This window comes from Pteronotus mesoamericanus, unplaced genomic scaffold, assembly GCF_021234165.1.
Source record: "Pteronotus mesoamericanus isolate MK-2021 breed Mesoamerican mustached bat unplaced genomic scaffold, CSHL_Meso_final scaffold_408, whole genome shotgun sequence".
Taxonomy (NCBI): domain Eukaryota; kingdom Metazoa; phylum Chordata; class Mammalia; order Chiroptera; family Mormoopidae; genus Pteronotus; species Pteronotus mesoamericanus.
In genome coordinates, this window is record NW_026555315.1 from 6,727,347 (window position 1) to 6,843,215 (window position 115,869).

A 115,869-nucleotide genomic window follows, 5' to 3' on the forward strand; every position below is an offset into this window, starting at 1 on the left:
ACTGGCTTAGATCTTTTTTAAAAACTTGCTTAACTCAGTTAAATAGGCTATCATAATTATAATTTAAAAGATAATTAGCATGGAACAGTGATCATACCATTTATAGAACTTGTGGGATGCTGGTAAAGCAATATTTTGAAGGTAATATATAGTCTTAAGTGCTTACATTTTAATTTTTTTTTTTTTAAAGCTGGAAGTTGGTGAGGCAAATATACTACTTTAATAAGATAGAACAACAGAATAAATGTGTAGGAAATAAAAAGGAGTTAAGAGCAGAAATTAATGAAGTAGAATTTTACTACATAATAGAGAGGATTAACTTAGCCAAAATCTGTAACTTTAAAAAGACTAATAAAAAAGCCAAACCTCTAACAATAAAGAAAAGAAATATAGAAAATGCTCTCAAACATGAAAATAGAGACATAACTTTAGTTACTGAGAAAATAAAAGAGAAAGACTTCAGTGGAACACACTTGTTAACAATACTTTTGGACAATTTTCTAGGAAAAAACTACTTACCAAAACTGATTTAAGAAGTTCTGGAAAATTTTAACAGACCTTGCTAGGACATTGAGGAAGCTGAATTCGTTTAAAATGTACAGTCACACCCATCCAGAAACTCCCGCTGAACCCCACCAGAAATGTGCAAGCAATTGGAAGAAATTATTCTATATTATACAAACTCTGTCTCTAAAAAAAAAAAAAAAAAGTCCTATTTTGTGATACCAAATGTGAGACAAAGAAAATTATAAGCCCATCTCATCTCTTTTATAAATGTAGTTGTAAAAGTCTTAAAATATGAACAATCAGCACTGGCTGGTGTGGCTCAGTGGATTGGGTGCCAAAGGGTCGCTGGTTCGATTCCCAATCAGGGCACATGCCTGGGTTGCGGGCCAGGTCCCCAGTAGGGAGTGCGTGAGAGGCAACCACACACTGATGTTTCTCTCCCTCTCTTTCTCCCTCCCCTTCTCTAAAAATGAATAAATACAATCTGAAAAAGAAAGAAATATCTTTTTAAAAAAATTATGAACAATCAGAAGCTAGCAATGTATACTTAAAGAATACATTATGACCAAATTGGGTTTATCCCAGGAATATGAGAATGTTTTAACATTAGAAGATCTACTAATACAATTTACATAATCACAGATTAAAAGAGAAAGTATATCCCATTAGGCACAAAAATAGATTTCAATAAAATTCAGGATCCATTCATGTTATTTTTTTAAAATTTGGTACACTAGAAATAGAAGTAAATCTTAAACTGACAAAAAGTGAAATAATAGGAGCACTCCTTATAAAATAAGCAAAGGGATGAGATTGCTCACTATTGCTGCCTTTATTCCATATTGTACCAGAGGTCCTAGCCGTAACTATAAGACAAGAGAAATAAATAAAAAGAAAACTAGTAATAAGCAAAACTGTCATCAGTTACAGCCTTATGATTGTCTATTTAAAAAACAAAAAAAACACAACTCATTTCTCTGCACGACCAACCATAGACAGAAGCGGCCTTTGGACATTGCCCTGTAGGTACTAGGGTAAGGGGAGGTAGGAGCCACAGAATCCCAGCTACAGCGCAGAATGCCTAATATGAAGAGTAATACCCCTGCTTACAGTCTGAACAAGGTCAAGTTCTGGCCTTGCTACTTACCATCCAAGTGATAAGCTCCTTCCTGAACTTCAGCTTTCTTTGTAGAGTTGGGATGTAACTACAGAATAAGATTGTTGTGAAAGTTAAATGACACCATTTGCAAGACACTTAGCCTAGGGCCTGATACAAAGTAAGCACTCAATATACGTTAGCTATAATAGTAATTACTTTTAGGCTTTTGGATTCAGACTGCTCTTCTCTGGCCTTTATTCATCCCTAGGACAAATACCATACAACCTTTACTACAGGCTGGATCCAGTGCCTAGGCATCTGGGGCGCACAGACCATAACAGAAGAGGGTCCTGCTCTCTTGGAGCTTAAGGGCAAGAAACACGGGGGTGTGAGAGCTCTGAAGGAGCCATGAAGGGGACAACAGCAGTCCCGAAAGAAACAGAACATCCCAGGTCTGGGCACCGCCTGCTCTCCCAGCTCCCACTCTGTAGCTGCCGTCTGTAGGCAGATCCCCTCAAGTCCTCAGAAATTCTTCTCCAGTGGCTTCTGAAGAGCTGGTCTCGTCTACCTCCCCCTCTGAGGATGAGCAGAGAAAGCTACCCCAAAAACAACTGAATCTTGGCTTCCCAGCCTCAGCTCAGCAGTGAACTAGCCTCTGGGTTTTAATGAGCTGCCCTGGGTTAGAAACAGGACGTGGCTGTGGCTGGCTCAGAACCCTGAAGATCTTATTAAAGAATCATCTCCCCCGTACTTTGGGCTAAAATGCTCTTTCCAACTGAGGATCAAAGCAAACTTGACAAACGTTCTCTCATTAATCTCCCCATCCCCCTGGGGCGGGAGCAGATCTGTAGCTGTTCTCTCTGGCTCTCAAAGCGGGGAGGCTGGTGCACCGAAGTGATGTGGCTGGTTGGAAGACCTCCTGCCAGTCCAATGCCGAGCAGAGAACAGGACCCAGGCATCCCAGCGGCAGCCATGCCAAGTGTCACCCCTACCCCCACCCCATTCCCCCAGTGTGGTTTCAGGAAGAAGGAAAACATCTCATTAGGCAAACAGTCTGCTTCACTGGCCCTCAGGAGGCGGAGAGGAGAGAACTGTAAAGGTTACACACACTCCGCTGCCAGTGCCCTTTTTAATTTCCTGCTTAGAATGTTAGGCTGCTCTGTCGCTCCTCCTCAGCTGAAGCCTTCCCTGTGGGGGAGCTGGGACTGCCATTAAGTCAGCCAATGCAGACCCGGGCTGTGGGGCCCAGCACCCTCTGCCTTCACCCAGAGGGTGCTTGGCCTCACAAGAGCCTCGTTCCCTGGGGATGGGAACGGGAATGTGGGAGACAGGAACTCTTGAGTGTTGAAAATTAGGTACAGTCCATAGATCTGAAAGTGTTCGCAGACTACATTATGCTAGTTATATAAAAGAGATTATAATTATTAAAAAACATAAGGGACTATTACAACAATGGGATCACGAAAGCATAATATATAATATCACTCGCTGGAAGGCAGTGCACGGGCCCGCAGTCAGACTGGGGGCTGCAGCCAGGCTTCATCGCTAGCGTGGGGGTCGCAAGTTGCTTAACCCTCTCTGTCTCAATTTTCTCATTGAAAGATGCGTATGATAATAGTATCTGTCTTTTCTTTCTTTCTTTTTTTTTATTGTTCAAAGACATTTGTCTCCATTTTCCCGCCACCACTTTCCCCTGCCCCACCCACCCTCACCTCCCACCCTCAAATCCACTTTGGCTTTGTCCATGAAGAGTGTCTGTCTTGTGGGATTGCCATGGAAATGAAAGGAGACCATACTCGGGAGGTGCTTCAAACAGTCCCTCACATAATAAGTAAGCAGTTGCAGTCCAGTTGCTGGAACCAGAAAAAAATTATACACATGTAAAAAGATTATTATGGGTTGCCATCTTGTTTGTGTAGGGAGAAATTAAGTTTGGACGTGGGGGACAGGAGTTTCATATCAGCTCCCTTCTACTTCATTCCCAAAAGAAAACAGGAGTTGTTTGCTGGAGTATTAGGTAGAAGGTTTTTTTTGTGTGTGTGTGTGTTTTTGTTTGTTTGTTTTTTTGCTGAATGACCTTGGTCCTGTTAGTGGGCCTTTGTCACTCATCTGTTCGGGTCCCCCAGGAGCAGCCCCTCTTCCTTACCCCTGTGAATGCGTCCCTAGGGTTGGGTTGAACTTTTCCTGCACACCTGTGACTCCTGCATTCCCGAAATTCCATCTCTACCCTTGGTAGGCTGGCTTGAAGGAGAAATGAAAAAAAACAAGGAGAGGTCTGAGGGGACTGCAAGCAGGAATAAGCAAATCAGTGCTGGGAATTATTGCCAGGTCAACGTTAGGGAACCTGCCCCTGCCGCCCTCCGCATTAACACATCAAAGGAGGAACTCGGTGTGATCATCTCAGTGCCCAAAAAGTGGCTGATAAAATTGAATGCCCATCCCTAATGGAGAGTCAAGGGTGAGGAACTAAATATAGAAGAGCTAAAAATAGAAAGTAACTGTCATTATTTGCAAACTATACCATCATTTAATTGAAAAACCTAAGAGAATCAATGACAGCCTATTGGAACTAATAAGGGAGTTCAGGACTGTGGCCAGATACAAGATCTGCATACAGAAATCAGTAGCTTTCCTATATGCGGACAAAAATGAATTAGAAAATGCAATTTTAAAAAGAGCCTATTTGCCCTGGCTGGTGTGGCTCAGTAGACTGTGAGCGCGGACCTGCGAACCAAAAGGTTGCTGGTTCGATTCCCAGTCAGGGCAAATGCCTGGGTTGTGGGCCAGGACCTCATTTGGGGGATATGCAAGAGTCAACCAACCAATCAGTGTGTCTCTTGCACATCGATGTTTCTCTTCCTCTCTTTCTCCCTCCTTTCCCCTCTCTCTAAAAATAAGTAAATAAAACTTTTTTAAAAATAAATAAATAAAAAGAGCCTATTCGCAATATAATAAAGACTATACAATAACTAGTAATAAGCCTATCAAGAAATATACAAAACCCAAGTGAAGAAAACTATAAAATTTTACTAAGGATTATAAAGTTGTGAATAATGGAGAGATACTATGTTCCTAGATGGGAAGACTTGATATTATAAAGATGCCAATTCTCCCAACGTTAACCTATAAATTCAAAATACTCCCAATTAAAATCTTTGCAGGATTTTTCATAGAATTCTGTAAACTGATTCTAAAGTCATATGCCAGATAAGATGCCCAAGAATAGTCATGAAAAAGAAAAATGAGGTGAAATATTATCGAATCACAGTAATTACAACAGCGAGTTACTGGAAAAGGAATAAGCACATCAGCAGAACAGAATGGAGAGTCTAAAAACAAATTCATGTTTATGGGAGAATTTAAAGGTTTTATTTATTTATTTTTAGAGAGAGAAGAGAGGGAGAGTGAGGGAGAGAAACACCGATACACGAGAGAAACATCAACCTGTTGTCTCTCACACGCCTCCAACTGAGGACCTGGCCCCCAACATGGTGACCCAGGCATGTGCCCTGACTGGGGACCAAACCGGCGACCTTTAGGTTTGCAAGACGACACCCAACCCAGTGAGCCACACCAGTCAGGGCACAGGAGAATTTAATTATGTTAAATGTGGCATTTGAAATTGGAGAAAGAATACTCTATTTAATAAATGATCTTGAGATGATTGCTTACCATTTGGAAAGAAATTTAAAAACCTCACACCATTAACAATAAAATAAATTCTACCTGTATAAAGACCTAAACTTAAAAAAGAACAAGTATTAGACAAAAATATATAAGTGTTTACTACCTTGGGGAAGGAATGTCTTCTTAAATATGACATAAAAGCCATAAAAGAGAATCTGACACCTTTGACCATTTAAAAATTAAAAACTTCAGTACAGTCAAGGTAGTATTTTTTTCTAAGAATGCATGGTTGGTTTAATACCAGGAATAATATCAAATAATTAACCATATCAACAAAATAAAGGAGAAGAAACACATGTCAGGAGATGCTGAAAGAGCATTAAGTAAAACTTTAGACCTTCCTAATAACAACTCTAAGTAAAAGAAAAATAGAAGAGATGAATAATGAGATAATGACTATATATCCAAAACTAGTTTCTCAATAGTGTAGCACTAAAGCCATTTCCTTTAAAATCAAGAACAAGACAGGGATGCCCATTGTCATCATTCTTAATCAGACTTGCAGAAGTTCTAGGGCTTGCAATAGACAAGAAATAAAATATATGGTATAAATATAGAAAAAAAAGTAAAAAATTATTTTTCTTTTCTGATATATAATTGCATACTCAGAAAACCCAATAAGCCCTAATTAAAAAAAGAACAAAAAAAAGACTATTGGAGTTAATAAGAGAGTTTGAGGGTGGTAGTCATCAGGCACATATATAAAAATTAATCGTATTTCTCCGCCTGCAATTACCACCTGGAAATGGAGATGGGGAAGTTGTTGCATTCATAAGAGTGATTAAGTCTATAAAGTACTTGGGAATTATATTAAAAGAGCAATTACAGAACCTATCTGAAGAGAAAAAAACTATAAAATCTTATTGAGGGACATAAAAAAATCTGAACAAATAAAAAGGCAATAGCCATGTTTTTGCATGAAGAGGTTTAATATAAAATAAATATGTAAATGTAATACAATTCCAATTATAATTCCAGTAAGGTTTTTGTGGGGGATGGGGGAATGTTCTGGATTGGGAATGGAATTGATAAAAATTGTCTTAGTGTCAAATAGAACAATAAGTGTCTGAGAATAACCAACAAAATCATGAAAAAGAAAGACTAGCAGGGCTGGGGTCTTGCCTTACTAGACAAAAAGCATACGGTAAGGAATGAACGGAAAGAGTATGGTGTTAGCGCAGGAGTAGACAGATTAGTGGAACATAACAGAAAGCCCAGTAGTAGGCCTCTGGGGAAAAAAAAAAAAAAAAGAATAGTCATTTGGCCCTGGCTGGTGCGGCTCAGTGGATTGAGCACCGGCCTGCGAACCGAAGGGTCACCATTTTGATTCCCAGCGTAGGACACATGCCTCGGTTGCAGGCCAGGTCCTCAGCAGGGGGTGCACGAAATACAACTGCATATTGATGTTTCTCTCCCTCTCTTTCTCCCTCCTTTCCCCTCTCTAAAAATCACTAAATAAAATCTTTTAAAGAAGTAGTCATTTGGACATGACAAATGTGGTATTTCAAGCGAGAAAGAGATATTTATTGATCATTGGTGTTGGCACCAATATACTTATTCTCTCGAGGCATGGAACAGAGAACAGCTGTTGGGGTGCGGGTGGGAGGAGGCCTTGAATGCCAGGCTGAGGGGGCCCCTGGGCAATCCTGGGGTCAGATTAGTCCCCATTTCCGCTCTGTCTCTGCCCAGGTGTTGCCATGGTGATGGCGGTGGAGGACAGCAAGGTGCGGGTTGTGGTCCGGGTGCGGCCGCCCACCCCACGGGAGCTGGAGAGCCAGCGGCGGCCTGTGATTCAGGTGGTGGACGAGCGCGTGCTGGTGTTTGACCCTGAGGAGCCCGATGGGGGCTTCCTTGGCCTGAAATGGGGCGGCATCCACGAGGGCCCCAAGAAGAAGGGCAAAGACCTGACGTTTGTCTTTGACCGGGTCTTTGGCGAGCTGGCCACCCAACAGGACGTGTTCCAGCACACCACCCATAGCATCCTGGACAGCTTCCTCCAGGGCTACAACTGCTCAGGTGAGAATCTGGACAATGAGGAGGAAGGCTCTGGTTGGTGGCCACCCTGCCTCCCTGCTTCTTGCGCTTTTACGTGTCTTCTGACAGGTGCCCACCTTCCGCTCTGCTGGGCACTTGCTGAGGAGGCTCCGGCCCTTGCATTCCCTGCGGGTCCCCCTTCACTCTTCTCCTGTGTGGGAGGCACTCTCCTGGGCCCTGGGATATGGCAGCAGATCAGACAGACATGGTTTCTGTCCCCTTGAAACTCACAGCCTGGCAGGGGGGGCGGGGAAGGAAGGCACTAGTCAAAATCACACACACAAGTGTGTGCTTATTATAAACCGAGGTCAGTGATACGAGGGAAAGAGCCAGGGGCCGTCAACAGAGGGAGCTACCCAGGCTGGAGAAGGCGCCCCTGGGGAAGGGAGGTGCCCCACCCACCACGGAGACCCCTGTGCCCGCGAACCCGCAGACCTGCAGGAAAGCCAGTGGCACATCGACCGGGAGAACTGAAGCCGCATTGCAGATGTGGGGGGTGTGAGCGGGCGGGGGCAGTGGGACTGTGCAGATGGAAGGCACAGGAAGGGGCCTGGGGAGAGGAGGGTGAGCGGGGCAGTGGCGGGGGGCAAGTGCACAGGGGGAGCCGCCAGAGGAGGGGGCCTGACCCCGCCCCCACCCGACTCCCCACTCTGTCCTCTGCAGTGTTTGCCTATGGGGCCACGGGGGCAGGAAAGACGCACACCATGCTGGGAAGAGAGGGTGACCCCGGCATCATGTATCTGACCACCATGGAGCTGTACAGGCGGCTGGAGGCCTGCCAGGAGGAGAAGCGATTTGAGGTGCTCATCAGCTACCAGGAGGTAGGGCTGTCACGCCTGTGACCGCGCAGCCCCATCCCTCATCCTCACGACCACCCCCGAAGGGAGCAGCGTGGAGTAGGGAGCAGGGGAGAAGGCGGGAGGAAGCGGGCAGATGGGGGCCCAGTCAGAGCCCAGGGGGCAAAAACAGCTCAGGTAGAGGCTGCATGTGAACTAAATCGGCTCTTGTCACTTAACATCATCCTCAAAGTGCCACTCATGTGGTGGTGTCTGGTCATGTTTCCTGCCCAGCAGCTGAGCCCTCCCAGCCCCAGGGGAGAGGTTTCTTGATGGGCTCTGTCCCTCAGAGCCCTCCCTCGCTCCCCTTCTCCTCAGGTGTACAATGAGCAGATCCACGACCTCCTGGAGCCCAAGGGACCCCTTGCCATCCGCGAGGACCCCGACAAGGGGGTGGTCGTACAAGGACTTTCCTTCCACCAGGTGTGTGGCTGGGCGCGGGTGCACGAGCCGTCTCATTGGCCCTCCAGGGTTTCCGCACCTGGTGGTTTGGGGATGCCCCGTATCCCATGGCAACGCTGGGGACGTGGGTTCTGAAGAGAGCCCTGCCGTTGGGGAATGTCCTGGCGGGGGAAACCACAGGTCCCTCCTGGCCATCTCCTCTGCAGCCAACCTCAGCTGAGCAGCTGCTGGAGATGCTGACCAGGGGGAACCGCAACCGCACGCAGCACCCCACAGATGCCAACGCTACGTCCTCCCGCTCCCATGCCATCTTCCAGGTGAGGGGGTCAGGGGTTGGAGCCTAAAGATGGGGCCCCTGAAGCCCAGTGCTGGCTCACCCCGCCCTCTGCTCGCAGATCTTCGTGAAGCAGCAGGACCGGGTCCCAGGTCTGACCCAGGCCCTTCGGGTGGCCAAGATGAGCCTGATTGACCTGGCTGGCTCGGAGCGGGCATCCAGCACCCACGCCAAGGGGGAGCGGCTGCGGGAGGGCGCCAACATCAACCGCTCTCTGCTGGCCCTCATCAACGTCCTCAACGCCCTGGCTGACGCGAAGGTAAAGCCCCACGGGGCGGCCACGGAGTGCCCGAAGCTAAGGGTGCCTCCTCTCAGCCCTGGGCCAGAGGCTGCCGGGTTCCAGCATGGGCCTGTCTAGTCCAGCCGCCTCACCCCAGGCCTGCTCGCTGCCCCCCAGGGTCGCAAGTCTCATGTGCCTTACCGGGACAGCAAACTGACCCGCCTGCTCAAGGACTCCATCGGGGGCAACTGCCGCACGGTGATGATCGCTGCCGTCAGCCCCTCCAGCCTGACGTATGAGGACACTTACAACACCCTCAAGTACGCCGACCGGGCCAAGGAGATCAGACTCGCGGTGTGTGCCCGCGGGTGTGGGGGAGCCCCAGGCTGGGGGGAGGGTCAATACCCACGCACTTTCTCCAGTGCGTGGGGCACGTATTCCCACAAGGCAGAGGGAAGCTATTCCCTAGCCTCTGTCTTCAGGGAAACTGTGGTAGAAGGGACGCAGTGCCTGTCCTTGGGAAGGCTGCAGATCGGGAGAGGCAGGATGGCCTCCAAGACTTGGAAAAAGAGTAAAACACAGCGTTGGATCACTGGGGCAGAGTCATCTCAGGAGGGAGGCAGCAGGAGGGGGTGGCCGAGGGATCTTTGTGAGCGATCACTTTCAGGCTTGCTTTTAGCAGCAAAACAGCACCGCACCAGCATGTAACACAGATGAGAGCAGAGCCGCTCTGGTTTCCGCTGCCTCCTCCAGGGAGGCCTGGCTCTCCTGCAGCTGCTGCTGGACAGCCCCTGGCCCAGCGGGAGTGCATTAGTCAGGCAGTCAGGGGCCTCGGGTTCAAAGGCAGCCTCTGCTGTGGGCGCAGGCAAGCCCCAGAGCTTCCCAGGTCCATTTCCCCAGTCGTGGGCGTGAGTCGCAGGAATACGTGCGAGGTGCCTAGTGCAATGCCTTTTGAAGGGGTTGCTTAAGCTACTTTGAGTGAACAGACATCTCTCCCCTGTGTTCCCATCTCAGCTGAAGAGCAATGTGGTCAGCCTGGACTGCCACATCAGCCAGTACGCCACCATCTGCCAGCAGCTCCAGGCTGAGGTGAGGAGCCCACCTGGGGAGCGTGGCTGGGAGGCAGGGCACCCCGGCTTGGGGGGGTGGGGCAGGAGAGCAAGCGACAGGTGCGGCCAGGGGTCTGTGCCTGGGGATGGGGCAGCCCCCACCTCCTCTGCTCACCTGGGGCTCTGGAGAACTGGCTGTTTCGGTTCCAGGTGGCCACCCTGAAGGAGAAGCTCCGAGCATATGAGGCGGGAGCCCAGGCCCCACAAGAGGACCTTCCACAGCCCCCCAAATCGGTCCCTCCACAACAACTGTGAGTCCTGTGGCCCGTACCTACCCCACCCTCCAGCTTGGCAGAGAAAGACCCCTTTCTCCAGCTTCTCTTCTGACACCTAAGGTTAGGGGTTCCCACCCTGTGCCCAGCACAGTGATTGGCACTTAGAATACTCTGTGTCGAGTGAGCAAATGACACCCCAGCCCATATAAGGATCATCTGCTATTCAAAAGAAGGTGCGGTTAAGAGATGGGTGTCATTGTGTCCTAAACTAGAAAATTTCTGACTCCTTCTCCCTCCCCTCACCTCCAGCTACTGCCTACCTGTTACCCAAGCATCCATTCTTATGGGCTCTGTCCCACCGGCCCTCTCCTTGCTTCCGCCACCTACTTCCCGCCCCTAAAGCTCCTCATTTCCCCCCTTAGCGTTTCCAACTCCCCCCCACCATCCCTCCTTCCCAGCCAGCCCTGCACCCCGGAGCTCCACCCACGGCCTGCGGTCCTTCCAGCAGAGAGCCTCGGGGCAGAGGCCCAGGTCAGGAGAGCCATGGAAGGGAACTCTTTGGACCAGGAGCAGCCCCCAGAGGACAAGGACAAAGGCCCGGCCCTGGAGGTAGGACTTAGAGCTGGTGGAAGAAGAAATGTCCTTCCCAACTCTTGGAGTCCCTTCAGTCCCAGGTTTTCTAGCTGGATGTCATATTTTAGTCATTAGGAGGCTTTCAGATCCTGTGCAGGAAGGAGAACTATTCTGTCAGATCCTGAGTGTCTGGGAATGAGGGGCGTGCGTTACCAGCAGGGGAGCGGGGAGGGAGGATGGGGACTGGAGGAAGGAAGCCCCTACAAAGGCCTGGCCACTCCGGGAGCTGTCACTCCCACACTTGGAGGAGGGAAATGTTTTAGCGGCTGCTTACACAGGGAGGCAGGTTTTCCTGGGCCCTCTACCTGTGATGTTCTTCCTTTTTAGCTTCCAATCCAGGTGCCAGAACAGAGCCTCCGACAGTCACTGCCGGAGTCCCCTGGCCTGATCCTGGAGCCCAAGCATGTCGCAGGCCACCTCTCACCACAGAACCTGGAAAGGGACCATCCTAAGCCACTGCTGGAGTCCCCTGGCCTGATCCTGGAGCCCAAGCATGTCGCAGGCCACCTCTCACCACAGAACCTGGAAAGGGACCATTCTAAGCAGTAGGTGTCTTACTAGTCTCTGGGGTCCAAGGATGAGGTGATGGATTCCAGCTTCCTGGGGTAGGAGTTCATGCCAAGTCACAGAAGCTCTGGTTCTGCTCTAGCTAAGGGTCAAGTCTTTTTCACCACTGTCCACTATCTCGTTATCTGCTTTTTCTTTTTTAATCCTCATCTGAGGATGGATGGATAAATATATATAAATATAAATATATATATATATATTTTTAGAGAGAGGGGAAGGAAGAGAGAGAGAGAAACACTGATGTGGGAGAGAAGCATTGATCGGTTGCCTTCTGTACGTGCCCTGACTGGGGATTGAACCTGAACCCTTCTGGTGTATGGGACAATGCTCCAACCAACTGAGCCACCTGGCCAGGGCTGTTATCTGCTTTTAACAACTTGATATTATCACCTACTCTATGTATTTATCATCTCTCTCTGTATTCCACCACATAGCTGGCAGCCCCACAGAAGGGAAGCAAAACACCAAATTCCATCGAGGTAGCTGGCAAGCACTGAGTTAGGGTAGGGCCACCTGGGCTAGTCCTTTATTTTCTAGTCTGAGGGCCAAGCTGCTCATCCTCAGCAAGGAGGGAGCAGCCACGGGAAGTCAGGTGGCAGGCTGAGGAAGGGACAAACTTCCCGAGCCAGGGGTTTACCATGTCTTCATCAACAGATTGGCAGTAGCAGTTTCTTCTCAGAAGTAAATACAAACCACCACGCACAGCCAGAGAGAAATAGATTTTGGACCATTCTTTCTGTGCTTTATGGAGAGGTGCCGCTAATATTTTTTTCCTGTGGTCCCCAGAATATAAATCCCCTGCCACTTAGCTCTGGGCTGCTGACCTCACCCCACCCTCTCCAGCATGCTTCACACCAGGCAGTGTATTTAAAGCTACAGGACAGAAGGGCCTGTTTAATTTTGTTTCTTGTTGGGGAGTGTCTGGTCCCAACTCAGCAAAAATCCTGCAGCCTGAATAATCAGCAGCTTATTATTTGTCTCCTGCGGCCGATCCCTGGGGCGCAGCTGTGGCAGTGATGCACGGGCAGGATGTCCCCCTGGAGCCCAGGGAACAACCACAGGCTCCCACGTGTGACTTAAGGTCTCTCTGCCTGGTGTCCTCCGTTGCAAGGCGAAAGGATGCCAGGGTTCTCGTTTCTGCTGTGCGTCTCATTTTGTGGCCTCTGACAAGCTGCTTCCGCCTTGGCTATGATCTGGGGATCACAGCCCGACTTACTCTCCCTACTTCTTTTGAGCTGAAGTACTAATCAAATGTGACAGAAAACCCTAAGTATTAGGGGTCACAGAACATTCTAGATCATCTCCATACTCAGAAACACCCTAGCAACCAGATAATTGAAAGTAATTTCTCTTTGGCTTCAGACTTCGGAATCTGAGACCACCAGGGTACTGAGTCAATCTTAGATTTTCCAGTTCACTGGTTATCAGAATTTTTTTTTAATTTTATTTTTTTATTTTTGCTGCAAAGTCCATTTCTTCAAATGAACTTAGGCTGAAGTCTAATGTAGAGAACAGATAACGCAGAGCTTCTCCATTTAAAATGTCCTCGGATGGGTTTCTTCAAACCTAATTTCAAAATCCCCGATACGGACTGCGTCTCCACCTGTCAGACGGGTACAGAGGCGCTTGCCCGGGGCCACAGGGCTGCAGCGAGCGGTGGGGCCAGAGCCGGTCATCTGGCTTCCAGGCCGATGCATTTATCCTCAACGCCCGCTGTCCCTAGTAGTCTAATCTTTATGTGTGTGGCTCAGGCAGACATAGAATGAGTTTCTGCTGTGTCCTTTTTTATTTATATCCTGTCTTCTTTGGAAAAGGCCTGGAGGCTGCTTTAGAAAATGAGCTTGGGTTCCCTGTGCACACAGTGAGGGCGGAGGAGGGGGCTCAGGGGCATCTGGGCGGGTAGTAGATTAGGCTACCTGAGGATAAATTACTGGCCGTGAATAATCCCCACTGAGATAATTGTGTTTTTTCCTTTATCGTAGGTGTGCCTGACAGAAAGGAAATTTGCTTTATTAGAATCTAAATTTACAACATCAATAATCGCATTACCCTCATAATTTCCCTTAAATAGCCCCTCAGTGCCTGTGAAGTGTGCACTGATTCACACACGCTCTTTCAGGGTCCCAGCCATTAAATAGAAAGCGCACACTGAAGGCATTTTTGAGGGTCCTCTCAGAACCAAGGTCACACTGCCCACCTTATTTAATCTCCTCTTGTCCTAACCAGGTAGATGGCATAATTTCTATTTTACAGAAGACAATAGTTAGCTAACCTTACAGGGCTCACTGTGTGCCAGGTACTCTTTAAACACTCTCTGTATAAAATAACTCATTTCGCCTTCCCAGCAACCTGACGCGGTGGGTGCACTCGCTTCCCCATTGAAAGGGTGGGGAGGCTGAGGACACACAGCGATCCAAGCTCAGCAGCTGAGAAGTGTCGGGACAGGCATTTGAGCCGGTAGCCTGGCCAAGCTTGGCTCGAGCCCGGCTCTCCCCTGCTGCCTTTCATTGCCAAGATCACGGCACTCATAGGTGGCAGAGCTGAGCGGGAAGTCAGACCTTCCAAGTCCGAGGCCACTGGGCACCCTTTCCCTACTTCCCCGGTCACTGCCTTTGTAGGGAGGCATGTTTACCAGGTAAAGCCTCCCACCATGGCCTGTGACCATCCCTGCCAACCATAGTCTTCAGCGAGGGTGCAGCAGAGCAGGAGCCATGGCTGGGAGGGCAGGAGGCCAGCCCACATGGGCTCCTAACCACGCCCAGGGCGTGGCAGAGAGGACCCTGGCCGGCAGGTCTGAGTAGGCCCAATCACCTCCCCTCTGTTCCAGGCTGGCGCTGAAGGTGCTGTGTCTGGCACAGCGGCAGTACTCTCTGCTCCAAGCAGCCAACCTCCTGACCCCCGACATGATTGCAGAGTTTGAGACCCTACAGCAGCTGGTGCAAGAGGGAAGAGCTGGGCCTGGAACAGAGGCCTCAGGGGCTTCTGGCCCAGCCAGGGGGGCACCTCTGGCTCAGGTGCTGTGTTCAGAATCAGGTGAGTCTCGTCCCTGCCCTGCCTCTGCCTAATGGTGCCAACTCCAAAGCCCAGCCAGTGCCGGGGGTTAGCTGGGGCCCCAGGTGCCGGAACAGGACCCCAGGATCATGGGGCGCACAGAGAGGCCCCAGGAGTCACGACAGAACTGAGGGGTTAGGGACTCCCGCGTGTCTCTCGTGGCTCTCTCCCCAAATTCTAGAAACTTTCCTTTCTTCAGCTCAGTCCCTGATCCCTTCTCAATACCCAGAGCCTCCGGGATACTCTGGCCCTGTGACGCGGACCATGGCAAGGCGACGGAGCGGCCTCATGCACAGCCTGGGGATCTCCCCGGGGCCTGACTGCGCCTCAGCCCAGGCATCTCTGCAGCCCAAGAAGAAAAGGAGGAGACTGAGCCCCTCAGAGGAAGATGGTCCCCCAGCCCCAAAGCCGGGGACCAAGCGCCAGCGCCAGTCCTTCCTGCCCTGCTTGAGAAGGGGGTCCCTGCCTGAGGCTCAGCCTTCAGTCGGACCCACCACCCCCAAAGCGGGGAGGGTCTCTTCTCCCTGCCACTCCCCTCGCTTCTGCCCGGCCACAGTCATCAAAAGCCGGGTGCCTCTGGGCTCTTTGGCTCTGCAGAACTGCTCCACCCCTCTGTCCCTGCCTGCTCGGGACCTCAACGCCACCTTTGATCTCTCCGAGGAGCCCCCCTCAAAGCTGGGTTTCCGCGAATGCACTGGCTGGGAAAACGCGCCCCACAACACTCTGGATCAGCCCTTCCTCCCCAGGTGGGTGCCCCTTCCTGCCTTCCCCCGCTCCCAGCAAGGAGCTGGAGGCCAGCGAGGGACAGTGGCGCCACCTGGAGCTCTTGGGACCTAGGCATTAGCTGTCTCTTTCCTTTCGGCCTGATCGGTCACTCCCCAGACCCAGTTGCTACTCCCAGGGGCCCTGCCTTGTCTTTCTGCTTCAAAGCCACCAGCAGTGCTGGTTTGTGGCACGCCCACGAGTAGCTACAAATGGGAGCCCCACCTGGGGAAGGTCAGCAGGAATTCAAGAGGACAGCCCCGCCCCCCCTCCCTGTCCCTCTGCATCGTTTGGGTCCTTTGCCCTGATTAAGGTTCTGTGTCTGCCACTGCCGCCCCCAGAGCTTACCCTCTAATCTAGCATCCGGAATGGGAAGGGGATCCTCAGAAAACTCGATTCAGCATTTTTCAGTGAGAAGAGAAAGCTCTTACCCCACCCTCCACCCACATGTCAGGCCAGGGGAGCAGCAACCATCTCAGGACAGCCCAAGGCCAGGAACAAGTGGCAGACCGACCTGGACTTGTGAGGCCAAGGGCAGCAGTCTGCCCCCCACACCCCGCTTCCCCCGTAGCCCAAACCATCTCTCAGTAACAAGCTCCAAGCGGGCAGGTGGAAGGGTGAAATTCTTTGAACTCCAGTTCCCTGGACATACCAGAAACTGACACCTGGATGTTCTCCCAGAACAGGCCATCACTCAGCTGTCAGCTCAGGCCAAGTGAGGCAGGGAGAAGAATCACCTCTTAGTAGGAAGGAACCTCAGAGGCCATCCTGTCTAACCTCCCACCCCACAAGCCAGAGCTGGAGGGAGGGGGCGCTGGCACCCACTTCTGGTTCCCTCTTAATTGGCCTCCCTCCATCTTTCTCCCTCCCCCAGTGGACCCGCGGCCCTGTTCACCGTGAAGGGCCCCAAGGCAGCCTCGTCCTTCCCTGAGACCTCAGCCTGCAAGAAGAGGCATGTGGTGAGGTGAGGTTGGGGAGCCATGCGGGGCGGGAAGCTTTCACCAGGGCAGTGGACGCCCGGGCCCACCGCAGGCCCCATGTATCTCTGGGGGATAGAGCAGTGGTTTCCGTGGAGCCAGTAGTGGGAGTCCTGTGAGCGAGGCCAGCGTCCGGTGGTCTGACTGAGGCTCCCTTGCTGGTACCGGATTACTCTAGAGGTGAAGGGCATCTCTGTTCTTTGGTTAAAGGCCAAAAGCCCCTTCTTCATGAGGGAGACAGTCAGTGTTCAAATGGTTAGTCCAGGGAATGGGCTACCCACCCCCTCACCCCTTCTTCCCTCCCAAACCCCATGGAGCTCCCTGCCCCCACCTCTCCCACCCTCAGATCTAGCCTTGGAAGGACTTGTTGGTGCTCAAGGCCTGGTGTCTATGTCCGCCCACCATGCCCACCTGTATGTAGTCCAGGGGTGCGGCTGTGACCTTTCTACCTCCCCTCCTTCCTCTCCTCAGCTCCTCAGTCTCCCGCCGCAGCCGCATTGCCCGCCTCCCCAGCAGCACCTTGAAGAGGCCGGCTGAGTCCCTTGCAACCCCAGGTGACTGGGAACAGGGATGGTCTGGGCCACCAAGACAGATGAAAAAGGAAGTAGGAAGGGACAGGGCGGGCTGAGGCCCAAGGGCCCAAGGGTGCTCCCAGGCATCTCGGGGACCCTGATGAGAGAGGCGGGAGATGGAGGAGAACCGTGGGACACAGCCTTACTTTCCTCCTTCCTCCCTGCTCCCCACAGCCCCCTCCAGCTGGCCTGCAGAGCTCCCCTTCAGTGCCCACTGCCCTGGCAGCCTGCGGAGCCAGAGGGAACAGATCAGGGTCAGGGGAGTGCTGTCAGCTGGGAACTGCGTAGCCAAGGTGTCCTGACCACCGGCCCCTCCAGGATCCTGGAGCCACCGACACCCGGAGCCCCGGCCTGCCTTCCTCTGCTTGGAGCGATCAATGCCAACACCCTCTTCCTTTATTAACACCTCTCTCCCAGGCACTCACTCTGCTACTCGCCCTCTTTATTAATCTCTTGTTACACTCAGCTTCTCAGCATGTATATATGCATTTGAGAGTGTTAATGTGTTGCTATTTTAAAGGGTGCTGCCATCCATCGTCCCCCCTGGCTTATGACACCCTCCCTGCAGGCGGGCGGCTGGGGGGCTTCGTTCCCTTCCCCCAGGCTAGGAAAGGGTGCTGCATGGCACACTCATGGTAGTGGAGGAGGGATGAGGATGAGGAGGGGGCCAGGTGGGGGGCCCCAGCTTGGCTCTCCCTGGTTTTCGAGGCAGGGACATCTTCAGCCCCATCCCCCCTGCCTGGAGCAGAAGCTACAGTCCTGGTGACGATGCAGACGATGGTGTCTCGATTTCAAGTGGGGACGGCTCCTCTGTTTCTACCCTATTGTCAACAGGCCTCGCACTCAGTGTAAAAAAAAGTGTGAAGAAAAAAGGGAAGTTCAGCCTTAATACTAGCACCTAGATATAAAAGCTGTGACTACTTGGGTGTATATCCTCTGATCCTTTATCTCTGCATATATACATGTAGATATAGATATATATTTTTATTACAATAATTGATCTACCATCTCTATCCTTGGTGTCTGTTTCTCTCTTTGCACCCAAGTGGGATGGCTATACACCTTCTCTTTCTCACCTTCACACTCTTTAAGACCTCAAGACACTTTGGAGAATAGGAAACATTTCCCCGTGTCTCCCCTGCAGCCTCAGGTCTGCTGCTGAGCAGGCGAAGGAACAGTTGCACCTGGAAGCATGGCCTGGCCGCCTGCGGTGCGGGCGGGCATTGCTAGGAGCCCTGCCAGCCCTGGGGGTTGGGGTAAGTGGTCCCCAGCTCTTAGGTGAGGCTCCAGGCGAAGCCCCAACAGGCTTGAACCCAGGGCAACCTTCCTCCCACTTTCCCCCCAAAGCCCCACTTCCTGCCTCCATTGTTGGCTGTCCTTTTTGCTCATTTGGACTGTGACAGTTCAACACGAGTTTGCCTCTGTCCAGGGGGCGTGGCTGTCCGCATGAATTAATAGTGTAAACAAAATTACGGAAGTCTATGTTTAACTCACTTCTGAAAACAAACACGCTAAAGGTTTTTAACACGTTGGGAGTGGCGTGTAAATAATGCGGCTCATTTCAGAGGAGCCCTCGCTCTGCTGCAGCAGCGACCTCCCCTTCTGCCCGGTGAGCGAGCCTTTCCCCGCTCAGTTCTGACTCCTCTTTGGAGGAGCAGAGAGGACGCAAAGCAGGGCCCTGAGGTCCTGCCAGCTGCAGGCATCTCCACAAAACTTCGCGATCTTACGAGGCCTAATGAGGAAACAGGCTCCAAAAGTCAAGCAAAACATGTCCAGAGTTAAGACAGCAAGTGGCAGCGTCGGGATTCAAACCGAGGCCTGGTCCTCTGCGTGGCACCGAGCTGCTTCCCTTCAGAAGTGAACAGCATCCTTTCTTGCTGCATGCCTGGGGTTTCCTCCTCTCCAATTAGTCTTAATGAGGTTTTCTCTCCCATGTACCACGATTCCCACAGGAGCAGCCTCAGCTTCGCATCTGCAGCCCCCGGCGGCCTGGTGTGGTGCCGTGACCTTAGGAGGCCTTGCTGAGTGCTGGTTGGATTCAAATCGAGTAACTTCCCATTTCCTGGGGCCTTCACATACATTATCTTATTTGATCCTCGCCATCGCCCCTGCAAGTGCAGAGGCAGCAGGCACAGGGCAAGGCAGCTGGCAACTAGGGCCAGGAGGGCCAGCTCTGCACAAGAGAGTCCATTGCATGAGGCAGGATTCACGTGGGCGGGGGGCAGCCCACACAAGTGGAAGAGGTCAGCCCAGACAAGGATGTTCTGCAGATGGTCAACCACTCAGCAAACATTTGTGGCTCCGCGGTGCAAAATGTGCTCTCGGGTGACCCGTTAAGTGTACAAAGACTCTGCCGATGGAGTTAGGCACGTGTGGCTCCCGCCCTCAATCACAGGAGGTCAGGCTGACAGGCCCCCTGGCCAGAAGGCAGCCTGGCTGGTCCCAGTTCACCGGAAGCTGGCAGGGACTGAGGCGGGCAGTGAGCTGGCAGCTCTCGGCCGACCTCTGGGCGGGGACTAGAGTCTAAGATTGGATTGTTCTTGCAGAAAGAGCCATCTGCAAGACGTGGCAATCGATGGCTCCCCTATCCCTGCGGGTCCGGCCTGCTCTGAGGCCCTTCTCCCTGCTTCACCCTGCCTCTTCTGCCTGGGTGATCTGTGCAGAGCCCCTAACTCCGCTTCGGGGGGGTTAGAAGTACTCTCTTCCCAGGCCCTTCACGGCCACCTCGGGCCCCACAGCTCAGGTGCAGACCCCACTCTAGGGTACAAACTCCTGCCCCCTCAGAGAACCAGGCTCGATGCCAGGAGTGCCAGATGCAGAGGACATGACATGGTCCCTTCGTGCAGAATATCAGAGTAGCACCTATCCCTGTCACCTTAGAGTGACCTGTCATGGGGAGGGGACTGGGCCTTCTCTGGGCCTCCAGTCAGCTTGCCCCCCACGGCGGACCTCATCACCACATGGGAGCCTCCTTAGCAGCCACTAGCTCAGGAGTCCTGCCTCCCAGACCTCTGCCCCTCTGTCCCCAGGAATGTCCCTTTGGCTCTTGGCTAAGTTTGGGGGGGGGGGTCCTGGCTCCCAGACAAAATCGAGTTCATGGCCGCCTTCCCCTTCTCCATGGTCCTTTTGTGGAGAAGGCCCCGGGGTGGGGGGGGGCGGTTAAGATGGGGGTTTTGGGGATAGAAGGACCAGAGTCGCCCCAGGGACCTGGAGACTGGATCTGTTTCCCAGCTCACCCACAGCCCGCCCGCCACCGTTCCCTGGCTCCCCCTGTCCATTTGGAGGACCACTGAATCGGAAATAACAGGCTGCGCGCCAGCCCTGTCCTCCCGCCAGGGACACATCTGGTCCCGCCTCTCACCCTCCCAGAGGGGCGCAGCCAGGCAGGGAGATGGAGGAGAGCGGAGCAGATCTGGGAAAGCAATTAAAAAGCGGGTCTCAGGGTGAGAGGCTGAGAGGTGGGGGGAGGCTGGAGCGGGGCCCTGGCTGGTGGGAGGAGAAGCGGGGAAAGGCAGAGCCCGAGCCTATTAACCCCAACGAAGCAGCCTGGCACCCGTGTCTGTGAAGGTGACTACATGCTGAGGTGGAACAGGAAAGAGGAAGGGGAAGGAAACCGGGGGTTCAGCCAGGAGTACAACCGCAGGAGTTCGGCGCTGCTAACCAGCAGAAGCTGGCAGGCTGGCTGGCTGGCTGGGCACAGGCTGTGGCTGGCAGAGGGGCCTACCTGGCCTGGGGCAGCTGTCCCCCAACTGGAAGGCGATAAGCCCTGGCCTCCAGGGGCAGCCAGCTGGCAGCGAACCATGGGTTCTCCTATCAGGGAGTTCCCACCCGAGGGGAAGGGGTGGCTCCTGTCCTGGCGGTGCCTTAGTCTGCAGGGGGGCCAAACAGACCTTACACTCAGGGTGACCCCAGTCTGGTGAAAGATAGGTCCTGGCATTGGGAAGCCCCCATCCATGGGAGAAGACGTGGGCCCTCTCCCTTAGGAAGCCTCGGGCTGAGGTATGGGAGGGACGCACACCTGAGGGAGACGATGTTCCAAGAATGTCTCAGACCAGATGGAGTTGGGGCCTCTGGTCTTGGGCTGGGGAAGGGCAAGGATGGAGGAGTTGGAGAGGCAAGAAAGCAGGCCCGAAACAGCCTCTACTCTGAGTCCCTCCTGGGCAGTTGGAGATAACTTTCACGTGCCGCCTGGCAAGGCCAAAACCACAAACAACTAGGGGTCTAGGGGCAAATGGTGCGGACACCACCCTCTCCTCACTGGCTGCTGCCCCCTGCGTCCTGTCCACAATGCCAACTAACTGCCTGCAGGACATGGCAGCCTGCACCCCCACCCCCACCCACCGCGGGTCTGGTTCCACTCTGGGCCCACTCCATCACGAATGTGCTAACGCAGAGCTAGGTAAAGCACCGGCAGGTGTTATGAAATGGGAGCTATGATTTGTCAAGCGGCTGCGGCATCCGGCTCGCACTGATTTTATCCTCACAACTACCTTGTGAGTAAGTATGGCTAGTCCTCCTTTTTACAGATGTGGGAAAGGAGGCTCCAGAGAAGGTTCCTGAAGTCAGCCAAGATCATACAGCTATGGAGTGGCCACAGCCTTCCTCTTTCCCTCAGAGGGCATTGCCACAGCAGCCGGAGGCAACCCTGGAAAATAAAGGGGGTGATGCCCCGGGGTGGCACAAATTTGGCTTTGGGGAAGCCTGCCCTTGCCCCAGGACAGCTGGCTCCCTGCCTCTGAACGGCTGCGCCAGACAACAGCCGGCAGAGTCTGGGCAGTTGAGCACTGCCATCTAGTGGCCACAACAGCCCGGCTCCCTTCCTCAGGGACCGGCCAGGGGGTGGACAGACTGAGTGGTGCACAAGGAGTCAGCCAGGGAGACCCCTGGTTTCTTCGTTCCCCGCTCGCTTGCTGCCCACCATGCTGCGCCAGGCACAGGGAGAGGGGTAGGGGCTCAAGCAGAGCCAGCGGGCAGCAGTCTACGGCAGAACGGCCTCTCGAATTAGAGGCTAGCAAACCTGGAAAATGCCAGGCACCTCGTGGATGGGTCGAGGCCAGGTGTGGCGTGGGTCTGTCCTGAGAGGCATTTGGGCCTGTAGGCAGATGGGCATCCTGGCTGATTCTGACGCAGGGGAGGGGGCGCAGGGGGAAGGAGGTCATCCTGTCTCTCTACCGCGGCTTGAAGTGGGGCACGGCCTGGCCGCAGGCCCTGTGGAGGGGCGTCCAAGCATCCCCTCCCCGCGGCCCAGCTCTCTGCTGCCTAGTGAGGAAGCTGGCCTAGGGGTTGGCCTGAGGCTCCAGATGCTGAGGCCCACGGGTTAGGGCGGCGGCAGAGGAAGCGCCGCGCAGACGGGGCCTGAACTTGGCCAGGAGGACGCACAGCCGTGGAGGCGGAGGGCTCGGTCCGCCCGGGGCGAAAGCGCATCATGGTGAAATCTAGAACAGAGAGGGAGAGGACATAATTATTAACAGTAGGGCTTGATTAAATCAATGCACACAGAGGAAAACCATGTAGCTGTTAAAATGATGATGTAGACAAATATTTATTGATATGGAAAGATGTTCATAACATATTGTTGAGTAAAAAAAGCAAATTACAAAATAATTTGTACAGCATGAGCTCAATTGTGAAAACATGAATTTATATGCGTGGGGGGAAAAACCTCCAGGTGGCAAAATTAGGATGAATTCAATTTGCGTGTGTGTGTGTGTGTGTGTGTCTGTGTTTTCTGCTTTCTCGCCAATGAATATATAATACAAATGCTGCAAGCTGGGCACACAGCCGTGACCAAGCCTATCTCCCTCCTCGGTTCTCTGTGGGGACATCTTTAGACAGGTAAGGCCTGAGTGCAGGGGTGGGTCTGAGGATCACATGGGGGTTGAAGATGGAGCAGGAGGCCTGGGTCTATGACAGGGGCCCAGGGAGCTGACTGAAGTGAGTGAAGGTGGAGCCTCCACCTGCTGCCGCTGAAATACTGCTGTGTCTCACACACACAGGTACAATTCACTGCGCGTCACCGACTGGCAAGCACTTCCCGATCCTGTTACATCTTTACCCTCCAGGGCTGCTTGGTGCTCCAACTAGACTTCACTTGAACAAAAACTGGAGACCATACACTGTGACTGGCCTGGAAGCTGGAAAAGCAGCCACTCCTGGCGACAGAGAGGAGAGTCGGGACAAGGTTTTGTCCTCAGTCTTGCTCTTCTTTTAATGAGCTTTGTCCTTCCCCAGCTACCCCACCCACAACAGGATCAAAAGTCACTGAGCACCTCGTCTTCAGGATTCCCTCCCCATGAAACTGCTCAGGCTCTGACGTCAGAAGTGGCTAAGACTTAGAAAGTCTGATCTCTGCTCTCTGTGCTGGGACTTGCAGGGGAAACCCCAGCAGGCAGCCCATAGCGTGCTCAAGTGAAGAGCCTCTTCAGCACGGGGCAAGGGCATCGCCTGGTCTGGAGCGCGGGGGCCTGGGCCGCCTCGGAGAGCTGCAGAGGGGAAGCAGCCGGGCCTTGCCTGCAGACTAGAGACCTGGCAGGGCTGTGCTGGCCGCCCCCCAGGGCCTTCCCCTCATGCCCACTGAATGACTCACCTTGGCACAGACACAATGGTCGGGGGCGGGCACAGAGCCTACTCTGTGCTGACTCCAGCCCCCATCAGATGCTTTCCGAGAAGCTCTTTGAGCGGGGGGCTTGGGCGGCCTCCCGCCTAACAGCCTGACATCCTGGAATAAAAAGAGCATAGCCCCCTGGGGGCTGCCCGCACTGTGTGGCGCCCTGACCGGCGGGTGGGGAACAAGGCTCCATTCAGCAAGTGCCCAGGAAAAAGGATCAGAGGCCCAGGCATGGGCAGTGGGTAGAGTAGGGGTGGGGAGAGGAAGGCTGCCCACTTCCCAGAAGTCCGAGGGCACAGATGGGTGGGGGTCCTGGTTGGGGCGCTGCTGACCCTTCAGGGCCCAGAGTAAAAGGGGTATATGGCTCTGAAGTCTCAAGGCGCAACAGGGCGCAGGCCCTGGGGAAGCAGGGGCTCATGAGCTCCCAAACCCACCCATCCCCAGAGGCCTTTCCCGTCTTCGCAACCTAATGTGTGGGAACTCGGAGGAGATAAATTTCCAGTGTGAGAATGCGGTGAGGGGTGGCCAGGGAAACAGGGTACTGCAGAAACAAAGATGGGAGTAGGGACAGCCAGCTCATCCATAACTGCTTTGTGGAGTTGTCAGGCCCCGGGCCCTGGGCGGGGGTGCAGGGAGGCTGGGCAAGGAAGGGTGAGCCCAGTGAGACTGCAGCAGGGGCTTAAGAGGAGCCCCAGAAAGGGCCAAGGAGTGCAGCGCCTGCCCCCTCTTGCCCTACTGAGTTCCTTAATCACCTCCCCACTGTTAGATAGAGGCCACAATTTACCAGACAAAGGGCTGGTGTCTGTTCCATCCCGCAGCCCCAGAACTCCAGGGAACAAGGAATAAGCAGGCACGCAGGGTGCCCGTATTCAGAGAGAAGGACTCCCGCAATCTGTTGGCAATTGGGCGCGGCAGGAAACTACAACATAGCTGTTCCCTAGCGGTCTGGAACAGTTTGTTCTTTGACAAGTTCCCAGCACCCCACAGGACAAGTGCTGTGAGAGGGAAGGCCTGGGTTATGGGATCTAAGAGTCAGAAGGCAGATCAGAGGTCACCTGGTCCAGCTCTTCCTTCCTTTCTTTCTTTTTTAAAAAAATATTTATTTTTATTTTTTTAGAGAGAGATGGAGGAGGGCGGGGAGGGAAAAAGAGGGAAACATCATCGGTTGCTTCTTGCACGTGCCCTGACTAGGGACTGAACCTGCAACCTAGGCATGTGCCTCGACCGAGAGTTGAACCAGCGACCTTTCACTTTGCAGGATGACACCCAACCAACTGAGCCACCCCAGGCAGGACTCCAACCCTTTCTGGACCCACCTTCCTAGGGAGAGGGTCTCCTAGGCCAGCGATCGGGCCTCAGACCCAGCATCCGGCCCTAGGCACCGCCCACCAGTACGTCTGTCTGGGGCCAGACTGGAGCTGGCACGCCAAGGGGGCCCTGCTTCTGGGCACAATGACCTCGGTGGGGTGAGAGGAGCTCTCATGGCTGGGCTGCGGCCCAGTCCCACCCCCTCAGGCTATGCCAGGGGGTGTTTCCAGGGACACTCTGGGCAGAGCCAGGCCGGCCCACTCCTCCATAAAGCCCTCACATCCCAGGAGTGAGCAGAGCCGAGCCAGGATGGAGAGGAAAAGGGTCGCCTCAGCTGCCTGCCGCTCCTATATGTCCTCCTTCGAGACGGTGGCGGGCGGCCTGACTCCCAGCCGCCGCCTGGGCCTGGGTCCCGGCGTTCGCCTCTCCCTGGCTCGAATGCCACCCCCACTCCCAGCCAGGGTGGACTTCTCCCTAGCTGGGGCACTCAATGCTGGCTTCAAGGAGACGCGCGCCAGTGAGCGGGCAGAGATGATGGAGCTCAATGATCGCTTCGCCAGCTACATCGAGAAGGTGCGCTTCCTGGAACAGCAGAACAAGGCACTGGCTGCGGAGCTGAACCAGCTGCGGGCCAAGGAGCCGACCAAGCTGGCTGACGTCTACCAGGCTGAGCTGCGCGAGCTGCGGCTGCGGCTTGATCAACTCACCGCCAACAGCGCCCGGCTCGAGGTCGAGAGGGACAACCTGGCGCAGGACCTGGGCACCCTGAGGCAGAAGTAAGGGCCTACTGGGAGAGGGGTCTTGTGTGCGGGGAGGACTGAGCCCCCAAGAGGAAGTGCCCGCAGGCCTGCAGGGCCTCAGGCCCTGGGACCCTGCCTCCCTGCTCACTGGGAAGGGAGGGCTGTCCCTGCCCCCCAAACATTGGGAGGGGCTGGGAGAAGGCCCAGAGTCTCAGGGATCTGTTTCCCATAGACATTCTGCCAGGGAAAAGGGCCCTCTCCACACCTCCCGCTGGGGAAGTCTGTGCTAGAGCGGTCAGGGACCCCAGCAGACAGGGCCTGCATGTTTCGCTCCCTGTGGGGCCCTGTGGCTGTGGGCAGGGGGCGCCTGTTCTGAGCCTGGGTCTGTATAAGGAGGGATTGGAAGGGAAGCCTGGGGTACACGGGGAGGACCGGAGAGTGCGGGGAAGAGCAGGAAGTCCTGGTTTCAGAACCCGGGGACTCTGTCCATCACCAGCGTGTGCTCCTAGTCAAGGCACCTCAGCTTGCACAGCTGCGCCGCAGAGATCTTAGTAAGACCCATTTCCAAAGGCCATGGGACACCCGGGGGGGCAGGGCGCTTTGCTGAGCCAGCTGGGCACGTGGGTGTGCCCTCAAGTGCAGGGGGATGTGAGTGTGAGTGTACGTGGGTGGAAGCGCCTGTGTGAGCAGAAGCAGGTACGGCAACCCTGCTAAGGCACCTTAGTAATGAGTTAAAACAAAGGCCCTCATCGCCCTCCTGGACAAGTCTCTCCCCCTGCCACTCCATCAGTCCTGGGGTGGGGGGTGCGAGGAGTCTCTGGCAGCCACCTCCACGGAGACTGGGACGGGGCTCCAAGAGTCCTATGTGTCCTCCTACCCCAGGCTCCAGGACGAAACCAACCTGAGGCTGGAGGCCGAGAACAACCTGGCTGCCTATCGACAGGTCAGGGAGTGGAAGGGTGGGGTGTGGGGGCAGGGGGGGAGGGTCGATGACAGCTCACCAAACACAGCCCCCGAGACCAGCCCTCCCAAGTGTTGTGCTGCTCCCCAAACCCTAGAGGAGGGGAGCACACAAGGCTAGGGAGCAGGGAGGAAGAGCCTGTTGTCAGAGTGACCCCTTGTATCCCTCCCACCCTAGGAGGCAGATGAAGCTACCCTGGCCCGTCTGGATCTGGAGAGAAAGATTGAGTCTCTGGAGGAGGAAATCCGGTTCTTGAGGAAGATCCATGAGGAGGTAAAGCTGGGCCAGAGGGAGGAAAGGCCAACACAGAGATTGGAACAAAGAGAGGGAGGGAGGGAGAGAGAGAAATTGAAAACAGAGAGAAAAAGAGATCAATACAGAGAGAAACCGAGGGAGACGGAGGTAGAGACAGATAAGAAAGCACCAACACCCCAGTGAAATGCACACAGACACACACCTCACTTAATGAGAGTTACTGAACCTTGTTTCCTCATTTTCCTTCTCTACGGTCTGTGAGATAGGAACCCTTTCAGTTTTACCTCCTTTCACAGAGGCCACCGAAGCCCGGAGAGGTTAAAGAACTTGCTGAAGTCACATAGTCAGTCTCCCTGGTTCCATTCCTTCTGCCATCTCTCTCCAGTTACCTGAGAACATTCATAACAAAAAGGATCCCACTGAGCCCTGACCTCAGATCATGGATTCAGCATACATGACCCCATGGAACTGGGAACCTGTGGGCACACCCACACACAGGGACTCAAACACTCTCTTATGACACAGGTGCACGTTCGGTGCTCCTGCATATCCAAGCCTGGGAGGCCCCCATACTACCCCGGCCGCCCCCAGCCTGGGCCACGCACTTCCTCCAGCGAGGACTGTCTCGTTTCCCTTAGGCAGCGTCCGTGTCCAACAGCCAGGCAGAAGAGAGCATGATGAGTCCATGGCTCTGAGCCCTGCTATCCCTTTTCACACCCTGGTCAGGAGGTACGGGAGCTCCAGGAGCAGCTGGCCCGGCAGCAGGTCCATGTGGAGCTGGATGTGGCCAAGCCGGACCTCACGGCGGCCCTGAGAGAGATCCGCACCCAGTATGAGGCCATGGCGTCCAGCAACATGCACGAGGCAGAGGAGTGGTACCGGTCCAAGGTAGCCCTGTGAGCCAGGCCGCCTCCTCCAGGCAGCCCTCCTGGCTCCATACAAGAGAACTGGGAAAGGAGCGGGGAGGAAGCTGGGAGAGGATCCTCTCTAGGTGATGGACATTCAACAGAGAAGTGAGGTGACTTACCCAGGGGCACACAGGCAATATTACTTCCAATCAGAACTTATTGCTGCTGCTGCCGCTATTATCACTGTTATTATTAGACAGCTGTTGTGTGCCAAGCCTGTGCTCTGCATAGACTATCTTACTGTGAAGTAGGGGCTGTCCTTTAGTAGATGAGAGAACTGAAGTCCAGAAAGGTTAACTGATTAGCTCAAAGTCACACAGCTTCTCACCGGTAGAGCTAGATTTCCAACCCTCCCGTCTCACTTGACGGCCTGCATTCTTGATGCCTCCGCCATCTGTGTCCTGGGTTACTGAGCATCTACTGCATGCATGCGGGACACTGCCCAGGCTACAGAGACATGTCTGACCAGGAAGATATGAGGGGCACCCAAATATGGTGTCTGAAGACCCAGCAGTGGCTTCTGTGTCCCCCAACCATGGGTCACACTCCCTGGGAATAATCCCACCCAGGGCCAGTGTCCTGGGGTGGCCTGGACCACAACCCGGGTGTCCTGCCCTCCTCCCTGATTTCCCAGAACCCACACCTTCCCACGCAGCTCCCTGTATGTGGCTTCAACCAGCCCTTCAGCATGGGGCACTTTCCCCATTTATCAATAGTTTGTGGACCTAACCGACGCCGCTGCCCGCAACGCGGAGCTGCTCCGCCAGGCCAAGCACGAGGCCAACGACTACCGGCGCCAGCTGCAGGCTTTGACCTGCGACTTGGAATCCCTGCGCGGCACGGTGAGCGGGCACAGAGCCCAGGGTGCGTGGACGGAGCGGCGAGCTGGGAGGAGGGGACAGGCCACCAAAGGGGATGCTGGAGGAGAGGGACCCAGGGCGACCCCAGGACTGGGGGCGGGGCCCGAGCGTGGGCGGGGCCTCAAAGCCCCCTGGAGTTGGTCTGGTCCGAGGGCGTGACGGTGCCTCGAGGGACGGGACGCACTGGCTCCACTCTGCAGAACGAGTCCCTGGAGAGGCAGATGCGGGAGCAGGAGGAGCGCCACGCACGCGAGGCAGCCAGCTATCAGGAGGCGCTGGCCCGGCTGGAGGAGGAGGGGCAGACCCTCAAGGACGAGATGGCCCGTCACCTGCAGGAGTACCAGGACCTGCTCAACATCAAGCTGGCGCTGGACATCGAGATCGCCACGTATAGGAAGCTGCTGGAGGGCGAGGAGAACCGGTGAGCCCCGACCGCAGCCCTGGGAATCCGCCCTGCTGCTCCTCCCTAGAGTCGCTTTGTCCTCTTAAGGGACTTACTTAGCCTGTGGGCGGCCCCCTGCTATCCCAGTGCCCAGCACCGCGCTCGCCTAACACACAGTAAGGCCTTCAGTAAATGTTTGATCAATGGATGGATGGATGGATGGATGGATGGATTCAATTCAACCAATGTTGATTAGGTCCCAGGCAAGGACTTGAGTCACCTCCCTTAACCTGAAAGCCTCATCCCCCACCATCCCAACAAAAATTGGACCTCTTGTCCCCACGTCGATCTTTTCTGTTTCCTCAGAACTTTCTTTGCCACTCTTCCCTCCCCTCTGCCATCTTCCGAGCCCAGACTTCCCATCAGGCCGAGATATTCATGGATAGCGCCCGGGCCCCTCTCATGCTGGCAGCTCCAGCGTGCTGGCTGCTGAGGGAAGCTAGGAAGTGCGCTCTTCGGGATAACCCTGGACCAGGACTGGACCTGGGGAGTCCTTGGGCAGCCGGGTCACCCCCTCTCTCTGCTGTCTTTCAGTATCACCATTCCTGTGCAGACCTTCTCCAACCTGCAGATCCGAGGTCAGTAGAGCAGGACGCGGGGCGAGGGTCCGGGGGTTCTGCCCCTCCCCTAGCCTGTGGGCTGCCGCTCTGGCCAGGGGCCCTCCTCGAGGGCCTTCACGATTCACTGCAGAGCTTCTGGCCAGAATACACCTTCCCAGGGCACTTCCGGCGGGGCTCGGAGCCACCCTTGTCCTGCTCCGCCCTGTGTCCCACGCCTCCCCCGTACCCCATTCCACCGCAGAACTGGATGAGGGTCTCAGCCTGTCCACAGATCCCTGAGCCAGCTCTGCTCATCTGAGTGTTTTATGTTTGTTTGTTTGTTTTTTTTAACTGCTTGTCACTGCAGGGGGCAAAAGCACCAAGGAAGGGGAAGGTCACAAGGTCACAAGACATCTCAAAAGCCTCACAGTACAAGTTATACCAGTTCAGGCTCAGCAGGCTGTAAATGGAGCCCCGCCGGCTCTCGGTTAGCTGCCTGCCTCGCAGACGCAGACACGCAGACACGGCGCTTTTCTCCACTTGGCAGGGAGGGAGCCTCACCAAGCCCAAGCTCCCCATCCTCTTGGGCCCCCTCCTCCCAGGGTTCCCCAACAGGGCAGCCTGTGTCTTCTTCCCAGCAGCCTCAGCACCCAGCCCAGGACCTGGCACAGGGGTGAACGTCAGTTCACCTAGCAGAGCTGGCTGGCATTCAGGGTGCTGTGTCCTCGGGTGCTCTGGGGTCTCTGAGCAAATGCCAGCCTCCGCCTCACCTGTTCCCCATCACTGAGAGGACCCCTAAGGTCTCGCTGTGCCCAGTGGCTGAGCTCTCTGCTTGCTCTGCCTGTCCCAGTCCCTGAGGCTCCGTGGCTCAGCCTGGCGCTGATTCAGCCCAGAGGATTATTTCCCCCTGGACTGCTTTTCTTGTAGTGAATAAAGCTTTATGTTCCCTGCTCTTAATTTTAAATATTAGTGAGGTTGACATGTTATATTTTTCTCTCTGAGGGGGGCATAAACTAAATTACTTCTTACTTGTATGTGGCTCTCAGATGATTATCAGCTATGGGGGGTGGGGAATTCTTTTTCTGACCTAGAAATTCAGGAATACTAGATATGTGTGTCCCAGGGCTTAGTTCAGCGTCAGACAGGTTAACCAGGGGCACTAGCTAGAGGTAATACTGACAAGCCCCAGACAGTAAAGGGTTATTAGGGCCCAGAGAAGCGGTAGCGAGAAGTAGGGAGGGGGAAGAGGGATAGGGGCCCACATGTATTGACCCAATTGCTTCACATACATTATTTCATTAACTGACTCCTCACTCCCACCTAGACAAGCAGGCTCCATCATCCCCATTTTACAGATGAGAAAACTGAGGCTGGGAGAGGTAAATTGACTTGCTTACAGTCATGTGGCTGGTCAGTGGCTGAGCTGGGACTCAAACTCTGGCCTGCCTGGTTTCAAAGCCCATGTGCTCCTTCCACAGCATAGTGCTGGGTTGTCAGAAAGCTGGGTGCCAGGCAAGGGCTTGCGAAGGGACTGAAATGCAGCCAGACCAGGAGAGCAACAGTGCAGTGGAGAGAGTAGCCAGGACTTGCCCAACACAGTGGGGACTTGGGAGTTGCCAGCCCCTTTGAAAGAGCCTAGGCCCTCCCTGCCTGGTTGGATAGGCTTTCGAACTGGCAATCTGGGTGTGATAGGAAGCCAAGGGAGGCAGAGGATGTCTAGCGCCCCCCCAGAGCCCGCAGAAGGCCTCCTCTCCTCACACCCACAGAAACTAGCCTGGACACCAAGTCCATGTCAGAAGGCCACCTCAAAAGAAACATCGTGGTGAAGACCGTGGAGATGCGGGATGGAGAGGTAAGAAGGGGAGGCCTGAGATTCTGGTCCCATCAGGCTCAGATTCTGGAGGCCAGGCTCTGGAATAAAGCCTGAACTGGCACATAGAAGGGTCTTGATAGCTCACAAGGGCTGCCTGGGGAGGCTCTGGAAGGAAGAAGGAACCCGGGTGTAAGTCAATTCCACAGCTCCTGCACCCACAGCTCTAAGAGGAGCCTGGATGCCCAGGCCACTGGATGGGGTCCTGATTTGGGCTTCCTCCTTTTCTGTCTTGACGTAGGTAACCCTTGTGCCAGGCCTGGGGGGGAGAGAAAATTTCAAGTTAGAAGTTTTCACTTCCAATGTTCCATTCCCAGCTTGGTTACAGGAACCGGCCAGAGGAATGGGAAAAGGGGATTTGGCATAACCCATTCCCCATCACACCAGTAACAGTACTAGCTAATTTTACATCATCAGCTCGCCATGTGCCAGACATGGTGCTCAATGATTTACAGGTGTGATCTCATTCCCTGCTCTGACTGCTGCAGGAGAGAGTTCTGGTTACTTTCATTGAAAAGAACGACCCAGGAAGGCTGGGGACTCGCCCAAGGTCACATGGCCTGGCCCAGGGTCTGTGTGAGCTCCTAACTGTGGCACTGTGCAACTTCTCTGCCCCTTGCAGGTCATTAAGGAGTCCAAGCAGGAGCATAAGGATGCGATGTGAGGCGGGAACCACTTGGTGGCCCCGGCCCCAAGGTGGAAGGAGCCTGCAGTGGGAGCCGGATACCTGCCCCTCCTCCGATAGCTAATTTCCCACACCTGAGCCGCGCTGCGCCCCCGCCCCGCAGCTGCTCCCCTCTCCACTAGGCTCTCTGCCAGCTTTCGCCCTAGGATCCATCAGCATTAGGCCTGCCAGGCGACACCCAGCCCACTCCCAGCAACTCCACCTAACAGGGCACTCGCCCCGCAGCCTGGAGGGGCATGGCCAGAGCTTCAGTTAGAATTAGGAGAGGAGAAGTTGGGGAGGGCCTAGAGACCTAATAAATCACCCTCTTTAGCCTAATCCCTGTTTGTCATGGCAACTGTTGCCAGTGTTGGCGGTCTCTGGGCTTTCTGGGAGGTGGGTCTTGGACTTTCCTCAGGCTGCTGGAGCTAAACGGAGGAGATGCTGAGACAGGAAGGGGAAGTCCCTGCAGGCAAGGTAGCCCTGGCCAGAGGCTCATCTTAATGTGGAGGGACCCTGGCCAGCCTGAGAGTGGCCGGGGGCGGGGGGCGCATTCTGCCACCTGGAGTCCTCAGCAGACTTCCTGGCCTGCCCAGATTCCAGAGGGGCCTCCTGACTGATGATTCCAGGTGTCTCGGCCTCACTGAGCTGCCCTGTGGGCCGGGGGCAGCTTGATTCTCAGCACTAGGGGATCTTAGTATAAGTGAAGAGGGAAGACGTGCTGAGAAGGAGTAGAGGGGCGTCAGTACAGAGGGTCACACCCAGGAGGACTTTCCCCAGCGGCCGTGGTGGGGGCGGGGGCAGGTAGAGGTGGTGGAGGCGGCAGTGGGATGATGCTAGACGTCAGTGTTGGGGGTGTGGATGACCAGTTACACTTGACCTCTGGGTCATGGGAATCAAGGAAGTGACTCATCCTCATGAAGATACCGAAATAGGAGAGAAAGGAGCTGCTGTCCACAGGGGTAGGGCACTCTTGGTACCAGTTCTAAAGGCCCCTTCCTTGCTGCATAATCCCTGTCCACCCAGGCCTCTGAGTCCCTGCTGCTGCCGCCTCCCAACCCCAGCAGACGCTGCTGGGTAAAGCCAGCCTAACACTTCTGCCTCTCTGCACCCACAGTGGCCTAATGCTCTTCCCTAAAGCAAGGATCCCATGGCCCCTTCTCACTCAAATACAAAGTGTTCCCCAGTATTCTAGGTAGCACTCTATTTTATAATTCTGGAAATGGAGGCATGAGCAGAGCGAAGACCCTAGTTTGTGTTCCTACAGCCTGGAGAGCGGGGGCGGGGCAGACGCTTTCACCCAGAGCATCTGCTCTGCTTTCCGTGGGAGGACTGTGCAGGGGCGGGGGGCATGGGATTATCTGTGCCCAGAAACGGACCGGACCGAAAGGACTCACTCCAGGGTCCCCCTCCACCCTCTGAGGCCGAAGGGAGGGAGAAGTGGGAATCGCTCCCTCTTTCCAAGACTTGGCGCCCTTTCTTTGATGTCCTTTCTTTGATGCCGTCCTACCCCTGACTGATGCTAACCTTCAGGGCACCCTGCTGCCTGTAGTTACCGAGGTAAATAAAGCCCACCGCTGTGCCTCCCCCAGAGTGGACTCTGATCTGTGCAGGAGGAGTTGGGGCTGGGGGAGGGGGCAGCCAGTGGCCTTGGACAAGACCCAACTGGCTTCTTGTTACTGATCGTCTCTGGAACTCCCCTCCACCCCCGACCAGCCACTCACAGCAGCAGCCACAGCACAAATCCCACCTCCAGCCTTGCTCCACCATGAGGGTCCTGGTGCCCCCACCCCTCCCCCGCCTTGCTCCGAGCCCCTCTTCTCACCCCCAACCCCCAGCATGGGTACAGTGTCTCAGGAAGTCCCTGAATTTGCCCTCCGTTTTCCTCACCCATTTCCCCTGTTCTGGTCTACCGTCATTCCCAAACCTGCCATTCCTACCAGCCAGTCCAAGGATGGGACTCGGAGGAAGGCAGCGGGAACCTACGGGAGGCGCCCCCCTCTGCATTCCTTCCTTCCTTCCTTCCTTCCTCTCCCTGCCACCCCCTATTCAACCCGCGCCTGCTTGGCAATCCTCGAAGGCGGGAAAATAAAGCACCTCAAACACTGTTTACTGCCCCATAGGCCGTCTGATACACCTTAGGTTCCCCTCATCCTCGGATCTGCTGAAGTCAGAGGACGTGCACCTGGGCCACTTCCATCCTAGCCTCGGTCCCCCATCTCCCGCCTGCCTCAGGCTTCCCCGCTTCCCAGCGCAGGCCCCAGGCGTGCCCATGAAATTGGGGGGAGCAGGCTGTAACTAACGAAGGTGTCCATACCCTCCTGCCCCACGTCCCAGCCCAGGAGGCCCACCCAGAGGCATCTGAAATCACTTAACAAACACATTTGAGCGCACGACTGGTCTTCAGAGATGGGGAAGAGAGGGCCTAGGGAGAGGAGCCGGGATAACAGCGAAATAAGGAACAGCAGCAGCGACAAAGGTGAATGGAGACGAAGGCTGCCGTGATGAGCAGGTACCCTATTAGGGTGAGCTCCACAGCGGAGCGGACCTCGGGGTCTGAGAGAGAGACCTTGTAGTGCCCTCGAGCTATCACGCCCAGCCGGAACCCAGCGACCCGCACGCCCTGCCGCCAGCAATAGTAGATGCCCCTGTCGTCCAGCTGGGTGAAGCGGATGTGGAGATGGTTGCCATGGTCGATGAACACCCTCATGGACCTGTTGACGCCCTTCAAGTACTGTGTGCGATAGAAGTTCTGGTGGTCCTTGTCCCAGGCCACGGCGTGCTCCGGCCGGGCCCCCGGACAGGAGATGATGAGTCCGTGACCCAGCCTTTGCTGGTGGTACTGAATGGGCACCTGGGGCACCCAGGGCCGGCTGCCCGCTTTGGACAGATAGCTGAAAATGGCCATCACGCCCCCATGGGGCGGCGGCGTCTCCCTGCAGGGCACCATGCAGCTCTGAACCAGCAGCTCCGGTGTGTGGTCTTTGGCCTTGGCCTGAAGCTTCTTTGGCACGGCCCGTGAACCACAGGACACCACGTCTGGCAGCGTCTGCCGGTAGCGTGGGGAGAGGTCTGGGCTCTGCAGGTAGCAGAGGCCAATGCGCCACTGCTCCCCTCGCACCCCGCAGCGGTCACAGGGGGTCCACTCCCAGAAGGTGGTGAAGACGTGGAGGCTCCCTTGGTACTCGTCTGCGAAGGGCTCCTGGCCCAGGTCCTTGAAGGTGGCCACCATTCCCTCGCTGCTCTGGATGTCCACATCGTAGGCATAGAAGTAGTCCCCCTCGCGGGTGCCACAGAAATACAAGCCTGAGTCCTCGGGCTGGGCCCGGAAAACCAACAGGCTGAACATGCGAATGCTGAAGCGGACCAGCAGGTCACTGCCCGCCCGCACCTGGGCTGCCTCCGTCAGCACCCGCCCATCAAAGTCCGTCAGAACTTTGGTGTGGCTGCTGCCGAGGTGCTTTTGATAGTACCAGACTACAGCAGACACCTCCTCGGGCTTACAGTGGCAGGGCAGCTCGAAGCTCATGTCGGCCAGGTAGGCTGTGTTGTCAAACATCAGGAAAGCAGGGCAGGGGGTCCTCTGAAAAATGTTCTCCTTCTCCACAATTTCAAAGGCCTGGAGACTCCCCCACGCCCACAGGAGCACAGTGGTATGGACCAGGTTCATGCTGGAAGCAGGGAAGGGTCAGAAGGGCCAGGGCAAAACCAAGGCACTAAAGGCCTGTGGAACTTCTAGAAATCACTGCCAAAGGAGGCAGGCGTCTTTAGGAGGAAAGGATTAAACAGCCAAGAAAAGAAGCAACAATCCGCAGGGAAAACAGCCAAAGGCAAGTCAATTTATTCCCAGCTGATGGACAGGATGCCCTTCTAATATGACAGATGCGATCTCTAGGAAAAACCATTCTAGAACCTGGCCCCCTCTCCCCTTTCTAGAATGCTGGCATTTATCCAAGAATGGACCAGGAGAAACCAGAATGAGGAGCAAGGGCCTAGGAGCCAGACAGGGAAATCTCCGCCTCCCTGCTCGGGGCCTTCCCCCGCCTGCCCAGCGGAAAGGTCTTCCTTTTTGGTTAATCCAGGAGCTGAAGAAAACCCCCACCTTCCCATCTGGCCATCTGAAGAAGCCTGGGAGGCTGGCCAGACCTAAATTGATGGCTTGGGGCTTTTCCAGACCCAACCTGCACAGGAACTCAGCCCCTAGGGGAAAATATTATACCTCAAATAAGGTAACATTTGACCATTTGTCAATTAAATGTCCATTCATTGGTTTTACGTTGTAAATAGTCTTGTAAAAAGCTATGGAGCTCAGTATTTGTTTACCATGGAAGATGAATGATTTTGCTTTTTCCCTTTTTTGGGTGGAGGCTGTAACAGGTGTAGCCAGCATTTGGTTGGGCACATGGCCATCTCTCAGGGTTATAAGCTACATGCCTGACAGCCCCGAAGGGTGGGAAGCAAAGCGCTTTTAACTTCCTGGGCCTTTGGCCATCCTGTGGATCTATACAGTTCAGAATATCGAGCCACTGAGGGGGTGGAGAAGAGGGGAAGATTCGATTCTAGCTTTTGCTCTGAAGATTCTAAGTCGAGAAGGGAAGTGGGTGTGGGCATCTTATTACAGTCCTGCAGTTGCCCCCAAGACAATCGAAACATGTATCCAGTGACCACTGGGGGCCTCTAAAGCTAGCTGGCTCTATCAACCCACTTGGTACAGCTCTAGCAGCTCTTGTAGGAGCCTCTCCTCCTCCTGGAGCCCACCAGGCTGCTCCTCCAGACCCTGCTCCTCCTGGCTGAGACCCCCCATCGTGGGTCTGGGGGTGCCCATGGCCTGCAGCTTCTGAAACAAACCTTTGCAGCTCTCTCTCTCTGCATGACTCATCAGGCTCAGGTTCAGGGCAAAGCGCCTGGTGCTGGCCAGGCTGCGCAGGATGCCCAGCACTACCAGCCGGTCAGCCGGCCTCACGTGATCAGCCAGTGCCACCAGGAGCTCCCCTAGAAGTCCAAACCCCACATCCATGTGGAAGAGCTGGCCCAGTTTGGGGCCTCCAAGCTGCAGCAGGGCCTGGTAGCGCTCCGGCCCACTCTGCAAGTACCGCCTCCAATCACGGTAGAACTCTGCTGAGGTCTCCGGCTGCAGGATCATCTTTTCCTAGACCAAAGAAGAAGAAAAGGGAGTCCAGAGATCTTCCAGCTGCTCTGTGACCGTGACAGTGAGGGGAGCCTGTGGCTTTTCATCTTGGCTCAGCTGCTACTGCTCTCTGAGCCCTGGGGAGGCTCCGGTCTGTGTCGGTCTCATTTTCAGCTGAGACAGGGTCCCAAAGAACCCAGGCCATGATTTGAGACTTTCAGTTGTACCAGGATTTTTCTACTGATGACTGTGTGAGTAAGTCAGGGTTTACTCTAGGTAGGGCAGAGGACTGAAATCCTCCGGAAGAGAAAAAGAACTCAAGGTGAGCGTTAAGGATCTGACAGGCGGGGTGTCCCTCCGAACCCTGCCACAGGACCATTGTACTGCAGAACCCAGAGCAACCCAACTCTGATCTGTGAATGCAAGTCCAAGGACTGACCGAAAGGGACCCGTCTAGCTCAACTTCCCGATTTGTTCTGTGCAGTTGAACTCACCCTGACCGTCTGATGAACTCACCCTCACCGTGAGGAACAAAGAAATAGTGTGTGTTGTAAGAAAACAGGATTAGTGGTTTAGGGTGGAGAAGCCTCCTGGGCCTCACCTACCTGGGAGATTTCAACGGTTTCATCCTGGGAGGTCATCCCCTGCGTAGTGTGACAGTTCCAGGGCACAGTCCTCTTTCCTCCTAGCTTGTCTTTCCGCTCCAGTGGCTTCAGATGTGATGCAAGGACAATGCCCCTGTGGACAAAGGACAGAGATTAAGGGAGGGACCTAATGCTGTCTGTGGCTGTGCGGTAGCTGGACTTTGCATGATATAGGGTGAACCTGTTGGCAGGTCAATATGACAATAGTAAAAATAATGACAGCAGCAACAATAGCTGACAGCTTTTAAGTGCTTCCCGCATCCCAGACATTGTGCTCAGAAATCTTACCTGTAATAACTCATTCAACCGTAGTAATGGCTACTCTCTTTTACAGATAGGAATAGAGGCTCAGAGAGGTTAAACAACTTGCACAAGGTCACACAGTTAGCGGAAGGCAGGGCCAGACTGAGCCCAGAACTGTTTGACTCCAGAGCACACGCTCGTATCCACTACAGCCCACCATAATGGGAGGGCCTGAGAAAAATGACATGAAGCCAACCTGAACTCCTCATAGGAAGCCACCCTCTGTTCCACCGCCCGAAACTTGGCGGCATTCTCCCGCTGGTACTTCTCATCAGCCGTGAGTGCAGCCTGCAGCTCTTTCTCCAAAGCCTTGAAGTCAATGATGTCATTTCTTTCCATGGCCTGTGCCCGGGAAGGCAAAGGGAATGGACACAAGTGGAAGGTCAGTTACAGAGGAAGGAAAGTGCACTTGGATTCTTTGCTAGCCCACAAAATGACACCAAACACTCTGGGTATCTTGTATCTTATCTTGGGAGGGGTGTTACAAAAATCTAGTTCTCCATAGAATTACACAGTAAGGATTTGCTTAGGATTTGCTTAGGATTTGTTGTCGCCGAAAATAAAACAGAGTCCTGCCTTTCAGTATGGAGCCATGTCTTAATTTTTTGCTCTGTCTCTAAAAAAGTATTTTAATATCAGTGCTTTAGATTAGGAAACATTCGGATCTCAGAATTCAGTCTCGTCACTTTCCCACGTAGCAAGTTCTTGTGATAGAGGAGAACTTCACATAAAAGCAGAACTGGTGTTAGCGACCCTTGAACCCAGGGATAAAATTTCATTCGTCATTAAATGTCTTTACTGAGAAAGGATACTTTTCACCCAAACCAGATGCAATGATTTAGCAGGAGATCAAGTAGAAGTGGCAGAGGAAGGGGCTTAATGATCCCCGTCCCCAAATTCGTCTGCCCAGCCCGGGCTGAAAGACAGGTCCCTAGGTACTTGGGAGACCTCTTTGGCTATGCCACTGAACTTCTGCAGCCTCCGCATGCCTGTCGATGACTGGCCTGTTCTTACAAGATCATCTACATGGGTTCTAGCTTTGGCTCTGGTTTTTACCCGCTGTGAGAACCCTTTGAATCTCAGATTCCTGTGCATGGAGCTAGATGTTGTGGCAGAGTCATCAACAGAATGTCTGTAACCAAACCTGTAGCCCTCACCCTCCACCCCAACGTAGGTAAGCTGAACACCAAGAAGAGGGCTAAAGTGACCAGGAACTGAACTCAGGTGTTCTGGTTTCCGTCCTGTTATGAATAAACAGAACTAACCCTCTTGCCCCGCGACAAGCCTGGCCCTTGAGTTTCCCTTGCTTTCTTCTGAGATTCCCAGGTAACTCGGGAACAGAACCGCACTGCGTAGACCACGGCCAGCGGCTTTTGTTGCCTAGCAACTACGCCACCACCCTGCTCACGTGATCGGCCCGAAGGCCCCCCCCTTTCAGTGTTGTCCCGAGGCGCCTGATCCGACTCGATCTTCTTCGGGCCTCACTCACTTTGGAAGCAGCTCACTCCTCAGGTTGGGGGCCCACAACTCCACCTCGCCGTTCTTGTGTCCGCGGCCGCCATTCTTCCGAGCTGGTCCTCGGGCAGAGGGCTGTCCTCCGCGGCAGAAACGCGACGGCGGCGTCTGCGGGGTCCTTCCGGACACCGGGCGCAGGCGGTGCCGCTGCGTGGGGCGGAAGCGCGGTCTTCGTTGGCCTACTTGGAGCTTTTGGCTGAGCAGGCGGGAGGTGAGCTGAGCAGACACGGGTCAACGGCATGGGAAAGTTGCCCCGGGTGGGATGGGAAATTAAGTAATGTCAGATCTCAGATCTGGGAGAGACTTTATATGCTATCTGCCTCTTTCACTTTACACGTGGGTAAACTGAGATGCGGAGGGGGAAAGGGAACGAAAGACGCCGCCCCCCCGCCCCCAACGCATTCCAGGATCCCTGGATTCCCGCATTGCTGTCCATCCGTAAAGTCCCTTCCTTGGGCAGGGGTTATTCTTTCACTGTTTAGTCTCCTTTGGGCCGTCTTTACTGTTCTGCCAGGCTTCCATTATCCTTATTCTGTATTTCTTTGAGAATCTGCATTATAGCGGGAAGTTGCAGTGAGGTTTGGTACCTAAAGGTACTAGTTCTGTGCAATTGTGGACAAGTCAGCTATCTTCTCTGTGCCTTGTTGGAGTTATTCATTCATTCAACAAATATATATTGAGGCCCTGTATTGTGCCAGGCACAATTCTAAGCGGGGAGGAGGGTGTGGGGAGAGAATCCTTGCTTAAATTGTAGGGGAGATGAGAGTAAACACATGGATAGATATACAGCGTCCCGCAGAAGTAATGCCTACTTGAGTGTGGTTGGTAGGGTAATAATACGGGTGTAATAATTTATAGTTTTAATTTGAACATTTCACCTAAAACGTCATAAGTGTGTTTGAGTCTGATATTATTATATTACAGAATTACATGCTCACGGTTTTGTAATAAAAGATTTTGTAGTAAAACGGGGTTATTTGTGCCGGACCCTGTATTTCACATACCGGTAAATGTTAATAATAATGAAACAGTGAACATGGGAGTTGGAGAGTGGGGGAGGGCACGTTTTTAGAGTGACAAGTGACGGTTTCTCAGAAAACATAACATTTCTGTAGATACCTGAGTGAAACGAAAGAACAAGGTATAAATAATCCAAAGGAAGAGGATTTCAGAGGAAAATAGCAAGTACAATGTCCCTGAAGCAGAAATTAGCTTGGTTTGTCCCATGAACAGCCTTGTATAAAAATTTCTTCAGTCACTTCGTAGATCTTGGGAGAGTGAAATGAGCAAAGATGTGAGTTCTTTGGAAGTATAAAGAATCTCTGCGCATATTGAAAGTTAGGACCACCCTGGCTGGTGTGGCTCAGTTGGTTGGAACATCATCGCTTAGACCAAAGGGCGGCAGGTTTGAGACCCGGTCATGGCACCTACCCAGGTTGCAGATTTGATCCCTGTGTGGGGTGTGTACAAAAAGGTGATCAATTGATGTGTCTATCTCTCATTAGTTACTAGTCTGTGTAGCTCTTAATTCTGTATTTTCTCTACAATCAGCACTCAACAGGTTGCATTGAGGGAGGTAGAAGGATTAACCTAATGCAAGAAATAACAGTCTCAAAATTAAACATTCCATTCACTTAATATTTAACAGTGGCTACTTATGTAAGGTGCATTGGCAGGTAGACACGAGGCACACAGAGTTCCAGTATTCAAGAATGGTTAAAAAATAATGGTAGCTAACATTTATTGAGCCTAGGACTCTGATAAATTCTTCACACAGGCTAGTTTGTTTAATTCTCATAACCTTTCATGCCATGCAAATTGTTCACTCCATTTTCCAGTTGAGGAAACAGGTTTAGAGAGAAGTAACTTACCTGAAGTTTCATAGTTACGAAGTGACAAAGTTAGGATTCATATCCAAGTCTTCCAACTCCAGAGTCCAGGTCCCTAACCCATGCTCTGGTCTGCTGTTTATTACTTGTAAGCTATAGAGTTATTGGTGATCGTAATTAGTACAGTTATCTGCCATTCAAAACAGTTAAATGCTGATAAGGGTGCAGAAGACCTTAGCAGCCTGGGGAAATGAGAAATTGAGGCTCTTGGAAAGCTTGAAAGAGGTGACATTTGAACTGTTCTATGAGTACAATCTCAGTAATTGAAATAGAGAAAACCTGCAAAATAATTAACTACAAAGAGAAAACAAGTAACTTTACAATAGAAACACCTGGCAGACACCACTGTAATCAAGTGATTAAGCTAACATCCCCACTAATGGGACAAATTAAAATCATGTACTGCCCTGGCCAGGGTGACTCGGTTGGAGCATCGTCCTGTAACCACAGGGTTGCAGGTTCGATTGCTGGTCAGCGTGCATACCTAGGTTGTGGGTTTGATCCCTGGTTCGGGTGCATATGAGCATATGGGAGGCAACCAATTGATGTTTCTCTCTCATATTGATGTTTCTTTTCCTCTCTCTTAAAAAATCAAATCATGTACCACCTGATAGGAGATGCGCTAAAAAGAACATAGCATCACTTCTGTGATATTCCCGCCAGAAATGCATAACCTTAATCTAATCATGAGGAAACATGAGATAAACCTAAGTTAAGGGACATTCTACAAACTCACTAGCCTGTAATCTTCAAAAGTATCAAGTCATAAAAGTCAAGGAAAGACTGAGGAACTGTTCCGAGTGAAAGAGACTAAAGACGTGGCAGCTATATGCAAACGTGCAGTCCTGGGTTGGATCTTTTGCTGTGCGGGACATTATTAGAACAGTTTGTGAAATTTGGGGTCTGTGGATTAGGTGGAGATAATGTGTCTGATTTTCTGATTTTAATGGTAGTATTGTGGTTATATAGGGAAATGTCCTTATTTGTAGGAGTCACACACACTAAAGCAATAGTTGGCAAACCTTCTCTGTAGTAAATATTTTAGGCTTTCTGGGCCATATGGGCTCAGTTGCAGCTACTCAACTCTGCTGTTACAGTGTGAAAGCAGCCATAGACAATATAAATGAATAAGCGTGAATGTGTTTCAATATAGCAGTTTTTATAGACATTGGACTTTGAATTTCATATAATTTTCATACATCATCAAATAGCATTCTTTCGATTTTTCAACTCTCGGAAAGTGTAAAAGGCATTCTGAGCTTGAGGACTGCGTAAAACCGGGCAGCAGGCCAGATATTTGGCCGGAGGCTGCAGCGTGCCACCCCCTACGCTGAAGTCTTAGGTAGTGATGAGGCACTGTGTCAGCAATTTATATTCAAATAATTCAGGAAAAAGAAAGTTATTTGTACTATTTTTGAAACCTTCTGGTATTAAGTCATTTTAATTTTTTTTTTAGTATTACAAAAAGAAGAGTATGTAAACAGAGACAATGAGTAGGAGAGAGAGGAGGGGAAAGCCAGGGCTTTGGGGGAGCAGTCAGGGGGTTGGTGTAATTGAAGGGGTGATGTGTGAAGGGGTGTGGTCGGCTGTGAGCCTAGACGGGGGGGGCCATATCGTGGAGGCCTTGATTACCATGCCAGAATCTAACGCCTCTTCTTGAATTTTAGCATCATGGATACCGACTTGTATGATGAGTTTGGGAATTATATTGGACCAGAGCTAGATTCTGATGAAGATGATGATGAATTGGGCAGAGAGACCAAAGATCTTGATGAGGTAAGACAAATACATGGCTTTTTTCTTCTCTTTTTTAAAAAATCAATGAAGTGCTGAATCCTCTGTGCTCCCATAAAACCTGTATACATCTCTAACATTGCCCTGCTTATAATATGACTTATTGCCCTGGCCGGTGAGGCTCAGTTGGTTGGCGCATCATCCTGTAGACTGAAGGCTCACTGGTTCGATTCCTGATCAGGGCACATACACAGGTTGCGGGTTGATCCCCAGTTGGGGCGCATATGAGAAGGCAACCAAGTCGATGTTTCTCTCTCACATCGATGTCACTCTCTCTCCCCCTCCCTCCTTCCCTCTTTCCCTCTTCCCTGCCTGTCCTTTCTCTCTAAAAGCAGTGAAAAAATGCCCTCAGATGAGGATAAATAAATAAATACAATATAATATGACTTACTGGGGTCTTATACTGCACCTAACCTAAGGAAACTTAGCTATTGACGTTCCAAAAGGAAATATAAGATAGTCACTTTTTTCAAGTGCAACTGCACTGGGAACTTTATCATAAGCTCAGATTTTGAAAGATGAATAAAAGCAATAGAAAGAAGGGGTGCAGATTCCTATGGCTCCCCTTTAGGAGAGCTATGGAAGATGAAGTCCAGAATGGTCTGAGGCTTGCAAAAGACACTAAAGGTGGATTTTATGTTTTAGCAACGTTCAGAACAAGAAGTAAATAGGCCTCCTGCTCATCGATGGAGGTGTAACACTAACACAACATCAGGAAAGCAGAACAGATGTCCTGGCTGCCATCTGTCTTCTCCATCAGGGAAAAGACGGCTTCTTCTGGCCCAGATGCACCGGGCCCTGGGTGGGGCGGCGGGGGGACCTTGCAGAGGTGAGCTGGAGGCCACTGTGGCCGTCTTTAAGACCCCGGGCACTGGCTGCGGTGCTCGAAAGTAAATCAGGCAACTCAGGCTGCTTTTCGAAGCCAGAGATAAGGTACTGCATTTCAGAAACCACATCTGTGGTAAAATGTGTGGAAGGAATTTTTAAAACATATCGTTGAACCCTTGGTAAGCTCATATGAGGTTTCTTTTTTTAGTTTCCCTTTTTACAATGACTAGATTGAGCTACGAGGTTAGGGGTATGCTGTGGGTATTATGTGTCTTGATTTGGGCAAGGCATTGGATGTCTTATTTTTTCGTATAAACCAATTATTTTCTCTTGAAAAATATTATTTTAAAGAGATAATTTTCATTATACAAGTAATTCATGAACACATTCCCATCCAAATCAAGCAGATAGAAAGTGCTTCTTGGCTCCTACTCCATCTCACACCCCTTCCCAAGGTAAGCACGGTAACCCCTGATACTCTTGTGGAAAGAGCACGCGCTGGGTCACAGCAGGAGACTCGGTCACAGCCGTTGAACAATGGTACTGAAAGAGTTTTGATTAACGGGTCGGGTCGCTGCTGGCGCTCTCGTGACATGCCCCAGGCTTCCGTGCTTGGTCCCCTGCTTTTCAACCTTTTTGTCAATGAATTAGGTGAAGAGAGAGAAGTTTATAAAATTTGCACATCGTGTAAGCTAATATATTGGGTAACAGAATTGGAATTCAAAATGATGCCAACAAACTTGGATTCCTGGCTAAATAAAGCCCAAGAATTTGCTCATTAAGTATTTATGGAGCACGTAGTATTTGCAAGGAACCAGGGTGCCGAGAGAGCCAGGGCACTGCCGCAGCCCCAGGAGACCGCTGCTGCCGGGAGGGGGAGTGCGTGCAGAGCGCCTGCGGCCCAGGACGGGGAGGGACGGGTGCCGTTTAGGACATACTAACTTACATCCATGGTCGTAGGGCAGAAGGAGGGGGTACCCCTGGCTGGGTAACCAAGAAAGATGTCTGAGGACGTCACATTCAAAGCGAGCCTGAAGAACGGAGAGGTGTCTGTGGAGGCGGAAAGTAGAATAATTAGCGACTGTCTAGGTCGGGGCATGGAATTGGGGGGGTGATGGCTGAAGGGTGCAGAGTTTCTTGTCAGGGTGATAAAAACTATCTAAAGTTGACGGTGGTGATGGTCGCACACCTCTGAATATGCTAAAAACCGTTGAATTGTGCACTTAAAATTGGTGAATCGTGTGGAATGTGAATTATATCTCACCAGAGCCATTAATAACACCAAAACAGAATGGCTAGGCTAATGTACGAATGCCTTCACCTCAGTGCAGAAGGTTGAGCTAATCACAGTCTAGTGCGTGTGCCACCTTATTGCTTGTGCAAGGCTCTGCTCTTGTTCAGTGAACCTGTTCCTTTTTATCTCATTCTCATACCTGTTACCATAATAATTGACCTAATGTATGTTTGGTTTTTGTTTGTATGAGTTGCAAAGTGTATAGCTGCATTGTGCATGTGTATTAATTTGAGTAAATGGAATCATACTACCTGCACCATTCTGTTTCTTACCTTTGCCCACGCTGCGTGTGACAAGCGATGCATTTTAGGATCCATGTCTGTTGCTGTGTGTATGTCTAATCTGTGGCACCTGATCTCCCTGGTGTGTGTCACTTAGTGATGGGCACCTGGGTGTCCTGCCATCAGCCTTCCCTCAACACCAGTAGCACCAATAACACTGCAATGGGTAGTTTCACTTTTGTGCCCATGCGAAAATTTCTTTGGCTTATATTCCCAAAAGCAGAGTTGCTGATCATAGGATCATATATAGAGAGACACATATATGTGTGTATAAGTATACACTCCGTGTGTGCATTCTTTGTTAATCTTCCTGCATTAAGTGCTGTCCGATTACTCTTCAGCACGGCTGCGCTAGTTCGTGCTCCTGCTAGCAGGATAAGAATTCCTACAGCCTCCTAGTCCACGTGGGATGCATAGATTTTTAAAAACCTTTTTTATTGAAGGCATAGAACAGTAGAGAGATACATAGGATTTTATAGTGGAGACTAGAAAGGAGTGCAGTGAGCAGGGCCCAGAGGTCACGTGTTGAGAGGAAATCGTTTCTCCTTCCGATCGCTGCCGCAGGGTCGCTGGGGGATGGCTGTGCGTGCGAGGCAGGGTGCGGGGGGCAGGCTACGGAAGGCCTTGATGGAGAACTGGGAGTAAGGCGTAGCATGACCACAGGAAGATGCCGGGACTCTTCTTTTAGTGAAGGGGGTCGGCAGGCCTACAGAAAGTCATCGCGATGCAAGGGTGCAGAGCCGTGGACTTGGGCCGCTGTCTGAATGAGGGGAGCTGGGTGACCAGATGGACCCTGGTTATGACAGACAAAGGGAACTGACAAAGAGATGCTTGTTTAGTTTTATGTTAGGCTTGTCAAGCTTGAGCTACCGTCAGGACACTCAGGTAGAAATAATTACAGGTAGTTGGAAATTATTACATGAAATCCTACACTTAGACTCAAAATACGTTCCGCAGCACAGGTTCCGCAGCACAGGGCGGAAGGAAACTGGCCTGATGGCTAGTTAATGTCCCTCCTTCCAGTATATTCTCAGTATGTGAAGAAGGGAGGGCAAGAAACATCAATGTGGGGTTGCCTCTGGCGTGCCCGCAACCAGGCACCTGGCCCTCAACCCGCACATGGGCTCAGGGCCCTGGCTGGGAATCGAACCGGCAGCCCTTTGGTTTGCAGGCCGGCGCTCAGTCCACTGAGCCACACCAGCCCAGGCAAGATTGATTCTTTTTAAAACAAGTCTGATCACGTTACTCCTCTGCTCAGAGCCACTGGAGCCAGTTTCTCAACTTCAGCACCATTGACATTTGGGGCCCTTGTGTGTGGTTTCTTTCACTTCATATAGCGTTTTCAAGATTTGTGAATGTTAACAGCATGTATACGGATTTCTTTTCGTTGCCAAATAATACCCCATTGTGTGGATGTGCCCCATTTTATTTATCTAGTCATAAGCTGGTTGGCATTCGGGTTGTTGGCACCTTTTGACTATCACGAACAACACCGCCGCAAGCATTTCTTTATACGTTTTTGCGTGAACATAACTTTTCATTTGTCTTGGGTATGTACCGAGGAAGGGAATTGCTGGGTCATGTGGTAAGTCTGTGTTTAACATTTTGAGGAGTTGCCAGATAGTTTTCCAAAGTGGCTGCACCATTTTATATTCCCACCAGCAGTGCGTGAGGATTTCAGTTTCTCCACATCCTCACCAACACCTGTTATTTTTGTCAGGAAAGTACTTTTTGGAAACAATTCTGTGAATCTAAGTGAAAAATTTAAAAGTATGGACTTATTCCCAGTTTTTACCTCTGCTTCCTGGTTTCTGCCATTGGAAGAAGTTATTCTTTCCCTTAAAAGGGTGTGAGGTGATGAGCCAGGTGTCTTCTGCAGTCTCGATTCACCTGTGACCAGTGGCCACACTTAGGAAGGGGCTGGTTTGAATGAGGAGATCCATCCGTGGCCATAGCTCACAGTCTTCTCTTCATGAAATTTCAGGCAAGAGTAGAACCCGACCCGCTGACTCTAGCACAGAACTCAAAGTCAGAAGCTGTCACACACGAGAAGTCCTTGCTCTTCCCTCGTGTGATGTCAGTTATTGAGCAGGAGAAGTGCGTGCCTCTGTAACCATCTTCCCTCTCTTGCTCTAGATGGATGATGAGGATGACGAGGACGACGTCGGCGACCATGACGAGGATCACCCCGGGATGGAGGTGGTGCTGCACGAGGACAAGAAGTACTACCCCACAGCCGAAGAGGTGTACGGTCCCGAGGTGGAGACCATCGTCCAGGAGGAAGACACTCAGCCTCTCACAGGTAAGCCGGGGGCCCTGGGTGGTGTGAGGCGGCGGTGAATCTAGGGCACTCCATCTCGTGGCCATCGGCAGTCTCGAGAGTTCAGTGAACGAGTTGATGAGTTTGTCTTTACTATTTTCAGGTACTGTTTCTGGTTTGAGATTCAGTTAATCCTGTTTTAATGTTAGTAAAACTCATAGCTATTTTCTAAGGAAATAAGTTGTGTCTTTATCTATTTAACATCTGTTTAGGTTCTCAGAGACTATTAAGTTCCCCCCCTGGTCTGATGTGTTTTCCATCCAAATAATCCCAACCCTTTAACCAGTCCTCACGGTGTTTATTTTCTAAGTAGCTGCATTTTATAAATCCAGGGAGTTTCGAGCTGACGATGTTGACCTTAGCCTATATCCCGTCCCGCTCCCTTTCTCCCAGGAGGTAAAGTCCAAACTCAGTGTACAATGCAAGATCCTTTACTTACTGTCTTCTACGAAACAGCATTCCCAGAACTTTCAACATCTGATCCTTGAGAGTAACATAAATTGGTATCATGCATCATGCATTCTAAAAGCTCAGCCTAAGGGAATAGAGCTCTTTATTTTTATATTTTCTGCCTACTTGCATATCACTAATCTTTTTTTCCCCTAGAGCCTATTATTAAGCCAGTGAAAACCAAGAAATTCACTCTGATGGAGCAGACATTACCTGTCACGGTGTATGAGATGGAGTAAGTTATGATGTCTCTCAGCCCCTCTTCATGAATAATGTGGGTTCATTTTTTTTCTTTTTTTTTTTAATGGGGGAATAGGAGGTGGTTTGCAGTTGAAGTAGCCAGTGAATTGCATAAGCAAAATCTTTCCCTACAATTTGCCAAGATTTCCCATTAGTTTGTATGGTTGCTGGAATATTTAGTCTCATTCTTAACTTTCTTCTTCACTCTCATCCACATCTCAGCTGTTTTCCCTTCTTCCAAAGCTTTAGTTTGGTATGTTGAAAGCCAGCCTTTCAGACGAAGAGTACTAAGTGTTACAGTTGTCAGTGTTGGACTGCCAGAGCCTATTTTGACTCAAAATTTCTAAGTATTTTGGGAACTTAACAGTTCTGTATTCAAAAAGAGGGCACAAGTAGGTAGATATACAGGGTGCGGCAAACGTAGGTTTACAGTCAGGAGTACACGAAACGTTTATTCTTGTATTCTTATTTATTAGTTACTGTGTTTTCCATAGAAACAACTGTTAACCTGCTTTTGCCCAACCTTGTATGTATAGAATAATTTAGACTCCTCAAATTGTTTGGGAAAATACCTAAATTGATGAAATGCAGTTGTAGAGCCCTCATGAGCTGAAGTGCATATGACTTGTTATTAGGTGATGAAACTATTTTTAACCATGTTGTTATCATGTATGTCCAAAAGAATGGGGTCCCTTATCAAATGCTGAGCTCACCTACCACCGTTTAGACATTTTGGGGTTTTTTGTTTGTTTTTAAATTAGCTTTTTATTTATTGATTTTAGAAAGAGGAAGGAAGAGAGAGAAATGTCGACTTGTTATTAGACTGACTTATGCATTCATTGGTTGCTTCCAGTATGTGTGCCATGAGCAGGGATCGAGCCTGAACCCGCAACCTCGGTGTATCGGGACGATGCTCTAACCAGTTGAGCTACCCAGACAGACATTCTTGAAACAACTTTTCAGTTATCTTCAAAACTTGCTTCGTATTCCTTCCTGTTCTCACTGGTGATTCAGATCCTTAAAATCTCCAATTTTTGAAAGCTGACTAGATTTTTTTTTTCGAAGAGCCAATGTCATCTGAAGGCTGTTTGCCATAAGTAATGTGGGCGGTAAGCAAGAAAGACAGTGCTAGTTTTGAGCACGATAGAAGTCCTCTGCTCAGCATTGGTTTCATTTTTAGATTTTATGAACTTATTTTTAGAGAGAGTGGAAGGGAGGAAGAAAGAGAAGGAGAGAAACATCAATGTATGAGAGAAACATCCATCAGTTGCCCCCAACTGGGGACCTGGCCCGTAACCCAGGCATGTGCCCTGACTGGGAATTGAACTAGTGACCTTTCAGTTTGCAGGCCTATTGGTACCCAATTTACTGAGCCACACCAGTCAGGGCAGCATTGTTAGTGGGATGGTATTTTTTTTGTTAAGTAGCTCTGAGGACAGTTTCAAAAGGGAGGCTCCCAAAATTATTTTAAGTCCCCTTAACATCAATGAAATAAATGGATAGCGTCTAACCTGAAGATTTTGAAAGGGACGTTACTCATGTATGTGTATTAGGTCCGGTATTTGGTTTTTGGTTGGGTTTTTTTTTTCCTTGCTTGCTTTTAAAATTATTTTACTGTTAAAAGCCTTGTGACATTTCACAGATTGTGTCACCGTGGTGGATAAATCTATTCCATTCCCAAAGCCAGAACTGGATAGATGTAGAAATTCATGTCTGCCTCTGAGCATGCTCTCGTTGGTCTAGAAATTGTTCCTGAACAACTAAAAATACTTAAAACACTTTTATGCCTCTCCCCTCTTGAAAACTGTTGCCGAAGACCCTTTTCTCTTTTCCTTTCTCCCTTCAGCTTTTTGGCAGACCTGATGGATAACTCAGAGCTCATCAGAAATGTGACGCTTTGCGGCCATCTCCATCACGGCAAGGTAGGAGAGCTTTTGGCTACTTGGAACAGGGCTTCTCTCCGTTCCTGCTCGTGTTTTCAGCCCTCAGAGTCAGAGGTCGGGGTTTGGGCCCAGAAGGCTAGGCCTTCTGATTCTGGGGGCCTCCCTGCTTATCGTGAGACCTTGCCCTGAAATTCTGGCTTTCCCTGAGCAGTGGGTGGAGCCTGTCAGTAAGATACTTGCATGCCTGAGCCTCAGGTCTGCAGCTAGACAGATGAGAGAAAGCCGAGCTTTACTCTGATTTTATATGTTTTCATTTCCCTGGGGATGCTTGTCTAAGAAAGGTTGTATATTTCATTTGAAAATAATCCTGTGACATCAGTGTTAATTTTTTGCTGACCCGTAATCCTCCCCGTTCTCTCCCTCCTCTCTGTCTCCCTGAACTTTGTGGTGGATTAGGAGCTGGGAGAAGGGTAGAATAGATTTTCTTCTGTGGTTGGCAGGTCTTAACCTTCTGTTTCCTTTCAGACGTGTTTTGTGGATTGTTTAATAGAGCAGACTCACCCGGAAATCAGAAAGCGCTATGACCAAGATGTAAGTAGAAATTGTGTTGGGAGTTCAGGATGAACCATTCGGAATATGCAGGGTGTGTCTCTCTTCTTCCCCTTCCTTCGGCCCTCTCAGTCATTATAAATAATGACACCTACAAAGTGCTGCTTTATAATTGTAATCTTAGTAGCTTTTAAGAAAATAATTACAACTTTCTCAGGGGCATAAAGAATATTAACCTGCAGTGTTTTTGTACAATCTGTTACGCACTTGGGATCCTTCCTCTGTTCTGATATGTCTTGACTTTTATAGCCTATTCTTTCCTGTCACAGTATTAAAACCCTCCTCTATAAATATAATACAATTGGCCCTTGTTGTTTTCGTGATAAATTTAAATGCCTGTGAATGAGGCCAAGCATGGCAGCAAGTCTCAGTGCAATAATTTGTTCAGTCTCCGCCAGATTGACTGTTTTGACATGTGGGGATTCCATGAAGGCTGGCTGTGTCTCCCTTTACCACTCTAAGAATTTGGTGCATTTGATATAATTTAGCTCTCCAGCCATACCTGGTCTCCAGTGACAGCCCCCCCCCCGCCCCCCGAAAACACACACATCCTGGAGTACTTCCCACCTAGGAATGCACTGGTCTCATTGTCTGTAATTTCTGTAGGAACACTCTGCTCTCTTCAGCCTGTTCTCCTGAGGCAGAAACCCTGAGTTGGGAGGTGGTGAGGGAAGTGATGGATGGTTTGTGCGGGAGGGAAGTCTGAATGCAGGCGGTAAGGACAGTTCTCTTTTTTTCAGCTGTGCTACACTGACATCCTCTTCACAGAGCAGGAGGTGAGTGTGCCTTGGGAAATGCAGTTGTTGCCTACGCCAGACCCAGCAGCAGTCGTTTTGCAGGGGCGTAGGGAGCCTTTATGCTAATGCTTTGGTCCATACTGCATCCCCCTCTCTCACTCCCACGTTTTTATCTCCCTGCTTCTACCTGTCATCCCATAATCTGCAACTTGAGGGCTAGGTAGGTAAGCAGCAGGGTAAAGAGGGGGACCCTCCATCCTTAACTGAATTTAATGTGGCCTAACAGGGCAAATACTGTAAGTTATACAGAAGCTCAACATGATTTTTTTTTTTTTTTTTTTGAAGATTTTATTTATTTATTTTTAGAGAGAGGGAAAGGGAGGGAGAAAGAGAGGAGTAGAAACATCTGTGCGGTTGCTTCTCTCACGCCCCCAACTGGGGACCCAGCCCACACCCCAGGCATGCGCCCTGACTGGGAATCGAACTGGCGACCCTCTGGTTTGCAGCCTGGCACTCAATCTATTGAACCACACCAGCCAGGGCACAACATGATTTTTTAAATCACATCATGATTAAACTCTATAAGATGACTTCATCCATATGACAATTCCTTTCTAGGAGTAGCTTGTCTTTAAGATGGGTTTCATTTGTCTGTCTTTGTGCTCCTCTTTCTGTATAAAGCAGTGAGCATACATCTCTGTTTTTAACATTCCAACTGGTGGTTCTTTGTTTCCATCTGGGTTTTTATTCTTCCCCTCTATACCTTTCTCTTTGTCCCTCTTTATTTCTTGTGGGGTGTTTTTTTTCTTTTAATTTAAAAAAATTTTAAATTTATTTTTAGAGCATGGGAAAGGGAGAAAGAGAGAAAAACGTCGATGTGCAAAACATGAAGTTGCCTCTTGCTCACCCCCACCTGGGGACCTGGCTTGCAACCCAGGCATGTGCCCTGAGTGGGAATCGAACTGGCAACCTTTCAGTTTGCAGAGTAACACCCACCCCACTCACCCCTACCAGTCAGGCCCCCCTCTTTAGTTATGTCTCTTTTCCTTGAATGACTGCATGGTCAGCTCAAGTAAATAAATAGAAGTATGGTTAACTAAAGGAACTTTGAATGGTGCCAGCATGTGATAAACAATCAACAAATGTTAGCTAGTGTTGTTTCTTACTATATTTACTTGACTAGAGCTCTGGCTGCTGTGGCTCAGTGGATTGAGTACCAGCCTGCAGGCTGAAAGGTCGCCATTCGATTCCCAGTCAGGGCGCAGGCCTGGGTTGCAGGCCAGGTCCCTGGTTCAGGACATGCGAGAGGCAACTCATCGATGTTTCTCACATCGATGTTTCTCTCCCTCTCTTCTTTCCTCTCTTCCCCTCTCTCTAAAAATAAATAAATAAAATCTTTAAAAAAAAAAATAATTACTCCGTTATAGCTTTTATAATTTTTTTTAACCTCAATTGCCCCAGATTGTTTCTTTTTACTTACATGATGCTTGGTTATTATTTTTGTTTCCTGTGTATGAAAAGGGTAAGACTTTAGGATCCTGGAGTCTTCCTTAAGGTTTAATACAACTTTGCTTGCTTGTTCATTTTTATTTTTACTCTTTTGTATTTGAACCAACCCTCCCATCCCACCCCCCAAAAATTTCTGTTTAAGGTATTTTGTTTTCAAGGTCATTCTGGTTAGAGGCCTAGATGCAAATCACACCCACTACAAGGAGCGATATCAGTGTGTAATTTACTAGCAACTGGCAAGCTCCGAGAGCAGAATGAACCCCTCTTGCATAGGAAGGAGCCTTGACCACTCTCTTTCTGTGACTTTCAGAGGGGCGTTGGCATCAAGAGCACTCCGGTGACAGTGGTTTTGCCAGATACCAAAGGAAAATCTTACCTCTTCAACATAATGGACACCCCGGGTAGGACATACCTTGACTCTCATCTCCTTTGCTCCTGACCAGTTTATTAGCAAGCACTGTGCTCCAGGCCTCCCATTTTGCTCCCGTCTTTACTCTGTTCTAGAATATTTAAATTTTAGGGACTCTTACTCCTTGACTCACTTGGGCCTGTGTCAGGCCCCGTGCTGGATGCCATGGTAACAAAGGTGAGTCAGCGTGGTCCCCTGCCTCTGGCACTCAGGCTTTTGAAGCAGACCATAGGGGCAACATACCAACTGCCAGTGGACACACATGCGAGCCGTGTGCCTGGCCCTGTGGCTGACTCATCTTTTGGAGAAGACCAAATCGGGCAGAGTTTTAAATAGGAAAATTTGAGTTTTGACAGATAGGCCTTCCTGCCCAATGCCCTCATAGCTGTCAGCCCTGCCCCCGCCGGCAGCACCTGGCCGGACCGTCTCCCATGCTCCAGCCAGCCTCTTCCTTCCCTCCTGCCTCCAAATGGTCTCCTGCCCTGCAGTACTCTGCTTACCGCTCATTAGACTAAGCTGGTACATGGATGTGAATATGTTGGGCCCTCCTGGGTAAAAACTTCCTTCTTTTTATGTTTGGGGACCTCCTGTAGAAAAGTTTGATCCCAGAATGTGACTCTAATGGTGGAATGCAGTACACTGCAGTGAGCTGTGGGGAGAAGGGAAAGGGAGGCCGGGGGTTCGCGTGCTCCCCGGTGCCCCTCAGACCACGTGCTGGTGATGGCCGCCACACAGACGGCGGCTTTGTCAGTGACGTAGTTGGTGTTTGCTTTCCAGGACATGTGAATTTTTCTGATGAGGTCACGGCTGGCTTGCGCATCTCGGATGGAGTGGTCCTTTTCATCGATGCTGCTGAGGGCGTGAGTATGGACCCCTCCTCTTGGTTAGGTTTGCCCCGCTGCGTGCCCAGAGCACTGAGCAAGGCGGGAGCCAGAGAACATGCAAATCTGGGACTTAGGCTCCCATTTGCCCTAAAATTAAGGTAGCAAATGAAGTTCAAAATTAGTTTCCAGTATGAGCTCCTTACTCCCTGCCCAGTGAAGCTCAAAATGAATGATAGGACCCATTGCCATTCAGAAAACACAAAGATAAAATGACAAATGTAAATAAAAGGAGGGGAGGAAAGTGTATTTATGTAAATGGATTTTAAATGTTAATGAGTTTTTCTAATCACAAGAGAGTGAAAAGGCCCACGGTATCTTTTATAGTAGGTAATTTGGCTCACTTCATTCACGTTGTCATTAGTGAGATAGCCAGCAGAGGGAGCCAGAGTTGCCTTTTTTAAAATTGACTGGTTTGGAATAATTTCAGACTTGTTGGAAAGTTGTAAGTACAAAGAAATCACCCACATTTGCTTTGTAATTCTTCCTGTACATGAACACGTGTGTGTGTTCTCCCTTTGAACCATTTGGAAGTAAAATATTTCAGAATGTATTTCCCAAGAACAAAGGCATTCATGTACATAACCATAGGACAGTTATCAAAATCAGGGACTCTAACGTTGGTACAATATTGTTGTACGGATCTTTTTCTGCAGAACTTAGTCTCACTAATTTTCCCAGTAATATCCTTTATAGAATTTTTTTCCTAATCCAGGATGCTTTGTAGCACTTAGTCTTCATGTCTCTTCAGTTTCTTTTCATTGGTTGGCACAGTTCTTCTACCTCTCTTGGCCTTTTGCGACACTGGCAAAGGGGATACACCGTTTATTTTGTAGAATGTCTGTTTGGGGGGCCTAATGTTCTTCATGAATATGTTCACGTTATTTTTGGCAGGATTACTTCGTAAGTACAGTTGTGTTGTTTTTAGTCCATCACATCCTGGGGACCAATGACGTCCCCTTGTCCCATTGGTGGTGTTAACTTTGAACACTGGTTAAAGCCGGTCTGTCAGGTTTTTCTTCAGTGTAGAATTACAATTTTCCCCTTTGTAATAAATAAATTGTAGGGTGATACCTTGAATCTATTATACAATCTATTCCTTACCAAACTTCGCCTACAACTTTTATCATCTACTGATCATTCCTAGCTTGTTTCTTTCTTTTCTTTAGATTTCATTTATTTTTAGAAGGGATGGGTGGGAGAAAGAGAGGGAGAGAAACATCAGTGTGTGATTGTCTCTCACACGCCCCCTACTGGGGACCTGGCCCACAACTCAGGCATATGCCCTGACTGGGAATCGAACTGGCAACCCTTTGGTTCGCAGGCTGGCACTCAGTCCACTGAGCCACACCAGCCAGGGCTCCTGACTTGTTCCTATGAGTTGCAAATAGTGATTTTCTAACTCTTATTTTTCCTTCTGTATTTATTGGTTGGATTTCTGTTGTAAGGAAGAGCTTTTCCTTCTCTGTTTGCTATTATAAGTATGGATTCATGGATTTTTATTTTACTTGTTGGGTTGAATCCATTACTATCCTTATATCTTTTGATAGTCTAGTTATCCCAGATTTGGCTAGCGAAGGCTCCTTCATGCTGGCTCCTTTATCCTTTTGACATGTCCTTTTTTTTCCTTCTTCTTTTTTTTCAGTACTTCTTGCATTTAGGCACAAAAAGATATTCCAGACTCACCTTGGGCTTTTCCCTGCCCCAGTCCTGGAATCAGCCATTTCTCCAAGGAACTCTGGCTCCTTATAGTAGAAACAGATCAGGATATGTTCATTGCTACTGAGGTGCATTGCTTTTAGGTCCTTTCACTGAATACAGATCATATATATTCATACATATCTATAACTGTTTATACTCGTATGTATTAAAAAATACCCACAAAAAAGGGAGAAATCATTAATTTATCCTAATCCCTGCAATTCCATTTTAGCACCATAGGTTCTTCCTAATTCTTCTGTTCCTTCTCTAGCACTGAGAAACCTGGCTCCAACATCGTCGCTGTATTTAGTCAGCTCTCAGTCCTACAGGGTGCCCTCTTAAAGTTCCTGAATCTGCCTTTGGGCAAGATACCCTCTGTTTCCACCCAGTAGTCTATTCCCCCAGGTCCTCTTTTCCTCATACTTCAGATTTTAAAACAGTGCCTCTTTAACTTTGCTCTGGCCTTCCCCATCCTCTTCGCCGTTACCACCTGTGTCTCAGGTGATGCTGAACACAGAGCGGCTGATCAAGCACGCGGTGCAGGAGAGGCTGGCGGTCACCGTGTGCATCAACAAGATCGACCGGCTGATCCTGGAGCTGAAGCTGCCTCCGACTGATGCTTATTACAAGCTGCGTCACATTGTAGATGAGGTCAATGGATTAATAAGGTACAAGGAACGTGGCAGTGTCCTGGGGGACTCTAGTTTTATAAATTTTAACCTAGAACTCTGGGGGCAACTCTGCTTTCTTGACATGCATGGGTGAGCATGTTGGGCAGGGCTAGAGGCTCATTCCATGGCACTGCGGGGACTGTCCCCACAGCCTTGGCTTCATTCACTTTCTGCCTTAACCTGTTGTGCACGCACCTTCACACATCTTCAATTTAGTATTGTGGCCAATGCCTTGAGCTCTCGAATCAGTCTCATCTTCCCCTCACTGCAACCGTGTAAAGGTGAGCACAGTCCTTAAGCTTGTAGAGCCTCCGTTTCTGCTTCTATAAAAAGGGGATGATAATAATAATATTCACCTAATGAGATATTACAAGAAATTAAATAGGTATCTGATCTGATGTAGCACACTTCGAGCACTTAGCAGCAACTGATCGGTGAATAATGCTAGCTGCTGTTACTAGCACTAAGGAAATGAGGGAACTGTTGGCTGTTGTTTCCGGACATAGCTGCTTTCCAAGATAGGTTTACAAGAGTGTGCGTTAGTAATTGTGAGTGATGGTTGAGGAGACTGCTGAGTACGGTATTAAGGTGGCTTTGAAAAATAGATTTAAGTATGTCTTCAAGACAGTTTTATCTGTAGGCTGAAGAATGTACCAGACAACTTCTTGAGACCCCTCAAAGGGCCTGGGAAGAGACCACTTTCCTGAGAGAACACTCCTGCAGTTGAGGACTGGGGACAGCGCCTGCGTAGCCAGAGGCAGATTTACATCCAGGAGTTTCTCTGCTTTGTGGCACTGACTCTCAGCAGGAATTGCTTCTTCCTGTCCCTGGAAGGACTGAGAATAACTAGAGCCCAATACAGTATCAGGAATCCAAAATAGGAAATGACACAGTTCTTCAAAAAGGGAGATGGGGTGGAATAGGGCTATATCCTGACCTACCAAAAGAGGAAGTCATTTCTCAACCTTTAAACAAATAGCAATATAAACATTTAGAGATATGGAGGTAAATGCTCCAAAAGCCGCTTTAAAAGAATTGAAAGCAGTTGCCTCTGGGGAGCATAGCTTGGGAGTGGGGTAGAGTGAGGTAGGGGAGTGTTCTTCGTAAGCCAGTACTTTTATTTCTGAATTTAAGTTCCATAAAACATTGTGTAGTAAGGCCGGGGCTGGGGCTTGATCCCTGGGTATAACTGGTTTTCTTGCAAGTGCTAGTGAGCTTGGGGTGCTGATGCTTCTGCATGGCTTTTGAGATACAAAGTTTTAACACAAATTTGAAAAACAAGCCAAACGAAACAGAATAAAGAACATCAAGATTGAGGAGCAAAGTTACTTTTTCTTTTATTCATGTATTCAATTGTTTATACGAGTGTTTATATCTGTGTTTGTAAAACTGAGATTTCTCCAGAGCACATTTCTCTCCAGTCACATTAGATTCATTTCCTGTGTCCTAAGACCTTCGTGTCTGGCCTCCAAGCTTCCCCTCGTCTGTCCAGGGTGGCTCACTTCACCGTCACGCAGGGCGCTCCTGGCTCTGGGAGGCCGGCTTGTTGCTGGGAGTTAGGGAACAACTTCATCATGTCACTTTCTTGGACTGGGCTGTCGGCAGAGCTGACCGTATTACACAAGCCCCGTCTGAGGGCAGAGGCCGGGCCGCGCCCGCGATGTCGGGCCCTGCCCTCCGCCCTCGGCGGCGCGCCCACCTGGCTGCGCGCTCACAGCTGTCTCCGTTTCAGCATGTACTCCACTGACGAGAACCTGATCCTGTCCCCGCTCCTGGGCAACGTCTGCTTCTCCAGCTCCCAGTACAGCATCTGCTTCACACTGGGCTCCTTTGCCAAGATCTACGCAGACACGTTCGGTGAGCTCTGGCTGGCAGTTCGTCTCGCCAGCTTCCCCAGAGTCACATGGGCCTTTCCTGCTGAATGGTTTAGAAATTGGCCTCGCGCCAGAGTCCCCTGTTGGGGGAGCGTTTTACCAACTGTTAATTCTCACACAGGGGGGCTCTTTTTGGCCCCTAGGTCCTTTCTTCAGGCCAAGTGGTTTTTAAAAAACAGAACAATAAAGGTGACGAGGAAGAAAAAGATGAAGCAAGAGCTCATTTTAGGACTAAGGCTCTCGCCCAGGGTGAGGTAAATTCTGCCAGCAAGGAATCACCCGTGCTCACAAAGCCCCTCCAGACCTCTTCCTCAAAGAGGACTCTCCCTCGTTAGCAGTATTCTAGTGTCTTCGGCCATATCCAGGCAGGTAGAAATTTCGTGGGCCTGCTTAAGAACTCCATGTTGGATATGCAGTCAGTGCAAATGAGCCGCCGCTGGGAGGTCCAGCCGAGTGACTGTACAGGTCCCTGGAGCCCCGACAGCAGAGCCCTGGGACCAGCACCCCATCAGGAGGCTCCCGCGTGCCTCTGCCTCTGTGCCTGCCCGATTCCTTTAGACCCCCTAGGATCCCATGTCCTGAACGTTGTGTCACATATGGTACTTCATTAGAGGGAGGGGTCGTTATCACCCTGTGTTTAGAGCTCAGGAGACAGGCCCTTACAAAGCCTCACGACTGGTAGGCGTGGAAGGCCCAGGGCTTCTGTTCCCACCAGGCAGTGGGCCTGTCTCCTGCTCGGGGTGTGCACGTGTAGGGAGAATGGGTAAATGAAGCCTCGCTTTTCTTGTTTCTTGTTTCTTTTTCTTTTTTCCTGAACAGGTTTTATTACACAGAGGGGATAGGGCTCAGTCCTTCTTGGCTGCTGCCTTCCTCATGGCTGCAAGGACATTGCTCAGCTCCTCTCTCTTCCTCTTGGCACGGATGTGTGTCCCCACCCTTTTCTTGATGAATTTCAGGGCCCTCTTGTCCTTAGAGACCTTGAGCAGCTCCATGGCGCGCCGTTCATAGGGGGCAAAGCCACACACCTCTCGGATCATGTCCCGCACGAACTTGGTGTGCTGGGTGAGGCGCCCGCGGCGGCGGCTGTGCCTCGGCTTGCTCATGTTCTTCGTCACTTTGTGGCCTTTGTTGAGGCCCACGCCATGGGGTAGGGGAGGGCCATGGCTGCTACTCCTTAATGGCTACCGCAGTGGCTCTTGTTTCTTTTTTTGAATACGTACACATATATACTGCATTCTCATTGCAGAAAAGTGGAAAATAAAGTAGAATCTAACCAAGAAAGCAAAAAATGGCCATGAATGGTCATTATCGTAACCATTGGAAACATGTTTTTTAAATCCTCACTTGAAGATATGTTTGTTTATTTCAGAGAGAGAGGAAGAGGGAGAGAGAAACATCGATCAGTTGCCTCCCATACATGTCCTGACCAGGGATTGAACCCACAACCTAGGCATGTGCCCTAACTGGGAATCGAACCTGCAACATTTTGGTGTTTGACACTCCAACCAATTGAGCCACCCAGCCAAGGCAGAGATGTTTTGTTATAGTTTCCTTCTCTGTCTAGTATTTTACATAAATGAGGTCATATTTTATATACATATATAAAATATAAGATATTCACACAGCATTGGAGCATAACAATTTGCCTGTTTTATTAAAATTTATTTATAACAATTATTTTATGTAACTGCCCGTTGGTCTCCTGTATACTTGTGCTATAATTTAGCCATTTTCTCATCATTAGACATATATTTTCATTATTCCAGATGATTCTTTTTAAAAAAATGACAGTAAGTGAAGTCATCTGAATAGGATTTCAGTTTATAGGTTTCTGAATTTTTTTTGTATCAACACATAAAGCAAAGTCCAAGACCTTTTCTATAATTATAATGTATTAATGATTTGATTTCTGATTGAAAGTGGCCCTAAGCCTCAGGAGAGGTTATTATTCACCCTTAAAGCCCCTGTTACAGAGGCGCCATCTGTGGGCTCCAACACCATTATCATGGAAAGCCATGTATAGACTTCTGCAGTCAGCACTGGGAGGAATATCAGAGATCATTGAGTTTTTCCCCTTCGTTCTGCATATGGGAAAATGATGCCCAAAGGTTATTGATGGAGTTGGAGGGCTAGGTGTCTGCCTTCTGGAAGTTTAGGGCTAGTCAGCCTGAGCATGTCACTGCAGCTTTGAGGTTGCCCACACTGGCAGCAGCATAGAGCTTCGGTGGATGGGGACCAATGAGGGAGCCATAGACTCCGCTATCCCATGGCGTGGGCCTCAACAAAGGCCACAAAGTGACAAAGAACGGGCCGGGCCTTAGTGCAGACAGAGAAGAGCGTATAGGTAGTTGAGCCTGTTCTGTCAAAGGAAGAGTAAAAGCTGTACCCTTGCCTGTCGCTCAGTCCTGTGCTTGCGAGAGATTGAGTGCTACCTGGGTGCTCACTTTGGCTCAAGCATGACCTTGTCAACTGCAGGCCAGTCTTGTCCTTTGTGTCCTGGTGTCCTTGTTTGCCTGCCTGGGTAGAAGGAAACGCCTGGGCCTTGGAAAGAAAGGCACTAGAATTCCTCAGCTACAAACCACTTGTGGTACCTGAAAAAGAATTTTGAACAATAGTCTGCCAAGCAGATTATAATTGTATGGCTTCTCTTACAGGTGACATTAACTACCAGGAATTTGCTAAAAGACTCTGGGGTGACATCTACTTTAACCCCAAGACGTAAGTAGGGTGTGGGGAGTAACCCTAGAGGGGTGATCCGTTTTCCCAGTAAGTGAGAACAGACAGAGAAAGAGTTCTGAAGATTAAAGCCTACTTTTTTCTTAGACACGAGCTGCCATCTTCCCGCCTCTAAGTGAGCTGGTGGCATGAGCTCTGACAGCGAGACTCCCACAGCTCAGTGCAGGCGTCCGTGAGGGGCAGAACCACGTGCCGTCTCAGGGGCCCTGCTCTCCCACACTCACCTCTTCCCCTGGCGCCTGCCCAGGCACAGGCTTAGGAAGTGCACCCTGGGGGGCGGCAACACGGCCTGCTCCTCCTGGACCGCCCATCACACTCTTGTTTCTCTTCAGGCGGAAGTTTACCAAAAAGGCTCCAACTAGCAGCTCCCAGAGGAGCTTCGTAGAGTTCATCTTGGAGCCGCTTTATAAGATACTTGCTCAGGTAGGCGTGTTGGGCCCCCTGGTTTGGGTCTGCCCTTCTAAGCACAGGGTGCACTTGGACGTCTCCCGGCCCCTAAACCTGCTCAGCTCTGTGTTACTGAGAATAAAGGTGGCGGGTCACCAGTCCTCGGCATCTAGAACACTCCAGCCCCCTGCGTGCTGTTGGGTTTAGAGTAAAGGGGGGATATGTGAGAGAAAGTGTTCATCTGTGAGAATCCGATTGAATGAATTAATGGTACATCCCCTGAAATGAAGTATTTTGTAGCCATTAAAAGAATGGCAGTATGACCTTGGTTTTAATGACTATTCTGGGCACATAGGTACATGATGTTTGAACAGGATGCGCTGGTGATAAGGATGTAGTTAAACATATGGGATGTTCCAAAGAAGAGTATCATGTTGTATTTATGAATTTGTGCTCCCTAAAAGGCAGAACTGAAAGTAATAATGGAGTACAAGAATTTTCATACAGACTTTTCTCCTAAGACAATTATAAAATATGCACGTCTTGACTAAGTACTGTGCCCAGTGAACACACAAAATGTGTGTAGCTATTCCAACTTTAAAATAGGAAACCATAGCAACAAGACAAAATAACGTGATTAAAATTTATCAGTGCTGAAAACTACTTAGTATCTTGTGTCAGACTGGAACGGATTAATAAAAGAAATTTATGGAATCTGTCTCGGTAGAGACCTGGAGTCTGCTGAGGATGATTTAGCTTGGCCGTGCCCTGACAGCGGATGGCCTGCTAGGTGACCTTTTTTGGTTCCTTCCAGTGCAGTGATCCTGTAAATTTGAGAAGTCTCTAAATAGGGAAGAGTAAGGGATTGCCTGAGTGGGATGAAATGCTGCTTTTCAGACACAAGAGGGCAGCACTGACAGCAGGCCTCCTGAGAATGCCAGGTTTATTGGCTGGTGTGGGTGTTTACCAAGCCAGCTTTGCCCAGGGTTGGTTTGTAGGGCAGGTACCAAAGATTTCCTTGAAACTAAATTGTCCTTGCCAAAAGCTCTCCCCATAGATGAAACCCTACTGCAGCGACCCTTCAGATCGCCCATCGGCCTCCCCTTGTCCTCTTCCATAGCTGTCACTACAGCTGATGTGATGTTACCGTCACAGGTTGTGGGTGATGTGGACACCAGCCTCCCAAGGACCCTGGATGAGCTTGGCATCCACCTGACCAAGGAGGAGCTGAAGCTGAACATCCGTCCCCTGCTCCGGCTGGTCTGCAAAAAGTTCTTTGGCGAATTCACAGGTAATAGAGAGCTCATGGCTCCCTTAACATCACCATCATTACAATCTGCCACGTGTCGTGAGGAACTTTTCCCTAACCCCCAGTGGTGGTCAGAGACCTGAGGCCCTTTTACGTAAGCTGCGGGTCGGGATCCAGAGCACCTGGGGTTTTTCCTACTGCTTTCCTCGGGGCTGATAGCAAGAATTCCGTCTTGGGAAACAAAAGTAATTAAATTTCCCTACCAGGAGGAGCATGCAGGTAAAGGAAATGGGGAGGCAGATTCTGAGATTCTAGTATTTTTGCCAGGTGCAGTCAAGAAGGTGGACTCATGGGTGATGTGAACTAGTGGGAAAAGCACGGGCCAGGACTGGGGAGACAGGTTGTAGACTCAGATTTCTCTTTCCGCTGAGCTCGTCAGCCGTATTTCAGTTTCACAGAAAGCAGGTGATAAAGGAGAACAGGCCCTGGACTGGCTGAGGAAAGGCCTGAGTCCTGGTCCCAGCCTCTCCGTGGGCTGACCGTGGGCCAGCCACCCAGTTCCTCTATGACTCTTGATGTCTCATCTGCAAAATAAAGGAGAGGAAAAAGTGTTGGCTAAGGACCCCATCAGCGATGTCTTAATTGTGAGTCTAGTGGGAGGTAGGTGTCTGAGTCTCCAAAGTGCATGATTTCAGAACTTCGTTCGGGGCTGGCCACCCTCAGCCCAGCACGGGAGACACCACGAAAGGCAGACACGGCCACCCCAAGGCGCTAATGGAGGTCTTCTCTTGTATGGCTTACGGGCTGTTAGAAAGGGAGGAGTCAGTTCGAGGATTGTTCTCACTAGATACAGAAAGGAGATGAGGCACTTACTTAGTTTCCTGTAAGTGCCTAATAAGTGCTTATATTCGATAAAAGATCATGGACTGATAGAGATACTTGAAAGCCTTTGTCGGCGGTGTTCCAGGGAACCACTGAGACCTGCTTTTTTTCCTTCCTGGTGTCGGCGTGACTCCAGCCTTGTAGCAGCGCAGTCCCAGGAAGCAGGGTGTCACTTGCCCCTAGAACCGCGGCGGCACGGCTTTCAGAGCAGGTTGTCAGTCCCCCCGCTTTTAGCTTTCTGACCGTCGTGAGTGGGCGCGCACGTCAGCACTCACACCCCCCTGCGAGGGCGCATAACGACGGCTTTCGCTCCCTCCGCAGGCTTTGTGGACATGTGCGTGCAGCATATCCCTTCCCCAAAGGTGGGCGCCAAGCCCAAGATCGAGCACACCTACACCGGCGGCGTGGACTCCGACCTCGGCGAGGCCATGAGCGACTGTGACCCTGATGTAAGGGACTGCGGCTCCCCGGTCCTCTGATGCCTTCACTCCTGGGTGGGAATGCTGTTTTCTGGTCACGGGAGTAACAGCTTCCTGCCCCTTCCGCGTATGCCGCCCCCCGCGAACACAGTCAGACCTGAATCCAAAGCCCGATGTTACCGCTGCCAGTGGTATGATCTTGGGAACGTGCTTCAGTCCTTCTGAGCCTAAGGGTCTTGGTCTATGAAACGAGGATAATACTGTGCATATCGTCATTATGAGGATTAAATAAGGTTAAAGTGTTATGGGACCTGCCAGGTAGTAAAGATTCAGCAAACGGTTGCTCATCTGGTCAGTCCTGGTTTTTAAAAAACTTTCCCAGCCATCCCTTCGGTAGTCTAGCTTCCTGCATAAACATACAGCCAGATGAGAACTGGGAGTTACATCTTCAGAGGAAATTTTGGGCAAGTCAGTCTTACAGTCTTGAAAATTAAGTGTCAGTCTGCCATCCTAAACCTGCTTTTCTTCCCTATTGCCCTCATCTCCCCAGAAAAAGAGAAAAATAGGTGGTTCGTTTGCCGTGCCTTGGACATCTATTTATAAGCAGGGGAAAGCGTGGTGGGACTTTTCCCAGGAGATCACCCCATCTTCCTCGAGCTCCGGGCTGCTTCCGCACAGAGCTCACATCGCTGCTGTGAGGGGCGCGGAGGCAGGGGGGCTCACCCAGAGAGCACGTGTGGTTGAGGCTGCACCCTGTCCCCCTCCAGGGCCCCCTGATGTGCCACACGACCAAGATGTACAGCACAGATGACGGCGTTCAGTTTCATGCGTTCGGCCGGGTGCTGAGCGGCACCATCCACGCTGGGCAGCCTGTGAAGGTGCTGGGGGAGAACTACACCCTGGAGGACGAGGAGGACTCCCAGATCTGCACCGTGGGCCGCCTCTGGGTCTCCGTGGCCAGGTACTGCCAGCCAGAGCCTCCAGGGGCTGGCTCGTCCTCTGCGCTGGAACTGCCCCCAGCGGCTGGAAGGGGTGGTTCTCCCTGGAAGCACAGCAGCTGCCTGGCTCCCTCCATCAGGCGCGAGGCGACCCTCCCCCAGCGGATCTGCTGGCCTCTCGTTCTCAGCGTCGCGAGGGCCGCGGGGCAGCTGCTGCCAGATGAGGCCAGGCACCTGCCTCTGCACCTGGGCGGCTTCTCCGCTTCCGTGGCGGCGCTTCTGTTTCCCTCACCTTCATCCCCTCCTCCTCCCCTCTGTTCCTTAAGTCATAGCTGTTCGGGCTTTTCCCAAAAGAAATTGTTTCGCAATCTACACCGACTGTCCTTTGACCCAGAGGGATGCTGGACCCCTCGTCACGTCTCCCCGTCTGCAGGATCACATCTAGCCTGGGCCTCCGGGCTGCTTGGCAGCTCCTAAGAGTGGCCTCTCAGCTGGGGAGCCAGACTGGGCGTCCTGTTCCCAGTGGGGCTGCTGCGCCTCCCCGAAGGCCCCTGTCCCCCCACCGCAAGTCCGCCCCGTTCACTAGAAGGCAGGGAAAGGGTTAAGAGCTGGGAGGGCTGCAGTGCATTCTGTGACGCCTTTGGCATCACCTTATGTTCTGTGCTGTTGCGAGCAGCTTGCTTACCACCAGCATCCAGTTGGAATTAGGTTTTCCTGTCTTGTCCTCTAACCCTCTGCACTTCCTTTCCATGGCACTTTCCAGTTTGTAACTAAATACGTACATGGTTACTTGATTGGTTGTTACTGCATCCTTCCCTGCTAGAATGTATCTGTTTGGCTGACCCCTGCTTCTGGCTCAGGGCCTGGCACACAGTATGTACTGAGTACCCTTTTATGGAATGAACACTGCCCAGGTGTCAGTGCTGCTTGTTGGATGTCGCTCCAGGTACCACATTGAGGTGAACCGAGTTCCTGCTGGCAACTGGGTTCTGATTGAAGGTGTCGATCAACCAATTGTGAAGACGGCGACCATAACTGAGCCCCGAGGCAATGAGGAGGTAGGGTTTCTGAAGAGGCAGCTGAACTGGCTTAAGCTTGAGGGTCACAGGAACCACGGCACACGTGAGCAGTTAGCAGCAGAGCTGGCAGGGGACTAACCCAGAGTCACTGCCGCTTTCTGGTTCCAGGCCGCAGCACAGGCTCAGCTTTCCAGACCTGACCCTGCTGGGGTGGCCCTGTTTCTGTCAGGTGCTAGGAATTAGGAGGAGTGCCTTTCGTTCTTTCCCTTCCCTCCGTTCTGCCAAAATGCGCGGGAGTGGAAGGCCCTTCAGGCTCTCTCCGGGCAGCCCTGCAACCCCAGCGGGAGATGAGTCTGCCCAGGCGAGGCGTCCTCACTCCCCTGCATTTTGGGTCTCAGGCTCAGATTTTCCGACCCTTGAAGTTCAACACCACGTCTGTTATCAAGATTGCTGTGGAGCCAGTCAACCCCTCAGAGCTGCCCAAGATGCTGGACGGTCTGCGCAAGGTCAACAAGAGCTACCCGTCCCTCACCACCAAGGTAGGCCCGAGGCCTGCAGCGGCTGCCGAGCCCTGTGCACCGCAGCCGAGGGGCCTGTGCTGCCTGCTGCCTCCTGGCCTTCAGGTGCCTGACCTGCTGCTTCCAGCAGCCCGTATCAGGGCTTGATCCCGGTCACTGTCATTTAAAGACAGGATGAGATGGGGGGGTGGCACTGGCGCACACACATGTGTGCATCTTTCACAAGTGTCTAGATAGGAAAGAGATGTTCTTTGGAAAGCATACTTTGAATTAATTTTCCAGAAAACATACAGGGAAAAGTGAGTAACTGTGACCCTTCCACACTGGAGCCCACCAGCATGCCTTTGACTAGTTGGCCAGGGCTAAAGGGTCAGTGAATGTCCACAGACATAGGACAGGCTTTTCCCTAAATGGCTAAGGTAGGAATAAAATGGATGACCTCACACCCTGGCCGGTGTGGCTTAGTTGGTTGAACCGCCTCCCATGAGGCAGATGGTCCCTGATTCAATTCCCAGTCAGGACACACACCTGGGTTGTGGGTTTAGACCCCTATTAGAGCACGTAGCAACGGATCAGTGTTTCTCTCTTACATCAGTGTTTAAATAAAAAAATCTCTTTTTAAAAATTGGTGATTGCCCTAGCTGGTATGGCTCAGTGGACTGAGTGCTGGCCTGCAGACCCAAGGTTGCCAGTTCATTTCCCAGTCCAGGCACACGCCTGGGTCGCAGGCCAGGTTCCCAGTTGAGGGTGTGCAAGAGGCAATGCAACAAAATGTATTCTGTCATGCTCTGATGTTTCTTTCCCTCTCTTTCTCCCTCCCTACTCTCTAAAAATAAACTTTAAAAAAAGAAAATGGTGACCTCACACCCAGCAGCACTGTGCTGAGAGATCCAGATGTCTTGAGGACTGACTGTCCACTGATCCTTACTGAAGGGCTGGAACCAACAATGAGCAGTGGCCGTTTATGATAGCGGTTCAGGCCCCTCTTCCTGGGTTCCAGCCTTAGTTCTGTTTTCTGTCTGCTGTTACTGGCACAAGAGAGCCCAGGCGGTGACCCCAGGGCTGCTGTGTTTCAGGTGGAAGAGTCGGGCGAGCACGTGATTCTGGGGACTGGGGAGCTCTACCTGGACTGTGTGATGCATGACCTGCGGAAGATGTACTCCGAGATAGACATCAAGGTGAAGCAGCGGCCCCGCTCCCGAGCACCTGGCTCACGGCTGCAGGCTGGCCGCACGAGCCGCTGAGCCGCAGACTCCCCCGGAAGGCCCAGGGAAGAGGGGTGCCCCGCTGCAGCAGATCTGTTTCAGAAAAGCATGATCTGTTGCTCCCTAAATGGGAAGGTATTTGAGATCTGGTTTGCCCCCTTCTGCAAGGTTATTCTCAGTGTTGTACATTTAAAGTCAAGGCTCCCAAGCCAAAGTTATTCTTGGTCATTTGTTTAAAAAAAAAAAAAAAAGTTTTCCAATTAACCCATCTGTGCTGATTAGGGCTGAGAGAGGATGGCTTCAAGGAGAGAGGGGACCTGGCTGTCCTGGAGTCATGGTCAAGTCTTGACCCAGCCCTCAATTAAACTGCCCGTGTGCGTGGCCTCAGTCTCCAGTGGAGACACACGTTTTCTCCATGGCCACGGTGGCAGGAATGAGCGCCCTCAGGTCCCCCTCTCGGACTCTCGTATGAATGTGCCCGGTTCTGGTACGATGGACGGTGCTGGGCTTCCCAGGTACAGCCCTTGCAGGAGCTTCAGGGAGGAGCTGTACTGCCCGACGTCACGGGCTGAGAGCAGAATGGCTGCTCCCCAGGCCGCCCCTGGTTCCACCTCCGACAGACCCACAGGGGTTCTTCAGTGGACGGTTGTGGGTCTGGTGAGCAGATGTTGGAAGGTACCTTGGGGAACTATGTTTAAATCCTAATTAGACCCTCATGGACTCTTGGCTCCAGAACATAAATACTGCACTACACTAAGTTTTCTCAGGTTTCTTAGCGATGGCGAGTTGTAGTGACTTTTAGCTTGCTGTTGTATTTGTCACCGATGCTGATTAAGACCAGGGGCTCTCACAGAGATGGCGTCAAGGGGCCCTCAGAATGACCTTTGGCAGAAGGTTGTCCTCCAACAAAACGAGACCTTGCCTAATGATTTATCTGGTTTCCCAGGTTGCTGATCCTGTTGTTACCTTTTGTGAGACAGTGGTAGAAACATCCTCCCTCAAGTGCTTTGCTGAAACACCCAATAAGAAGTAAGCTCAGAGCCCTGGCTGGGTGGCTCCATTGGTTGATGCGTCATTCCCTACTCCTTTAAAAGGTTGCAGGTTCAATTCCCTGTCACAGCCTATTCTGTGTTTGCCGATTCACTTCCCAGTTGGGGTGCAGACGGGAGGCGCCCAACAGGTTCTCCCACATCCATGTTTCTCTTTCCCTCCCTTCCTCTCTCTCTAAAAGCAATAAATGTGTCCTCAGGTGAGGATTTAATAAATAATAATTTTTTTAAAAAGGAGATAAGCTGAGGGTCACAGTGTCCCTCAGACTGACAGGAGACACCCCCTCCCCACCAGCTGCGCCACAGTCACAGCACTGGAAGCAGAGACCCCACGGCCTTGGGCCGGGGGTGCTCCGGGTTCTCGAGGTTTAGCCCGGGCCTGTGGTCCATTATGCCTTTGGCCACGAGCCTGCGAAATCCTTTGCCAGATTTTCTGTGCCAGGATGACTTGCAGTTGTCCCTTCTCCTTTCTCTATAATATGGCCGTCTGAAAATGTCGCCCCAGACCTTCCTTTTTTTTTAAGAATGGTAGGTTCCAGTGAAGGCAGACAGAAGGCGAGCCCTTTTGGCTCTGTCCCGCTGCCGTGGTTTTCACTGGTGTCACTGCCTTAGCTGTTCCCGTGTCACCCTTCCCTTAGGAGTGGCCCTTCTGTTCGTCCAGCTCAGCCACCTCATGACCTATTTCCTGTCTCACTAGAAACAAGATCACCATGATCGCCGAGCCCCTGGAGAAGGGCCTCGCCGAGGACATTGAGAACGAGGTGGTCCAGATCACCTGGAACAGGTGAGCAGGCTGGGCTGCGGGGGGGCAGGGTGGGGGCCCGCAGCCTGCCCGCTTGGTCTCCGGGACCACGCCGCCTCCTGGAAAGTGACTTCGCTCTTGTCCTGGGCACAGTGCAGGTGGGCCGAGGCGACTGTCTCCAGAAAGGCGGCCCCTGGCCCCAGGCGCCAGCCGTCGCAGAGCTGGCTGAGCCCTCCCTCGTCTCCCCCTCCCCCAGGAAGAAGCTGGGAGAGTTCTTCCAGACCAAGTACGACTGGGATCTGCTGGCTGCCCGTTCCATCTGGGCTTTTGGCCCTGATGCCACTGGCCCCAACATCCTGGTGGATGACACTCTGCCCTCTGAGGTACCAAGGACGGATGGGAGCATGTGGCGGTTCTTAGCTCAAGTGGAAGACACTGCCAAGTGTTCTTTTTTTTTTTTTTTCCTGAAAGTATTTTGTATCTTCTGGTGAAGGAGAATATGCTCTTACCAGTGCACCTACCTTCTTCTCCCTCTAAACTCTTTGGCTGTTGCCAGGGTCACTACTAAAGGACCCTTCTGTTCTGTGCAGGTGGACAAGGCTCTTCTTGGCTCAGTGAAGGACAGCATTGTGCAGGGTTTCCAGTGGGGAACCAGGGAAGGGCCCCTCTGTGACGAGTGTGAGTCTGCCAGTTTCTCCACCTCCCCTCCCTGGAGCCCCTCGGGTCCCTGCCCCCGGGTACAGGAGCTGGGTGGGTGGGCGCCTCTTTGGGACCTGGCAGGAGAAGCAGCGCGGGGTACACAGGGCTATCCCGCATCCTGGGCCAGGTTCCTCCCTCTGTCCCTCCCTAATTGCTACCACTGAGCACCTCCTGGAATTGAAGTCATTTCTAGATTGACATTGGTTCCTCATTCTTGAGAAGGAATATGTTTGAGGAGGTGTAGCAAGAGGAAGATGGGATCAGAGTGGTTTATAGATCAGAACCTGACTTAATTGGAACAAATACCCAATTCCTAGAACTTGCTCTACATCCAAAAATAGTCAGATGTCTGCAAAAGAAGTACGTAAACTTCCAGGGGAGCTTTACGATGTCCGAGCATGGCCTGAAACAAATGAACGTATGCTTAACCGCAGTCCTCTTTGCTACAGGCCTTGCGTATCCTATCCGAATGCCCATCTGCAGGGTCATCTTGTACCTTTTGTGGCCGCAGGACAGCTGCAGAGCTACAAGAGGCTCCTTGCTGCTCTGGTTGTGGGCCCTTAATTAGCACCAGAACCACTCCTTAATCAGCCACCCCATCTTCTTTCCAGTGATTCGAAATGTCAAGTTTAAGATCCTAGATGCAGTGGTTGCCCAGGAGCCACTGCACCGGGGCGGGGGCCAGATCATCCCCACGGCCAGGAGGGTTGTCTACTCTGCCTTCCTCATGGTGAGTGAGTGGGGCCTGCTGCCTGGGGCCTGCGGTCAGTCCGCAGCCGTCCCCAGACTGAGGAACGCCCTCCTGCTGCCCTGTTTCAGGCAACGCCTCGCCTGATGGAGCCTTACTACTTTGTAGAGGTCCAGGCCCCCGCAGATTGTGTCTCCGCTGTGTACACCGTCCTGGCCAGGCGCAGGTGGGCCGCCCCCGGCAGCTGGGGAGCGCGGAGAGGGAGAGGGAGAGCAGGGCAGGAAGTTGCTCGGCTACCGACCCTCCCCATCCTCTGCACTCTTGAAACCTAATGAGCGGGCCTTTCAGAAGGAAGTAGGAGCAGGAATGAGGAAATCCCCAGCTTTTCTGCAGATTAAAATTTGAGATCCCATATTGGACACACACATCCCCCACCCCGAGAGAGCTCCTGGGGAAAGTACTGTGGGGGTTAGTACGCCTGTAAAACCTCCTCTGTTGATGTTCGCACTCGGGCCCGAGGTCGCTGCCCGTTTGACCACCATAAGGAATTAAACTGAGAAGCCCAGCCCTTTCTGCCTCCCACAGTGCATTCAGTTACACTTTCTTTGATGGTAATCCTGGTTTGGGGAGTATTTGGGAGCAGATCGCATCCCTGCTTTTGACGTCTGTAGGACTAGGGACTCAGCCTTTGTTGTTCTGTCTCAGGGGGCACGTGACTCAGGACGCGCCCATCCCAGGCTCCCCTCTCTACACCATCAAAGCTTTCATCCCAGCTATTGACTCTTTTGGCTTTGAGACGGATCTGCGGACTCACACCCAGGGCCAGGCCTTCTCCTTGTCTGTCTTTCACCATTGGCAGGTAAGGAAATGGTGCGGGCTGGCCGACCTGGCCTCCCGCCTGTACGAGACCCATCCCTTCTGACCTGGTCCCCTTCCGAGCCCCGACCGAGACTTTCCAGCCTCCTTGAGAAGAGTCCTGCACCCAGACCGAAGTGCACTGGAGGCCTGCCTGGACCCCCTGCAACCCCTCTGCCTTTCAGATTGTTCCCGGTGACCCTCTGGATAAGAGCATTGTCATTCGCCCGTTGGAGCCACAGCCAGCTCCTCACCTGGCCCGAGAATTCATGATCAAAACCCGTCGTAGGAAGGTGTGTGTCCTCAGACCCACTGCCACCCCAGCCCTCAGGGGCTTCAGCATGAGTGTTCCCTCTCTCCGTTTCTTCCTTTTGGACCCTTCTGAAGATTAAGAGCAGTTTACTATATGAGCTGGAGACGCAGTCTGTGCAGGCCTCAGGTAGCCGGGCCTGGGACCCAGTCTGTCTGGGAGAGGAGGACCTGCTCCCTGGTGACAACGCCCTGGAAGCAGGGCTCCTGAACCAGCCTGGCCGGCCTTCCGCCCCCCACCAGCCTCCCACCCCGCTCTCAGGTGGCCCCCCACGAATTCAGGCACCACACAGGCCTCATTCTTGTATTTGCCCCACCCCCCGCAGGGCCTGAGCGAAGACGTGAGCATCAGCAAGTTCTTCGACGACCCTATGTTGCTGGAGCTCGCCAAGCAGGATGTTGTGCTCAATTACCCCATGTGAGCGCCAGGACTCGGAGCAGGTCCTGCGCGCTGCAGGGGCGGCATCCGGGACTGGACGCCGGGACCTGGTGCGGCTCGGACTCTGTTGTCAGTGTCTGGGGACTGCTGTGTCCACCTTCAACAACCCAAGAGCCTCCAACCCAGGGCCCAGCGAGGGAGGCCGAAGATGCCCCCAGTTCCCCCCGTGGCCTCTGCCTGGCTCCATTCCCAGGGAACAGAGAGGAGCTTGGGCTCAGGGAAGGAGAAGGGGGCATAAAGTGTTTAACCCCAAGAGGCCCTGTCCTCAGAATTTACATGGAATTTTTTTTTTTTTTTACAAGTTTGACCTCAGCCATGGTTTATAAGTAAACAGAACATTCTGACCTCTGCCTTTCTCTGTTCCTTTCCGCCCGCCCCTCCGCCCCCTTTTCTCCAGCACAGTCTAGTCCTGGCACTTGGGCTCTAAATCTGTGCCGTCTCCCAGGAGGCACCGCGGCCGCGGCTCCCAGCTGCAGCCTTCTTCCTGCCCGGGTCCCCAGGGAGGCCACTTTGTGGTGAGAGGAGCCCCTGCCTGTCCAGGCGGCATCCTTGGAGCAGGAGGCCCCTTTTCCGCCCCGCTCCCACTTCCGGCACCCGGCCGCTCTGCCAGGCTGCCCCGGGCGGGACTCAAGCTGGCCTGAGAGTTGCTGGGTTTCTGGGACCAGAGGTCCGCCGCACCTCCCTTTCTGCCCCCCTGAGAGCCTCTGTGGCCCTGGAGTTGGGGGGCCAGGACGCTTTGATTTCCAACCTTTTGCTCTAGGCTCCCCTACCAGCCACTGCCAGTCCCTTACTCTGCTCTGCCCCAGGTGAACAAGAGACTTGATTTCCTGCAAAACTCTTTTATTAGGAACATATCAGGGATCCACATGAGCGGGTCTGACCGCACCGGGCTGTAGGAACCTACTTTTCCCCCGCGTCCTGGGCCGTTCTCCTGATGAAGTCTCTGTACATGGTGTACACAGCACCTATGTGAGGGAGACGGAAGAGTGCCCCTTGAAAGTTTCACCCGACCTCTGACTCTCCCAGGTGTCCCAGGGAGGAGTGACAACCGAGCGGAGCCCCAGGGGTCTGACTCTTAGCTGGTCCCTTGAGAGACCAGCCTACCTGCTCATCTTTGTCGGCAGCTGCTGTGGGCACCTGCCCACGCAGCCTGGGGAGACAACCCATTTGACAGTTCACAAAGCATTTCAAGTGCATTTCTATCTGAGAAACCACAGGCAACATGGGAGGCAGGCAAGCCAGGGGTGGTTATTACGTTACACTTGGGGAACCCAAGGATATGAGAGAGGGATTTGTCCACTGTCACACAGCTAGTAAGTAGCTGTCTAATTATTTTAATCTCTGGCTCTGGCGAGCCAGAGCAGAAGAGATTAAAGCTCAGCCTATGTTCTGTCGCATGGTTTTTCTCACCTCTAGGGCAAACTTGTCATGAAACACTGCGCACTGTCCCCACAGGCCTGGGACAGGAGATTAAACAGGGAACCCTGAAAATGTCTCAGAATGGACTTGATACGTGACTTGTATAGGGAGCAGGGACTGAAACCATGGTCCCTTAACTGTTGGGACTCTCAGCTCCACCCTCCGGTGACCCCACTCACCTAGCATGATTGCACCCACAGCACAGGCCTGCGCCGCCACTCGGGTGTGAATCAGGTGTATGGACATCTTGGTGGAACCACGAGCCTTCAGCCGGTAAATCCTGTAGGCTGCCACCACCAGGCAGCCTCCTAAGCCTGCAGTCGGAGAATATGACCCTTGGGCCTCACCCACAAGCACATCGCTCCCGATGAGAGACGCCTCGTGAGGCAGACTGGCGTCTGGGTGAACAGCCGCTTTGGTGCAGCTTCACGGGGGTTGTGGGAGGTTATTAGACAGCTGAGTTGTCTCCTCTGGGTGGCATTTTCAAAGTGGCCGTCCCCTCTGGTGACTCCCCCACCCCCATTAGCTCTGCTCCGGGCCCTTCAGCCACCAGTGGCTCCCACATCCTGGTACAGCCATTTTCCTAACTTCCTTCCCTGAGGAAGGAAGCCCTGGGGGACCCCGAACTGCTCGCTCCCCTCCTGACATTGGTGTCGGTGCCCCATGGGTCCCCAGGTCCCACGCACTCCCTTGGCTGCCACCGCCACCCCTCCAGACCTCAGTTCATTGTAGGAGGGTGTCCCTTTATCCCCTGGCACTTCTGCCAAGTGGTTCACACACCAGTCCCAGCTGTTGAGTGTCCAGTGGGTAGGCCCACTGGAGTGCCCTGCTTCCCTCCTTGGAAGGACCAGGAGAGGCGCTCAAAGAGAAGGCCCCTCCTCGCCCCCCACTCCTCCTTTCCCACTCACCTATGGGCACCAGCGGAGACTCCCTGGTCTTCCTCAGGAGCCTCTCAGACACGCTGTTTTCACCTTCGGGCGGCACCGACCAGCCTTTGTCAGCAGACATGATCCTGCCCCTGGATGTTGGCAGCTGGGGCTCCTAGGCTTCAGCCCAGTCCTAGAAGGAGGCACCCCACAATCAGAACTCCAGTGTCCCTCAGTTTGGGGTGCAAAGGAGAAAGTTGCCTGCTGCGACCCTCCCCCTTACCATGCCCTGCATGGCTGCTACCTAAAAAAATACCCCAGCTGTCCCTTCTGGGATGGCGGGACCACTAGCGCCATTTCTCCATCTCCCTAACATCTGCCTCTTCCCCCGCTTGTTCTAACTTGACTGTTTTCTCTGCTTCCCCCTCCCCAATCTGCATCCCTATGGGTGTCATCCTTGGGCCAAAGAAAAGCAGCTGGAAAAATCCACAGACAAGGGTGGGAGGAAAAGGCTTTGAACCTAGGGCCCCCCGCCCGCCCCCGCCCCTGAGTTTGTGACAGTTACTCCTGAGGGAGCTACAGAGCATGATCTGGCCCCAGGGAGCCAGAGCCATCCCAGGCTGTAGAGCACAGTTACCCAATCACTGGGGCCCAAGATTAAATAAGTAGACGTGGATTGCGTGTACTTCCATGTAGATTTCGGACATCAATGCTAACAGAACAAATTCTGGTCCCTGAGTTGTTCCCATATGCAGGTCCATCTCTTGCCAGATTCTTCATAAATAGCGACCCCCTGTCTCCCTCCCTGGACTGGTGACCCCTATTGTCCTACTTGCTAACCCCTGTAAATGTCGGCTCTGGTCACAAACTGGACAGAGTCCCAGAGTCCTGGTCCTTATACCCAGGGTTCTTGCCTGTGGGCTGCCTTCTAAATCTAACCATGAAACAAACTCCCCATTTGAGGCAACTTTTATACCTGGTTGCCCCTCCTTTTCTGGAGGAGCAAGAACTGTTGGCCCTACAGGTGCCCCGCATGCTGGTGCTTACCGCAGGGGGTGGCTGGGAAGTGGACTGCAAGCCGCTGGGCCAGGGCTCAGCATCTGCTGAACCAACCAAAAGCTGATGATGAAGCTGCCACGATGGGGTCAGAGAAGCAGTGGCAGGCTTTATGGAGACTTTGAAGTCAGGAATGGAGAGGGGAGGAGATAGGACAGGGCATCAGTCTTAACCCCCCATCTGCTGAGTTTCAGGCTGGGCTCCAGGCACTGGACAGCAATGCAAGACCAAATGGAAAGGAGCCCTTTAGATTTAATCCTTTAATTCCCACGGATGTAAGTGGCTGGGTCAGAGATGGACTTGACATGGAGAACTGAGATGGGAATATAGAGGCAAGGATGGGTAGAGATCCAGGGTTTTCCCCCCGAGCTATACTGCCTCCAATACTCTTATGAACAATGGGGGCTGTAAATAAAATTCTCCAACTGTGGCAGGCAGGCTCTCTGGTCTTGGTCTTGACACCTTCAAGGATGTTTTCTAGACCAAGGAGATTTGGTCAGGAGTTTGGAACAATTGGGACTTCCTTCACAGCTCCAGAGCTCTGTATACTGCCCGAGGGTAATGCTCACTCAGGTCACAGAGATGACAATGACCAGCATTAGTGTCTGTTCTATTCTAGACATTTGCATTTCAACCTCTCTACTATTCTATATGGTAAGTAGCTGCTCATTTACAGACAAGGGAACTGAGCTTCCTAGAGGCTAAATGATTTGTCCAAGGATATACAACTAGTAAATGGCAGCGCTATGATCCGAACCCAGGTCTGGCTGGCTCCAAAGTTTGTACTCCCGAGCTGCTTTCCGGGAAGCTGGCCAAGCTGAAGCCCTCTCCAGATTGGTCCAGCAGCTTAGGAATGCCAATCGATCATGCCACTCAATTAGGAAAAGTATCTTCTGGCTCAGTAAATGGAGGGAGATTGCAATGCACCCCGGAGAGTCCCACTCCATCCCAGGCCTTTGTTCCTTCCCTAAAATTACTCTCAGCCCCATGTGTCTGTCCTGAAGGGGATTTTCAGCCCTGGAAATTTGTCCAGCAGCTGATGTCTCTCTTTTCTGTCCCCAGCACTCACTGCTCTAGGAAGAGACCTGGGGTCACAGCAACTCCCCAAGGCCTTCACATATCCCCAGCGTCCATGGGAACTTTCCTCCCAGTCATTCACACACCCTCTCCCATGCTACCTCTCCTGGTCCCAGTAGTGGCCTGAATTCTCAAGAGATGGATGATCTAGTCCAGGGCTGGGGGGTAGAAATGCCTGGAGGAGACAGAGCAAGAATCAGTATCAAATCCAAGCCCTTCAGAAAACAGGAACTAAGCACTAGCAGGGGCACCCAACCTTTCGGGGCCTTCGCACCACACTGGAAGAAGAATTGTCTTGGGCCACACATGAAGTACATCACGGCACATAGTCATACACACAAAAAAAAATCCTCAATGTTTTAAGTAAATTTAGGATGTTGTGTTGAGCCGCATCACAGCCATCCTGGGCTGCATGCAGCCCACAGGCCGCAGATTGGACACCCTTGTGAGACAGTGAAGTTCAGCTTCTCTCCGCTGAGATCATGTTGATGCCCCACAGCATCCCAGCCTTGGACTGAGAAAATAGCAATACTTGCTATGAGTTACTGAGCACATCAGAGCCAAAAGTGTGCTAACTGCATTAAATAGATTATTTTAGTTATTGAATAATCCTTACAATAACTATGAAGTAAGTACTATTACTATTATTCTTCCCATTTCACTGATGAAAAACTGAGGTTTGCGTTAAATGTCTTGCCCAAGGTCCCAGTAAGTGACGCAGAGAAAAAGGTCTAGACTTCTCACCTTTCCCAAAATAGAATCTCCTGATTCTGGACTAACGGGAAAATGACTGTAAAGTGGAGAAGAAGTCCCAAAAGAGAATAAAATTGCTTTTTATTTTCAAAAACTTTTGAGAACACACAGAGATCTTTAAGGAACAAATATCTGGAGAGTCCTGCTTTGGTAAACAGAGAAGATAAAATTATGATAACATTTTTGTTACTATGCCAGGTCTTTAAGAATTATTTTGGTTTCAGCATTTCTACATGAGTGATTTGCTTAGTAAAATTCTTTCTTCCAGATCAGGTCATAGGAATAGAAATGCTAGTTTACAGGGCTCTAACTGAACGATACTGACAGATGGGGGATCCAGGGCGGAGGCTGGAGTTTAGAGCAGGGTCAGCTCGCTGCTTGACCAACCACCCTCTAAATACTTGCTCCTCTGCCACTCAACCTCTCTGAGTTTACATCATCTGCAAAATGGAGATAGCAGGTACCCACAGGATCATCCTAAGTATCCGAAGGGTTAAGTAAGATGATTGTTAGGATTCCCAGCACACTCTGCCTGCTCCTCTTCCTTCAGAAAGAGCAAGTGGCAGGGAATGGTTAGCACGCTGGGGAAGAAGTGGAAAGTCCCTGACAACGGACTCTGGGTGGCCCACAATGCAGCATGCCCTTCCCTGTTCCTCTGAACCCCTCCCCACTCTTGCTGGGCTTCCCTACCTCAACGGGGAGCTTCGGGCTGCCTACTGTGTTGGGGAAGGAAAACGGGAGGGGAGGGGGCACTAGGACTTGAAGCTCCACACAATTGAAGGCATTGCTGTGCTATATAGAGCCCAAGGGAGTTGAGGGACCAAAACGGAAGGGAGGGACGTGCAGCTTCTGCCTGGAGCCACAGAGAGCTGTGAGTGAGGTGATGACGAAGAAGACATTGGAAAGGGACAGGGGATGCTCCGAGTTGCAGTTAGAGTGGGAAAGACCCAGGCTGAAGGGCTGGGGGTATCACAGAGAGGGAAACATTAGGCCTTCCAGTAGCGTCTTGGGCAGAGCGCGGGGTAGCAGGAACAGGCAGGGGCAGTGGAAGTTCCCAGACAATGTGGCTGGGCTGAGGCAGCCTCTAGTAGGCATCTGAGTTGGGGAGGGTTTAAAATGCCCTCCTTCTAAAAACAGGCACTGAGTTCCAAGGACCTTACGGCAATTGTCCAAGGACAACCGGCTTGGGGCCAGAAAAATGCTTTTGGTACTCACTAATCTTTCCAGCGAGACTACCACATATTTGGAAAAATTCTAAGAGGATAGTAGATAATGGTAATTAGAAGGCTGAATCAGACTATAGTGATGCTGATGTTATAGAATCCTGTCTTGTGAAGGAATAGTTTGAGCTGCAAAAAGACACCAGTAGAAACTACGGTCTCAGATAACAAATGGGTGAACCAGAGATTTGAAATGTTTTGCTCAGGTCCCTGTGTTGGATACTTTTGAACACCCAAATACCCAGCTTCCTCTAAAGCATACTATGGAAAGGGACTACTGTCCTGACAGTCTACAATGCCTAAGGTGACAGGCCCTTTACATATTTTATGTAATCCTCGCAGTAGCACCAACAGATAGATCTCATTCTCCCCATTTCACAAATGAGGAAAGCAAGGCTCAGAGAGTGTAGGTAACTTAGCCAGATCACGCAAGTGAATGGCTGAGCTCTCCAACCTATAATGATAACCACTATATACCGCTGGGCAATAAGAAATTAATAATAACCATTACTAATGTGGTTTCATGTACATTTCATCATCTCATTCTCACACCATCTCAGAAATTCCAGGAAATGAGCACACACAGCTGAGCAGAGGAAACTGCTGAACCCTGGGCTTCCAGTCACTCCAGGGCTGAGCCTTTGCGCCACCACCAAGGTTGAGAGGGTCCTGGGCCAGCGCACTGTGTCTGGGCGCGTCCGGAAGTCCTTGCCTGGCGGGAGCACCAGAGCAGGTCTCTTCATCTCCCTCCTACGCCCTCCTTCCTGTTACCAGGCAGGGGCCCGCGGGCCTGCCCGGGGCCAGCCGTTGTGTGAGGGTTCTTGACTTCGGGCAGGGATGATTTCACAGCATGAGTCCAGGTGGCTGTGAGGACACATTTATGAAAGCTGGGGACAGTGAAACAAGGAAGGGCTTTGCATAGAAGAAGCAACAGGAGAGCCTCGGCCGGGCTGCCTGAGCTCACTCGCTGGGAAGTCAGAGAAAAAAGGCCTTCGGGACAGGTTCAAGGGATGAGCCTGGGACAAGCTGCCAGCTCCCGCTGCCTTAGCATTTAGGAGATGCGTGCTCCTGGGGAAAGAAGTAGGGGAGGCAGAAGGGAAAGGAAATGGCAGGGGCTGCTCCCCAGAGGGAGAGTGCGTGCTCCCTGGGTCCTTCGTCTGGAGGCTTTTAACTCTTTTGCAGGCGGGAATCTCAGGGGAGGTCTCGGGAGAGGGTCTCAGTAGAACAGTCAGCAGTTCTCCAGGTGCGCCCTTCAGGGTCACGGTCTCCACTGATTGGTCGGTGACAGGGCAGGGAATCTTTTGTCTTTGCAGTTGGTCTGGCGTCACTCACTTGGTTTTGCTGCTTTTCTGGGCCTGGAGCTGAAACGCAACTGAGGCCTGGATGTTGTCTCCAAGGAGGGAAGGCCAGGGGAGGAAGGGCCACGCTGGGGGCAAGGTCATTGTTTTCCCAGCTTTGCCCCTGCCAGGCACTCGGGCCTTCTACCCTGCACCTGCCTGTAAACTGCTCAGCCATTTTGTTCGGCTGACTCAGTTTCTCTATTCCACATGACAAGGAATTTTTCCTGGCTTCTCACTATCCTGTCTCATTCCTACCCCCAACTCCTGCACAGACTTTACCTACTCATTTGCAAATCGATTAAAATTCAGCATTACTACACAAGAAACTGCTAACCAGGCTCTGGGAAGCACTGGTGGGGGCTCACCTTACCATTCCTTCTGTGCTACTTGTATTACCTTTTCAAAAAAAAAAAATTGACAACAAAAAAAATCCACTTCAGCCAACAACCCTGTAGCAGGGAAAGTAGTAAAATATGTCCCGCCAGGTTAACTGAAACTGCTGGGGATTATGGGGGAGAAGTTGCATTAATACCACCCCCCCCGCCCCCGCCCTCACCTTAGCAGAGTCACCAAGAGCGTCCTTAACAATTCTTATTACCAGCCTGCCTGGGGCAGGCAGGACTTCCGCTGACCAACAGGGAGCTTTCTCAACTCCTACCTCTCTAGGCCTCTGCTCCCATCCCCCAGCACAGAAGAATCTGCTCTGAGTTTACCAGCCAAGTGGAGACCCTGGAAAATGTGTAATGGAAATAGTGACACACTGCAGTCTTCAAGTTGACCTTATAGTTCCCAAACCACAGAGCCCCAGGGCGACTCTCAAAGTTCTCAAACTGGGTTTTGATCTTTTCCTGCCTGGGCCCCATGTGAATAAAGGGATGTTCTCACAGCACTGGCTCCACTCCTCCGTGCCAGAGGCTGGAAACTAGTCCCATGCCTCCATATGAAACTTGAGGCTTTTCTTTTTCTTCCCCTGGTAGCCTTTTTGTGCTAGAAATGGAGAGCCTCCCTGCACTCATTCACTCTGCACATACTTTCTAAGCAGCTACCGTGTGCTGGGCTCTGCTCTAGAAGTTGGGGTGTATGCTGTGGCCTCCCTTCCAGCAGCGTGGATTCTAGCGGACACCCTGGTTTGCTCTGGATCCTGGTGAATGCCTGGTCGGGAAATGCCCTGGCTTAGGTTTCTGGCCTCAGTTTCCCAACCATAACTAGATGAAAGGGTATCAGTAGCTGGCAGTGTGACAGAGGAGAGAAGGAAGAGTCCTGAGTAGGAGATAAAAGGCTTTTGGTTTTATTTCTGGTTTTTAAACTATCTGCAAGGAAAACAACTGCCTTGGGTCTCTTCGTGTCTATCTTTAAAAGTTTACTCTACCAGAAGAGAGGGGACTGGGAGTTTGGTAGGGTAGGGGAGGAAGAAACTTTCCTCCACCCTTCTAGGTTCTTCCAGCTGGTCTGATAATGAAATAGACGGGAGAGAGATTAACATAGTAGCCAAATTAGGTACCTACATAGGGGAACTGCCCTAACCTCAGAGTCAGAAACAGAAAGGGAAAATGAGGTATAGATGGTGTTCTGATCTAAGGACAGGTAAGGCGGCGGGGGGCTGGGGGGGAGGTCATTCACAGAGCAATAAGAAAAGTAGATATTCAGTCATTAAAAGTCTGCCCTGCCTTATAGATAGGTCATAAAAATTTACTTCTCGTGATAACTCTTATTATGAGCAAGTCCTCTAATTTAAATTCTTCAAGGGAGAGGTGAGAAGTTTCTTGAGCCCCCAGGATCTCGATTGCCTTCAGCTCAAACTAATTCACAGGTCAAAGTGGCCCATCTTAGGGAGCCTTGTTCTGAATCCCTTCCGTAGTAACAGATGTAGAAAGTGGGATGTTCTCAACCTCGATGATGAGTGAGCGGTGCTGCAAGATGGGAAGCCTTCTCCAGTAGATTCATCTATGCATTTATGAGAAAATATGTAATAAACATTGGTTACATTATTTATATATAATACATAATACAGGGTGGGGCAAAAGTAGTTTTACAGTTGCTTGTATAGAAAATAATACAATAATTAATAAATAATACAAAAATAAACTTTCACATACAACTACATTTGTTTATATATTCTTTATATACATATATAATAAAATGTTTTAACACCATGTTAAAGATTTTTATTGAAGTCCTTTTATACCACACAGAAGTGTAGAGCTCAAATATGGCAGCTGAACACACCTGTGTATTCAGCATCTAGATTAAGAACAGAACAGGACCGTCCCCCAAGAAGGCCCCTCACGCTCCTTTCCAGTAACTATTCTTCCCTCGGGTTAACCACTACCCTTACTTCTAACAGCACAGGTTACTTTTGCCTGTTTTTTAACTTAATATAAATGGAAGGTTTTGTGACATTCATCTGTCTTATTGTAGATTGTTCACTCGCATTGCTGCATAATGTCCCATTGTGTGACTATAATACAGTTTATTCTTTCAACGGTTGATGGGCATTTTTGGTAGTTTCCAGTTTTTTGGCTCTTACAAATAGTGCTGCTATTAATACTCTAGTACAAGTATTTTGGTGAGCATTTATACACATTTCTGGGGCATTCCCATGGAGTCATAGTGTATCTATCCACAGGTTTGGCATTAGGAGACAGTGCCAGTTTTCCAAAGCGATTTGTACCAATTTATACTTGTTTTTAGCAATATAGGACAGGTTTAATACTTGAATCAGCATGTACGATGATGTGTCCCCTGTGTTACTTTAGCTAACAAACATGTTCTTTATTCAAATTTTCATAAACTCAGTCTTCACACTTGTCATTTTAAATACATTTGTAGAGGTAATGTGACAATTGAGGATGGGTGGAGACCGAGGCATGGCAAGGACGGGGGGAAGAGAACTTAAGGGGCGAGTCCGAGCAGCTGAGTGGGGACAGGGCCCTGGGTAAACAGACGTTATTCTGAAGTAGCTGCCACTTGAATGTAGAGGCTCAAGGTAAGCACATTTTTTGACATTTGAGTGAGAAGCCAGAAATAGGGTTTTTAAAATCCGGCAATTTATTAAATTTTTGGAAAACATCATACTGGCCAAACAAAACTTTGTTAGTGGGCCAGGTGCCTAGCCCTCAAATTTTCAACCTCCGGAGTAGCTGTTAGGGCCGGGCTCAGCTTTCCGGGCGGAGGTGGGGGGGTTGACCTGTGGCAAGTTACCTCACTTGTTAGAGCTTAATTTCCTCTCTGGTCAAAGGGTAAAATAAAAGCCTATCCTTTTGTATAATGATAGTCAAACGAGATGATTTAGGAGTATGAGAGTTGGCAAACACGTAAAGAATACTTTCCCATCTCCTTAGCACGTCTTCTGTTGCTGTGCACTGACTCACGCTACTTACAAGTATTTAAGGAATTTTCAGATTCTTACCAGGCAGTTTAAGACTGGAGATTCCTATGCATGCAAACTTTTAGGAAATTTAGACTGCTGGGCTGCAAGGAGTTAAGAGGAAATGGCCTATTAGGGTCTCGTTAATCCGAGAGGTCCAGGACCTCAAATGTATCTAGAAGCGCCACTAAAAGCCACTACCCAAAGGAGCTAGAATGATTAGCCTACCAAGGGCTCGTAGGATCCTCGAATAATTTTAGAGCAGAACCTAGAAAGGGACATCAGCATCCTGCGGTACACTGGAGCAGGGCCTTAGCGGAACGCACAGAGGACAGCTCCAGGACTAGCTGGACCCACCCAGAATATCCAGGTAAGGGTGTATCTTCACTGCGCCGTTAGTCGCCCGCTCCAAGTGAGGCCCTGGCGGCGGGGCACTCGGGTCCTGGGAATCAAGCTGTTGGAATGCATTGACTCAGAGAAGTCTGCGTCCAACCGGGGTGCAGTCTTCACGCGAGTGGGACCTACACGCACCGCGCCTCTCCTGCGTCCCGGGCCGCCCGGGAGCGCGCGCGGGCCCGACCGCGTAAAGTTAAACGCTCGCGCCGCCGCCGGCGCGCTCTGGGACGCCCCCTCCCACCCGAGCGCCACGTGCCGCACGCCCCCCGCTCCCAGGCCGCGGCGGGACGCCCCCGCCCCCATCACGGTGCGTAGTGCGCAGGCGCCTCCCCGCGGGTCCGGGCGGCGGCGGGAGCGGCTTTGGCTTCGGCAGGAGACTGAGGCGAAGGCTGCGGCGGCGGCCGAAGAGGAGGAGAAGCGAGGGTGGTGGCGAAGGCGATGGCAGCGCGGGGCACATGAGGCGGCGGCCGGCGGGACGGGCTGAGGCCCGGCGGAGGAGGCGGCTCTGGGGGACCCCGCCGCCCGGTGAGGGGGAACTGCTGGGCCGGCTGAAGAAAAGCGGGCAAGGGGCGGGCTCGGGGTGGGGACGGGAGAACTTGTGGGAGGCGGGAGAGGAGCCGCGAGGGACGGGGAGCCGGGAAAGAGGAGGGTTTGGGGAAGGGACAGGGGCGCCACCGAGTGGTTCCCGCCGAGCCCGGAGGGGCATCGCCACCCGCGGCCCGCCGTCGCGCCCGGCGCGCCCTCCCGCTTTGTCCCGGGCGCGCGGTTTCCAAATTGGGAGGGAAACGGCTCGGGGGTGGGCCCGGGCCGCGGCGGAGGGAGGGGGGCCGGGGGGACCCTGGGCGCGCACTTCGGCGGCGCTTTGGCCGTGCTCCCAACTCCGCCGGGCGGTTAGGGGCGCAGGACCGCGCCGGGAGCTCCGCGGACTGGTCTTTGTCTCCGACGCCCGGCCCCTGACATTTCTTCCGGCGGCTCGGGTACGTTGGACTCTTTCCTCTAGCATCTCGCCGCCGGGACTCCTGCCTCCCGCTAGGTTTCAGAGGAGAGTCGCTGTCGGGGCTGGAAGGGGCGGGGGCGGGGGCGGGGAAATGGGATGGTTGACTCTTGATTAACACGTTTTCTTAACTTCAAATGATTTCTACCGTTTTCCGTGAAACTTTGGACGACTGTTTTGGTTTTATTTTCCCCTTCCGGCTCCAGATTCAAAATTTAAGAGAAGGCGCTAACGCTGTGATTGTGGGCAGTTGTGTGGTTGGCCGCAGCGTTTGGAGCTTTAATTGAAACCATTTACGTGAATATGTGGTTTAGAAATTGGTGGTGTTTTTTTTTTTCTTCTTCTTTCTTTTGCAGTTGTTTCTAAGGGGAGGATTTCTTTTTCTTGGAGTAATGGGTGAGTTTGGTTTTATGGTTCGCAGGAATTTTTGTTCATTGAGAATTTGCAACGGTACAGACTTTGTGTTCACGCTTTATTTTGTTTGCATTAAGACGATACTTTGGGTAATCGGATAAATCTAGTTAGAATAAATTCTCGGTAGGCGTTATATTGTGTGCCTGGTGAGTCTAAAATTATCATACCTTCGTGTTGTGTATACGTTCAAGTGAATACATGGGAAAGCACTATAGAAATCAAACTACAAATGAAATTCCTTGGTAAATGGAGAACAGCATATCTCGAGTACGTTAATATCTATAGAAAAGGGGATTAATAATGTAATTTAGGGGTCAAATCCTTTATCCTCCACCCCCAAAGAGGTTTAGGTATTACTATTCACAGTAAGAATGTAAAAAAAATAAACTTTCTTACAGGGCTCTTGACTAGAAATATTTTGAATGGTCTTTCCGTTTGCTGGGGTTTTCTGATTTTATTTTTTGGAATTTAGCATGGAGTTGTATATTGTAGTTGCTTTGGATTTCTTAAGTAATATGTAATGGCAGAATTCAAAAAACGTGAAATAACTATTCCGGGTAAAAGGTAAAAAGCTCTGGTAAGCAAATCTGTGTCTTAGTGTTCCCCAGATCTTTGTAAACAGTGTTGTAGGCAAAGGACATTTTGAAGAGAAGACAGGCAAGTTATATGGAAGTTTTTATTATTTGTCTGAATTTGTAATGGTTTAATATTATTTACTATTTGTCTTAAACTGTTCACTTTTCCAAAGCATTATAAACATCCTTTCTAAAAGTCAATCCTTTTAAGTTTCTTTTTAGGTTGTGTGACTTTAGAATTGGTTTTCTACTTGTCCTAGGTAGGCTCCACAGTTTTCTTTAAAAGGAGCAAGGTAACTTTCTATTATTCAGTTCATGAAGGTAGAATTGAATTTTAGCTTTTAATCCGTAGGACTTAAGAGGTTACCATATCATGAACATGACAATCCTACTTATACTGTTACCCCTTAATAATTATTTTTATTCATATTCCATATTTGAATAAATTAGCCAAAGGAAGATATACACAGTCTGCCTCTGATTAGCCTCTCCCTGCCCCCGCCCTAGGCTTACAAATCAATTCACTTTGGGAACCTACAATACAAAATATATAATTAAAATCCAGAGCGTCATTTTCTTAATAAATACATAGTTTGCTCCATGCCTAAATCAGTGTAAAGTAACAAGTTCCAGCATTTTTTTAATTTGAAGTTTGTTCACATTTCAAAATAAATGAGATGTGTTCCTTTCCATTATTATTATTTTTATTATCATTATTACTAATTTGGATAGTTAAGTGCAACTGGAAGTATAGTTCTTATTTCTGAACTTATGCTTTTCTTGCAGCATGGAAACATGTGGCTTCCATCCAAAATATCTGATAAAAAGTTAGTCAAAGAAAGGATGGGATTACTTTTTTTTTTTTTTTTTTTTTGCTTTCGTAGTCCATTGAGAAGGCTGATAACATTAACCTGAAACTTAGAAAACAGTTTTTAACTGTTAATACTGGCTAAGTGCAAACAATTGTTTTTCAAACCTACTGCTGCAACTGATGAGTTTAATTAGTTTAGTTTATGTGGAAGTAAGGACCTATTCTTTTAAGTCTTAGCATTGCTATTTTCTACAACTCTCAAGAATGAGTGACCAGACATTCAGTACTGCCTGGCATTCTGAGTACATCCTTGAGTTTTGCAGATACTGCACTGGCCGACAGCACTTAGGTTTATCATTCAGACCTGTGGAATGTGTTGCCCAAAGGTTTTTTTCCCCCCAACTAAGACAAGGATGAGATCTTTGCACGTAGCATTCTGTTTGTAAAGAAATGAAGTGTTCTGTGGAATGAGTAGAGCCCATATTTAATGTTTTTTGAAGCTGTATTGCTGTAGCACCAACACAATTTGGACTAGTGTTCTGGTGCCCACAGACTCATTCAGTGAACCTTTATTTTTCTTTTCCAGTCAACTACTTATTTTAGGCACTGGACCAGATGCTGAAGGTTCAAAGATTGATATTATTTGATTTTTGCTCTGAAAATGCTTAGAGTTTAACATGCTACAGAGGTTTAGCAATCTGTAAATTAATATCTTTGAAATACAAAGTGTGTAGGATTTCAGAGTAAGTGTTGGTGTTTTGTCTCTGTAAAATGGAAGAAAGTTCACACATCCCTATTCTTATCCTCTAATCTCTAAAATGTATTCAAATCTCAGGTAGTTACAAAGATTTATTTTTTTATCTACATCTTTGTAGGATTTATCAGTTTTGACTGAATTTATTGTTACTTAACTGAGTTATTTCTTTTGGGAATGTTCAGGGTAAAGTACATCTGGACTCTCTATTTTTACAGAGTTCTCTTTGATTCATTCTTGGACCTTGGTTTCCTAATTGCCCATCCAGAGTGGATGTTTATTTAGTTTCAAACATTTCCTTCTTGAAATACACTGTCCTTTTGGGTTCTAGTTTTCCCTCCTTGTTCTCTGGGTGTTCTTGAGGCTTTTTCAACCCTGCTCTTCTATTATATCTTTAATTGTTCTTTCTAAAGTCTTGGCTCTTAGTCTTCCTCTCTTTCCCGCTCTATCTTATCTATTCTGTGGCTTCAGTTACCACATACATTTTTGAATACTCCCCAGTTTTTCTCTGTAGTTCAGATCCTTTCTCTGATCCTGGCTGGATGTTCAACATCTGCACTTACATACTCAGTACTTTGAATTGAGTTGCCCAATTGAGTTGAATAATTCAAAGTAATGTGAAATATTTAAGACAAAAAAAGTAATAATACTACAATAAATACTTGCATACGTACCTTGCAGCTTAAGAAATAAAACTCTTCTGTGTTTCCCTACCTGATTGTATGTTCTCTGCCACTTCCATTGTAGGATTTTTACCAGAGATCATTGCTGACTTGAATTTATTATTCCCTTGCATTTCTTTGCGTTTTTACTATTACGTATATAACCCAAGCCATATTCAGCAAGTCCTCCCATAACATTGTCAATAGGTTCTTGGAAACTGTGACTTTAAGCAAAACAATGTATAATAAAACCAATTTTACCATAGGTTAATTGATATAAACAAGAGTTAAGTTCCTGCTGCATATTTCTGGTCACAAAAACGACATCAAACTTCCAAATTAAGACCTGAAATACTTCTCATATAAAACAATGAAATAAATGTGAGCTATTCATACATTTTAGAAAGATTAGCCCGGGCTGGTATGGCTCAGTGGATTGAGCGCTGACCTATGAACGGAGAGGCCGTCGGCTGAACTCCCAGTCAGGACACATGCCAGGCTTGTGGGCCGGGTCTCCAGCTGGGGGCATGCGAGAGGCAACCGATCCACGTATCTCTCGCACATTGCTGTTTCTCGCCCTCCCTTCCCGTCTCTCTCTAAAAAGAAAGATTAATAACAAGTAAAAATTATTTTCATCTTCCAACCTGCTTATTCCAGTTCGTCAAGGGTGACCTGAGCCTATCCCCGAAGCTCGGGGCGGGCCCCACCCTGGACAGATCACCTTCCCATCACAGGGGGCACCCACTCGCGCTCAGACTGGACGCTCTAGACGTGTCCATTTACCTTACGTAACCATCTTTGGAATGTGAGGGGAAACCTGCAGAAAACCCCACGCTGACGTGGGGAGAAGGTGCACACTACACAGACAGTGGCCTTGCCAGGAATCGATTCCCACCTCTGCCTCATCAAAACAGTGTTATTCAAGGACCTGCTGTACTCTAACCTACTCTTCACAGCAGAGAGAATTGTCTTCATAAAACAAAATTAATCAAGTCACTCATCTGAAAACTTGTGTTGTTTCCTGTAAAGCTTTGAACCTTCATTTAACAACGTGTGATCTAGCCTTGCCTACTTCTCCAGCATCATTTCTTTGTTACTTTTTTTAAAATTTTATTTATTTATTTATTTAGAGGCATAGGCAGGGAGAAAGAGAGGGAGAGAAACATCAGTGTGTGATTGATAGATCGATCAGTTGCCTCTCACATGTTCCCAACTGGGGACCTGGCCAGTGACCCAGGCATGTGCCCTGACTGGGAATTGCAGGCTGACACCCCACAGAGCCATACCGGTCAGGGCTCCAACTTTATTTTTAATTTTTTCCAGATGGCTACCCATAGTAGTTCAGTATCATTTATTGAATATTCTCTCTCTTTTCCATTGGTTTGGAATGACACCTTTTTCATACTTGAAATTCCCAGGTGTATTTGGATCTTCAGGACTTCCTTTTCTGTTCAGTTCCATTGATCTATAAACCTTTTTGCCAGTTCTACCTTTTATAATTTGTATAGCTTTTATGATACATATATAGAGGAGCTTGTATGATCTTGTTACTCTTTCAGAAAATTTTCAACCATTCTTAGTATCTATTTTTTCACATTCAATTTAGGATCTGTTTGTCTGGTTCCAAAGAAATCCTACTGGCATTCTGAGAAATCAAGATTGCATTACATTTTAGATTAGGGAAAACTAATATCTATGATGGCTTCTGTATCCAAGAACATGGAATGCTTTAAGTCTTTAAAGCATTTTAAGCATTTAAGTCTTTTGAGTTCTTTGGTACTGTTTTTAAGTGTTCTTCATTTAAATTCTGTGCATTTCTTATAAGGCTCATTCCTGAGTATTTCATCTATTTGCTGCTATTTTTAATGAGATCTTTTCTTCAGTTATATTTATATGGTTTGTATATCACTATCAACTTCTTCAGTGACTTTGTGCATGGTCTTAAAATAAAACCCTAAATACACATAGTATAGCAAACATATCATCAGGTCCTGAGTTGTATTCTAGGCTCTACAGCCAATTAATTGAATGCAAGTAATGTTTGATATGCCCTTCAGTAAAATAAGGACGTTAGTCTCATCCTGTGGTGTCAGATGATGAGCCACTGCCGCAGAGCAGTTGAAAGATGACTTTAGAATCCACGCAAGTTTTACCTATGAGCTGTAATATCTTATTAATATGTGTGACCTTTTCAAGTGTATATGTAGTTTATGATAAATAAGCTATAAATTTATTTTAGAACTTTATCAGTTTATGGTAGAGTTTTATCTTTATGTGTTTTCTCCAAAGACAGATAATAAACATATAACTACTATTATGTAAGGCTCCAGAGAGGTCTTTTGCAATTTATATAAAGGTCCTTAGGCTCTAAAAGTTGGGGACTACTAGCCTGTGCAATCTCTAATGTTTCTTTTACAACTAATAGTGTGTGAACCTTTGAAACTGCAAGTGTGCTTGTGGAAGATTCGGATGGTAAAGGTGTTTGGTTTTTTATTAAGATAGGAATTTTTTAAGCTTATGATGTCAGAAATGTTAGTTCTTGGATTCTGTTTTCAAGAGACCAGGTTGACTAGCCTATTTAGACTTACGAAAATCGTTTGGTGAGAGTGGGAATGTAGTACTTTCTGAAGGGGAATTTGTTGTTTGTGTGTCTAAATCAAATAGCTTGCTTTGACCTCACGTTCCAATTCAGTAGTACATGTCTGTGCTATTCATCGTGAAAGCTTTGTATTATAAGCGGAACAGTGCAAGCAGATGTGCTCTTCTCAGAGAAAATGAGGTGGAGTGATTAGGAAAGGAAGTATGAGTTTTGTAACATTTTCACATGTGAAGGAAACATTTACTAGAACTGGTAGTGGAGAATGGTAAGTTTTTGGTGGCTGTTTTAACAATCAGTTTATAAAATAAAGGTAACTCTTTCCAAAATAGTGAATATCAAACACTTAATAGCCAGCAGGTAGCAGTGGGAACAGTGATCCATTTCAAGGGATTATTGGGTATGTTAATTTTCTGTGTTAACTTTTGGACCATTTTATAATGAGTCTCTGAAGAAATGGGAAGAGCAGCATTATGATACTAAGCTGCTATATAAGAAAGACATCATGTCAAGAGTACTATATCCTTACAAATTAAGAATTACTCTCTAGACTTACCATCTGTATTTTAATCTGGAGTGAGTTTTATATAAGTTCTGTCGCTTGGACTTTTTTATGCAAGGGGGTTGTAATAACTGTACCAGAGGTTCTGTGAGATAGTTAACACTTTTCTGTGATGTATCCATTACCTAATTAGGTCTTTATAAATATATGCAAATATTATGAAATTTGTACCCTGACCTACTTTTCAATTTCTCTTGGGGCTTTTGTTGCACAGTAAAGCTTTGCCAACTCCATTATTGCATGTTTATTGTATTGTAGAGTATACTGAAAAGCAAATAAAAGAGAAATTGTCCATAAGCCATGGTGAATGTTGGTGTATTTCTACTCAGGCACAAAATTTTATTAGGGTTTTTTGTTTATTGCTTGCTTGTTTCTGTCTTTTTACTACATATAAGCATTTTCCCATAAAACGAACTATTCTTTTAAAGCAGGTTAGAAATTGGCAGGCTTTATTCAGCTAGTAAGGTTGCCAGCTCAATATTATTTAAATATATTTTTTTCTATTAGTTGTCAACATGAAAAAGAAATGAGACAAGAAGGAATATAAATTGATATAGCCCCCTTTGAAAAAGTACTAATCTGCCAAAGCTGACACAACATTCTCTATTACCAGCAATTCTGTTTCTAGGTGTACAAAAGAAATGCATGCATGTGTCCACCAGAAGACATAGGTGGAAGGTTCATAGTAGCATTATTCATCATTGCCCCAAACTGGAAACTGCTCAAACACCAATCAGTAGTGAATGGATAAATTGTGACATAGTCACAGATTGGCAATACAGTAAAGCAAATGAACAGACCAGAGCTAAATGCAACAGAATTGGTGACTCTCAATAGATGTTGAGCAAGAGATGTCAGACGAGAGTATATTCTTTATGATTCCAATATAAGAGAATATTCTGTATGATTCCATTTATATAAAATTCAAATACAGATTATATCAATGGGTGTCAGTGTAGTGTAATATTGTTCCCCATGGGGCATTTGGCCATGTCTAATGGTTGTCACATCTGTGGTTGTCACAACTGGAAGAAGCCAGGAATGCTGGAGAGCAAACTACAGTACATAGGACAGTTTCCCACAACAAAGAATTGTCAAAACTGTCAGTAGTACCAAAGTTGGCCCTGGGCTAAACTAATGTACGCTGTTAGAGGTCTGGATGGTGGTTTCTCTATAAAGAGGCACGATTGTGGCTCTGGGTGGCTAGTGATACTTTGTTTTTGATCTCAGTGTTGGTTACATGAGTGTGTTCAGCTTGTGAAAATTCATTGAACCATACACTTAGATTTGTGCACATTTTCTTGGTATTTTATTATTATTATTATTTAGTTCTATTTTAGCCCTGGCAGGTGTGGCTCAGTTGGTTGGAGCGTTGTCCCATACACCAAGGGGTTGTGGGTTCCGTCCCCAGTTGGAGTGGATGTGAGAGCCAACCGATCTATGCCCCCCGCCCCCCGCCCTTCCCGCCTCCCTCCCTTTCTCCCTCTCTCTGAAATCAACAGGCATGTCCTCGGGTGAGGACTTAGAAAAACCATTCAAAGAAATAAAATATTTAAATTTATTTATTGATTTTGGTGAGGGAGGGGGGAGAGAGAGACACATACACAGATTTGTTGTTCCCCTTATTTATGCATTCATTACTTACCTGTTTTATGTGCCCTGACCTGGGATTGTACCTACAACCTTGGCATATAGGACAATGTTCTAACCAAATGAGCTACCTGGCCAGGGCTCTGTAAGTATTTTAGACTTTGATAAAAAGTTTACCAAAAAAAAAATCTGACTTCACATAAAAGTCCAGGTTGAAGACTTCTTTTGAAAGATAGGACAGTTTGGCCCTGGCTGGTGTGGTTCAGTGGATCAATGCCAGCTTGCGAACAAGAGGGTCGCCAGTTCAATTCCCAGTTGGGACTCATGCCTGGGTTGCCGGCCAGGTCCCCCATAGCGGGTACACAAGAGGCGACCACACATGGATGTTTCTTTCTCTCTCTTTCTCCCTCTCTCCACTTCTCTTAAAAAAAAAAAAACAAACCATAAATACAATGTTTTAAAAAAGAGAAAAAATATGACAGTTTGGTAACTCCTACAGCTCTGGCCACGAAGCAGTAGACCCCCGTCTCCTGTAGTTGGTGCTTATGTTCTCCAGGCCCCATTTTCCTGCTTCAGTTACTTGTTGTTACCTCACTGGTATCTAGACATTTTAAAAATGTCTTAAACAGCTTTACTGAGATTTCATTAATACCATACAGGTCACCTATTTAAATAATGTAATTCAGTGTTTTTAGTATATCCACAGGGATATATGGCCATTACCACGATCTAATTTTAGAATACTTTTTGTTACCCCAAAAAAGAGATTTAATACCTATTAGCAATCATTCCCTACCTATCCTCCCCTCCGCATCCCTAGGCAACCACTGATCTGCCTTTTGTCTCTACATAATTATGGACACTTGAATTTTGTGATCTCTATTCTAAAACAAGATTTATAATTGTACAACATTTAATTACACAGGTTATATAATAAATTATGTAAAATTATTTTATTGGGCATTTATTTGGGATAAATTACTAGATGTGGAATTAGTGATCAAAGGATGTAAACACTCCAAAGTCCCTGCTATCACCACAGTGCTTTCCAGAAAGATTATACCAGCCTACCTTTGCTATCAGTTAATGACAGAGATCGTTGCAAATTTTGTGTTGTGAACCTAGCCATATTGGAATGATTATGCTTTCGTTTTTATATTGTCTTCGATAGATTTGTTTTCCTACACTGATCATTATTTAGGCCGTGGGTTTGACCTAAGCTTAGTTTTGGACAAACGTGCCAATATGGTTCTTCTTATCGTGAAGGCAGTACTGCTTATGATGCATTGTGAAGGAGTGCAGTATCCCAGGTCCCCCATACTCCTCCAGCTGGTTTCTGGTGCTTCTCATGTTCAAACAGAATGGATTTTTGCCAGCACAAATTGGCACTTCAACCCACAATACAGTATTCTGTTTCCTCTTTGTTTAATACAGCCAAGATTTCAAACTACTTTCTTTCCATTAGGTTTTATAATTTGATTCACAATAAAGTATATTTTGTGTTCCTCAAATATTATCCATAGCCAAGAGCTCTTTGGAAAAACAAGTTGTTTTCCTGTTTGTAATACATAAATTACTGTTTGGTAGTTAGCTGCCATAATGCTTTGTTTAGAAATCGTCACTAGCTAGTTATTAAACATCTATTATCACTCATGCAGAATTAACTTCCACTTAAAATGTTCCAGTTAAACAAAACTTCATTGTAAATCCTTTAATTGATTCCTTGTCTCTGCACATAAAGCAGTCTTATTCAGGAGTGTGAGTCACTAGCACCATTCTTAGTGGATTGCTCAGCTCATGATCTGGGAGGCTGGGATAGTTAATACTTTAGAATCATGGTATGTCAATATTGAGACCTTTTAATCCAACCACTGATTTTCCTGGATGACTGTTTGGGAAATGCCTTCTTGAAAATTTGACATCTTACTCATATTTAATTTCATTGCCATTACGTTGCCTATTTCCACATAATTCTTTGGTTGTTCTATAAATTTTACTCTGCCTGCAGTGATTTTCATCAAATATTAATAGAAAGGACCTTAGAAATCATCTGATCTGATTCAGAGGTGTCCAACCTTTTGGCGTCTCTGGGCCACACTGGAAGAAGGGTTGTCTGGGGCCACACATGAAATGCACAAACACTGATGGGAACAAAAACTCATAATGTATTAAGTAAATTTATGGTCTTGTGTTGGGCTGCATCCACAGCCATCCTGCGCCATGTGGGGCCTACGGGCTGCGGGTTGGACACCCCGGCAAGTTATTTCACAAATGAAAAAAATGGAAAGAACTTATTCCTGAAGCACCTGTTTAGAATCTTCTGGCTCCTAGTTCAGTGTGTGCTCTGTTTGTTTCAAGAAATTCAAGATTAGGGATCACTTTTTTTAGAATGTTAGTTTTAGTTCACTCTAGAATTTGTTTTCATTTATAAAAGAAATCAAGATTTTAAATACAGTCTAAAAACACGATCTACCTATTGTAGCTTTTAGGTTTGTTGTTTTTTTAATTCGAAGGAAATTTAAACTTGGATCTGACCCATTTAGATTTTATTGTCGCATTTGCAAAACATTTAAAATAGCACTACTAATTTGAAATTTCTAATTTCCTGATTATTATAGTTTAGTGAGCCTTAAAATTTGAAAGGGGACAAGTTAAGGGCTTTTTAGTTGTTGATCTAAAACACTTAGGAGTGTTTTGTTTTGTTTTTCCCCTCATGACTCAGTTAGACTTTTCCAAGCATATATGTGAAAGCAGTATTTTTGGATTGGAAAAAATGAATCAGATAAACTGGAAACTAAAGCATTTCCCTGTAGAGTACTGCCCTATAAAATATGTTTAAACTTTAACAGATGATTTCAGTTACCTTTCTCTAGTCTTCCAGTGCATAGCATATATAATTATACATTAAATACATTAAATACCTCTTGAATATAGCTGTTGTTTTTAGAAAGTAAAATTTCTTATAAACTACTAGAGTGCAGCCTTCTTAGTGGGACGTAAATACTAATTGCATGAATGAATTTTAGTCTAAAACTTTTTTTACTTTTTTATTATGGTAAAATGTACATAACATAAAATGTATCATTTTTACCATTTTTAAGTATATAGTTTGCTGGCAGCGAGGACGTTTACTGTTGCGCAGCCATCACCACCATTCGCCTCCAGAGCTTTTTTTATCTTCCCAGCTGAAGCTGTACCCATGAAACACTAACTCCCCGTTCCTCCAGGCTTCACAGAAGTGGACTCATACATTTATTAGTACCTTCTTTCACTTACCGTAACATCTTCTCTTCAGGATTCATCCATATTGTAGCATGTGTCAGAATTTTCTTCCTTATAAGGCTGAATAATAATCCATTGTATGAGGTCTGTCCAGAAGGTATCCAGCCATGTACTATGAAAAATAGAGACATGTATTGAAGGAACAAGAAATACTGTACATAGAACAATGACACCTCAGTCCCGTTCAAAGTACGCACCTTGGGACCTCACACAGCTCTCCCAGTCACCGTCAGCTCCCCATCCTGTTTTCCTTAATCTCATCGACAGTTTGAAATCTCTTCATTTTCAAAGGTGATTTTAGTTTTGGGAGAAGCCAGAAGTCACAGGGCACCAAATTTGGGCTACGGGGGAGCTGAGTCACCTGGGTGATTTGATGTTTCATAAAAAAAAACTGCATGAGATGTGATGCATGAGTGGGCGTGTTGTTGTGATAAAGCTGCCAATCACCAGCTGCCCATAGCTGCGGGCCCGCCGAATCATCCAAATAATTTCCTCAGAGGAACGTTCAAGCTTAACGCGAATTTGATTGATATTTGTTGCTCTACTTGCTCAGTCATTTTGGAAGGCCGCTGTGTGCACCACTATACCACCAACACTGCGCTGCTCATTTTGAATGTGATGGCCACACAGTGCACGTGCTCACTCAATGGCATCTGCTACCCCCACCGACTAAAGCAGTGAAGTCATCATTGTTCACGCATATGCATTCCAGTACACTCTCCTTAGCTGCCAGGTTACATCTATGTCACACTGTTATGTTTACAGTGGCTGGACTATTTCTGGACAGACCTCTTATGTGTATACCGTATTTATCTGTTCATCTGTCACTGGTCATTTGTGTTGCTTCAGTCTTTTGGCTGTTGTGAATAATGTTGCTGTGAACTATATGTTCATAACTATATGTTGGTGTATAACTATATGTCGGTGTCCCTGCTTTTGTTTCTTTCAGGTATGTATCCAGAAGTAGAATTGTTGGATCATGTGATAACTATATTTAATATTTTGAGGAAATCATAACCATACCATTTTCTATAGTGGCTGCACCATTTCATGTTCACACCAGCAATGCACAGCAAGGATTATGGTTTTTCAGTAGCATTCCAGTTTTGTCAACATTTATATGCTTGCTTTCTTTTGTTCCTTTAAAAATATTAATGTAGAGTTTTGTTGTTGTGGCGGTTATTTTTTTCTGGTTTTTGTTCTTGGCATTTTCCTAATGATTAGGGATAGTTTAAAACTTCTTAGAGTTTAAATTCAGATTATCCCAAGCCTTCTTTCTTAAAAAATGTATTAAAGCCATTGTTGCGGGAGTGAGGAAACCAGCATGCTCATACTCTAATAGTGGAGATATAAATAATTAATAGCTTTTTGGAGGGGTAATTTGGTAATACATATCAACAGCTTTAGAATTTTTAGAGAGATAATGGGTCAATAGTTGGCCTTTTCTTAGCACATGCAAATTTTTTTTCATAATTCATATAATTTGACCCGGCAATTCTTTAGAAATTTATCCTAAATCTATATTTAGGGACATGTGCAAAGTTATAAGTATTCTAGCAAATCCTTGTGAACAACTGAAATGTCTAACCACATGCGAGTTAATCTCATTCAGTGGTCACGGGAGTGGGAGTTGGCTAAGTGGGACCTGGGAATTGGCATTTAACACGCACTCTGATGAAGGTGGTCTGCGGACCACATTTGAGGGAGATTGACTCATTATTACTTTGACATGCTTTAATTTCAGGTTCCATGGTGTGCTAGGGCTCTCTGCAGACTGGTCTCTGACTTCCCTGTTCAGCCTTCTCTACAACTGTTTCCCAAACATCCTCCATCGTGTTCCAGTCTAAGAGCCTTCTTATGCCACTTTTCACTCACACCATTTTCTCCACCTGCCTTGCTTCTACTTCCCACCCCAGCTCTGCCTGGTGAAACCATACCCATCCATCAGAGACCTACATGTCTTCTGCAGTAAGATTATACTTTTTTTCCCCCCAGCTTTATGGAGGTATAATTGACAGCTTATGCTTTTTTAATTCATAGGAATTAGTCTCTCCTGTTTCTGAGCATTTTCACATTTTGTACTTTTATCCCATTCAGTGTAATTTGTCCTGAAGTATGAAGCATTAGTGAACATACATGTTTTACATTTTCTGCTTCCTACAGATTCACTCAGATCTGCTGTTTAATGTAGCATACATTCATTGAGTGCTTTTTGGTGTCCTGGGCAGCATACTAGGTGCTAGGGGCTCGGAGAATCTTAAAAAACTTGTATCCTAGCAAGAGAAGCCAGTGCCACTAACCTTGATTCTGTTAAGGAAGTCCTCTCTCAAGGAAGTCCTGATATTGGTGAACTGAAAAATTATTATGGACTTTCTGGGGACGAGACTTATCGAGGAGGTCAAGGACACTTGAGCTGACTTTTGGGCTAGATCTTGAAGGACAAAAGTTTTTCCAGGTAGGAAGTAGAGGAAAGATGATTTAAAGTAGGGAAAAAAATCAATGAGCAGAGATTCGAATGTATTAAGTCATTCAGTGTATATAGTTGTTCTAAGTGCCAGGGATACAAGAACAAAGTTCTTCGCTTAAATTCTATTGGGGTGACAGATAATGAACACATTAACAAGTAAAAAGTGTGTTAGGTAATGTTAAGTGCTCTTAAAGCAAAAGGCAGAATAAGAATATAGAGAGTGATGGAGGGACATTATTGTAGGTAGATGGTCAGGGAAGGCTCGATACAGGAGGTGACATCTGAAGAGAAGTGTAAATGAAGCGAGGGAGCAAACGAGGGTGTGCGGGGGACTGGGTTTAATGGAGGGAAACAGCAATTGCATATGTGAAAATGTATAGTGTAAATTGATGTAAATATGTATGTAAATTTTTGAAGTAAAATAAATGATTTTTTAATAAAATAATTTTGTATAAATAAAATTTATTTTAACTTTAAAAAGTTTACAAAAGGATTTTTTTTTTAAATTCTCACCAAGGACATGCTTATTGATTTTAGAGAGGGGGAAGGGGGAAAGAGAGCGAGGGAAAGAAACATTGATGTGAGAGAGAAACATCAATCAGTTGCCTCCTGTATGTGCCCCACCGGGGACAGAATCTGCAACCCAGGTATGTGCCCTGACCAGGAACTGAACCCATGACCTTTTAGTTTATGGCACAATGCTCCAACTGAGCCATGCCAGCCAGGGCACAAAACTTTTTTCTTTTTACGATTTTATTTATTTTTAAAGAAAGGAGAAGTGAGGGAGGGAAACATGACTGGGTTGCCTTTCAATTGCTTCATCCCGGGGGAACCTGCCCCACAACCAGGAATTGAACCTGTGACCTTTTGGTCCGTGGGAGAATGCCCAACACATTGGGCTATACCAGCGAGGGCACAGAAGTTTTATAAATTTCAAGCAGACTTTATGGGGCATGGGAATGTCTTTAGGGGTATTTTCTTTAAAAAGACAGTATATTCATTGGGTTAAAAAAAATGGCAATATAAAAAGGTATATAATCAAGCCTTGGTCCTACCCCATCCTCTTTAGTTACCTCTGTTACTTTCATTTTTTAAATGTATCCTTGTTACAGAAGTATGAGCAAAACTACAGGTTTTTTCCCTCCTTATATAAAAGGCATATATTATGTACACTCATATACCTTGCTATTTTTACCAGTTAAGTATTTTGAATATCTTAGAATATTCCTTATTATTTTTTACAGCCAAATGATACTCTGTTTAAGTAGACAATAGTGCATTTAATCATTCCCTTCATAGGGACACTTGAGTTGTTTATAGAAACAGTGCTATAGTATGATTATTCCCAAAAGTGAGATTACTAGTTCAAAGGATGAACGCATTTGTAGTTTTGTTAGCTATTGCTAAATTGCCATCAGAGGTGGTGCCGTTGCCATTAGCAATATATGAGAACATTGGTTTCTCCACAGCCTCCCCAAATTTTAGATTGTTGCCTGTGTGATTGGAGAGACTTGTATCTCAAAGAATTTTGTTTAGTTATTGAGATATAATTCACATGCCTTAAAATTTACCCTTTTAAAGTGTATAATTCAGTGATACGTAGTAAATTTTACAAGGTTGTGCAACCATCACCGTTGTCTAATTCCAGAACTTTTTTTTTTTAAGATTTTACTTACTTATTTTTAGAAAGGGGAAGAGAGGGAAACCCCGATATGTGAGAGAGGCATCGGTCGGTTGCCTCTCGCACAGCCCCAGTTGAGGACCTGGCCGGCCACCCAGGCACGCGCTCCGACTGGGAATCAAACCAGCGGCCTTTCCGTTCCACTCAAGCTACTGAGGCACACCAGCCAGGGCTAGTTTTTTGGAGTTTTTGTTTTTAAACTCTATATTAAGGAGATTAGCTTTTTCCTATAAAAGAATTATCAAAAACTTTTCCTACAGTTCATTATTTTTCAATATTGCTTGTGATGTATTTTTTGTTTTGTTTTTAACCACAGAGACACTTTCTTTTTTGTACTCAGATTCGGTTCTTTTCTTTCCATTTCTATAGTTATATGAGATGTCAACTATGTTTTATTCTAATAATTTTTATGGTTTTAGCTTCTATGTTTAAATAGTTTATCTATACAGGGATTGTCCAGATATCTAATGTGAGGTATGAATTCTCCTTTTATCTTTTTTTTTTTTTAAATCCTCACCCAAGGACATGCTTATTGATTTTGGAGAGAGGGAGAGAAACTGATGGGAGATAGAAACATTGATTGGTTGCCTCTTCTATGTGTGCCCCAAAGAGAAACCAAAGCTGCAGCCTAGGCATGTGCCCTGACTGGGAATTGAACCTGTGACCTTTGTTTTATGGGACAGTGCTCCAACCAACTGAGCCACACTAGCCAGGGCTCCCCTTTATCTCTCTCTTTCCAGCTAGATCCTTTGCTCAAAAGCACTGGTAATTAAAAGCCCGTTTTTGCCCTGCTGCTTTGCGCATCCACTTCCCAGTGGTGGCTTTCTTTCTCCACTAGAGGCAGAGGAGTTACACAGGTGCATTCAGAGAGAGTGTTCTGTGGGCGGGAGGTGTAGGAGATGGGCTGAAGAAGGGAGAAGGTAGAGTCAGTACTGGTCTACAGCCTTTAAGGGTTTGTTTTTCTTTTTAACTTTTTGTTTTTCTGCTAGGGTTTTTAAATGCATAATTTTTGTTTTCACAAAATTAAGATAATTCTGTTTCGTGTCCTACATTTTTCAGTTACTATGTCATGAACATTGTTTCTAAATTTTTGAATTTATTTATTGAACAGATACTTGGTGAGAACCTATCAACCATTTGCCAGGCTGTGGTTTTTAGATACTGGGGATACAAAAACAAAACTGTGTCCTCAGGTATCTTATGTTCTATGAAGAAAATTATAAGATAAAAATTACAGCCCTAGCTGGTGTGCCTGAGTGGATTGAGTACTGGCCTGCGAACCAGTGGGTCACCGGTTCAATTCCCAGTCAGGGCATATGCCTGGGTTGCAGGCCAGATCCCCAGTGGGGAGCACACGAGGTGCAACCACACAGAGCTATTTCTCTCCTCTTTCCCCCTCCCTTCCCCTTTGTCTAAAAATAAATAAATAAATAAAATCTTTTTAAAAATAAAAATTATATACGTAAGAGTTAAATGTGCTATAAAGAAAATTTAAGCTGAGTGAGGGCCCAGAGAATGACATTTTAATTTAGAAGGAAGTGGTCCAGGCAAAAATCTCAGTAAGAAGGTGACTTTTGAGCAGACTTGAATAGAGAGGGTTCTGCCCGAAAAGGGGCAGGCGGGGGGGAAGTATTCACAGCAGTGAAAATAGCATGTGCAGACGTCTTGAGGCAAAAGCATAGTATATGTGGTACGATTGGAAGAATAGTAAGGATGCAGGCCTTCCAGAATCAGGGTGAGCAAGAGGGAGACTGGAAGATGAGACCAGAAAGTGAGCTGGTGGCTGTGTGATAAAGGGCATTGCAGGCTGTGGGAAAGATTGTAGGTTTTATTCCCAGAAAGTTTTGAGCAGGAAAAGGGACATGATCTGACTTAACTTTCTAAGAGCTTTACGGTAATTGCATGTTAGAGAATCGATTTGAGAAGGAGAAGAGCATCACCTAGAGACGGGTTAGATTCCTGCTTTTACGTTGATCTTGGTGAGAGAGGGAGGTGGTGGACCAGAATGGTAGCAGTGGGGGCGGTGAGAAGTGGTTGCTCTGTGGATACGTTTTGAAGCTAGAACCAGCAGGAGTTGCTGCTCGTGTGGCTGTGGAGCGAGGAAAAGGAGTGAGCTGGCTTGAAGGGCTGCTCTGAGAACAGCGCTAGGTGGTGGAACTGTTTACTGAGACTCGGGACGCTGAAGATGCTGTAGGTCTTTGGAGGGCGAGAGGGCTGCTTTGGGGTGTGTGAAATTTCAGGTGCCTAACACACATCCAAGATAAAGAATAGCAGTTGAATTTTAGGTCTGAAGATCCGGGGAGGTGTTGGAGTAAATGGGAAATTTTTTTATAGCTGGAATTCTGATAGAGGAACCAGCAAAGGACACTGAAAAGGCTAGGCTGGTAAGATAGGATAAAAACCAGTGTGTACTTCTAAGTTTGGAAAAGGATAAATGAGACTGAAATAGAAACTGACAAATACTAGCCAATAGAGGATAATATCAGGGAGGACAAGTGAAAAAAAAAAAGTATTTCAAGGAAGGAGGAGTAATCAGTTGTATCAAATATGGCTTAAAAGGTTGAATAGGAGAAATGACCGTTGGATTTGGCAGTGTAGAAGTTATCAGAGGCAAGGGCAGTTTTGGTATGAAGGCTTATTGGTATGGTATGTATGCTGTTCCGTCAGGAGGATGATGTTAGAGTTGACTTACCACTCACCATCAATGATTAGTCATTTAGAGAGTTTACATCGGGTAGTTTTCAGTTCTTCAGATACGGCAGATACCCAGATGCAAATGCACATGATGTGTTTGAGAGCATCACGAAGTGGTAATTCATATAGGCTGATGGCTTGTGGATATTGGAGTTAAGTGAATATAGCAGAGCAAAAATAGAAGACGTTGGAGTTAAACTAACCTATTGAACCAACCTGTGCTGGTAGCTCTGACTTTGATCAAGTTAACTTTTCTGAGCCTATTTCTTATTTAAAAGATAAGATTTTGTGAGAATTAAAATAAAGGAGCACCCAGTATAGTGCCTGGTACACACATGTGTTTTGTTGTTTGTTTATAGGGAAAGTAAGGATTACATTCTTTAAAAAGCCAATGCTGTTAACTGATAATGGAAATGTAGGAGGCAAGTTTTGGGGATGGAACTGAAGAAGAAAATGAGTTCTTTGGAAACATGAGCTGTAAGACATCCATATGGAGATTTTTCTTCAGTGATAAGAAAGTATAAGGGAAGATAGCTAAATTTTAGTGATTTTTAATTTAACTCCAGTGTAATCAGAACACATACTTTGTATGATTTGAATCATTTTAACTATAAAAGACTTTTGTTATGGCCTAGAATATGGTCTAGCTCAGTAAACGTTCTCTGTATCCTTGAAAAGGTTGTGAATTCTCCTGCTCTTCAGTGGGGAGTGTACTTTAAATGTCAGTTTACTTAAAGAGGTTGATAGTATCGTTTATCTTTCATATGCTTACTGTTTTTCTCTCTTTGTTCGCATTATTGAGAGAAGGGTATTGAAATCTCAAGCTATTAATTGTGTGTTTGTCTATTTCTTCTCTTAGTTCAATCAGTTTTTGCCTAATCTCTTTTGAAGCTCTATTAATATGTATATAAACATTTAGGAACTTTATGTCCTGTTGATGAGTTTTCATAATAAAAGGACCTTCTTTATTTCATATAATATTCCTTGCTCTGAAATATGTTTTGTCTGAAAATAATATATAGTTATTCCAGAATTCTTTTGATTATTGTTAACATGTTACATCTTTCCTCATATTTTTGCTTTTAATCTCTTTCTGGCTCTATATTTACAGTAAAGTGGGTTTCTGATAGACAGCATATAATAGTTGGGTCTTGGTAATTTCATCAAATCTGACAATATCTGCCTTTTAACTAGAATGTTTAGACCATTTACATGTAACGTGATTGTTGATATGGCTGTGCTTAAATCTATTATCTTCCTATTTGTTTTCTCTTTGCCTCCTCTATTTTTTATGATTCCATGGTATCTTCTTTGTTAGTTTGTTGGTTATAACATTGTTTTGTTATTCTAGTGGTTGATTTAGGGCTTACTGTATTCATCTTTGTTATTCTGTGTGTATATTAAACCACTCCTTGTGTAGTATATTTCCATTTCCTCACCCTCAGCCTTTGTGGTATTTTCATACTTTTACCTCTGTCTCGAAGAAGTTTACATAAAAAATGTGATAAAAACCCCACAAGTTGTTGTGTCTTTCCCTTTAAACAGCCAGTTATCTTTTAAAGAATATTTTAAAATAAGAGTATGTCAGATGTCTTTTATAGTTACATTTTTTAAATTTGTATAGATTAAAATTTCCATCTGATGTCATTTTTCTTTTGCCTGAAATGATTCTTTCGATATTCCGTATAGTGCTGGCTTGCTGAAGCTGACTTCTTTTGGCTTTTGCATGTCTGAAAGACAGCGCGTTGCGGCAGCACTGGCAGTAATGGAGATAACGGAGTTTGCCTTGAGACCAGACGCGGCTCTGAGCACTTCCTGTGGACACCATCTGCGTGTCTCCCTCTAACAGGTATTGACATCGCAGGCTTGGTGTCCCCTGAACTGAGTTTACAAAATTCTCTAGTCTCTGTTCTCAGTGCCTAAATAAGTTATCCTTCTAAATGAAGTCATTTTTGTTTAAGATACTATTTTTTGCTTTTATTCTTCCCTCCTGACTACCAAGAAACCTTGGAGTTCTGCAGTATTTGGTTTTTGTTTGTTTGTTTTTTAATTTTCAATTATAATTTTACATTATAAGATCTTAAACACTGAAATTTCTCCCTTTCATCTTTGCAGGCTTATTTTATTTAATTTTTATCCAAAAAAAGGGGATAAGGTCACCTCTTCTGTGTTTATGTGGAACCTATACATAGTTCCATCTGTAATGTGATTTTTTACTAGTGGTTAAAGAGCCCAGGTTCTGGAGCAAGACTGGCTGATTTCAGCTTCTGGCTTAGTCACTTCATAATGTGGTAATCTTAGGCAAATTTCATAAGCTTTCTGGACCTCATTTCTTTAATTTTAAAATGGATCTAATTATATAATCTACCTCCTAAGATAATCCAAATAATGTACACTTAATCTTCAAAAATCCAGTGAGGTCTATTTTATAGAAAAATGCTGTAACTTTGACTCGATCCTGTTAGGATGTAACTGATAGAAACTCTTCAAATATAAAGAATTTCGGAGGGAATTACATAATTTATTACCATGTTGATGCCAACTAATTTTTCCCTCTTTTTAATTGAATTTACCGCGGTAACACTGGCTAACAAAACTGTCCAGGTTTCGGGCGCGTGGGCGCGTGGGTGCGTGGGCGCGTTGTCCCGCAGCGCAGCCTCCTGCACTGCATTTCAGCGCTGCGAGTCAAGTCCCGCCCAGCCGCACGTACCCCCTGACTCCTCCGCGCTCCCCACCTCGGCGGTCCTTACGCGCTGCTGATCGTGTCTGTAGGTTTTTTCTTTTTTCTTTCCTTTTTTTGCTCAATCCCTCTACCTTTCTCCACTGCCCCCACCCCAACAACTGCCAACTAATTTTTTTTATTTGTTTTCTAGTGCAAGAAAGGGAAGATTTGTAACTTTAGTTATTTGGAAAACAGACTAAAAATAACGCATTTGAGTTCTGTCCAGTAGATGTTACATAAGAAAACATGATTTTTCTCCAGTATTTGGGTGTGTGTGTGTGTGTGTGTGTGTGTGTGAGAGAGAGAGAGAGAGAGAGAGAGAGAGAGAGAGAGAGAGAATCCTTCTGAATTATGGGCTACAGTGAATTTTGCAGTATTCTTGACTTAAGCCGTCCTTTTGAATTATTGGTGAGATCACTTTGTAAATTATATAATTGTCAAACAACTATACTGTACCCCTGAAAATAATATAATATTGCATGTAAGCTGTAATTGAAAATTTAAATTTATAGATATATTTATAACAAAGATTTTTTAAAGCCATCCTCAAAAGTAACATCCCCCCTTTAATTTATTCAAGAAATTGACTGATACAACTATATAAAAACAGTAAAATCTGAAAGAAGACAATAAAATAAGGTGTTTATATTAAACGTCAAATGGTTAATGTCTGTATTAAGAATACATTTTACAGCCCTGGCTGGTGTGGCTCAGTGGATTGAATATCTGCCAGTGAACCAAAGGGTTGTCTGTTCGATTCCCAGTCAGGACACATGCCTGGGTTGCAGGCCAGGTCCCCAGTAGGGGACATGGAAGAGGCAACCACACATTGATGTTTCGCTCTCTCTCTTTCTTCCTCCCTTATCCTCTCTAAAAATGAATAAATAAAATCTTTTAAAAAATACGTTTTGCAAATAAATGAGCAAAAGGATAAAACTAGCTCACAGTGAAGGGAACAGAATATGGAGGATGTGTGTCCTGCTGTATTAAAAACATACAAATTGAGCCCTTACTGGTGTGGCTCAGTGGGTTGGGCCTTGTCCCACAAACCGACTTGAGACTTGATTCCCGGTCAGGGCGTGTGCCTGGGTTGTGGGCCAGGTACCTGGTTGGGGGACATGTGAGAGGCAATTGACCCATGTTTCTCTTGCACATCAATGTTTCTCTCCCTCTCTTTCTGCCTCCCATCCCCTCTCTCTAAAAAATAAAAATCTTTTTAAAAACATACAAATTAACATAATTTTGAAATACTGTAGTATAACAGACTGCTGATGTGTTTGAAGTGAAATTGTAATCGTATGTTGCCAGGCATTGTCAATTGCTAGGACTGCTTTAGAAAGTCCAGTGACAGTACAAAGCAAGAACTATGCAGATTTACATTTCTTGGGCTTAATAACACCACTTACTAGAATTTGTAGATAAATCAAAGCTTAAAGGATATATTCAAGAAGATTTTAAGTATAAAAGCACATATAAATCAATTGGACTTGCCTAAATATTTGGGTGGTTAGCATTCATTCCCCCATCTCTCACCAGCACCTGACATGTTCCCGCGTCATTTTCTGTTCATAGATGGAGTATGGAAATGGTTTTTAATTTTTCAATGAGGGGTTTAATCATTTACAGGTTAATCTCATCCTCTTCTCTCCCTGTTCTATTACCAAGTTTGTTTGGAAGCCAGAGAAGACCATGTCCTGAATCATAGGCTTCTGATAGCAGAGCGCCAAAAAAAAAGTTCGGTGCATTAGCAGAGCAGGAACACAATGAGACCGCACTTGGCAGTGACAAGTTCTGCTTAGAATGTTAACTCCAGAACCCCACCGTCCTGCTCACTCAATCCCCCGTTCTCCCCACCACCTTCCTCCTCTCACCGTTCCCCGCCCCGCCTCCTTTGGAATAATGTGTTCTGTGATACGTACCATTCTCAGTGCTCACAGGGAGAGGGAAAAAAGTATGAAAAAAAAACCTACTGACTCCTCAGAAGATAAAAACAGTGGTGATGCTGCCACTGAGTTTAGGAAATCCATGCTTATTTCAGAAAGAAAATTGTCCATCACCCGTTTGGAGCTGGAGCTAAGTTATTAAACACATCGTTTATACTCATTGGATATAGGGTGCTGTGGCCCTTAGGAATGCCCATGGAAAAGCAGGTTCTAAGGGTTCAGCATTTTCTAGGCCCACAGCGTAACCAGTGTACAGTGTGTGCTTTCAGGTGTGTTTAAATGGCTACTTCATATCTAACATAAGCTTTGAAGGGCTTGTTACCAATTTCTTCTCCCCACAAAAGTGTTAAGATTATTGTATGAGATGCCGAACTGTTGAGTAATTCTTTCATAGCAATAATTATTTTAAAAATATACCTTTGGTATGGATGGAGGTATAGAGATAACTTTTCTAAGCAAGTGACAGTTGTACTTTCATGATCTTGGCATATTTGGACAATAGAGTTTCAAGCGCTTTAGATGTGGTATTTGGGGGAAAGCCGAGTCCGAACTTGTGAGTGTGAGTAATTGTGGTGTTTCATAATGGAAACCTGATTTATGATCACCACTTAATGGCCGCATGTTGCATACTTCTTGTTTTGTGGTTTTATAACATGTGTTCAGCGAGAGGAGAAGTGGTGAGCTCAGCTGGGCAAGAGGGCCGGACATGGGAGTTCTTGAAACCCTGTGATGCACTCTTTGTGTAGTCAGGTTCTGTTCGTGAATCCTGATACTTACATGTCTGTAGGTGCTGCACTTTTTTCCTCCTTTTCATTGGCTTTTTGAAAATTATTTTGGGTTTCTTTCCTTCCTCTTATCCCACCCAAAATATTTTTATGTTACTATGAACACGTAACACTTAGGAATTGTTTAAATTTAAGTTATTAAATAAATGAACAAAGTTGGGGTCTAATGGATGGATCTTGGCGGTAGCTATGCAAAGTTGGCAGAACTTGATAATGAGCAATAATTTGTCTTGGATATTTTTTTAAGATTTTATTTATTCATTTTTAAAGAGAGTTGGGAAGGGAGGGAGAAAGAGTGAAGAACATTGATGTGTGAGAAATATGTCAATCGGTTGCCTCTCCCATTCCATCAACTGGGGACCTGATCCACAATCCAGGCATGTGCTGTGACTGGGGATCGAACCAGCAACATTTCTGTTTGCAGGCCAGCACTCAAACCGCTGAGCCATACCAGCCAGGGCGGAATTTTTTTTATTTTGTTTTATTTTTATAACCACAACACAGATGCAGCTGTTTTCTTTCCGTGAGCAGTTGAATATGTAAATCACCTCCTCCCTCCTTTGGACATGGGTGTCCCAGTGACTGAGAACCAGCTGTTGGGTGTTTTAACGCAACAGCTTGCTCCTAGTTGGCTGCTCACTCCCCAGTGAGAAGTATTGGCTGCTCTGGGGATAGCGCAGGAATAGAGTTATATGGAGTGAGGGTTTTCACAAGGCCTTTAGTGACCGTTTAAATTTGTTGAGACTTTTCTGCTTTGGCTTTTTCCTATAGGTGCATGAGGTCATCTGCTTTAGACTTTCACAAGTGACTCATCTTCCTGTCATACTGTCTTAGACTATATCTTATGCTAGTGTCTTAAGAGTCTTTGGGTCACCGCTGTGAAGTTTCTCCTACCACATATATTGGTAGGAGAAACCATTAGTATTCAAACTCAAGCCTGTTTCTGTATCATGCTGATTGATTTCCATGGCACATAGAAAACTTCGTTTCTTCCTGAAAATGACATTTTATTGAGCCATTGTTTTCTGTGGGAGAAAGCTTATGATCTTTTTTTTTTTCCCCCTTTCCAGAGGGAATCTGGAAAAGTTGTAAGCAAGACAGCATTTCTGTAAGAAAATTTTGGATAGCAGAAGTTCTGGATAACAGGTAAAGTGTATTTAAACTTCTTTGACAATGCTGATAATCACCTATAATCTGCAGAAGTAAACTGGGAGAGGGAAGGAGAAAAGCTAGGTGTACTTACTGTCAAGGGTGACATTAGGGATTTTATATATATTACCGTATTTAGATGGTTTTCCAGGATTCTGGACATAGTTCAAGAATCTTGGGGAAAAAATTATCCTTCAAAATGCTGTTTTAAATGAATTTGCCTGTTGATTGTATTTAATGTCCTCACAATTCAATTTGCAGACATTTTTTAACATTCACCATAAAGTTAATACAGAAACATAATACAGAATCTTTTTAATTATTATTATTTTTAATTGAGTGTTTTAGAGAGAGGAAGAGGGGAGGGACATCAATTTGTTGTTCCACTTATTTATGTTATTTATTGATTGATTCTTGTATGTGCCTGAGCAGGGATCAAACCCTCACCCTTTGTGTATTGGGATGATGCTCTAGCCAGTTCAGCTACCCGGCCAGGGCCTTTTTTTTCAATCCTCATTTGAGGATATGTTTTTATGGATTTTTAGAGAGAGAAACATTGATGTGAACAAGAAACATCGATCAGTTGCCTCCTGTACACACCCCATCAGGGGATTGAACCCACAACCTTTTGGTGTATGGGACAATGCTCCAACCAACTGAGCCACTTGACCAGGGCCAACCAGGGCCTTTTTTATTATTTTTAAAGATTTTATTTATTTATTTTTAGAGGGAAAGGAAGGGAGAAGGGGAGAGAAACATTGATGTACAAGAGAGACATTGATCATTGCCTCTCATGTGCCCTGAACCGGCGACATGGCCCACAACCCAGCCGTGTGCCCTGACTGGGAATCAAACAGGCAACCTTTTGGTTTGCAGGATGATGCCCCAGCCCACTGAGCCACACCAATCAGGGCCTTTTTAATTACTTGTAATACTTTGTCCACAGGTCTAAAATTTAAGTTTCCTAGTAAGGTGCTTCTTCACAATGGTGTCTAGCCGAAGTGCCTCCCTTATGTTCTCAGGGGTTTTATGACTGGACCAAAGATTTTCTTATTTCTTATCTGTCTCTCACAAAGTTCTGAAAGCCTTATGAAATAATAGCTTGTGTGAAGAATCCAGTGTACTGTGTCTGAGAAATAGATCTAAAATAATGGCTACAATTTTACCTTTTAAACTAGGGAAGACATGAAAGCAAACCACACCTTAATTTGGTAGTCCAAACAAGTGCTGATAGACTGAGGTGAATTGTCCTATCCAAGGGTAGTAGAGTGAGATGCTCTTTGTTTTTAACAATCTTTCTAGTATGAGCCTTGAAGTTATATTTCAGGTATGCAGAAAAATAGTTCCTAGAGATATCAGTAAAAAACCTAATTGTTAAAATCTTAGTATTTGTTGATTTCCCTTGGTATTTTTCCATTTTTATCAGGGAAAGCCTGCTCAGTCACCATGAGCTGGAGCTTCCTGACTCGCCTGCTGGAAGAGATCCACAACCATTCCACGTTCGTGGGGAAGATCTGGCTCACCGTCCTGATCGTCTTCCGGATTGTCCTCACAGCTGTAGGAGGGGAGTCCATCTACTACGACGAGCAAAGCAAGTTTGTGTGCAACACAGAGCAGCCCGGCTGCGAGAACGTCTGCTACGATGCCTTTGCGCCCCTCTCCCACGTGCGCTTCTGGGTGTTCCAGATCATCCTGGTGGCGACCCCCTCGGTGATGTACCTGGGCTACGCCATCCATAAGATTGCCAAGATGGAGCATGGTGAAGCAGACAAGAAGGCAGCCCGGAGTAAACCCTATGCGATGCGTTGGAAACAGCACCGGGCCCTCGAAGAGACAGAAGAGGATCATGAAGAGGATCCCATGATGTATCCAGAAATGGAATTAGAAAGTGAAAAAGAAACTAAAGAGCAGAACCAACCTAAACCCAAGCATGATGGCCGACGGCGGATTCGGGAGGATGGTCTCATGAAAATCTATGTGCTGCAGTTGCTGGCGAGGACCGTGTTTGAGGTTGGTTTTCTGATAGGGCAGTATTTTCTCTATGGCTTCCAAGTCCATCCATCTTATGTGTGCAGTCGAATTCCTTGCCCTCATAAGATAGACTGCTTTATTTCTAGACCCACTGAAAAGACCATCTTCCTTCTGATAATGTATGGTGTGACAGGCCTTTGCCTGATGCTTAACATTTGGGAGATGCTTCATTTAGGATTTGGGACAATCCGAGACTCATTGAACAGTAAAAGGAGGGAACTGGAAGACCCGGGTGTTTATAATTATCCTTTCACTTGGAATACACCATCTGCTCCCCCTGGCTATAACATTGCTGTCAAACCAGATCAGATCCAGTACACCGAACTGTCCAATGCTAAGATCGCCTACAAGCAAAACAAAGCCAACATCGCCCAGGAACAGCAGTATGGCAGCCAGGAGGAGCACCTCCCAGCTGACCTGGAGACTCTGCAGCGGGAGATCCGGATGGCTCAGGAGCGCTTGGACCTAGCAATCCAGGCCTACAGCCACCAAAACAACCCCCATGTTCCCCGGGAAAAAAAAGCCAAAGTGGGCTCCAAGGCTGGGTCCAACAAAAGCAGTGCAAGTAGCAAATCAGGGAATGGGAAGACCTCCGTCTGGATTTAATCTTGGCTGGGCTCAAAACTTGTGCTTTTCATAGTTTATGGTAAGCAGCGGCTCACTGAATAATGACTTCCATTGAGTAAACATTTGGCTCTGGTTATCTTCAGGGATGCTGTTGGCTTGTGATCCAAGCTCAGGGGACTCTGAAGGCAGGGCTGGGACAGGGGAAAAAGAAGGGAAACACAGTGTTCCTGGGCACGTGTTCCAGACATGTTGCAGTAATAATACAGTTTCAGAACTTTACATCTGTGTCTTCCAGATCTGGAAAAGAATGGATATATGTAAATCATTCTTGTTGAACAGTTTTTGTATGTACAGTATTACAGAACTTTTTTTTTTTTTTTTTTTAGTATGAGAACTTTTTTTTGTACTTGTACATTGGACCACTGTAGTTATACTTTTATATTAAAGGGGGAAAAGTCCCAAGGTAATGCCTATTAGGCTAGTGTTATTACTTTGTTCAACAAATTGTACCCTAGGTTTCAAGTTATAATAGATGCTACACCTAATAAAAGTGCCTCTTGTGTTGCAGGGATGATTTCCAATAGGTGAGGAGGAGGAGAAATTCCGATCTCAGTCTCAGAAAGTCCATAGTAGAAGGAGGCTGAGATCTTCCCTTCTGGACTTGAGAAATCTTTGAATCTCATTCATGTGCCCAGAGCTCTATCTAGTCTTTGAAAACCTATTTGTATTTTCAAAGGAGACAAATTATTCACTGCAGATTTCCTTTAAATATCAAGCATTGCCAGTACGTGCTTTGATGGTGTGTATATAATTCAAGTTCTGTAGCAGTGTGAGAGCTCGGTTAGAATTATTGTTAAGATTCCTCTATCACAAAGCAAAGCCACACTTGGAAAATGAGCCCTAATAGGATGTTTAGTTCTGGACCTGTTTGATTTGCCTTAAGTCTCTGTCCAGAAACCTGCTTCTCTCTAGTTTCTTAAGAAATCAGTGATGGATATTTCCTCGTATGTTAACATTAGAAATACAAACATTTCCTCGTAAGCTAAGAATGCTCAAGGCTACTTGGGCTGCCTGTGGCGGAAGACCTGAATGCAAATTCCTTATTTTTTATAATTTACTGTGGAATTTTTATAATTTTCACACTTTGCCAGAGTAGGTTTCTATGTGGAAGACCAGTCAGACCAGGTATTTTATCTGTAAATAGACCTAAAGAGAATTCAGTATTTATTCCCTACAAATATATCAGTAAGCATATCCATTTGTCAATGGCAAACATTAATGTTCACGTAACACTCATACTTTGCAGTATTTTGTTTCCTTTTTTAACCTTGGGTTAAGTTGGAGAACTTTGCTCTCCCATCATGTTCACGTCATTTGTCTTACAGTTTGTGAGCTGCTGGGTAAGAGCTCGGTAAAGGCAGAAAGGAAGGACCTTTGGCTTCACCAGGGAGCATTTTTCGGGTGCCTCACTCTTTTCCAATAGGAACTATCACAAGCCACCTCTGACTTTGAAATTCCAAAAATATTATTTTCTTATGTCTTAATTTTAAAATGCCAGTTTTCCATTATTTAGGACAATTCTAGAGCAGCACCTTTGTGGAGTTCTTTTTCTTTTTTTCTTTGTTCTCCTTTGCATTTCTCTCATTTCCACCTTCAAACAAAAGAAACTCAAGAAAATGTAAGCTTATTCTTCTAGCCATGTATTTACCTTTATTTTGCTGCCAATTTTTTTTTTTTTTTTTTTTTTTTTTGTAGTTTATAAATTTTGAACTAGAGAAGTTCCTCGGCATCTCTAAATGTCTTAAGCAAAAAATAAGGTCAGGTGAGACTGAAGGGGGAAACTTTGGAAAATTTGTATGTATCCTGCATAATTAATAGACGTGCACTGCTTCCTTCAAACCAAATATTTAATAAGGAAATTAAAATGATTATTCTAAGAAAACAGGCAAGATTTTAAATACGTAAGCCTAGCTAAGCTAAAGAACTCCCGGTTAATTCTTACGTCGCTGGAGCTTCAAGCAGATTTCTTAACTGAAGGATAGAAAATACACATACACTCAAGTCCATGTCTTCAGAGCCTGGAGGAGAGCGGCATGGCTTTGCCTGCAGGAAGGCTGGGGGTGGGCTTGCCGGAGAAGGAAGGAGCCAGGCAGCAATGCTGGGCAGCCCCTCGGCGCCGGAAGCACCCCTCAGTTTCTGCACACGGCGCCCTGGTGCTGCCGTCAGCCTGCTCAGAGGGGAGTGCCGTCTTCTGCGCCTCGGTCTGTGTTCTCCTTCCTAAAGTGCATGGAAAGATGCCCTGAGTCGCTTCGCGGGTGCACACGCATTTAAGAGTCTGTTTCTAGTCTCTCACTGCAGTTTTAATTACGGCATGGGCTTCTCAACTCTCACTGCTCTGTTAGTATGTTTCTTTCAGCCTTTGCGGAGTTTGCCAAAGCCGTTTTCCCCAATGACATCTGTGAACCTACGTTAAGAAGATGGCCTTGTCAGTGTCTAGCTTAACCCATTGATTGGGTCTACCTTGAGTCTATAAAAATATTCCAGCTTTTGTTCTGGAACTTGCAGATAATTGTATAAAAAGCCTACCAGCATTTTTTTCCCTGTCAAAATCACATCCCTTTGAATTGCCGTGTAAGATATGCTCTGTCATGATATTTCTCTAAATAGAAGCTGAGTGTTTAGTTCTTCACATACTAGAATCAGGGTGCAATCATCATGTTTATATACCTTAGCATACTGTTGGATTTATTTAGCTGTGGTGTGTTCTTTGCTTATCTTCCTTAAAATCTGTCATTCAGAGAGATTTGTAAAATGAACAGGCTTTTTTCTTGGTTCAAATTTCA

At 48.2% G+C, this 115,869-nt stretch overlaps 7 protein-coding genes and 1 pseudogene across 10 annotated transcripts; 4 read left to right on the plus strand and 4 right to left on the minus strand.

Annotated features, from left to right (window-relative positions):
- Positions 1–6,996: 6,996 nt before the first annotated feature.
- Positions 6,997–17,307, plus strand: KIF18B (kinesin family member 18B). Its single transcript, XM_054592925.1, has 16 exons — positions 6,997–7,309; positions 7,991–8,148; positions 8,482–8,586; positions 8,772–8,882; positions 8,961–9,158; positions 9,297–9,473; positions 10,134–10,208; positions 10,379–10,479; positions 10,902–11,052; positions 11,404–11,488; positions 11,579–11,621; positions 14,471–14,685; positions 14,894–15,440; positions 16,331–16,420; positions 16,905–16,987; positions 17,201–17,307. The coding sequence occupies exons 1-16, from the start codon at positions 6,997–6,999 to the stop codon at positions 17,305–17,307; spliced, it is 2,559 nt and encodes an 852-aa protein (XP_054448900.1).
- Positions 17,308–25,229: 7,922 nt separating this feature from the next.
- GFAP (glial fibrillary acidic protein) lies at positions 25,230–33,640 on the plus strand. Its single transcript, XM_054593222.1, has 9 exons — positions 25,230–25,696; positions 26,543–26,603; positions 26,799–26,894; positions 27,603–27,764; positions 28,501–28,626; positions 28,845–29,065; positions 29,621–29,664; positions 31,392–31,477; positions 32,118–33,640. The coding sequence occupies exons 1-9, from the start codon at positions 25,230–25,232 to the stop codon at positions 32,157–32,159; spliced, it is 1,305 nt and encodes a 434-aa protein (XP_054449197.1). The 3' UTR covers positions 32,160–33,640.
- Positions 33,641–34,584: 944 nt separating this feature from the next.
- FAM187A (family with sequence similarity 187 member A) lies at positions 34,585–35,829 on the minus strand. Its single transcript, XM_054593108.1, has one exon. It carries the CDS (start codon positions 35,827–35,829, stop codon positions 34,585–34,587), a length of 1,245 nt encoding a protein of 414 aa, XP_054449083.1.
- Positions 35,830–36,453: 624 nt separating this feature from the next.
- On the minus strand, positions 36,454–39,840 carry CCDC103 (coiled-coil domain containing 103). Of its 2 annotated transcripts, XM_054593286.1 has the most exons (4): positions 39,724–39,840; positions 38,431–38,576; positions 37,893–38,025; positions 36,454–37,308 (listed from the first exon to the last, which is right to left on the minus strand). In XM_054593286.1, exons 2-4 carry the CDS (start codon positions 38,571–38,573, stop codon positions 36,856–36,858), a joined length of 729 nt encoding a protein of 242 aa, XP_054449261.1. In that variant the 5' UTR covers positions 38,574–38,576; positions 39,724–39,840; the 3' UTR covers positions 36,454–36,855. The 2 variants fall into 2 exon arrangements, with proteins under 2 accessions (XP_054449261.1, XP_054449262.1); XM_054593287.1 differs by lacking the exon at positions 39,724–39,840 and having other exon boundaries at positions 38,431–38,588.
- EFTUD2 (elongation factor Tu GTP binding domain containing 2) lies at positions 39,710–73,625 on the plus strand. The gene is made up of 28 exons (XM_054593285.1): positions 39,710–39,960; positions 43,306–43,414; positions 47,972–48,137; positions 48,762–48,840; positions 50,692–50,767; positions 51,254–51,319; positions 52,078–52,113; positions 53,894–53,984; positions 54,770–54,852; positions 57,076–57,242; positions 58,978–59,102; positions 61,774–61,837; positions 62,188–62,278; positions 63,398–63,533; positions 64,695–64,822; positions 65,560–65,753; positions 66,677–66,788; positions 67,148–67,288; positions 68,344–68,445; positions 69,419–69,501; positions 70,219–70,305; positions 70,520–70,646; positions 70,854–70,941; positions 71,574–71,692; positions 71,782–71,876; positions 72,356–72,509; positions 72,691–72,798; positions 73,141–73,625. The coding sequence occupies exons 2-28, from the start codon at positions 43,310–43,312 to the stop codon at positions 73,234–73,236; spliced, it is 2,919 nt and encodes a 972-aa protein (XP_054449260.1). The 5' UTR covers positions 39,710–39,960; positions 43,306–43,309; the 3' UTR covers positions 73,237–73,625.
- On the minus strand, positions 59,924–60,281 carry LOC129086640 (60S ribosomal protein L36-like; annotated as a pseudogene).
- A 457-nt stretch (positions 73,626–74,082) lies between the features above and the next one.
- On the minus strand, positions 74,083–75,916 carry HIGD1B (HIG1 hypoxia inducible domain family member 1B). 3 transcript variants are annotated; one of them, XM_054592963.1, is made up of 4 exons: positions 75,822–75,916; positions 75,581–75,731; positions 74,852–74,986; positions 74,083–74,218 (listed from the first exon to the last, which is right to left on the minus strand). In XM_054592963.1, the coding sequence occupies exons 2-4, from the start codon at positions 75,678–75,680 to the stop codon at positions 74,154–74,156; spliced, it is 300 nt and encodes a 99-aa protein (XP_054448938.1). In that variant the 5' UTR covers positions 75,681–75,731; positions 75,822–75,916; the 3' UTR covers positions 74,083–74,153. The 3 variants fall into 3 exon arrangements, with proteins under 3 accessions (XP_054448938.1, XP_054448939.1, XP_054448937.1); XM_054592964.1 differs by having other exon boundaries at positions 75,855–75,865; XM_054592962.1 differs by having other exon boundaries at positions 75,581–75,916.
- A 9,340-nt stretch (positions 75,917–85,256) lies between these two features.
- Positions 85,257–113,227, plus strand: GJC1 (gap junction protein gamma 1). The gene is made up of 3 exons (XM_054593296.1): positions 85,257–85,272; positions 110,350–110,425; positions 111,855–113,227. Exon 3 carries the CDS (start codon positions 111,875–111,877, stop codon positions 113,063–113,065), a length of 1,191 nt encoding a protein of 396 aa, XP_054449271.1. The 5' UTR covers positions 85,257–85,272; positions 110,350–110,425; positions 111,855–111,874; the 3' UTR covers positions 113,066–113,227.
- The last annotated feature ends 2,642 nt before the right edge of the window (positions 113,228–115,869 follow it).

Bases quoted from the DNA above. Each gene is read 5' to 3' on its own strand.
- GFAP (XM_054593222.1), top strand. From the start codon at position 25,230: ATGGAGAGGAAAAGGGTCGCCTCAGCTGCCTGCCGCTCCTATATGTCC. The intron at 25,697-26,542 runs GTAAGGGCCTAC...CTCCTACCCCAG, and splicing joins CTGGGCACCCTGAGGCAGAA to GCTCCAGGACGAAACCAACC. The intron at 29,066-29,620 runs GTGAGCCCCGAC...GCTGTCTTTCAG, and splicing joins CTGGAGGGCGAGGAGAACCG to TATCACCATTCCTGTGCAGA.
- KIF18B (XM_054592925.1), top strand. From the start codon at position 6,997: ATGGCGGTGGAGGACAGCAAGGTGCGGGTTGTGGTCCGGGTGCGGCCG. The intron at 9,474-10,133 runs GTGTGTGCCCGC...TTCCCATCTCAG, and splicing joins CCAAGGAGATCAGACTCGCG to CTGAAGAGCAATGTGGTCAG. The intron at 11,489-11,578 runs GCCACCTCTCAC...AGCATGTCGCAG, and splicing joins GGAGCCCAAGCATGTCGCAG to GCCACCTCTCACCACAGAAC.
- HIGD1B (XM_054592963.1), bottom strand. From the start codon at position 75,680: ATGTCTGCTGACAAAGGCTGGTCGGTGCCGCCCGAAGGTGAAAACAGC. The intron at 74,987-75,580 runs GTGAGTGGGAAA...CTCCGACTGCAG, and splicing joins GTCTCCGCTGGTGCCCATAG to GCTTAGGAGGCTGCCTGGTG. The intron at 74,219-74,851 runs GTGAGTGGGGTC...TCCCTCACATAG, and splicing joins TGTGGGTGCAATCATGCTAG to GTGCTGTGTACACCATGTAC.
- GJC1 (XM_054593296.1), top strand. From the start codon at position 111,875: ATGAGCTGGAGCTTCCTGACTCGCCTGCTGGAAGAGATCCACAACCAT.
- CCDC103 (XM_054593286.1), bottom strand. From the start codon at position 38,573: ATGGAAAGAAATGACATCATTGACTTCAAGGCTTTGGAGAAAGAGCTG. The intron at 38,026-38,430 runs GTTGGCTTCATG...CTTTGTCCACAG, and splicing joins GCTTCCTATGAGGAGTTCAG to GGGCATTGTCCTTGCATCAC. The intron at 37,309-37,892 runs GTAGGTGAGGCC...TCTTTGGTCTAG, and splicing joins AAACCGTTGAAATCTCCCAG to GAAAAGATGATCCTGCAGCC.
- FAM187A (XM_054593108.1), bottom strand. From the start codon at position 35,829: ATGAACCTGGTCCATACCACTGTGCTCCTGTGGGCGTGGGGGAGTCTC.
- EFTUD2 (XM_054593285.1), top strand. From the start codon at position 43,310: ATGGATACCGACTTGTATGATGAGTTTGGGAATTATATTGGACCAGAG. The intron at 48,841-50,691 runs GTAAGTTATGAT...TTCTCCCTTCAG, and splicing joins GTCACGGTGTATGAGATGGA to CTTTTTGGCAGACCTGATGG. The intron at 54,853-57,075 runs GTGAGTATGGAC...CCTGTGTCTCAG, and splicing joins TCATCGATGCTGCTGAGGGC to GTGATGCTGAACACAGAGCG.